Source organism: Alnus glutinosa, chromosome 9, assembly GCF_958979055.1.
Source record: "Alnus glutinosa chromosome 9, dhAlnGlut1.1, whole genome shotgun sequence".
Taxonomy (NCBI): domain Eukaryota; kingdom Viridiplantae; phylum Streptophyta; class Magnoliopsida; order Fagales; family Betulaceae; genus Alnus; species Alnus glutinosa.
The window spans coordinates 7,084,581-7,199,202 of record NC_084894.1 but is presented as its reverse complement, the minus strand read 5'-3'; the positions used below and the strand labels follow the sequence as shown (position 1 = coordinate 7,199,202).

Genomic DNA, 114,622 nt, shown 5'->3' with positions numbered 1-114,622 from the left:
AGTTTAAAATTGATTGTATTTTAGAAAAGTAAAGAGGAGGAGGGAGAAGTTTCTTTCTTTTACCAAACATGTCCATATAGAATTCATGCAAGTTAACATGTCTCTAGAAATATATAATAGAATATATTAAGAGAAAGAAAAAGAGTCGAAGGAGACAGAAAGAAACCGACGAAGACGGTTAGAGCTACATCTTTATTATTGAAGTACGATAAAATTGTATTCAATGAGTAATATTTATAGAGAGATTAGGAGTGGTAAATAAGAAAACCCTAAATTAAATAAGAAAGAGAATTGACCTACAAGGAAATAGAATAAATGCCTAATATAGAGAATATTCTATATAACTTAACGTGGAAGCTTGAGTTTTGAAACGTAAAGTATAGAAAATATTCCAAAGATGATTAGTAAATATTGATCCATGTACAAAATGGGAGGAAATTATGAAGTGTGGTTTAAAAGCTTAGAAAAGCAAGAACATGAAGGCAAGAATATACAGACTCGTCTGGAATGCAACAATGATAATATTTGGAAGAGAAAACTTCACTTATTTTTCATCACTTTCGAAAAAAAGTATCTAAACTTTAAAAAGTGTCAGTTTAGGGTATCTATTTTTTTAATTTTTTTCAATTTTAACCCTCCGTTAAAATTTTTTGTTAAATATTGTCAAAATTCCCAAAATACTCTTCCTTTTTTGAAAAAAGAGAGAAAAAAAAAAGAAAAAAAAAAAAGAAGAAAGAAAAACAATTACAAAGAAATAGGTGTTGGTCAAAATTTAAAGAAATTTGCAAAAGTATCGATGCCTAAATCTTTGAAAAATTTTAATAATTTTTTTTTTAAAAAAAAATAAAAAAAATCAAGGGTATTTTAAGAATTTTGATAGGATTTATCTGAAAAATCTAATAAAGGGTTGGAATTGAAAAAAAAATTAAAACATGTTTTAAAGGTAATTTTTGTACATTTTTTCAAAAGTAATAAAAGATAAGGTATTATAAGTGAAGTCTTCTCCATTTGGAGGAATATGAATGACATCAAACATGAGAATTAGCTTTAGAACACATGAGAGAATGCATTATTTGGGAATTGAATTTAGAACTCAAATTATGACAAAATGGAGATTCAAAAAGACAAATGAGAACTTAGAGACATGATGCGACTAGAGATTACCAAATAAAATACTCTCAAAAGATGAGAATTAAAGCTATTTTTATCACATTCTTGATAAAAATATTAGAATATTATCATAATTGATACACTTGACAAATTAAAGTTCTTAAACTTATCTGCAGCAATAATATATTGCATGGCCTTGAGCTAATGTTACAAGATACATTGCTCTTGGAACACAAACGTTTTAAAATCTGAATTACAAGTTCTGGAAACATCGTACTTATAGCAAGCTAGAATATTGCAGTACTTGTGGGTTATTACTTGAAAACGTACTTCACCACACCAGGAAGATGGGCATTCACCACGTAGTCTTCCCAATCCACGCACTTGGGATCGAAGTAAAACATGTCTGCATCTGCATAACTCTCTCTTATTGCCATTCGCAGCTTTTCCGAGTTCATGTCATCAAAGCTATATATATATATATATATGCAAAAACAAAAACAAAACAGAACAGGATTACGTTAATATATGTTTTGTTGAAATGGTTATGTTATGGTGCAAATAAAATAAACAAACCATGCATACATACACGCCCTGGAAGAACAAATAAGGCTCATAAAGTTCCACCAATCGCATAGCAAAGTTGATCTTTCGACTGAGATCAAGATATGTCCCTTGAAAATACCGACAAAATGCTGCATTCACCAATTCTAGTCCCTGTAAGGGAACAAAAGAAATGATGATTATAAGGTTGTAGGAAAACAGGCATGCATGCATTTTGATGAGCTCAACAGTGAGTGAGTGATCTTTCTTAATCGCAAATAATCTCACTGATAAATTAAAAAAAATGGTTTATATAGAACAAACCTTTAATAGGAACAAATAACGAAATGCCATGTATCTGCGGAAGCTATCCATGCTGCTTAACACTAACATCTTGCCAACCTTGACAGGTTTGCCATCCTTATTTATCCAGGGCTTCTGGGAGAAGTAACGGAAGCTGAAATCTTGAAGATCGCTGTTTCTCAGAGGATTTCTTACTGAAGACCCCACTTGATAAATTATATCACGAGGTTGATTTGCATGAGCCACCATCGCCACGATTATAGCATTTACCACCATGTCAGCCGGTATCTGCATTATTTCACATTTATTTATATTTCAGGCCTAGAAGTATAAATATCATGCGCGCGCACACACGGAAGCCAACCAGCATATTCGTCCATGATGCTTAATAATGATACGTAGATGTAAATTTTAGGAGAAACTTCATTTATAACTCTTAATTTTTTATTATTTTTAGAAGAAGGTATTTAAATCTTTCAATTTTTTTTAATTTCAACCATCCGTTAGAATTTTTCGTTAAATCTTATCAAAATATCCTTTCTTCATTTTGAAAAAAAAAAAAAAAAAAAAAAAAAAGATAAAAATTGTTAGAATTTAGGTATTTTTCAGAATTTAACAAAATTTGTAAAAATACCTATGTCTGAATCTTTGAAAAATTTAATAATTTTTTTTTTTTTAAAAAAAAAAAAAAAAAAAACATATGGGTATTTTGAGAATTTTGATAAGATTTACGGAAAATTCTAACGAATGGTTGAAATTGAAAAAAAACTGAATGATGAATACTCTAAATTTGTACTTTTTAAAGTTTTGATACATTTTTTTAAAAGTAATGAAAAATCAGGGGTTAAAAGTGAAATTCTCCCCAAATTTAATCTTTTAATCAAAATTTTAATACTCTTCTTCACGAACGGGCTCAAACTCCCTTTTAATAGGTGAGACACAACACGTTGAATATTTAATTGATATGAGAGCTAAATGAATGAGACAGGGTTGAAACTCAAAACCTCTGCTCTAATATCATGTTAAATCACCACTTGTTTAACATAGTATCAAAGCCAAAGGTTTTGAATTCGAACTTTGATTCTATCATTTACGCCACGTTTCAATTAAATATTTTACATGTTGAGTCTCACCTATTAAAAATATAATTTGAGCTTACACGTGAGGATGAGTGTTAAAGAATTGATTAAATTATTAAATTTATGTGTTTTTATCAGCTTAAGCTTTTACGATAAGTAGTAATTTAACAAATAATAACAAGTGATGAATAGCTTAAATCAAATCTCACCGTATCAAGGATTCCGTTAAGATCGCCCAGGAAGCATTTTAGTCTTCCTTTACCATAACCAACGGCTAGACTGTCAATAGTTCTGTAACACAATTAAAGATGCAATCATACAATTTTCATCCTTAGTTTCTCGATAACCAAACAAGAAAATACAGTCACAATATATGAAAAGAAAAACAAGACAATATATATATATATATTTCTTTTAAAGAAGCTAGGGTTTCTGATAATTGCACATGATGATAACTAAGGAAGAGTTTTGTGTTCTTACCTGACACCTTCAATCCAGCCAGGGAAGGGTTCTTTGTAAGTACTGGTTACGATGGTGGGCCGTACGATTACCACAGATAGATTTTCTTGGAGGTGCCCTATCAGCATCTCGCCCATTGCTTTTGTAAAGACGTACGTGTTTGGCCATCCGTAAACCTTTGCCCTGATGACCATTAATTAATATTTGAAGAAAATTCTCGTTTTAGAGTTCAATGCCCATGTTTACATGCATAAATTAATGAACTATTTTTTCTATTTAATTTTTTTTTCATTCAAGAATGGAGAAATTGAATGTCCGATTGATATTGTTACAACATTTCGTATATATCCTTCCATGTGTGCATGATTTAATTTCCTTCTAGGTTTATCATTAACTTCCGTATTTAGCTTAGGCTACCATATTTTCCCTATAAATAGGGACATCGTTTGTATAATGCATCACAGATCAATATATTCAAGATATAGCCTTGAAGGTTTTCATCCATCTTTTTCTCTCTGTTTTCGCTCTCTTTTCTTTCTCTTTCGTATATCTTATTATATATTTCTATAGATATTACATCACAAAATCACAAGAACAGCAATTTCTTGGACAACTCTAAAGAAATAGACCTATTTTGTTGAAGAGTATGTAAGCAAGCAAGATAAGCAATACCATGATTTTTGAAATAAACAATTAACTGACAGTAATCGTCACCCCAATCACTCTGAAGTGCTTTAATTTTAGTGTTAAGAGCTTGAAATTAATAGAAAATAGATCTAACATCAGATTTCAATTTAAGAGGATGGAACCACATATATTTGATATAATCATCAACAAAGATAAGATAATAGCGACCGTCATTACTAGAAAGAATTGGTGAAGTCCCCGTACATCACTGAAAATTAAATATTAAGGACCACATGACTTGGACGTAGACAAATGAAAATAAAGAGAACGACTCTCTCTTCCTTAACTCGGAAAACTATTTATCAAAACTCCAAATCATATTCACGAAATTTGCATTTATCCCTTTAATTAATAAACTACCAAACTCTACTCCTAAAATCCACACTCATTGACTAAAGAAAATGACCTGAAAATATCTCCCAAGTCACATGAAATATCAAAACAAACAAATGCTAGAGCTTTTTCTAATGTTTTTTTAGAATTTTTTTATGCTAATATGACACTCTATTTTTAAATTTTAATAATAAAAATAAGATAGATAAATCAAGTTGTAATTTTTTTTTTTATTAAAAATAAATTGTCATGACAGCATAAAAAAACTCAAAAAAAAAAAAAAATACTAGAAAGAGTTTTAACATTTTTTAAACATTTAAAAATACAAAAGTGCCCCCAATAATGCCTATCCATGTGGACGTCATATTCAATTCAATGTAAGTGAGTGTATGCCCCAAGGAATCATTAATGACCATTTAACAAATAAAAAGACACCTCATCGGTAACTTATGCTGAGTCATCATTCTAATGCCTTCAATCATAAATGATAGAGAAATGAATTGGAGAATATCCGATTAATTATAAGGCTGAGGTATATTTGTTTAAAAAAAATGTGTAATGACAAAAATACTCTTGATATATTAACTAACTGGATACTCTCCGGTTTAACTGAACCGGAGAGGATCCAGTTCCCTATTAATGAGTTTTTTGTTTGTCTAGTGCGGTGGAAAATTTATTCCATTAGATAAATTTTTAGGGGGGTTTTTTTTTTTTTTTTTCACTTTTTAGTTTTTTTTAATCATTCTGAAATTTTCATTATCAATCTCTAGAAAGAGCATTCCGCTCCTACACATCTGATAACGCTTTTTTAGATTTACTATTTAACAAGAAAAAAAAAATAAAAAAGTAAAATATATTAACAAATAATTTCAAACACCAAATATTTTAAAGGAAAAATTTTACTTATAACTCTTGAACTTTCACCATTTTGAAAGAATATACTTAAACTTTAAAACGTCTCAATTTAGAGTATTTATTTTTCAGAAAGTTTAAATCTTAGTCATCCGTTAAAATTTTTCATTAAATCTTATCAAAATTTATAAAATACCTCTCAATTTTTTTTAGGAAAAAAAAAAAATTGCTGTGATTTAAGTGTTGGTTAGAATTCAATAAAATTTGTAAAAATACTCAAACCTGAATATTTGAAAAAATTTATAATTTTTTTTTAAAAAAAAAAATCAACACATTTGTATTTTAAAAATTTTAATATGATTTTTAACAAAAAAAATCTAACATAATATTGAGATTAAAACTCCCTAAAAATTAAATACTTTAAATTAAAACGTTTTAAAATTTAAATATTTTTTTAAAAAAAAGAATAAAAATTTAAAAATTATAAGTGAAGTTATTTTATTTTAAAATAATCTTTTATATTTCACGTCAAGTCAAAAATTAAATAAGAAGTACGTACAAACCTATAGGCTTGACAGGTACGGTGATAAGGAGAGCCGCTCAACATTGGACAAGTATATAGGGTAGCCTTTAAAGAGGTCTAGGTGTAGGATGCCCTCCAAATGTGACAGCTTTAGCCTGCTCCTTTAGTCAAAGTTTACATATGACGTTGGCAGTTACGTATGCAGAAGATATATATATAATTATCCACTATCCTATCTTTTATAAAAATACATAATTGATGTGAAAAGACAAGAGACACAGCTGAAATTCATACGCCACCCACTCATGTCTTTTAAATTCTGCACAACAGTAATTGGTATGCAGAAAACATGTCTGTCTTTTATATCTACAACTACACTCAAAAACTAGGTGTAGGACTTGTTGAGTTCTTCACTTGTACTATGATGTTAAGGTTTGGGAAAATGATATTTTTTTTCATTTATCCTTTTTGATTTTTTGATTTTTTTATTTATATAATATATTAGTATATTATTAAAAGATGGACACGGTACGAACAACCGTCTCCTGTTTATCATTTCCCTAAGGTTTGACTAGCTTAAACCCCATCAATATTTTATTTAATTATTTGAAGGACCCCACATTCTTGACTGATTTAAAACCAAAAATTAGGAACATATATAAAGAATTCATGCATGTTTTGAGCAAAAATCGAGAATTAATATTGATCCCATGCATAATTAAGTACATATGGCATTTAAGTTAACATGTCTCTAGAAATATATAATAGAATACATTAAGAGAGAGAAAGAAAAAAGTATGAGAGAGAAAGACACCGACAAAGACGGTTAATTAAGGGCAGTAAATAAAAAAACCCTAGACTGATAAGAAAGAGAATTGACCTACAAGGAAATAGAATAAAAGCCTAATATAGAAAATATTCTAAATAACTCAAGGTGGAAGCTTGATTTTTGAAGAGAAAGGGAATTTATTTATTTTTGCTGAAAATGGATATGGTGTGGGCATCATTAAAATTTAGGCATAAGCTCGACCTTTAGAATGGTTGATGAAGCTGATGAGGCTCCTGTACGGCAAAAGAACAAATGTGTATGTGAGCTCAGATGAAAAAAAAATTTAGTATGGCACAGAGGAAACTCAAATTGTGAGCTTGGGTGGAAGGCTGCCAACCTGCAAGGCGATGGATGGTTGCCGACAAAGGTGGCCGAAGAATGGTGTCGATTGATTGTTGGCAACAGTGGCTATCGGTGGAAGCTCGATGGATGACCAGAGGAGGTGCACTAGTGCTAGGCCGTGGACTGGTCCGGCTTGGGCCAAAGTTTGGCTGGTTGTTTAGGTGGACCACGAAAGCCAGAGACTCGATGGATCAAGTCACACCGAATCCAGTGAATTCGGTCATAAATTGGGTCAGTTTGGCTTAAAACCTAGTGGACTCGGTTAGGAGTGGGCTGAAACGGCCTACACCCAATGGACCAAGTTGAGAGTGGGCCGAAACCTTGGAACGCGCGTGCGAGCGTGAAAGAGACGTGTTGGGAGGGTCTGTTGGCACATGGGTGCGAGAACTATAAGTGTAGAGAAACCGTTAATGTGTAGAGTAGTATTTATAAAATGATTAAGAGTGGTGTATAATAAAACTCTAAACTAAATAAGGAAGAGGAATAAACTTACACGAAAGCATAATAAAGCTAGGCCTAATATAGAAATTATTCAAAACATTCTAATAATGTTCATGGTCGAGAGACGTTTATTTAAGACATTAGGGATCACATATAGTTAGAGATGGCAAACCTTTCAATACCCATGTTCTTCATGGCCATTGTAATTTCCTTTTCAGTAGCTCCCTTCGCTCGAAAGTCGTTCAGTTTTTCCTCCACCAGCTTTTTCTCTGCTTCGACGTCTAATCCAGGGGTCCCATTAAGTGTTTCTCCCATGCGATAAGGGTCCTCTAGTATTAGCCCACCCCTTTCGCCACATACATAGGCTGAAAAAGACACTCCTAATTAATAATTAGACAGGCTTAAACCTATTATAACCACAAATTTGTTTGAAGAAAGCCAACTGATTATCTCAATGGTATACTTTCACATTAATTGTGGAAATAAATGTTGAGCAATAATGGACCGGCAGGGTTCGGCATACTAAAAACAAAAGAAGAAAAGAAATTGATGAAATTGGAAAGGATTTTACTAACCTGTTGATACATGGAGAATCACCTGTATTCTAACACATTTTTTTGCAAAGCTTAAAACATGCTTAGCTCCTAATGTATTGACTCCCAATGCAACATCATATCTGCATGAAATGAAAATAAAATAAAAAATATAAAGTATTTCCCTTTTACATTTTCAAGTATACTAGCTAATGAATAAACCTTTTTTTATTATTATTTTTTTTTTATATATAATAATCGGGATATTTAGGACTTTGTTCCGACTAGATCTCTGAGACATACACAAATAGGATAAAGCTCAAGCTTTTGCCGTCAATATAACACTAAAGCCACGTTTAGTTTGCGGAATATGTCCCTGAAATGAAAAGACTATTTCATAGGAATAACTATTCTTTAGTTTGATAAGGGTATATTCCATGAAATAATTATTCCCTTGCGAAGAGGAATTCCTATTCTACTAAAAAATGAGAGGAATAGTTTTTTTTTTTTTTGAACAAAAAATGAGAGGAATAGTTATTCATTGGAGTAAAGACGACATTTTCCAAAAAAAAAAAAAAAAATTCATTTTTTATTTTCTTTGAAATCTTTTTTTTATAAATAAAAAAAAAAAAGGTAAAACTAAACCCGAAAGAGGTTGGCCGACCACCCATTGCTGTGGAGGGCCAAGGGTGGTGCAACCACCCTTGGAATGCCTGGGGGACCATCCCTAGGCGTTCCGGGGGTGGTGTAACCACCCCTAGAGCAACCGAAGCAACAGGCCACCTTCGGCCACCTCCGATTCAACTGTGGGTGGCCGGCCAGTTTATTTCAAATTTTTATTTTTATTTTTATTTTTATTTTTTGGTTTTTCTTTTTTTTTTTAGTTTGATTTTCTTAAAAAAAAAAATAATAATAATATAATAATAATGTAGGGTTTCTTTAGTTTAATTTTTTTTTTTTAACTCCGATTAAAATGTGTGAATTATTACCAAACAAAAGAATAGGAATAACCATTTCATCATCTTTTATTTACAAGAATAGCTATTCATTTTCTCAATGAAATGGTCATTTTGTAAACTAAACAAGCCTAAAAAATCATTTGTAATTAAAGGAGTCAAATCAAATGACTTACCACTCCGGTAAACTCAAACGGAATAAACATTTTATAGAACATGATGATTACCTTTCATCAAAATTTGTAGTTGCAGCTAAATTGACAATGACATCAATTTGGTTCCACAGCTCTTCCCTCAAACTGGAGTCCTTCAAGCCCAATTCCTCTAGAGAGATGTCTCCAGGCACCACAGCTACTTTCTCAGAGATAAAAGAAGATAGATTCGTACCCCATTTTTCCTTCAGAATTCGAAACAAGTCCTTCTCTATGATCTACAAATAGAAGTAGTCATCAAATACATATGAGTAAGCCATGAATTTAAATTCCAAAAAGTGAGAGGAAATGAAGCCATATACAGTACTTTCATTTTCATAGGACTTAATTAAGGTCATTAATTTTTATTATTATTATTATTATTTAGATGATCGAATGAATTTCTACTAACAAAACAAAGAACCCAACACCCTCAAGCAAAAAACTGCTAGAACCCCAGATGCCAACAAACATCTTCCTACAACCAACATCCAAAATTCAATATTCTGAGATTTAACACTATACATCAACCTTACCACACAGTATTTGAACAACTACATTCCAAAAAGTAAACCGTGCTTGCTTTTTTGTGTTTTCTCTGTCCTTGCTTCACAAATAAGCAACATTAAGATATCTGACTCTTCCTATTTTCTTACCACTCTTGCAGGAGCAAATACAAGACACGGCAAAGAATGATATCTATACATATATGTGTGTGTGTATATATACACGGTAATATATATGTATATATACGAAGCTGTCTGTATATATACATATATATTACCTCATTATGCAAACGTTGTGTGGCTGACTTGGCATCCGCTGCTCTTAGAAGAAGGTAGAGCTTCTTCACGTTTGGTTGTACCCTTAGTACTTTCTCCACAAAAACTGCATCCATATATACAAGCAACGTTATCAGCACCAAAATCATTTTACACACACACAAAGAGAAAGAGCTAGAGAAAAGATATATATTGTCATGTACTCTTTGCCAGAAAGCCAGTGGCACCAGTGACTAAAATGGCCTTGTTTTCAAGGAGCTGAACTACACTTCCGAACTCCATGGTGGAGAAATGTCTGCAGAGAGTAGAGTGAGAGAGAAGAAGAAGAAGAAGACGAAGAATGTTCAGAAGGAACCAAGAGACAATATGTCATTTCATTTCATATAAAAAGGGATTAGGAAACAAGCAGGTGGTGGAGTACACGCAAAGCGGGTGGTGATTGTTTTCCGGCTGGTTAAACTATTTTTCTATAGAAGCAAATAAACCCACTTCACCGTCCTTTAATCTAAAAGTTTAATTTCAATCGGGTGGTCACCTACACAGGCCCAGCCGACACATGTCACCTGCGAGGCTTCTGACATAAATTTGAAATGTACGTGCCTTATTTTGTTTCGTATATCTAACCTACCCTCTGCCTCTAATTAATTATTCCGTGTAACTCTTTCCTAACTGCCAACGCTCTTACTAGCTAGTGCTACTGTACTAAAACCTGCTTACAGCTGCAGATTTTTCCATTGTCTTCCATGTTAATAGGCTTGTATATACATATTGTATCATAATTAGGGTGGTTTATCATTCGTTTGGGTATTGAATTTTGAGAATTAGTATTGAATTCTAATTCTATTTACAAATATCGAGGTAAAAAATTGTGTTAAGATGTTGAATTTTGAGATTGAAAAATATTATATTTTAATGGTAAGAAATGATTGAAAGTTTAAAAAGTTGTGTATAATGGTTGGTATTTTGAAAAGTTGTGTAAAATAATAATTTAAATAATAATAATTTATTATATATTGATTATTTAATTAAAATATAAATAAATAATTTTTTAAAAATAAAAAATAAAAAAAAAATGATGTAGGCGGCAGCCACCCCTTTGGGGGTAGCGCGCGGCCACCCCCAGTGGTCGAGGGAGGCCGCGCGGCCACCCCCAATGGTCGGGGGTGACCGCGCGGCCACCCCCGCTAGTTAGGGGAGGCCGCGCGACCACCCCCAATGGTCGGGGGTGACCGCGCGGCCACCCCCAAGGGTCGGGGGTGGCCGCGTGGCCACCCCCAAGGGGTGGCTGCCGGTTGTTTTTTTAATTAATTTCTTTTAATTTTTTTTTTATTTAAATTTGTATTATTTTATTATTTATATGTGAGACCCACGCGCTTTTTGGGAGACAGCTTGTCCTGCGCGTGGGTCCCAGCCATTACTCAAAATGTCAGCTTAGAATTCAAATGAAATTCGGGTCAAACTCGGGTATTCGGGCGGGTGGGCGGGTTTTAGAAAAAACTCGAGTGGAATAATTATTCCACTCTGCTGCCAAACGAACCATTGGGTTTCATAAGAAGAGAGGAAAAGAGCTCATTGTATTTTTCCTTGATACCAGGGAATATAAAATGTTGTTTGTTGTCATCTATATATGGACGTAGACAATCTTACCTACTTAACATTAAATTCTTGTGGCTTGATTTTAATTTGCTTCTTCTTTATTGATATTTTTCTTATGTGTGTTCTCCAAAGTCTAACAATATAGGTGTAAAATGTCAATGTTTTTGGGTGTATATGTCTTTCACGTGCGTATACAAATGCTTTGTTCAAGTATTGCTTTGTTGGGAAAATTATTATTCCCAAAGTCAAATGCAGGGCAGAGCTACCCCAAAAAAAAAAATTTCTTAAAAAAAAAAAGAAGAAAATTTAAATTTTGCCCCTAATTTTTTATATTTTTTTAGTTTTGGCCCCCCAAATCATTTTCTTTCAATTTGGCACCCCCATATCCTAAATCCTAGCTCCGCCCCTAGTCAAATAGGCCCATGACCGACCCAGCAAGACCCGTTCGGTCATGAGGGTCTCGAATATCCGTTGCATAAACACAAGGCGATATGGACGAAACATGCTAAAATGTTTATCCTAATATTATAGCCAAGATTCTCGGGATAAGGTTTGATCTCATAATCCCTAACAAGACGCAGAAGGACTCTATCCCGAGTTTTCCGGAATAGACCATTATCCCATAAAATATGGAATAAGATGCCTGATATCAACGTGAAATTAGCTGACAGGAAGTATCCTACCCGAATTGAACTCTTAGAAAGATAAGTCTAATCTCATACAATCTAGGGATCAGAATCCTAATTGAATTATATCAGAGCTCTCTAATTATCTTCGAACTGTGTGCCTATAAATAAGTTGGTACCCCAGGTACAAAATAACTCTAATCTCTCTGATTTTACTCTACTCTCATTATTCCTTGAAATTGTTTACAGAATCTGACTTAGGCATCGAAGTGGGACCAGTCGGCACCCCCGACAAGCTGTTTACTATTTTGCAGATCTTAGACAAGACGAATCATGAGGCGACACGTCACCAAACTGGAAACTGTATCAACATGCTTATACTTTGTTTCTTGTGATGGCCTATTTGGTGATGAAAATAAGTATTGCAAGTCTTTAAACACTTGGGTGGTGTTTTTGTGGTTGTAATTAATATGGAGTTTTTAGTATGTGTTTTACACTAGTGTCAGTAAATGCGTTAGATGGACGTCACGCTATTAGTCCAAAAGCACTCCAAAGAGACTCATTAGCAATGACATCAGCAAGTCGTACAATTGTAAGTGATCTAGATTGAGGAGTCATTGAGAGCACCATTAGCTAGGGCGTCAACAACACATCCTGATGTTGCTCAAGTTTGAAGACTTACAACGTGTCGTCAGCAACACGTCCTAACGCGATGAGTTCCAATAGACCCACCGAAAGGTTCATCAGCTGAGTCATCAGCTAGGCAGCCTGACGCCTTTGGAAATTGAATCACCACGAGGCGATATGGACGAAACATGCTGAAATGTTTATTCTGATATTACAGCCGGGATTCTCAGGATAAGGTTTGATCTCATAATCCCTAACAAGACGCATAATGACTCTATCCCGAATTTTTCAAGATAGACCATTATCCCATAAAATATGGAATAAGATACCTGATATCTACATGAAATTAGTTGACAGGAAGTATCCTACACGAATTGGACTCTTAGGAAGATAAGTCTAATCTCATACAATCTATGGATTAGACTCCTAATTGAATTGTATCAGAGCACTGCAATTATCTTCGAACTGTGTTGTATCTATAAATAGGCTGGTACCACAAGTACGAAATAACTCTAATCTCTCTGATTCTACTCTTCTCTCGTTACTCCCTGAAATTATCTACAGAATTTCACTTAGGCATCGAAGTAAGACCAATCGGCACCCCCGACAAACTATTTACAATTTTGTAGGTCTTGGACAAGGCGAATCACGAGGCAACACGTCACTAAATCGGGAATTGTACCAACATGCTTATACTTTGTTTCTAGTGATGGCCTATTTGGTGATGAAAATAAGTATTGTAAGTCTTTAAACACTTGGGTGGTGTTTTTGTGGTTGTAATTAATATGGAGTTTTTAGTATGTGTTTTACACTAGTGTTAGTAAATGCGTCAAATGGACGTCTTGACGCGATTAGTCCAAAGCACTCCAAAAGAGACTCATTAGCAATGACATCAGCAAGTCGTACAATTGTAAGTGATCTAGATTGAGGAGTCACTGAGAGCACCATTAGCTAGGGCGTCAGCAACACGTCTTGACGTTGCTCAAGTTTGAAGACTTACAACGTGTCATTAGCAATACGTCCTAACGCGATGAATTCCAATAGACCCACCGAAAGGTCCATCAGCTAAGTCGTCAGCTAGGTAGCCTGACGCCTTTGGAAATCGGATGTTCATACACTAAAAACCCTAGAGGTGTCCTAATAGGAGGACTACTAACATGTCCTGACACTGTTCGATGCCCTACATACTTTTAAAGGTTTTTCACATGTAGTGTTAGGTTTTCTAATAATTTCTTTATATGAGGATGTTTAAGCATGATTAGAAAATAACTAAAGTTGCACAAGTCGTAAGAGAGAGTGCTTAGCCTTTATTCTTTGTTGTGTGCTAAGAGAAATTTAGTTCGGAGCCTCCTTTGTCATAATTTTATTGGAGTGATCATTCAAACTCCACTTCATCTTCATCAACCGTATGAAGTCTATTAGTGGGTCGGTCTACATGCGCGATAGGAAACAAGTAGGAGTGCTTGTCTACATACAAAAGTAAAAGTCATTACAAAAGGTTGTAAATATACTTTGTATGTGTACTTTAAATGAATAATAATAAAAAATTATTAATGTGATATAAAGAGTGAAAAAAAGTTAAAATATTTTGATATTGATTAATACTAAAAAAAGTAAAAATAAAGTATTTAAATTACAACTCACGATTGTGTTTTGTTCCCAGCGTTACCAAACACTGTCCTGATTGCGTTGAAGTCAAACTTGTGTTTTTCAACATAAAAATAAAATAATGAAAATTGGTTCAGGAGAAGGACAAATGCACATATGTAAACTGACTGGAGTTATCCGTTACCTAAGGGCATCTCCAGCAAATGCTCTACTATAGTCAAAAAGTCAAATTTGGCTATTTTGTGACTCTTTCTTCCTCCAGCAGAGTAGTCATCTTGACTTTTTTCTTAACTTCATCAACAGTGTATAGCTACTACTGGCTATTCACTGTTCAACAGTTATCTAATTTTTTATTATATTTCTCTTTCTCTCACCCTCTCCCTCACTTCAGTCTCTCTCTCACTCGCTCACTTCTCATCTTCATCCCTCTCTTTCAATTCCGCATGTCCCCCACTTCCACGCTTAGGGTTCGACGAAGAAGGAAGGAGAAGAATCGGAGAAGGAGATCTGAGAAAGGTGGGTCGACCGAGGAGAGGTGCCGATTTTTTTCCGGTGAGCAGAGGCCCCGATTATCGGCAAGCAGAGGCGCTAATTTCGGTCGAGCAGAGGCACCAATTTTCCTGCGGGTTGTGGGTCGTCGTCCAACCGTTGAAGAGTGATTTCCGACGACTTCTAGAGGTTGAAAGGTGTTTTCTGTGGATTTTTCCTTAGTTGGCCGATTTGGTGTGTTCTCTGCGATGGCGTTAGTAATTTCGGTTGTGTGTGTTGGTTGTGTTGTGAACTTTCGGCCGTGTGTGTGTGTGTGTGTGAATCTCTTGTTGGATTTTAGACAAACCCATGAGATTTGTTGGAGAATATTTTGCAGTCCCTGTTTACTCGTGTCCCCTGATTTGTGAATTTGGATTTGATCAATTTTTGAGATAATTTGTGTTTGTTGTTGTTTTGGCCGGAAGTTAATTGGGTGTGGAATTCTACTGAAACCACCAGCAAGGAGGAGTGAACGGAGAGTGTTTTGGCCGGAAGTTGGTTGGGGGTGGAATTCTGGTGAACCCACTGGCAAGGAGTGATCGGAGAGAGAGAGAGAGAGAGGGGGGGGGAAGAGGGAGAAAAAAATTAAAAAAATAAAGAAAAAGATTAAAAAACAATATTTTAAGAAAATGCTGAGTGGAATAGAGATTATTATTAGAGTGTTTTTAAGATAGCCAGTGATTAAAGTAGAGATTGATACTTTTTGAGTAGCTATTTTAACTCTAATTGTTGGAGATGGCCTAACCTCATTAATTATAACCGAAGGACTTGAGAGGTTTGTTCCTCTGAACCATGTAATTTACCCTACTTGGTAGCTAATTCACATTTTTACTCTGCTTAGTAGCTAAGTTGTCAAATTTGCCCTTAAAAGCCGATTTTAGAAGTTAAATGCAAACCTACTATTGCTAAGGTAACACGACGCAGGCACCCACCTCTGCAAGTTTTTATTATTATTATTTTGTCCAGCTCTGCAAGTTAATTACAATAAATCATTCACAAAGAGTTGTATTTTCATATGAGATCGTTTACAATTATTTGTTTGAATTTAAAAGAATTTGAGTAAGAGATTATGAGATATTGCTTATAAAACTTACCTGACCGAATAACAATTAAGCTCTCAAATACGAACAAATAATTTGAAAATTTTCAAAACTAGTAGATTAGATAAAAAAATATATTATCAAATAACTCAAAATACAAAACACTTCTAAAAAAAAATATTTTACTTAATTTATTGTAGGTGGAGGGATCGGATATCGTTGGACCGAAAGAAAGGGGGTCGTCCTTAAGGAAAGCTCAGGCATCACAAAGGCCCGCCGGCCTCAGACAACCAAACGACCTAACAGCTTCAAATTCAAATAATCCACCCTCACTCAAGTTACAAGTACAACGGCACCCTACAATCAATTTCCCTATGGCCAGCTCACTCAGCCGCCTACTCAGGAGTACTATATAAAAGAAAAGGTTTCCTATTCTTACCTCTGACTAGAAAGCTCCCACTGACTTAGCCGTTAGAGTCCTTCCGATTTGGCCTTTCCAGACCGACGGCCGGACTTCTAACGACCTATCTCTTATTTTGCGGGCGGGTTTTTGTGTAGAAGACTGCCTCAATTCATTACGGTGATCCTTACACCAACCGAAGGAATATTTTTGACAAAACTTCATAAGAGATACACAAAGAGGCTAGGGAATATTGTTGTATAAAGTGGGTACGTAGTGGGTACATGCAGCTGATACATACACCAACTTTCGTGTGTATCTGCTTCGTCTATAAGAATAAAAGATAACAATAATCGATCTCTTTTTTCTTTTGGGATTTTAATTGTTTTCAACATATGCAATTATATATATATATATATATATATATATATCAACCACCAGCTGCTGGCTTACCTGTATGTTACTATGCTAATAAAAGAGGCAATGATGACAGCAGTGCTTACAGGAGCACGCATGTTGGGTTTTAAGCTCCACAGTTGATGGATACCTACACATAATTTTTTTTTTTTTTTTTTTTTTGAAGAAAAATATTATGAATTCGGACTGTATTGCTTGTTGGCAAGTTTATTTAATTCGTCTTTTGTTATTTTATTTTATTTTTAATTCTTCTTTTGTTAGTTGGAGTTGGAGAACAATTTAATGCCGTGTCTTGTAATTTTAATCATAGGTCAGACAAAGTGTACAAAATGAGATTGAACAGCTGCCCATCAAGAAAGGAATAAGAGCTCCAATATTCATCAAAAAAAAAAAAAAAAAGAGCTCCAATAAATGTCTCCAAAGGTAGCTCAATTCGTTGAGAATCACGCCTCATGAAACGAAAGTTATTAATTCGAATTCTTCCTCTCCCTTTTGTGTGGACATGTCAAAGAAAAAATGGGTTAAATTCATGATAAAATAATATTATATTTCTTTTAACATATTCTTCTATCTCATTCAATTTATATTTTTTTCTCTTTCTGGTAAGTTGATAGAAGTCTATGCATAATTTAAACGAAAAAATACAAACTTATTTGGATGTCAAAAATACGAACTTATAGACAAAAATTTTGTTTGCCAATGTAGTTTGTGTTGGAAAATAGAGGTGTTTTTATAGGAAAAAAAAATCAAAATAGGCTTTTTATAAAATGCATTGTTTTAATCTTTTACCAAAACGCATTTTGGGTTTTTTTAGAATAAAAATGTCAAAGAAGTGCTTTTTAAGTTATTTTTTATGTACCAAACAGACCTATTTTTACATGACAACTTTTTATGTACTAAAAATATTTTTTAAACTCTTTAATGCAATCTTTAAAAAAAAAAAAAAAAAAACACTTAATGGAATGGGTGTCCGTATTAGGTAGTTCTCCCTTTATCGATACGTAATGAAAAAGTTGATTTAAGGGAATGAAGAGATGGTTATCTCCCTCTGCATACATCAAAAAAGAATAGTAAGTAGTTGACAAATTATAGAACTAGTTCAGTTTAATTGAGTTTGGTTCTCCTGCACCGAGCAGTGGGCCACTATCTGATAGGGATAAAGGATTAGATAGGTTTAATAGTTGAGTTGGAATGGAATTTCAACTTATTAGGATTAGATTATTTAAATTAGGATCTTGAGGACAAGGTCCTTTTAAGGGTGTAGGATTGATAGGGATAAAGGATTAGATAGGTTTAATAGTTGAGTTGGAATGGAATTCCAACTTATTAGGATTAGATTATTTAAATTAGGATTAGATCTTATTTGAATTTGAATATTTGAACTTTAAGCATTATCACCTTAGGTATTATCTACTTGTATTTCTATTTAAAGACCATTTGGTCGTGAATGAGAAGGAAGAAAAGAATTGATATAGACTTTTGTCTTGTGGTTTGATTCCAACCTTAATTGGATTCACTTGGGGTCTGTCTCCAGCCATTAATTGGAGTTCACTATCATCTTTCCATTCCATTTCTACATTCATCATTATTTTTCATACATCCAATTAGAAATCTCGCATCACTATCATTTTTTCTCTCTCGGTGTTGTTTCTGTAAAATCAAGAGATGACGGTCTTACTCTCGATCTAATCCTTCTGAGGATTGGGAGTTTGTGGTGTTATAGAGTGTTGGGTTATATGGGTAAGGCGCAAGCGGCCGCCCAGTGAAAGAAAAGCCAAGAAGAGCTAGATACCGGAGAGATGCCCACAGTTGACGGGCATCTGGAATTCCAGCAGGATTGAAGTGGATCACAGTATGATGCGGCAGATCCTCCCCATGCCCATCTATCATGATCTGTGAAGGCGAGACTCCCGATAATATTCCTCACTCGTGGGCACATGATGGCCCCGCCTTCTCTTCTAGTTTGTGGTTGGCTGTTTATGGTGGCTCTCTAATGGATTGAGGTCTTTTGTTGAGGGCGTGTGGTCTACACGCGTCGTCATTGGCGACTCCTTGTGCTCATCTCCGACAGCCAAAGTTGTTTTTGTTTTTGTTCTTTCTTTTTTTTTTTTTTTTTTTTTTTTGTTATCACCCTTTGCAGCCTGCTAATTTTATATCAAAATATGTACTCTCTTATCTCCTCTAGTGGAACTCATGTGTAAAGTGCTTAGACAGCTACTCCCAAGTTAGGATCCAGTCTCTGACTTTATTTTTAGGGAATCTTTGTACCCCTAATCACTACCACCGACCATTTGGGTCTCATATTATAATTAACGGTTTCTTTGTTACAAAAAATAAAGAAATAAATAAAAATTGTGTTTGGTTCTCAACCAAACCTAAAATGAAATAAGCACTTGAAGTGGTTTTGTTTTATATCTAGTTTATCTAAAACCAGAGGGGAACGAATTTTATATTTGTTTAATATATATCATATATGAACTAATTAGAATCAATTCTCTAAACGAAATAATAATAAAAATAAAAAAACTATTAAAATGGCAATCTATATATATATATATAAAAAAAACACTAGAAATAATTTTAAAAAAAACATTAAAAAAAAAAAAAAAAAACAGCATTCCAACTCCGCCACTAGCGTCTTACTTAATTAATACACATTAGGAATTCAGAGAGTTTGTAAAAGCACAAAAAGTGATCAGCACCTACTGTTGAAAAAGAAACACACACACACACACACATATATATATATAGAGAGAGAGAGAGAGAGAGAGAGAGAGAGAGAGAGAGAGAGAGAGAGAGAGAGAGAGAGAGAGAGAGAGAAGTTATGAAGACAAAAAGTAAGTAATTTGAGTTGAAGGTTGGATCGCAACGGCTATATCTTTAAAATTTATTGTATCATTTCTAAAAAGCTATAGGGTTTTTGAAAAAATGTTCCAGGATATAATGAAGCCCTAGGATGATCACTTTAGAATTAGCATTTTCTAAAGTGTTGAATTAAAATGCCTTTAGATTGGGAAATGTAAAAAAAATAAATAAAAATAAAAATTGTTACCTAGTGTGTCATTGCATAGGACCAAATGGTCATTTTTATTGTAATTTTTGACACATCCAATGGTCCAAAATCATTTGATCAAATGATCTCAAATTGTAACCACTAGTAAATCCAACTTAATTAATGGACACCTTAAATAGCATATCATTAATCTCTTTTGGAACCACCAAATCCTTAAATAGCATATAATGTTTCAATGAAATGCACATTAAACTCTTTGATATAAAATATATTTCATAATCATTTGAAATACCCAAAATAAATAATTTTATTTATTTTGTTTTAAATAAATCTAACACCTACAACTCCCTCTCTCAAGATCACAACAACATTAAGAACAAGTCCATTTATCCCCTTGCTCTACAAATCTAATATTACTCTTCGGAGTATACTTCTTGCGAGAAGTATACGCTCTTTGAATAGCATCAACCAGTGACGGAGGGAGGGGGGGTTGGCAGCCCCCTCCCCCTCCCCCCCCACTCAATTTCATTAAAAAAAAAAATTGTAAAATATATATATATATATATATATATATATATATATATATAAGATAAAAATAAAATAAAAATTTAGCCTATTGGCTCCTACGAAAAAAAATATTTTGGCCGTTGGCCCCTTATCTATAAGAACTTCTGGTTTTGTCTCTGGCATCAACAGAATTGAAATAAATTATATTAAGAAAACACATGCGGTTAAAAAAAGAAAAAAAAAAAAAATAAGACGTACCAATTTTATAAATAGGGTTGGAGGAATCGAAAACTCCGCCACCATCATATAAAGCAATTATGACCCACTTATTGGACAAAATACTTTCTTTTTAAGTGTCACTATTTTGACCCACTTGTTGGACAAAACAATTTGGTTTTCTCTTCTCTTGAGGTACGGTTTTGATGTGCATGCACATGCTGTTCGAACATTGCATGTGGTTGCAAGTAAAACAAACATTCGAAAGCATGCTTCTCATGCAAGCTTCCACATGCATGGTGTGGCGTGAGTGTGAAGGGAAAAGAGACCAGAATCTAGTTTTGGCAATAATAATTAAGTAAAAGCACCTAAAAAGGTGTTTGCAAAGAGCACGTGATTCACTGGCAAAATCCACAAGATGATGCAATGAGATATATATAAATATATGTGGCTTAATTCGGTGCGTTTGGTATTTGGCATTGCGAATGATCGAGTACCATATGTTTGGTCTATGAGAGATTATTATAATGGTGAGATATATTGGTAGGCAATCGTGGATGGCTTTGCCATTAATTGGCTCAATTAATTAGCTTCTTGTTGGGCGTCGTCTGTCATTCATTAACATGCACGACAAGTAAGGGTTCATTATTGTCGTGGGCAGTGCCATAATCGGGCCGGTTCATTATTCATCACTAAATTATCTTACCTATTGCCCAACATTTTAGGCAAGCAGTCCCTTCTAGATTTTTGTTGGGGGAATAGTTTTCAATTTTCACGGATGAAGTAATTAAGGGTGGTAGTTTATGTTCACATATGCATATATGGTTCGGATTGTGTTGAAATTCGACCTATTTAATTTAATTAACAGGTCAAACCTCTTAACCTCATCCTTAACTCTTTAATTTTGTATTGAATTCATGTCGGGTTCGCGGATCGTGTAAAAAATTGTCAACTTTAGATGGAAGTGAGCAACTGGAGGTTCCCTTGTTAAAGTATTGATTAAGTAATTAAAATTACATCTTCGTATTAGCTTAATCTTTTGGAATAAGTGGTGATTTAAAATGGTATCAAAGCTAAAAATATTGAGTTTTTACATTGACTCCGTTATTTACTCTCATTTCAATTAAATATTTCAGATTTTGAGCATCACTTATTAAAATGTAGTTTGAGTCCACACGTGAGGGAGAGTGTTAAAGTATTAATTAAGTGATTAAAATTACATTTTCCTATCAGCTTAAGTTTTATGGTAAGTGGTGATTTAACACCACTTTTTTATATTTCTTGGTGTGTATGCTTTCCGAACAGAGAGGAAAAGTGAGTGTTTGTGAGACATACCTAAGCTCGGGAGATGATGAAACCTTTCATGGGCTTCTCACGGCCCCTCTTGGGCCTCTTGGGCTCTAGTGGCAATGGGCCTTTGAATCAATTACCCTTCAAGTAAAAACTTGGTCATAAAGACATTTAGTGCATCAAATTAGAACCACTCTAACTTGTGTTGTTTTATAAATTATGATAAATTTAATCATTTAATTAATATTATAATACGATGACACACGCTTCAAAAGAAACGTGGTATAACATCATCACATGTTCACATGGCTCTTAGGTAGTTTATCTTTGAGTACAAAGTATAAGCCATAACCACAAGACATCATTTGGCCTAACAAAAAATGGAAGCTCACATCAATCTAGAGACAAAGTTACGTCGTGGCCAGCTTAGACGGCCTATCTATATAACCTATGTATAGTATTCTGTTAGAGCATTTTCAGGAATATTATACATTTTAGTTAATAAAAAAAAACATCATTTTTTATTTTGTCTACTACTTTTTCAATACAAAATTCAACACATTTTTTATTTCCTTTTTTTTTTTTTAAATATTATTTCTCAATATTTTTTTATTGTTTGCTTAAAGTTTAAACCACCAAGTGAAATGACTACAGGAAAAAAAAAAAAAAAAAAAAAAAAAAAAAAAAAAAAGCTACAGTGACATGGCCACATCACTTTTCCAGCAGACGTCCTTCACGTGTTCTTGCCATAGCCAAGGTAAACTAACTCTTATCATTTTGAATGAAGGTGATAAAACAGTAGACAAGGACACAAGGTTAAATTAACATTTTATCTCAAATTTTGGACGGATAATATTCTAATACTCCATCTCATGTGTGTAATAAATGAAGTCGAACACGTAAAATATTTAATTAAAATGAAAGGTGAATGACAGAAATAAAGTTCAAACTCAAAAGCATTACTTGCTATTTGAATTTAGCTTCCTTGAACATCGGTCAGTTACTCCAACCTTGCCTCATCATGAAGTAGCCTCAGTATTGGGAGTAAAGATATGTTATTCAATAGACGAGTAATTTTACATAGCATCCCATGTTCTCATTGTGTCCCTTCAAAATTGATGTACATTTTGATTTAATGGTAATTTTAAAAGTCACGCCAGTTTTGGGAGACATAAGAGAGATATGTGGGTAACATTTAGAATTACTCTTAGCAGACTGCTATACATCTGGAATGATATAACAGTAAAAATCAACCCTTGATTTTTCTTTTCTACAAGCTTTTACTTATCCAAATGATGATTTTTAGTACAACGTCATTCTAATTGTATCACAGTCTACTAAATAACACTGCCCCCGAGATAATCTCATCCATATGAGCCAACTAACCAAGCTTTTGGGTCCATACCACAGCATATGCCTATTGCAATTTGCAAATGCTTTGTATTTAAATTTGAGGTTTAGACCGAGCTACACGTACGGTAATGTGCTTATATGAACTCCGACTCTTAGATTGAGAGATCATATTATTATTCAAGGGACCGGATCCTACAATTGGGGATCTTGAAAATTTCTCCTGCCCGCTTTAATTGGGTAAGGGATGTGAGGGTCGGTAGGGTCCTTTCCTGTTTAGGTAAGGGGTTTCATGTCTGAACACAGAGCTTTTTATTTGAACAAGTTGTTCAGGCAAAGAGCTCCCTACTCAGACAGAACATTCTCTCTTACAAAAAGCTGCGATTCTTCTGTCCCCTTCTCTTTGGGCAAATCCCTATCCTTACTCAAGATATGTAGTCAAAACTACCTTAGGACATTTCAAAGAAATTGTAGATTCTCAAATTATGTGAATTCAGGTCATTTCTTGCATCGAACAATGTGAAAAATGCTACATATTAAAAATTTGATATGTTACCAATAAGAATCGAGTATATTTTCATTAGGTTCTTGCACTTTATGTCGTAAAAAAGCTTTAAGCAAAAAATTATTTTTTTAGTTTACTAAAAAAGTCTCTTCAAAAGTAAAGAAAAATCATTTAATTTTTTTTTTTTTTTTTGAATGCCTTGCTAACATGCCGCTGTTTAATAGGCAGTATTTTTCAAGCCGTTAAATGCAAGGAACGGCATGAATTCACATAATTTGAAAACTACAATCTTTAAAATTGTAGTAGATCGCAATCCAATCAACTCAATGCTCGAGAGCAAGGAACCACGTGAAATTTGTTTCATTTAGTATCAGACCCAGGCACAACGCTTTTATGCTACACTTCGCATATAATTTGAATGTTTCCATTTGGTTTCCAATAATGCTTAAAGGCCTTTATTCTTGCAAAAGCTTAAACAGCCCAGTTGGTCACTCAGGCTGAGGCCCTAAACAAATTTGAATATGGTCGGCTTTACTGCATGAACCTCAGCTTTACTGCTTGTTCAGAGAAATAGATTTAAAAAGAAAAAATCGGCCTTACTGCATGAAACAATTTTGCCACCATACCATGGAAAAGACTAGTAACTTTTGATGGCTAGTCCTGTCTAGTTTTCAGAACACTGGTACATGCAAAAGGTCCAAAGACATTGATTTCACCATTCATTATCATTGAACTTTTAAGCTTCAACCAAGGGGCAAAAACAAAATACTAAATCATTGGTCATTGGCAATATTACACATTGTACAGTAATTGATCATCTGATCTGTGTAGCAGTCTCATATAGTAAATACAAGTTAGAACCTATCTGATCCAATTAGACAGGAGAGCCGGAAAGATGCGAAATTCACACAATTACGATTAACATCATTATACAAGAAATAAGATCAAGTCGATGACAAAAAACTGATGATGCAAGGGCTAGTTGAGATTTTTGGAGCATGACAAGTAAGATAGATGTGTTGTTTCAAATCCAGATGCAGCTTCATAGAGGAGCTTGAGGGGCATAGATCAGTCAATTTAGGAGCGCTTTTACACAACAAATAGCCTTCTTTAAGCAAGGAAGCTGATATGGGCAAGATTAACCCCGACGCAAGATCAACTTCAGAAACATGAAGTTGGTATGCCCCTATTGAAGAAATCAGCTCCTAGGGTTAAAAATTGCAGAATTCAAGAACATGCATCTTTTCCTTGCAGCATCAGATTAACTTGATCTGTCACCGGTGGATCTGAATTAACTTGATCTATTGTTGGTAGTGCAGAATTTGCCTGATCTTTTGTCACCTGGGTCGAGTCCTTTTCATCCATAGTTGCAGGGCTGGTGTTCATATGATCTATTGCTGCGGGGACAGAGTGCGTTTGATCTGTTGCTGGTGGGGCAGAGTGCCTTTGATCGGTTGCCATTGGAGATGACGTTGGTGGAGAGGAATTTTTTTCGTCTAAATTAGTTTCAGCACTCTCATATTCCAAAAGGAGATCCATGAACTCATTAAGCAATCGCTGGACTTTTCTGTTTGATGCCATTGCTGGAAGAATATCTTCTCTTAGAAGTTTGTGTTTTCTCATTCCCTGCAGTGACCCAAAACAGTATCTTATACAAGCCCTCAGAATTCTTTCACAAGGATATATATAGTTCATGAAAATACAAAAGGAGAAAAATCATTGTATCCATATAGAGAAACCTTCTATTTCAATGCAAATAAGGTAAGGCTATACTCCAAAAACATTTTAAAGAAAAAAAATATGCCAACAGAAAAACTGTCTCAGAAATTTGGAAAGAGGACGAGGTGTGGAGGAGAGAAGACAGACTGTTCGCTTCAAAATCTCTATGCGATAAGAGTGTAGTTCAACAATCCCATAAAATTTAGACAGCTATTGGGTTCACCCCATGCCATAATTTGCCCCATCCTACTGATGGATTCCACCATCAATGGTAATTAATTGATTTATTATCCTAGGGATGTCTAAACACAACCAAACTGTAATACTTTATCGATCCTTCTAATTGCAGACAAGCTCCAATCAAAATGTAATAATTGCTCTAAAGCCCCTATTCTGTATGTATCAACGCATATGTTTGGGGCCATCAATGAAAAACATAGACTGACAGAGGCATTTGGGAGCCCTTATGAGGCGTTCAATTCAAAGAGATAACAACAAACTCAGATGCAATGCCAGGTTGATGCCCAAAATGGTCCCACAGATACATATAGGTGCATCCATTGTGGCAAAAACAAAGTCAAATAACAACATCATCAGATAGTCAACCAGCAAATTTCACCTTGATAGTTCATCATGAATAAGAATGCAAAAAAAATGGATCAATTCCCCTGCCCTCCCCAGAGAGGGAGAGAGAGAAGCCATCCAGTTGATGAAAGCACTTATAATCTAGTATATTTTCCCTATATAATAGAAATAATCAAAATATAGATGCAAAACAGAACACATAGGAGAAAAAAACAGGATATAAAGAGCATCTTAGATGCATCATGTACAAATAATTTCCTAAAAAATAAGGCAAAAAACAGGTTCTACCATCCAAGGTATATGTAAAGTACTAAAGAAGGGTAACAGAAGTCTTACAAGCACACAAGGATCCCATGCCAGGTTCTTTGAATCTGAAGATGTGTTTTCTGCCATCCCAGTTGGAGGTCCAAGAAAACTCTCACAGACTTCTCGCAAACGAGACTCATCTGCTTCTCTGCAATCAATAAGAATGTTACTTATACTGTCCCACTCATAGATGCTAAATACAATTACTATTCAATATTTATTCAGCATTAAAGGATATAATTGTCCAGTTAATATAAAATCAAACACTATACAGCATACACTCCGATTACATCTGACAAGAAAACTTATGGTTCACCCTCTGAGATAGGCCCATATGTTGTTTCTTACTAATGAAAGCACAAGCTGCATTGCAATTGTTTTTTCACAAAAGACTATTTAAGACAAAAAAAAAAACTGTAGGAGTTGGCATATCTTATATCAGTACTACTGAAGGATTATGCTCATTTCCTGAACAATCATTTACAAACCTTGATTCAACTAAAAACAGTTTGAAGTAATATGAGGAGAAATACAAAAGGAAATATATACAATAATTGGTAAGACATTCATAACATATAACTTCAAATGCATAAAATATTGTTTATATATAGATCATCATCTTTGCCACTGTTGCAGAGAGATTCAAAGAAACAAGAACCGAAGACAAGATTTTTTTACAATCAAAAAATCTTTTGTCATTGGTTCTTGCCACACAAATAAGCAAAAGGAAGAGCATAGCAGCAAAGTCCAACAGGAGGGCCTATATAGTGCATGTCCATTCAAATACCGGTTGGAGGCAATACATAGTATCATGTACAATCAATTTTATGGTTACATTATGTAATGAGGAGCAATGGTTCTAAATAAGGAAGACAGTTTTTTACATTGAGTTATTCCATGTTCTAGAGTAATAAAATAAAATAATGACAAACAATAAAAGTAACAAATACAGCCAAAGGAAATGTTAAATATTGACCCAGGAAAGAGAGAGATCTTTGGGTGGTGGGGGGAGTTAAACAAATCTGAAAGACTACATCTCAAAGACAAAATATGTGAAAGAAAAAGATAGGGAAAAGCTCTTTGCCAGACAAAACTAGAATATTACTCACAAAGGGGCCAATTGAAAAGGTTAAAAAACCCTAAAATGACAGGGGGGCCGGGGGGGGGGGGGGGGGGGGGGGGGGTGGAGTTTACCTTGCAAGGAAGCGTATGTATGACAGGAGGCACTGGCGATATTCATGAGGAGACTTCAAAGCCAAAGAGGATGCCAACTGAGCTTCCAAATGAGCACGTGTCTGCACTCCATCGGTCACTCTATAACAAGAAACAACCGCAGGTCAATTGTACAAGAAGCATGTAAATTATACTGGCGACTTCACACTGAATTACTGAAAAAAGAGAACTGAAGAGATGCGGAAATATAAGTATATACATTGGGAGTACTTTGAAAGTTAGGAATCAATCTAGAAATAGTCATTAATAAATCCGGAGAATTTCGAAAAAGAATTCAAGATGTTTAATAGTCCTGCAAGTTCAACAAAAATGAGAAAGAGGGAAAAGAAAGAAACGCCAAAGTGGTGGTCACACTAGTATTCACGACATAATGCGTACTTCTATTACCCATGTTAATAATTTTTCCTAAAATCCAAGTACTATGCTTCTTCAAAACTAAAGAAAAATATTCAGCCTGACATTCTGACTTTAAATCTAACCACATCTTCAATTAAGGCCCGCCATTGACACATGGCAGATAAGTCCAACAGCCATCATGAATTTACACCAACTACATACCTGCTCCAACCAGGCTTTCTTGCCATATACTTCCTAACATCAACCTGCAATGCAGCCAGCTCGCCACTCTGAACTGAACCCAAATTCCAGGAGCTTGCAAAGTTTGAAGCAGGGAAGCAGTCATCTGCAACCCTTAACCAACACATGAGACTCATATCAAAGAGGAAGGCATGGCGAGTAGCCAGAACCACCAGAGGAGAACCAGATCTTGATAGCTTTGCAGATATAACTTTGATTGTGCCTAGAGAGCAATCAAAAGAAAGACACATAGAACCACCCGATTAAAGGGCACAGTTGTCAAGAAATTAAACAAAATTTCCAAACTTCATAGACAAAGTATATGGCTTTTTTTTTTTTTTTTTTTTTTTTTTTTTTTTTGATAAGAAGACAAAGTATATGGCTTCTCAGCAATTATTATAAATAACAAAACCCTTGTTAAACAAATTTGAGAGTTTGTGATACCTGCATCTTTTGCAGATGAGTTTGGGTTCAATGCAACCAGAGATCCCAATGAGTCGTGAAGGAGACAGTTCCGGTTATATAGATCCCAAACATACATTGTTCCTTTCCTTGTGACTAGCAACAACTTCCAGCACTCATCACAATCTATAAATGTTGCTGCTGATCCCATCATCATGGTTGGCATAGCTCGTCTCCCGCACTTTGTGTAAACCTTCCCAGCAGAAAACAGACATAAGATGGTATACTAGTTCTAATAAATTGTACAAGCTATTATCTACATCTGAATTTCCATGAAATTTATAAGAGCATCCTCAACGAGCTCTCTAAAACCCACTTTTAGACAAAATCTGGAGAAATTTTACTAAAACCTCATACATCAAACTCTCTATTCCCCTATCCATTTTAGAGCTTGTCAGACACCAAGCCAAATATGGAGAACAAAATCCATTCTCTACTCCAATTTTTTTTATGTTTTTATATTTACCTTCACACTCTCTCTCTCCCCCACATATGAAGTGGTTGTTCTAAAATCAATAAAAAAATAATATTTAGTTGAAGTAGAGAAATATTGAATTTTGAGAATTAGAATTAAATTCTAATTCTATTTACAAATATCGAGGTAAGAAATTGTGTTTGGGTGTTGAATTTTGAGATTGAAAAATATTATATTTTAATGGTAAGAAATGATTGATAGTTTAAAAAGTTGTGTATAATGATTGGTATTTTGAAAAGTTGTGTGAAATAATAATTTAAATAATAATAATTTATTATATATTGATTATTTAATTAAAAATAAATAATTAATTTTTTTTAAAAAAAATAATTGAAATCAAAATTAAAAATTAAAAAAAAAAAAAAATGAAGCAAGGGTGGCTGCCGGTTGGCAGCCACTCCTTTGGGGGTGGCCCGGCCACCCCCAGTGGTCCCCCGGGCGGCCTCCCCCCAGGCCTCCCCCAGTACTCGGGGGAGGCCGCGCGGCCTCCCCCAAGGGTCAGGGGTGGCCGCGCGGCCACCCCCAGTACTCGGGGGAGGCCGCGCGGCCTCCCCCAAGGGTCGGGGGTGGCCGCGCGGCCACCCCCAGTAGTCGGGGGAGGCCGCGCGGCCTCCCCCCAGGGTCGGGGGTGGCCGCGCGGCCACCCCCAGTAGTCGGGGGAGGCCGCGCGGCCTCCCCCAAGCCGGCAGCCACCCCTCTGTTTTTTTTTTTTTTAATTTCTTTTATTTTTTTTTATTTAAATTATTAATATTAATTTTTTTTATTTTATATTGATTTAAATTATTAATATTAATATTTTTTTAGTCAACTTTTTCTGCGCTGGGTCCCACCAGTAATTTCAAAATTCGGGTCAAAATCCGGGTTTTTGGGCGGGTGGGTGGGTTTTAGAAAAAACCCGGATGGAATAAAATTTCATTTCTAATGCCAAACAGTTTGAGTGTGTTGTGAGGTGTTTGAGAAGTGGCTAACTAAAATACTAAAAAGTAGATTTTTTTTTTAGCTAAAATTTGGAGAAATTTTAGAGAGCTCATTGAGGATGCTCTAATTAGCCGATTTTTTTTTTGAAAGAAATGCTTTCCACCCAGTTGTCCTCTGGGCCTTGATTAAAATTATCAGCCCAGGAACCCTATGCTATTCATTAGTGATGTCTAGAAAAATTTGTCAATGTTTGTAAAATGTCAAATTCTTCAAAAACATGGTAATAAATAAGTAAAAGGATCACAATAAAGAAATAGTTCGGCAATGGAATGTCTCTCAACAAGGCATTAGCAACACCTAATAGTTAATTTGTAGGTTCAACATAACATAACAATCAATCAACAGCCACACCAAATATTATGATGCAAGGTTTTGTGATAAAGGGCATTTCAACTATGAAGAGAAAGAATCGAAATATATCATTAGTGTCTTCAACTTCTACAATATCAAGAACATTTTGAAACTACAAAACAAATAAGAAAGAACCCCCCAAAAAAAGGGAAAAGAAAGAAACAAGAAATAACATTTAAATTTGAATACTTACCTGTATGCATCCATCTTCACCTCCAACTGCCCAGAAATTTGCATTTCCAGCTAAAACGGTGACTTTTCCCGAGATCCTGTCAGACCAAAGAGTTTGAGACCCCCTAGTGCAAATAATTTCTGTTTCTTTCATCATGAATGTATTTCCCACCCCAAAAATATCATTTGCAGCATGTTCTCTAGGTCGAGCTTCCAAGCAAAAGGGTAAGGCATCATCTCCTTCTTTCTTATCAAACACCCTGATAGAAAGAGAAGTACTAGAAGCAGGCAAAGAAGTAGAAGCCTTAGCACTCCCGGACTGTTCCACATTGATGCTTCCATCTCTGCCCGTGGAGACTGGAACTTTCTCAATAATGAGACTCTCAGAAATTGTAGCCCTAGCGGTGATTCCAGAACGCTCCTTTAGATCAGAGCTTCGGCCTACCGCTCCCCTAACAAAACTTTCTTTAAAGCCAACCTCAGTAGGAACCAACCCATTATCATCCTTTCCGCGATCAGATGCAATAAGAGGAAAGTCGAGTGCTTGGGACTGAGCTGCGCTAGAAATATTTTCCTGTTGAACAGGCACTCCAACTGCTTCTGGAATTATCCTCTTTCTGCCATCAGGGCATCTATACTCTCTTTGTTTTACAGGACTAGAAATCCGGGAAGAAGTTGACACTTTATTTAACCCATCAGCAGCAGTTCCACCACTCTTCTTCCCATCATCAGCTTGAGGCTCACTCTTTGTTGCAACCTCTGTATCAAGGGAAGATTTTATCAGCGTCTGCTTTTGCTGAATGTCTGCAACAACTTTTTTGCTCGGCGTTTGCTTAGCTGAAGCTGCTTCAAGCAGTAGCTGTGCTGGGCTTTCTACTAAGTTTGCCTCTCGACCTCTCACATCCCCATAACGATTTCTTTTTAACTCATCCAGTTCAGCATCACTTAGTCTGTGGCCAAGTTCTTTCACCTCAAAATGGAAAGTAGCCACTGACCCGTCCAAGGAGCAGGCAAAAAGTGAATATCCATCAGGACTCCTGTTCCAAAAAGAGAACAAAAAGATTCAAAAGAGGAACAACAAAGATGTAAAAAGAATAGTTAGAGAGTCAAAATTCAAAAAGAATATCTGAACCCATATCCCAATAGTTGAATATTTTCCAGAAATTACAGTCGTACCAAGATAGATCCACAACACTTTGTGTAAAGAAATGCTTCGCCACAAAGAGAGGACGAGGACTTGCAGTCGTCCATACAGTTATAGTACGGTCCTGACTCCCAATTGCAATAACATTATATGGCTGTGGTTCTTTGCCTCCGGTCTTAGAAGCTCCATTACTCCACCCAACAGATGCAGATTTCACTTCGTGAGTATTGGTGGAATTCCTTCTGAACATTGAATGATTAAACTTCACCACAATAACTGGGGCATTATGTCCTAAGAAGTCAAAAGTGGCAGACCATTCCCCTCTCTCCAGAACAGGTGCAGAATGCCTTGGCTTCTGGAAACCGTGAGTGGTAGTAATAAAATGGCCACAAGGGGACCATCCAAGCCGCCTGAAAAAGGTAGATCCGAGCTGAAAAGAACATAATCCAATTAGAACATAGAAATTAAAACTGAAACAATATAAGATTCGTTAAGGATGAACAAACATACAGATTTAGCCCAGTGACCATCTGTTCTGTGAGCAAGGCTCCAATCACTTGTTCGCCAAATAATGACAGTCTTATCGTCTGATTGACTTGCTACAAAGGAGCCAATGGGATCCCAAGCAACTCCTTTAACCAGGCTAGAGTGACCCCTAAGAACAGCAGTGCAAATGCCATTGCTCATATTCCAGATATGGACGGTGTTGTCCAAACTCCCACTAGCCAACGTTGAGTCATCCGGAGACCAATTAAGATCCACCTACTTTAAGCATGGAAAAACAACTCCCAGGTTAGATGATACCCAATGAGAACACTCATGTAATAAACATAGGTGGCATTTGATCGCACATAAAACTGAAAGTCTTCTTTTTTCTTTAATTTCTTTTTCACTACGGAGGAACAAACCCATATTTTAAAGTGAAATTATGAAGAAATAAATTAGTTGCTCAAAGCAATTGATTTTTGAAGTCTGGAAAAAAATACTCGGACCATCCCAATTATTTGTTCACCTTAGAAAATCCAACTTCTTATAGTTGATGCATTGTCTTTGAAATAAAAAGTTACCAGTGTCCAAAATCACCTTTCTTAATTCAAACTCAAATAAAGTAAATAAAAAAATAGTATTGTATTTTCAAATAAAATAAAAAGTAAAGCTATTAAAATTATGTCCGTTGACTTTTCAATATCAACATTATTTATAGACATCCCAGAATGGAATAGTGGACAAACAATATGGGACAAAGGGAGTAATAAAAATATAATCAAACAGCAAGATAAAATTATTCCAAAAATCATCAAATGAAAGGTTATATTTTTATTTTTGTTAACTGACAGTATCCCATTTGTAAAAGCGATTTCATTACCACATCTGCAGTGTGTCCTCTTAAAGTCATTGCAACTTTCCAGTTCTCAACATCTGGGGGCTCTCCACTGCCAAACTCAGTGGTTCCTGAACCAGGCTTCCTTTCATGAATTAAAATCACCTGATCATCAGAACCTGATGCAACATACCTACCGTGTTTAGCCCACCGAACACAGTTGACAGAACCAAAGTGGTCACGGAGGGTCGCAAGAAGCCTATGTGTGGATTCATCATTTCCTAAGTCCCTACTAACAGACTTCATGTTCCAAATACGGACCTGCATTCATTGACGGGAGGGAGGAAAGCAAGCTGTCAGATTTACTAGTATGTAACAAATAATGCTTGCATACATAATATTTCTGGTAACGCGAGTCGTTGTGTGCATGTGATGTATGTGCACGACAAATTAAAGTTATTCCTTCAGTCCCATATTGTCGGTCCTTTATTTGAGATGTCCCAAAATATTAGTCACTTTCAAAAGTTAATGGACACCTTTTAATTACTTTTCCAACTTACCTCCAACTTTATTTAAAAAATCAATACTCCAACTTTTTCATTTGCGTTATTGAGTTTATGTTGAGGAATCTAGTTTTGAAAAGTTATATCCTTTTATTCAAGAAAAAAATTGCATTAATGATGTTCCTCTTAAAAGTTGGATTTTCTATACAGAACCAACAATATGGAACAGAGGGAGTATTTTTTTAACATTAGAAATTTTATTATTGTGAATTAAGGAAAAGAATATCAGTGATTACTAAGAGAGAGATACAGAGAAGAGGATTGCAAAAAGTGGGAGAGGAAGTGGTTGAGGTGATTATTGTAAATTTAAATATGATTACTTAAATTATTAAACTACTTCAATAACTTTACAAGGTTAATTCTTTTATTTAAGGAATTAATTGTCAAAGAAAATGGTTTTTTAGGAAACCTTGTCAGCAAAATTACTAATTTAACTACTATAGGTTATCTTTAGTAGTAACAAAAATAAGAATAGTGGTGCCATGTGACATGACATCAAAGAAGGTGAAGCAATGTTAAAAGCATATAAAATTTACCAAATCCTTCAATAGTAACGCATAGAGGCTTACTCAATTTTCAAATATAACAAAGGACACTGGTTGCAAACAAAAAAAAAAATGCAATCAACATGCCTGTATAATTACACATACAAATAACATTTTCCGCTAATAATCACAATCCTTTAATACTCTTTAGTCCAATGCCAAGAACAAGACAGGTAATAAGTTTACTTAATGATTGTATTATTGCAAACACGTATATTTAACATTTCTCGATTTAATAGTATCTCCGGTCACCAAAGTGTGTGTGTGTGGGTGGGGGTGGGGGGGGGGGGAGAAAGAGAGTATTTATTGCATAAAGCTCAAGCCGCATTACAAAATCAACACCTGTATTTCCAGCATTAATTCATTGAATATCAATGGAAACATTGCTAAAGGAGGATTCTAGACCAAAACATGCCGTTTGGTAAGTTCCCAAAAGTTAGTTAGCATCCAACACCCCCCCCCCCACAAACCCCACCCACACACAATAAAATAAAAAATAATATATATATATATATATATATATATAAAATAGCAAAAAAAAAAAAAAAAGCGTGAAATGCATCTCTGACCAGCAATTTTTCTTTACATATTTCATTGCTAAAACCACAACATTGAGAATGATATGCAGATTAGGTATCTATGGACGTGGCCCTAGATAGGACAGAGTGGGATACATGCAGACAGCCCCTTAGTTGAGATAAAGGCTTAATTAGGTATGTCTTGTCTAACAAGCATATATGAAGAATTGATTGAAGTTATGAAAATTGTCAACCGTTCCCACTGAAAGCAAGCTCAGGGTTATCAATTGTATAAATTGTCATGAAAGTCCACTCTGGAAGCACTTATTACAACATGTTCTCTCAATTTCAAAGCAAAGAAAGTAAAGCAACGTTTGTTTTAACGTAAAATGATTTTTGAGGGAAAATACTTTTGGTTGAAAACATTTTCCAAGGAAATCACTGATTTTCCATTATCTAGTTGAGACTTGATAATAACATTGAAAAATATTTCAATTGTTTGGTTATTACGAATTTTTTTTCTTTTTGATTGATAAGTTCATCAAACCCATGACCTCACCCCACACCTTGCTACAAAGGAAGGAAGTACCATTTGAGCTAAAGCTCATTGGCAGTACAAAAAATATTTTCCCACTAGAACTAGAAAGGGTGGAGGTTTGTGCTGGGTGGGGGCCCTGCATAGTAGAGGGAAAGGGGGAAGCGGGAGACACAGGAGGAGGAAGTTGTTTGCAGGCTGGGCTGCAATGCAGGGGGGATTTGGGGGGGGGGGGAAGGGGGGGGTGAAAGGTTACAACGAGATAGGGGAGATGGCGGGCAACAAGAGGAGGAAGGTGGCGCTGAGGGAAATCACATGACGCAACAAAGGAGTAGGCTACAGCCAACACCACTTGCCTTGACCACGCCCAAAGGTTTACAATATCAATGACGTTTGATGACATGAAAAGAATCGAGGAAAAGAGAACATAACTTCGAAGAAGAATAACAGTTCTCGGTTTCTGAAGGCCCTAACATAAAAATTTAATATTCTTACCTGTACCGTTTTTCCTAACCCAAAATCCTCAGCAACCAAGCAAAGCATGAAATACGGAAAAGAATCAACCAGCTAGGCCAAATAGCTGTACTGGACAGTTCTAGTCTATTTAATGTCTCTTCTCTTCTTAAATTTTCCAAGCATCCAAAGTAGCAAGAACTTTGAGCAATTCTCTCGGCAACCAAAGAAACATGGAAAATGCGAAAGGTTCTATAAACGAGATGACTTTTGTGCTCACTCAAGTAGATCGTTTTGTTGTCCCAACAATGAAGAACCCAAAATTAAGAGTCATAGTATTCCCCATTTCCTGAATTTTATCAGCAACCAAACAGACGATAATAGGACAAGATAAAAGCCATACCTTGTGGTCACCTCCACCGGTAGCGAACCTGAGCCCCCCAGGTTGAACATCAATGGAGAAAATTTGCATCCCTTCATGCCTAATCCAACTGGGTTTCTCTGCAATCATCTCTGCTTCCTGATACTAAAATCCAATACCGTCTTTTACACTATAGTTCTGGCAAATTCGCAGCTTTGAAACAAAAACAAAAAAGCCCTCAATTCAGTGATTTGAAGAGAACCCAATGAGTTTCCAACAATCACAAACTAAGAGAGACCCCCAGAAGGTGCCTACATGTATAATTTAGACCCAAAAAAACAAATAGAAGCTATATCAGAAAAACCCCAGATGAGTAAAAGAACCAAAACCCCCGAAAGACAGTTTTTGACCTTGTTTCTTGAAAACCCTGCAAAAGGGTATGCTAATTCAGGGTTTTGGAAGCGAGAAAAACCCTAAATTTGAAGAACCATAAGAACTCTTTTTACGTTTGAGAGATAGCAAAACCCTAGGTTTGGACCTAAAGGACCAAAACGCTACAAACTCTAAAGTGACTGCGTTTGGAGAATATTAAGATAACTTCTTTTTTAACGGTCAAATCTCCTAGAAGATCGCGGGTCTCAGATACGAAAGCAGAGACTTCAAAGGAAAATTTTAAATTAAATAAAGGAATAAGAAAAGCCAAAAAGGGGACTCAGACTACTCGGTAGTGTAAGAGAAGTTATATAATGAAAGGGACGGGACGGATAAGTTTTGTAAGTTTGGACTTTTGGGATGAGGGCACAATTGTCTTTTAAGCAAAAAACCAAAAAAAAAAAAAAAAGAAAAAAAAAAAGGAAAATGCTGGACTTTCTAAAATTTTATTTCTAAATGATTTGTGACAATAGAATAATGCTATAAGACATTCTTTTATCACTCATGTGTCTCTCAAAAAAATATGTGACTTTTAAAATTACTATTGAGCTTGTGATTGATTATTATTAAATTTTAATTAAGCGATAATCGTAAAAGTTACATCATTCTTGGAGGAACATAAGAATGAAAAAAAAAAAAGAGTTACTTCTAGAATTACTCGTCGCAATCGCATGAAATGGTGACTCATCCCTAAAATAATAGATCACATGAGATTATAACATATCATTTAGAAACTAAATTTTAAAAGAAAATTTAAAAAAGTGTAGCATTGCTAAAAAAAAAAAAAAAAAAAATCTTACAAAGTGACGTGGCACCACATGATTGAATTTCTCAAAATTTGAATTCATCTCATTCTCAGTCATGTTGGGCCACATCAATTTGTAAGAGTTTTTTTTGATAAAATATTTTGTAAGCATAGTAGGGGGAGGGGGTGTTTAAGGATAGGACGGTTGCTAATAGGTCAAATTTCTAAGAATTTTTTTATTTTTATTTTTTAGTGAAAAAGGTAAGGGTACGAGGTCTGAGAATTATAGTAATATCTTTACCCGCAAAGGCACTCGACATAGGGAAATGATTGCTGGGGGACGATCATCCGTCCCCAGCAACCCATTAATAATGAAAAATTAATTTTTTATTATTAATAGGGTGACAGGGGACGGATGACCGTCCCTTGTGTAGAAGGGCTCCTTGACATAAACAGTCGATAAATAGGAATTAATGGGCATGAGTCACCTCCCTTAGTATCACACCCATTCACCAAATGTACACCTTATTTGCACTTATACTCATAAACTATAATTCACAGTAACTCTTTATTTCCAACTATTATTTTATTTCGAGTCGTACCCTAGGTTAGATTTGACCGTCAATTGTGCCAAAAACCAACATATGTGAGTTGTATGTGACTTATAGACATTTTTTCTTGACAATTTCACCTTTGCTTTGGAATTAAACACCATTTTAAATTGACCTTAATGAAAAATCACAAAATGGCAGGTTGATGAAGCCAAATTTAGTCAAACCTGCTAACTCGTTAAGTCGAACCACCAAAATCCATCAAGACCATAGTCAAAAACACCAAGAGAACATGAACACCGACACCGACGAAGACACCACCCACTCACCACACCCCACAGCCAAAGTGGCAACATCCATCCCCCCCCATTCACTCCACCAAGACCGATCATCTTCATATTCGTGATTGGACCACCATTGACTCAATCGAACCACATCCACTCACCATTAGCGAAGACATTAAAGTACACCTTCATCACTACATTTATTGTCATTCCATTTTGATAGATCTAGTCATATTTAACACCAATTTTTCAGCTCATGTTTTTTTTTTTTTTTTTAAAGGTCAAATCTCGACATCATTCAATGAGACAAGCTCTTAGAATGAAGCAATCTTGGATCCACCTAAGTGTTATTGTAGCATTCCATTACTCTTGATGCAATGCCCCTGAAATTAATTACCTGGTAATTAACTGAAGTGTCACCTTTAAACCATAATCGAGATTAAAGTAGTGAAATTTATTTTTCTTTATAACTATCAACACAAATCATCACAATCAAAGCATATATCAAGTAACCATCACATTAATTGTAATCATTACATAATATTTAACACCACCACAAAATAAATCTATGTTATATCTTAATACACAAATTATCAAGTCTGTGAGTGGCCTCTATGATTCCATAATGGGTCCTCAAACGACGTAGAGATGATAATCTCACACCAAGCAGCCGCATCTACATTGAGATCTCCCTTTCTCAAATTCTGCTATTGGCTTGTCTGTAAAACAATGTGTAAAAAATTGAAACGGTAAGTCAATGACTTAGTGAGTAGATTACTCATGAAAACCAGTTATGTAATGAATCCGATCATTTTGAAATGTAAGAGTAAAATCACACATGCAACAGTATCTTTCAATATGGCAAAGGAGAAAATCATGTTGATGCTCAAGTATACAATATATATATATATATACTATAAGTCACAACTCTCATCACTATGGTCTATCTATGTCCTTTGTCCTTCACAATAGGGTTTGTGCATCCTATGTGATATCTAATACAACCCTAGTGAGGTACATAGCCAACCACCACAAGTTGCCCAATCAGATCCAACCCCAAATTATCCATAATTAGTGATGTCGCAAGGTGTGACCACCATTCGTGGACGGTTGCAACGGTCGCATTAACCCTAGATCCAGAGTATATACACACAAAACAGCTAGGCCATAGGGTCAGATTGTATAATCTAATATGCACATGCAAGAGATTTACTTCACAATAAGTTTCGCATTATTAAACAAATGTGGACTTGGCATACAAGCATATTATCATTTTATTTCCATGTAAAATAGCATTGCGAGAATCACAATCATTTATCTTATAAATCATTTAACTTTACTAAAAATTTATGCTCACAACAGTGATTCATAAAATACTTCATGATAGTATAAAAATGCACATTTTATATCAAAAATATGTATGCCAAGAAATCATTGTCTAGAGTTTCAAGTGAGTTTACTCCCCTTGGTCGTAACCGTGTTATATAAGCTTTGATTGAAACAATCAATTGTTAAGAAGAAGCGTCATGTTATACAAGCATTGAAAAAATCAATCTTTGAGAAGCCTGATCTAATCGATTTTGGATTCGGCGGAAAGGAAAAGAAAGTGAAGAAAGAGGGAGCCAAACCTCAAATGGCGTTGACGGCATGGTGAGTTGAGGGCTAAGGCGGAGGCAGAATGGCAACTGGGCGAGACTTCAGTGAGGCGCAGAGCATTCGGCTGAAAGTGAAAGGAAAAGAATGAGAGAGAGAGAATCAATCTATCAGATGTAAAACCTAAGGTAAAGGGTAATTTAGTAATTTTAATATTTTAGTTTTTATATATATATACCCGGTTACCGGTTATAACCAGGTATATATAAATGCTAAAATCGGTTTCTCGATTTCTCGATTACCGGTTATTTGTTGGTACCCAATTACCGATTACCGGTCGGATTTACACCCCTAGAAATAATTAGTCAAAAAGGAAACAAATTTTTTGATCAATGGTACTATGAAATACCTTGAGCGTAAAAAAATAACTAGCTACATTTTTTTTTTTTTACAAATAATCATATATATATATAAAATAGGGGAGTCACTTAGAGCAATGCGTAACATTAAGACAAGTGGCGACTTAAAATGCTTCCAAGTGTCCATTTTAAGTTAAATGCTCATTTAAGTTTCTCTCAAGTTAAACAATGCGATCAAGTATTTTTTCCTACATAAATAACTAAAACGTTTCAAGGCAAAGGCTATAACATATCCTTTACAAAATCACTCTCTATACAACGACAGTTTCATCTCCAAAAACTGTTTTCTGCCCCTTGGCATCTTAGCATCTGATCTACCAAAATGTACTCTATCTCTCTCCGAATGACAACATTTTAATGTCGTTCTGTCTGATAGAATGTTCACCTTGAAATAGAATATTTGCCTTTTGTATTGTTTGAAGTCTAATGTAAGAAAACTTAAAATGTTACGTATGCTTTGCATTATTTGAATTCTATTATTAAAAGGTTTGAAGTCTGACCCAATGAAGAAAAAAAATTAACCAAAGTGTTATGAATTCGCTAAATTTTTGCTTCAGTAACAAAGATAAAAACAAAAAATCATTTACAAGAACACGGCAAAACACAAATTAAGAAAAATATACCTATGATCCCCACAATCTGGAGACAGAGAAGACAAAGATAAATGATTCTCGCTTGCTTATTGAAACTGAAGGACCATGAGAGGAGATAAGAGGTGATCTCTCCAATTCTCTCTCAAAATAGTTTGCAAGATACATTAAGCTCATCCTATTATCCTTCTTCAAATTCAAGTAAGTTCCCTCAATATGTTTTGTAGCATTACTTTGACTTACTTTGTAAATAAATTGCAATACACACGGAGGTATGTTCCCAATATATATTTCTTACTACATCAATATTGTAATTCATAAATTGAATTGTTAAATACTTATACTATTCACCATTGCATTTTTTAATTATTCTCTTAAGTACTAAGTAATATTATATGTTCTACTTGAGTTTTATGAATTAAATGATATTGTGTAAAAAAACATGGCTTAATTTTTTTCCCTACAAAATTTCACAATAGGGAAAAAATGGAAAACACAAGACTCGCACGACATAGAAGACAGATGCTTTTACATGAAAAAAGAAAACGGAGACGTATAAGTAATTACAATAGATTCAATTGGTGAAAGTACGAGAGATGATGGAACCATCAATAGCTCAGAAAATAAAGATATTCTAAGTAAATTACTTAACTATAATTATTTATTATAAGAATATTAAAAAATTATCCATAAAACTAAACTAAACTAATTAAAAAACTACTTTCTTCTTTTCCCTATTTCATACAAGAAAAATTATTGAACATTAGAATTTTGGCCTACCTTCATACATATGCAAGTAATGTGGTGCAATAGTATGGTATGAAGACAGAACAATAAAATCTAGAAGGCTTGCTAATCCTAAATTTAGCATGTGATGTATGGATGGTGAAGTACAGTTGTCTTTGCTTAAGAAACCATCTACTACTCTTCAAGAATTGCTAAATCCATCTGGTGACCAATGTTCAAAAAATTTTAAGGCACAAATTAGAAGTTGTAATGCCATATTTGCTATGACATCAATGGGTGAAAAAGTAGATCATAAAATTAATGATGGAAGAGGTCCTTATATTTTCAAACTTAATGGTCAAAACCACCATAGAATTGGAACACTACTCCCAGCCGATGGTCTAAGTCCCAATTTTGCACAATTATACTTCTATGATACTGAAAATGAAGTTTCAAATAGAATTAATGCCTTGAACCAATCGGACAATAGCCATGATTCATCTATTGTTGATGCCTTAGTCCGAATGCTAGATGAATTAAATCTATTGGTCAAGAACATTTGTATGGCTAGAGACCATTTTAGTGGAGGTAATACCCACCACTTAAGATTACATCTTATTGGCTCAAGATCAATTGATGGAAGAGTGCAAAATCTACCTACATGTTCCGAAATAGCTGCAATTGTCGTTGGTGATATTGGTCTTGATAATACACATAGTGATGTCATTGTGGATTATAAAGAAGGTGGATTACAAAGGATAAATTAACTGCATCCATCATACATGACATTGCAGTATCATCTTTTATTTCCAAATGGTGAGGATGGTTTTATGCTTGGTATTTTACGTAGAAGTGTTGATGGTACTAGATCTAATACAAACAACTGTGTTACAATGAGGGAATATTATGCATATCGATTACGGGACAAACATTAATATATGGCGGCCACTTATTTCAACAGTTTGTTGTTGACGCATACACATGTATTGAAGTGATTCGACTTATGTGGATAAGACGTAACCAAAGTGCATTGAGGATTGAATTGTATTCTGGATTGAGGGATGCAATTATGAGGGGAGACACAAACCCTGCATCAATTGGAAAAAGAATTGTTTTGCCTTCGAGTTTCACTGGAAGTCCAAGATATATGATTGAGAATTATCAGGATGCAATGACGATTTGTCGATGGACAAGTTATCCTGATTTATTTATTACTTTCGCATGTAATGCGAAATGGCTAGAAATTGAAATCTTCCTCTCAATGAATCCTAATTAGAGACCTGAGGATCAACCAAATATACTTGGAAGAGTTTTCAAGATCAAACATCATCACTATTGCATGACCTTAAACATGACCAACACTTTGGAAGAACAATTACTGGTATTCTAAACTACTTACTTTTTTTTATTTATCTTTTACATATTAATTTTTATACACAATATAATTAAGTTTCTATTCTATTTATAGTTGTCTACACAATTGAATACCAAAAGAGAGGATTGCCTCAAGCTCATATATTGCTCTTCTTACATCTTGAGAACAAACATCCAACACCAGCAGAAATCAATAGGATAATCTTAGCAGAAATTTCAGATTTGCACAAAGATCCTCAAGCTTATGATGTTGTCAAACAATTTATGGTTCATGGTCCTTGCGGCTCTATAAATCCAAAATCAAGTTGTATGATCGGCAACAAACGTATCAAGCATTTTCCAAAGAGATTTTGCTCTGAAACTACAATTGATGAAAATGGTTTTCTGGTATATAAAATGAGGAACAACAGAAGATTCATTGAAAAGAATGGTGTCAAAGTAGACAATCGATTTATAGTTCCTCATAATATTGACTTATTGGTGATGTATCAATCACACATAAATGTAGAGTGGTGCAATCAATCAAGGTCTATCAAGTATTTATTCAAATATATAAATAAAGGATCTGATCGTGCAACGTTGATGCTTGAAGAGAATTTATATGTTGAGGATTCTTCTGGAATACAACATGCGACAGATACTGATGGAAGAAAAATATATTTAGATTGCAGATATGTGTCGGCGATAGAGGCATGCTGGTGGATCTTCGAATTTGAAATTAATTATCAATAACCTACAATTGAGATACTTAATTTCCATCTTGAAAATGAGCAACCTATCATGTTTGATGATTCTGATCATTTAGACAATGTTTTGAATCAGCCGAATATTAGAAAGACTAAATTTACAGAATGGATGAAAGCGAATGCTTTGTATGAAGAAGCAAGAGAATTGACTTATTCTGATTTCCCTTCCAAATGGGTTTGGCATAATAAAGATAAGGAATGGAAATTGAAGAAGAAGATGTGTAGGGAGGATATTTTACGCTCATCATGGAAGTGGCGAACGATTTTATTTGCGAATGTTACTAAATATTGTCAAAGGTCCTCGATCTTTTAAGGAAATAAGAACTGCAAATGGTGTATTGTACCCGACTTTCAAGTCAGCATGCTACGCTCTTGGTTTGTTTGATGATGACAAAAAATGGCATGAGTGTTTAAACCAAGCATCGCATTTGGGCTTCAGGGAAGCAACTCCGTGAACTTTTCGTCACAATGTTGATTTTTTTTTAGGTTGCCGATCCTAATAAATTATGGATGTTGATTTGGAATTTGTTGTTTGAAGAAATATTGCATCAAGAACGAGGATTTCTACAATATGAGGACCTACATCTAATAGAATCGCAATTACAAAACTATGCACTATGTGACATTGAAAGATTACTGAACAAAAATGGAAAGTACTGAGAGAATTTGAGACAATGTCATATCCAAACACGTTACTACTCAAAGAAGGTAACAATAGACTACTGCAAGAAGAATCTGACTATAATAGGATTTCTTTGGCAGAGAAGCATATAAAACTTATTAGTGGTCTAAATTGTGAACAAATAAATATATATGATGCAATAATTAGATTTGTTACAGAAAATAAATGTGGTTTTTTCTTCGTTTATGGACACAGTGGAACCGGAAAGACTTCTCTATGGAGAACCTTTATATGTCGATTGCGGTCCGAATGAAAGATAGTCATTGCAGTTGCATCGTCTAGAATTGCAACACTTTTGTTACCTAGCGGAAGAACTGCTCATTCAAGATTTCAGATACCGATTAATGTAACAGACAACTCAACTTATGGGATCAAGCAAGGTTCACATCTTGCAGAACTGCTGACTGTAAGATATTATTTTCATATATGGCCTATATGCCACATAAGGAAGTATTTATTAATAATTTAATAAATAAATAGTATATACGGTATTACGGCTAGATAATTTAATTAATTAAATTACCATAATGGAATCGATTAATTGATTTAAAATCAATTAATAATATTGTTTCCTTGATGGGAGGAACAATACGGTATTTTACCATATTTGAGGGTCCCTGACCTAGCCTATAAATTAATAGCATGTGTACACCATCAGTACGGCAATACAGTCATAGGCATAGGTTAGAAGATCCCTTAGATAATCTTTTCTTGTTCTTCAGATGGATCGTGAAAACGTTTGAGCAAATATGGCTAGAGGTAAGCCTAAATCCTGTATTATTTGTTTTCCGCTGCGCATGTTAGTTTAAGCAATATGTTGAATATTTTAACATGTGGTATCAGAGCCAACCTCTATGCTATTTTGTTCAGCATTAAGTTTTTGTCTTTAATTCTCGATTTGTTTGGATGCTATTGAATCGAGTATTTTCTGTAATCATATTTTGCCTTGTGAAAGTGTTTCAAAATTTGCTGGAGTAAAGGAATATTTTGGTACTTCGCATATTCTAGTTTTGAAGGTGCATTATTGTTTATCATAAACAATATTTTGGCTTTTTGTACCAAAAGAAATGCATGAATCTGAGTTGTGGGATTTACTGTTTATTGTGAACATTACTGTTTTTCCCCTGTATGTTCAAACAGTGAAAGAAAACCCTGAAGGTGCACCTCACTGTCGCCGACGCTACAAGCAGCCGCTGCTTCTCCAGTAATCGGCGACCCTTGGGTCCCCGACAGCGCTGCAAGCAGCGGCCAAAAGGCCGCTGCTTCTCCAGTAGTCGGCGACCCTTGGGTCGCTGATGGCACTACAAGCAGCGGCCCTTTGGCCGCTGCTTCTCCAGTAAACGGCGACCCACAAGGGTCGCCGTGCTCGTCAGAGCGGCGGCCTCTCTTGGCCGCCGCATAAAGGGCAGCATATAGGCGGCGGCGGCGGCGCTAAAAGGGTGGCGGCTGTTAAGGATGTCGGGTCAACGGGTCGACATATGTAGTGTTTCATACCCATAAATGGTCACGGGTCATTAGGTTTTGGGCCATACCTTTTTTATAGCCCATCAGGTCTTAAACCATAACAATTAAATGGGTTGGCCCATTCGGGTCAGCCCAATATGGAGACCCAGCTTGATTCAAGCTTTAATAAAAATAAAAATAAAAAGAAAAAGAAAAAGAAAGGGTCATTTAAGTGGGCTGATCCGGTTTGGGCCAGCCCTATACATTCACCCATAAGCCTGACCCGATTAAGTGGGTTTGACCCAAACCTATAAAGCGACCCATCAGCCCAATACAGTAGTAACCCATTCAAGAAAATAAAAGGTTGGGCTTATATGGGATTAGAACTTGGGACCTTCATGTCCATAAAGTGCCAAGCTTCAAACCATTCAACTATGCTTGGTTTTATGTCTTCTTATTAAAATTTTATTTCCTTTATTATTTACAGTACTGTGTATTAAAATTATTGTTTCTTTAATACATGAATTGAGAAATATATTTTTAATTGTTGAATTTATATTGTTTAAATATAAATTGCTTGATGCCTAGACCTAAGAATAATTAACAATACCATATATGCTGGTGTGTTTACAGTAATGCCAAGAATGCAATGTCTAGAAAAGTTCTGGTTAGGAAAGCCTTGGGATTTAAGTGTGTTCAAGTGACCCCCCTCACTTTCCTGGGAACTCACCTGGTTGCACCTTGAAAAATGCTGTTTACCCCATTTAGGTATTGGTTTGTTATATTCCTGGGGCTATTTAGTGGGCATCTATAAAGTTGTTAGATGTTAATGAGGTCGCAATTATCATAATGATTTTGGGGAGCCACAGCATCCTAAATTTTTAATGATAATTACATCAGGATTGCATATATGAACTTCATAAAGAATTTTGTTAGATGTTCATAAATTGCAGATTGATTATTATGATTTTGGGAGAGCCACAGCTTCTCGATTTTATAATAATTGCATAAAGATTATATACATGAACTTCATATAGAAAAATTAACATCGTCTTGTAATTAATTCATAAATTTAATTACTTGTCCCCACAGGGAAGTTTTGATTTTTATGACTTAATTAGAATAAGATAACAAATTTAGTATTGAAAGTAAAATTTCTCTCGGTTGCCCACAGGTACGAAGAATTTTATTCATCAATATTTAAATTTATTAGTCTTATTGATAAAGAGTAAATTTCATGCATGATGCAATCTTTACCACAGGTAGGTTGAAATTTACTATTTAAATTGGCATTGGCTAATTTAAAATAAAGTTAACATTGTCTTGTAATTAATTTATAAATTTAATTACTTATCCCCACAGTGAAGTTTTTATTTTTATGACTTAATTAGAATAAGATAACAAATTTAGTATTGAAAATAAAATTTCTCTCGGTTGCCTACAGGTACGGAGAATTTTATTTATTAATATTTAAATTTGCTTTAGTCTTATTAATAAAGAGTAAATTTCATGCGTGATGCAACCTTTGCCCACAGGTAGGTTGAAATTTACTATTTAAATTGGCATTGGCTAATTTAAAATAAAGTTACTTCATAGCATTAAAGTATTATTATTTTAATATTCTTGGTGATTGCAGCTATTCATATTACTCTACCTTTTGGTAATTTTATGGTCCAATACATTATGGTAATATTTTTCTGACTGGAAAAAAATTAATAAGCCTTTTCATTTGAGTGTTTCTAATTCCATTATTGGAATGAAGGATATTGTAGTTTAGCTTAAGTCCCTAAAGATTGAGATTTTTAAGTCATTATTGGTCTATTTCAATTTTTGAATTCTCTCTTCTAAGTGTAGAATTTTATCTTGTAACACACATAAGGATAGATGGTTAGTAAATAAACTTCTAACCATATGTGTTCAAGGATATGAAAGAATTCATAAAGTGTTCACATGGTTACTCATGTCAAGGGAAGGACCAATAAATGCAATCATGTCCAACACTTAAAGCATGAGAATAAGGTGCCAATAAAGTATTATGGCAATCAAGATACATATTTCTCATGCAGTAAGGAAAATTAAGGGCATATAAAGAAAGATTGCATGAAGTATAAGAAATGACTTAAAAAATAAAGATAATCTCATATATCTGGTATGTCGCGAATCTCTTTTAGTGACTCATTCAAATATATTGTGAATTGTTTATGGTTTAACAATCCACGTTGTCAACACAAATGCAGAGTCTTTTTAAAATGAATAACACGTATTTATAATTTGAGGTTGTTGGGATCTATAGGTTAATTTTGAGATTTAGTTATAATTTTTACCTCAAAAATGATTTATATTCCATAATCTTTTAGAAATTTATTTTTCTAGTTTGGCTTGTTAAAAACTTCAATTTTATTTTAAACTTGAAATTTTTCTTATTTTTGGTGGAATATTGGTTGGGGTTTATTTAAAGTCTATTTAAAATTGACCTACATCCCAATTTTTGAAACAAAATTATTTGTTTATTTCTGCATACTGATGTTGACGTAAAGTAGAGTCTTTGAGAATTTAAAAATGCTCTTGTTATGATTTTGGAGATTGAAATATATCTCCATATAGAAAATAAAAGTCGGTAATTTACTGACTTTGGTACTTGTGTGGACTGCATAAGGGAAAGCATACCAACAAGACTACTAGAGGTGCCAAAGAGAGCCTTTTGAGATTCTTGAGATCATGTACATTGAAAGGTGTTAACCTTTTCAGACTCATTGCCTAAATGGTCAGAGATATTTTTTATCTCTTTTAATGATGACCATATAAAGTTTATATATCTCTATCTTCCAAATATTAAAGCTGGGGTATTGAATGCTTTCAATACCTATAAGAAAGAAGAAGAGAAACAATATGAAGATCATAAGATCTAATATAGGCATAGAGTATTAAGGTAGGTACACACAAAAGGGGAAATGATTAGTAATACTAATCTGTTATTACCCTCATAGAGTAAAGCTTTGAAGACTGTTGTGTATATGTTAAACATGATTCCATTTAAGGTTGTCCTTAAGACACCTTTTATGAAATAAATGGAAGCCAAGTTTAAATTATTTACACATATAGGGTTGCCTTGCTAAAGAGGGGATTTATAAATCCTCGCATAAGGAAATTAGATTCAAGGACAACCAGCGGATCTTTTATAAGCTATCTAGTAAACTTTAAGGGGTTTTAATGTTTTATTATCCTTCATATAAGCCTAGAGTTGTTGATTGTAAAATTTCTAGAGGATGCAGAACCTAGTGGGAGTGCTCATTCACACAAATTGGAATTTGAGGAAGCACTAGAGTTGGCCAAATCTCCTCCTCATAGAGGATGATTTATTGTATTCAGGGAAAATCAGATTGATTATCCTGAGCCACAATCATTTCTAGAACAACCAACTTATACAAAACAGGTTCAAAAGTCTATTCTCCCATTGCAAAATGCAGAGGAAGTAGAATTAAGAAAATCCTATAGAATAAGGAGATCAACAATTCTTAGTGATCATGTTGTATATCTCCCAGAGTCTGATGTTGACATTGGACATAAAGATGATCCAAATTTGTTTTCATATGCTATGAGTGGAGAAAACTCCACATTGAGATTCAGTGCCATGAAGTAAGAGATAAATCCATTGCTCAAAAGTCAAGCTAGACTCGTAGCCAATGGTTTTACTCATAAGGAAGGCATTGATTATCGTGAAACATTCTTTCCAGTGTCTAAGAATTGTTCATCAAGATAATCATAGCATTAGTAGCTCATTTTGATCTAGAGCTACATCAAATGGATGCGAAAACAACTTTTCTGAATGAGGATCTTAAATATGAGGTTTACATGACACAACCTAAACGTTTTATAAAATAACAGTTAGAATACTTGCAAATTAAAGAATTCTATTTATGGGCTGTGATAGATCTCTCATCGGTGATATACTTTTTACAAGGTAATTGTTTTATTGTTTATTGAAAATCTTGTTAATTAGTATATATACCTTAAGGTCAATGGGAGTACAATAATCTTTCTAGTCCTATATGTAGATATTATTTTTGCAAGTGGTGATTTAGGTTTGCTACATAAAGTTCATTTCACAAAAACTTTGAAATGAAGGATTTGGGTGAAACCTCTTATGTCTTTTGACATAGAGATTCACAGAGACATAAAGAACATTAACATTGTCTCGGAAGGCCTACATTGAAAAAGTTTTGGGAAGATTTAGAATGAAGGATTATGCACCTTCAGTAGCAATTAAGAGGGACCAATTAAATACAGATTAATGTCCCAAAAGGTATTGGAATAAAGGCAGATGAAAAGTTTTAAGCGTTTGCATTATACATAACCATATGACTGACAATAAGTATATTGAGTCAATAGAGTGCTGCAAATAAAGTCTTGCAGTAGATGTAAGGAACCAAGAAGTACAACTTAACCTAAGGATACATTTTCCATTTGAAGGTGGTTAGTTGTTTTGCTGATTGTGTAGATAGTAGAAAGTCTACTTTACTATGAGCTACTAATGCTGTATGTAGACTATAGTTGCTACGTCTACTAAGAAAGCTAAAAAGTCTAGCGTGCTATGAATTTAGTACACAGGCATGATGGATGAGACATTTTGTTGAAAGTCTCAATATTGTCGATTTTACAGTTAGACCATAAAGATACTCTGCGGTAATTCTACTATAATCTTCTTTTATAAGAATAAAGAGTAGAAGCAGAAGTAAATCGACATCAAGTATCTCAGTACGAGAGATAACATTAAGAGACATAAAGGGTCTATTGAGCATATAAGTACTGAATTAATGATTGCGGATCCCATGACTTAAAGTTTACCGGTAAAGAAAGAATAAAGTCATGCGGAGTATATGAAACTCATTAATTCATTTTTTTGCTTGGTTAAATTGGTATGTCTCTTTTTAGTCTATAGACATAAAGTTATTATAATAAAGATCTTGTGCACATTTGTTATTTTATCCATGAGGATAAATAAAGTTGGACCCGAATGACTTATAGGAAGTTCATTCATAAAGCTTAATTGTCCATAAGGTACTCATGTAAGGAGTGTTTTATATTGTGATACATGGAAGGGACGACCTAATTTTATAATGGTTTTACCGCCATGATTCGTGTGAAACATTTCTTATCTGAGTGGGAGGATTCCATAAGTGATTGGCCAAACTAAAGAACCTAATACCATAAGGTTATGTGTCATAAAGGCCAAGTGGGAGAACGTAAGATATTATCTTCATATATGGCCTATATGCCACATAAGGAAATATTTATTAATAATTTAATAAATAAATAGTATATACGGTATTACGGTTAGGTAATTTAATTAATTAAATTACCGTAATGGAATCGATTAATTGATTTAAAATCAATTAATAATATTGTTTCCTTGATGGGAGGAACAATACGGTATTTTACCATATTTGAGGGTCCCTGACCTAGCCTATAAATTAATAGCCTGTGTACACCATCAGTACGGCAATACAGTCATAGGCATAGGTTAGAAGATCCCTTAGATAATCTTTTCTTGTTCTTCAGATGGATCGTGAAAACGCTTGAGCAAATATGGCTAGAGGTAAGCCTGAATCCTGTATTATTTGTTTTCCGCTGCGCATGTTAGTTTAAGCAATATGTTGAATATTTCTAACACTAACAAGAACAAGTCTTATAATTTGGGATGAAGCTCCTATGGCTCATCGAAATTGCTTTGAAGCTTTAGATCATTCACTAAGAGATATTTTACGCTTCAGCGATCCACAAAGTGGAGACAAATCTTTTGGAGGAAAGACAATAGTCCTTGTTGCTGATTTTCGACAAATACTATCAGTTGTAGCTAAAGGAAGAAGAGAAGAAATAGTTGAGGCATCAATTAACAGATCTTTATTATGGAAGGGCTATACAATTTTTACTTTGACAAAGAATACGAGGCTTCAACAAAATCAAGGTGATAGTGCTGCAAAAGAATTTGCACAGTGAATTTTGAAAATAGATGATGGAGAATTAAACAATAGTGAAAGAGAATCGTTTATTGATATACCATTTGATTTGATAAATCAACATAAGACTCATCCTGTTAATGACATTGTGAATGATATCTATCCTGAGTTGCAATCTAAATACACTAATGCTAATTATTTAGAAGACAGAGTGATTTTAGCTCCAACAAATGATGATGTACAAGAGATAAATGACTACATAATTGATCTTATTAACGTTGATGAAGAAACATATCTTAGTGCATATTCAATATGTAAAGTTGCAACCAACAATCAGGACCAAGATATTATGTACCCAATAGAATTTTAGAATTCATCTAAGTTCCTAGGTATTCCTATCCACAAACTCATACTCAAAGTTGGAATCCCTATAATGCTACTTCAAAATTTAAATCAAAGTGTTGGACTTTGCAATGGTACAAAACTTTTAGTCACTCAATTGTCAAAATGGTTCCTAGAAGGAAAAATCATCTCAGGAACTCATGTTAGAGATAAAGTATTCATTCCACGAATAGTACTATCTCCTTTCGATTCCAAATTGCATTTTGTTCTAAAAATAAGACAATTTCCGATATCTATTTGCTTCGTTATGACAATAAATAAAAGTCAAGAACAATTATTGCAACGTGCAGTCCTTTTCCTATCTAAACATGTCTTTAGCCATGGCCAATTGTATGTAGCTACCTCCAGAATTACAAGTAGAAAAGGCCTTAGAATACTCATTGCAAATACACATGATGGTGATAAATTCAAAACTAAAAATATAGTATAAAAGGAAATTTTCAACAATTTACCTATAGGTAACATTTAGCATAGACATTAATGTTTTTAAAGAATATATTATGATACTTACAAATAAAATTAAATCCTACTAATTTCTATTGTTTTTTCAGATCTTATTGAATCATAACAAGATGAATTACACATCTCTTGGTCAAATTTCACCCAACAATGACACATGGAACATAAAAGTTAGAATTATAAGGATGTGGGATGCAGTAAACATAGCACAAGGCAATGAGTTGATCAGTCTAAATATGATCATGGCCGATGAAAATGTAAGTTCACATTAATTTTAGAGTTACTTTATTTAGCATATAACTTGATTAGATAGCCATGTAAATCATCAATTGGATATGTAGTTCCAAATTTTGGCATTTCCCTTTTTATAGGGAACGCTAATACATTAAAGTATTAGGAAAAAATTTGTACAACATTTTAGGCCTCTTTTCAGTGAATGATGCATTTATGATATTAAGAATTTTATAGTGAAAGAATATAGGGCACAATACCGTCTAGTGCATCACCAATTTAAAATTCTTTTTATGTTAACGACCTCAGTCTCTAAAATCCATGAAATAAATCATTCCATACCTCAATATGGGTTTGAACTTACTGACTATGAGACAATAATGAGCCGTTGCAATGACCATACTTATTTGACAGGTATCGATCCTTACTTTACATTTATTACCAAATTTAGTTTAAAAATTTCGCCATAACTAATGCAAAACGAAAAATCAATATTATCTTCATTGATATCTCTTTCATGGATATGCAGATGTGATTGATACATTGGAATCAATTGGAGTAATTCATGAAGTAAAGTCAAAAGGACGTCCAACCAAAATATGCACAATCCATCTTCTATTGGAAGAGTAAGAAAATACTTGAATTCCAAGTTAAAGACAATGAGCTATTGAACCTATAAAACAAAACTTTATATCACATAAAAATAAAATAATGTGAAAGTTGAGAAAATTATTTCTAATTTAGTTATCTACTATGTCAGAAACAAAGTTTTGCAGATAACTTTGTGGGGGTCTAAAGCACATCAAATAGATGAGGATTTTAATAAGAGTACTCCAAGACCATCCATTGCAATTGTAACTTCGACAATTGTGAGAACTTACAGAGGTAACTATTTATCTTAGTATGTTTAATAAAAATAAAATGTCTTTCTACTAATAATGTTAATGAATTTCTCTTTGAACTTTTTGTAAGTCAGTACAACTTATCATTAACAAGTGCAACAAGGATTTACATCAATCTTGGTATTTCAGAAGTTGATAGAGTTCTTGACAAGTAAGAACACTCCATTATATTATTCTTTTTTCTTTTTCTTTTTTTAATTTCCATTTTTAATAAAAACCAACATTTATTTATGAATAGGTTAAACAACATCGCGGTAATAGAAGTGAATCAAATGAAGATTGAACAACCACCAATAACACCAGATAGAGAACTTGCCTTGCATAACAGGAAGACAGTTGTAGAGATAAAACAAATGGAAGGGAACTCAGAAGCGAATGTATTAATAAATTATAACTATTTAATGCATTTATAAAATATCATGAATACAGTATCAAATGTTTAATTTTTTATTAAAAAAATTAGAGGAAATATTCTACACATGTTTATGCAAACTATGCAAGACGAAGGTTAAGTTTAAAGAAGGAAATTTTTGGTGTGTACGTTGTCAAGCGTAACCAAAATTCAGTGTACCAAGGTAAAGAACAAATGATATTTAATTCACACACATATATGTATAAATATATAGAAATTTCTCTTTCAAGTATAGGATACAAATTGAAGTATTAGATACAACATATTCAACAAGATTCATTATCTTCGACAAAGACGCTGAACAACTTATAGGCAAAATTGCAAAGGAACTTGCAAATTTGCAAGATGAGGTAACAAATATGGAATTTTTTAGAGTAATATAATAAAATAAAGTCAATAATTCAATAAAAAAAAAAAAAAAATCATATTCTAACCTCTTTTAATAATATGCTATATTTTTACAGAATTTGAAAGACAAAATCATACCAAGATAAATTAAAGCAATCGTTTCCAGAGAATATGTCTTCCAATTGAAACTTAATAAATATAATTTGAAAAAAGGCTGGGAAAATTATACTGTTTCTAGAAACTTTGAAGCGCAAGTTGTAGAAGAAGCTAACATCCAAAAGGTAACAATGCATTATATGTTGAATCCTAAAAATCTATACAATATTTACCTACATATATGCAACTTCTAATGAAACTCGATCTCTTATTATAAGGAACTCCAATTGTAAAGCTTAGAGGGTCTAGTTCTAAATAAGAAAAAGAATACGACATTGCTAGCCAAACAACGGAAAACAAACAAGTGTTCAATCAAGATTCTTCATTGCATTCTTCCCTACCTACAGAAGATACAGAGTCGGATGATGATGACATACCTCTCAAGGTTCTTTACAAATGATTGAAAGCTACTAAAAAGAAGACACTGAGGAATACAAAGCCTCACAAACAAATTATCATTGATTGATTTGGTCCAACAATGTTTTAAAATGAACTCCTGTTTATCTTTTTATTTGTAATTTGTAATCTACAATATTTATAATATTGACAATATAATATTTGCATTCATGTTTGGTAGTTTATAAATTGTTAATTATTCATTATTTGATAACGGTGAGCGTGTGATTTTCAGACTTTTATTCTTATTCCTAGATTTTTATTTTTATTCGTAATTTGTAATCTACAAATATGTCAATTTACCTTCTATAAATTATAAAAAAAAGGCCTACAAACTTAATATGTTATGTAATTTTTTAAAATACTTTGTATATTATCTATTACTTTTAAAACATAAGCACATGACGCAGTTTTAATTAATAAAAACTCGTGCATGACTTGGGTTATATGCTAGTTGATCTAATAGGATCTAGCTTTAGTGTTGTAGTTTAAAACTACAGCACATCTGTTGTAGAAAAATGGAGGGCCCAGATTTAACTTGGCCTATATAACTCAGACTGTGCCGTTTCCTTTTTAACAAAATGTGCCGTTTCCATTTTCCATGCCAGTTAGAATGGATCTGGCCTACTAAGACGGTAAAAGATGGCAATTAAACGTCTCTTTTCCAGTAAAAATTTAGGAACGAGACGGTCCAGTTGGGGGCTTAGTAATCTGGGAAGGATCAGCAGAACGGCCTTGAACTCGGTCTCGCAGCAGAGAAACACGTCGAGGAGCTTGCGAAGCCAGGAGATGGAGAGGAGGGAATCATCGTCGGAGGTGGAGGAGAGGAGCTCATAGAAGCCGTCGGTGACATGCTTCTGGAAGAGCTCGAGGTCCTCGAACTCCTACTCGTAGCTTCTGTCCATGGACACCACCTGGGGGAATCATCGTCGGAGGTGGACGAGAGGAGCTCGGAGAAGTGGTCAATCCGCGATAGTTCATAGTAGCAGCAAGTTACATAATGATAATTTTCATAGCAGCAGCAAGTTACAAATCAATTCCTTTATTCATGTACATTCCAGAAGGAACGATGAAGAAGATGAGTTAATGATTGAACCGGATCTAATGGGTGCAAACCGGTGGAAGAAAATCCACACTTCGAGCTTTATTCACGATGTCATCTTGCTAGAGAAGTTGATCAAACCGCAAAAATTAATTGTGTCTGACAAGACTGGTACAAGTTGAAAAGTTGTAACTAGTTCAACTCTTCGTCAGCATTCAGTTTAGATGGTTGCCTTACATACCAACCAGCTATAAAAAAGAGTCAGAAAGAGAAAATAAACGTCATTTTGCTGTTTTTGTCTGGATTTGTTGTTCCAAGTAGTTGATCAATATAAGATACCTTTCTGGCTGGCCTCTTGGCAAAAGATGACTTGTGATTTATCTTTCCATGAACGGAGTATACAGAGGGCTGTTGATCGAGTCATTGTCATTGAGGAACTCAAGCTTGGATTTGGCCGGTCATAGTGATGAGGGAGAGTGCGATGCTTCTAAGCCTCTTGTGAATGTCATCGACAACCACCAGCATGGAGGCCTTGCCAAGAATGCCATGGATGGGTTTTGGATAGGGCTATAAACAAGTCGAGCTTAAGCGAGTAGTTCTTGTACAAGCTCGACTCAATAAAATTTATCACGAGCCCGAGCCGAGCTCGAGCTCATCTATCACGAGCCCAAGTCGAACTCGAGCTTTTTTATCACAAGCTCGAGCAGAGTTCGAGCTCCTTACGAGTGTTAAAAATTAAGCTCAAGTCGACAAAATGAGCTCGAGCCGAGTTCAAGCTTATGACGAGTTTTAAAAATTAAGCTCAGCTCGGCCAATTTTGTTGTAAGTTATAAAGTTTATTTAACATACAAAAAAGAGGGGTGAACTCATTTAAAAATTAATATTACATTATATAACATATAAACAATATATATTTATATTGTATGTTAAATAAACTATATAACTTACGAAAAAAATAAATAAATAAATGATGTAATGATTATTAAATATCTAATGTTAATACTTATAACATATAATAAGTAATTACATGTCATATACCACAATGTTATATTATTACATGATCATATAGTCCTATAATCCTATTATATTACATGAATAATATAATTAAGTATATGGATTGTCATTATATCATATGACTAACAATTAAGTAATGATATTATTCTCTTTTACTATTTTATATACATATAACCAATTAATATATACTGATCAATGACCATTATTATTTGTTACTTAATTTATGCTATATATAGTATATTGTTTGTTAATATACTATATTATAAAAATAATTCATACGAGTCAAGTCTTAATAAACGAGTCGATCCTTGTACGAGCGAGTTCACGAGCTTTAATCGAGTCGGGCCGAGTTTATACGAGTTTGCATCGTTTAATAATCGAGCCAGCTAATTCCGTGTTCACGAGTAACTCATTTAATAATCGATTTGAGCACGATCGAGTTGAATTTATTCGAGCCGATCTCAAGTAAGTTCACGAGTAACTCAGCTCGTTCACAGACAACTGCACTCGAACAGCTTCCCTTCATTCTGAAGTATAAAGTAGTTCAGCTCCTGGTCACACGACACCACAGTCGGAGACAAGAACAAATGCGATTTGAACACTTTCTCATACCTGAAAAACATGAATCTCAAAAAACCTTAACACTGCGGGTTTTTTATTCTGTCGATCCTCCCTTTCGTGGGAAGGAAGCCTATAATATTTTAAACAAATGCTTGCTCACCTTGAACAATGCTCTTTAAGAAAGCCCCCCCACGAGAATTAGGAGGATGAGGCTTCAAGAAAGGAAGCGTTTCACCCAGTATATAGGCCAACCAAAACTCCCTCTTGGCCTTAATTGGGACAGGACCAAGCCTCAAGAACAATGGCGCGCAAGAAATGGTTCAACTATAAGAACAAGCCAAAAACCCCGTAAACACTCGGACAAAAGTGGTGCCGACGAATCTCAATACAGATCGCAAGTCTTAAAAACCCACCATCAACAGTACAATATTTTTCAGAACTCTCAGAGTGATCAGCTTAGTTTGATCGACTACAATCCACGTGTGGAAGTTTCTGCCCTCAATCCAAACTTGCTGCTGTCGCCCATGATCTCTGTCATCACAAAAATTAATATGAACTAAAAATTGAGCGGATGGCAAGAACACAGAGGAGTGGACCCGCCGATGAGAGCCGAGAAGTAATGTTTCCACTGGTACCACTCGCGCGCGTAACCGTTGTCGTCGTGACTCGTGAGCGTGGCTCTTGGTCTTCATTGCCATCTTTCACCGTCTCAGTAGGCCAGATCCATTTTAACCGGAAAAGAGACGTTCCCTTTCTCCTTAAACGGCTTTAAAAAGACAAAAACGTTTGTTAAAAAGGAAACGACACGGTTTGAGTTAAAAAGGCCAAGTTAAATCTGGGCCCTCCATTTTTCTACAGCAGATATGCTGTAGTTTTAAAGGAACTTTCTTTAGAACTCTTCTCTCTCGTTTGTCAATGGCACATCAACCCGTGAAGAACTACTTGTGTAATTCAAAGTGTTTTTTTGGACACCTACTGTGATCTGGTTCCTTTGCTATAATTCTAACGCTAACTGCCAAAGAGATGATTGGGTGTCCCTCTTTAAGGACGCTCACAAAGTCTCAGACAAAGCGAACACTGAACACTCTCAAACTCTACCATTACACATACCACACCAATCCTCCGTCGCAATCACATGCCATTGCCTTTGACCGCAACACTCCATCTGTTCAGTATGGCTCCGGCAACGTTCACCGTGCACACCACTTGTTCGACAAAAGTACCCAGGAAGCCCTTTCGCAATATAATCACTTGCTTTTCGAGTATTCTCGCGCTGACCGTAACCAAGAGGCGCTCCATCTCTTTGTGGGACTTAATCATTCAGGTTTACCTGTTGAAGGGTCGACCCTGTCGTGTGTGTTGAAGGTCTGTGGATGCTTGTTTGAACAAAACGTGGGCAGACAGGTGCATTGCCAATGTATAAAATATGGGTTTGTGGAGGATGTTAGTGTTGGGACTGCTCTTGTTGATATGTACATGAAAACCGAGAATTTAGGAGATGGAAGGAGAGTTTTTGATGAGATGGGTGAGAGAAATGTGGTGTCATGGACTTCGTTGCTCGCTGGTTATGCAAGGAACGGGTTGAGCGCTCGGGCCTTAGAATTGTTCTTTCGGATGCAGGTTGAGGGAATTAAGCCTAACCCATTTACTTTTAAGACTGTTTTTGGAGCTTTGGCAGATGATGGTATGGTTGAGACGGGAATTCAACTTCATGCAATGGTTATAAAGAATGGTTTTGAGTCTACCATGTTCGTGTGCAATTCTTTAATTAGTATGTATTCAAAGTCGGGGATGGTCGGACGTGCTAGAGTTGTGTTTGATAGTATGGAGAACAAGGATGAGGTTTCTTGGAATGGCATGGCTGCAGGTTATCTGACAAATGGGTGCAACTTGGAAGCTCTTGAAATGTTTTATCAAATGAGGCTAGTGGGTTTAAAGCTTACCCAGGTGATATTTGCTACTGTAATCAAGCTATGTGCTAACCTTAAAGAACTCGGTTTTACAAGACAGCTTCATTGTCGGGTTCTGAAAAATGCGTATGGATTTGAGCACAATATTAAAACGGCACTTATGGTAGCTTACAGTAAGTGCAATGTTATGGATGATGCGTTACAACTGTTCTCTAAGATGCATGGATTCCAGAATGTTGTGTCATGGACGGCCATGATCAGTGGGTACATACAGAATGGTGGAAGAACGCAAGCAGTGAATTTATTCTGCCAAATGAACCGGGAAGGTGTTAGACCAAACCATTTCACTTATTCTACCATCCTTACAGCTCAACCTGCTATTTCTATCTTCCAAGTACATGCACAAGTCATTAAAACTAATTACGAGAAATCATCTTCAGTAGGAACTGCACTTTTAGATGCTTACATTAAGATAGGCTATGTTGATGAAGCTTCAAAAGTATTTGAATTAATTGATGAGAAGGACATTGTGGCATGGTCTGCAATGGTTGCTGGATATGCTCAAAGAGGAGACACTGAGGGGGCTGTTAAAATTTTTCTCCAGTTGGCAAAAGAGGGGGTCAAACCAAATAAGTTTACCTTTTGTAGTGTCATTAATGCCTGTGCTGCACCTACAGCAGCTGTAGAGCAAGGGAAACAATTTCACGCGTGCTCAATCAAATCAGCATTAGCTAATGCTTTATGCATAAGTAGTGCTCTTGTTACCATGTATGCCAAGAGAGGAAATATTGATAGTGCAAATGAAGTTTTCAAGAGGCAAGGTGAAAGAGACTTAGTTTCATGGAACTCAATGATCTCTGGATATGCACAACATGGTCATGGGAAGAAGGCTCTTGAGGTATTTGAGGAAATGAGAAGAAGAAACTTGGAAATGGATGATATAACATTCATTGGAGTGATTTCTGCATGTACTCATGCTGGTTTGGTGGATGAAGGTCAAAGATACTTCAACATGATGGTCAAAGATCACCACATTGATCCAACAATGGAGCATTATTCTTGCATGGTTGATCTATATAGCCGTGCAGGACTGCTTGAAAAGGCCATGGATATCATAAATCAGATGCCATTCCCTGCAGGTTCAACTGTGTGGCGAACAGTCTTGGCTGCTTGCCGTGTTCACCACAATTTAGAGCTGGGAAAACATGCAGCAGAGAAGCTCATTTCACTTCAGCCTCATGACTCAGCTGCATATGTCTTACTATCCAATATTTATGCTGCGACAGGAAATTGGCAAGAAAGAGCTAAGGTGAGGAAGTTGATGGATAAGAGAAATGTAAAAAAGGAAGCTGGGTACAGCTGGATTGAGGTTAAGAATAAGACCTACTCATTTTTGGCTGGTGATCTTTCACATCCCCTGTCAGATCGTATTTACTCTAAACTTGAAGAGTTAAGTATCGTGTTGAAGGAGGCGGGTTATCAACCTGATACAAATTATGTGCTTCATGACGTTGAAGAGGAACACAAAGAAACCATCCTTTCTCAGCACAGTGAGAGGCTGGCCATTGCTTTTGGGTTGATAGCTACACCTCCAGGAACTCCTATCCAGATTGTGAAGAACCTTAGGGTCTGTGGAGACTGTCACACTGTTATTAAGTTAATATCAATGCTTGAAGCCAGAGATATTGTTGTGAGGGACTCGAACCGATTCCATCACTTTAAAGGAGGTCTATGCACGTGTGGGGACTACTGGTGACACTCTCTTTGGGAAATGAGTTTTAGATGAAGTTTTCTGAAATTATCTCATGCCAAAGATAACTCCCAGGAAAAGGAGGCACGTAATGTCTATGCGCTCCAAATTTATGTTGGCAATGTTATGGTTTAGCTTACCAGGTTAAGTAATTGACATTTTTTTTAGGGTAGATTTTGTGCAGTGATTGTGAACTTCATGGTCTTTCACATTAAAGAAAGAAGAAACAAATACCAAATTTTAAAAATTTATGAAGGATGACTATATCAGTGGATATCACAGAAAATTTTGTGTCATTTTGGCAATAGGTCGGTATCTTCGCTCATCTTAATTATTTGGTCCCATGACGTCTGAAAGCTTTTTTTTTTTTTATTATTTTTTTTTTCTGACTTGTTTGAATGTCAAATTAAGTCAATGTGTCACCTTTGTAAGTCCAATATATTTTTGTTTTAAAAAATATGGAATTAGTAATGAGGTAAAATTAGATAGTCTCTTCACGTGCAGACTTCTTAAATTTTAGGGTTTAGGAGTAATTGAATTTTTTTTGACTGTCAGTGCTGTGGATATGTATTCCACTACAAGAGATGTGTCCATATGTGCAAAGGCCATGATGCATCCTGTACATTTTGTTAGTTTTTTAAATGTGCATCTTGTAGGTGAATTCATGGTTTGAGCTTAATGCTTCATGCCATGATTCTGAGAGTATCATGAAAGTACTAAACCTCTGATGAATTTGGAAACTTTTTTTTTTGATAAGTAGATTTTGGAAACTGCAATGAGCTACAGAATAGTCTTTGACATTTGGATACAAAGAGTGAGAGTATAATTTCTAGCTTCCTCATAAAATCTTGTTTAAGAGAATTTTATATTTCCATGCCAATTGCTTTACAGGTTGCCTCTCTTTTTTTCCCCTCTAAATGAAATATGACTTCACAAGATGTTCTCATACGTAATCATACCTTAATGAATTGATATTTTCTTGTCACATTACACAACAAAACTACATCTCTTCACATCATTAATGTCTAGGAATTGCTGAAATAGTACTGGATGGGATAATGGTTAAAACAAATTCTTATTTTTTTAAACCCAAAATCTGACCAACATGTGTAACTAATAACTTGTTCCTAAACAGAAACCACGTTGAGACCAATAGGACTCCTGACCCTATGGATACCATTGCTCCATGTCAAGGCCCCAAACACAAAGCTCCCATTGCTGTTTTTGAAGGGGATGAAAGCAACGCTGAAAGACATCTTCTCCCCAGTTTTTGTAAACCTGAGATTAGCAGGTGTAACTTTAACTTTAACACCTGTTGGCTGATCAATGGATGCAACATATATTGTTGGATCTTTACCGTAATAAGTGACTGTTCGATAAACTGACAAACTTCCATTCATGTTGGCAACACCAATTGAAGGGTAATTAAAATCGTAGGAAGCAATAGGAGGGTTCTCGCAGTTTACTAGTTCCCCTGTAAGATTTTTCAATTGTGCGGGACTTGCACCAGTATTGCAGAGAAAATTGATGATGTCATGGGAATTAAAATCATATATAAGTCCAGGATTGAGTGCTGCAGTTGGGTTAATGTGTCCAGACCCATAGTCGAAAGGCGTAGTCGGAGTGCCATTTGGATCCCTTCCAATGGTGTGTTGAGCATTGTCTAGGATCATTGCTGTGAAGCCATAAATTTGAACAATCAGAAACATAAGTAAATTTTTAATTATCTGACATTATTGTTTAGAAACAACTTACCTGTTGTCATTATTGCAGACTTTATGGCCGCTGGACTCCATGAAGGTTGATAAGATTTCAAAATTGCTGCAACTGCAGAAACATGTGGGCAAGACATTGAGGTGCCAGATACTATGTTATAATTGACAGATCGTTCAGCTGTAGCTGTAGTCGCCACTGGAGACCATGCTGCCAAAATATTCACTCCAGGTCCTGTGATATCTGGCTGCAATAGGAATATGCACTTTGTGTAAGACTTTATTAGGTTAGCTTTTCCCTTTATGCTGCCTATCCTCAATATGTTGCATTAATCCTATCCCTTTGTCCCACCATGCTGACATAATCTATTGTTTTTTGAAGTACTTGAGTGATATATGTAAGTATAAATTAAGAAAGCTAAATAAACGTACCTTAATAATCTCCGGAGTTATAACATTTGGTCCCATGGAAGAAAACACTGCCACTTCTGGTGCGGGTTTAGTGTTCAGAACTGTTGTAGTTGGAAAGATTATACCAACTGGATTCCTACAATACCAGAAATCAACTCGAACTATCGATTTTTTTTTTTTTTTAACCCATGAATCTATGAATAATTAATTTTCAATTTCATTAATTTTGGAGCTCTCTTTTCTTCCATGGATAAGTTCTTATAAAGCTTGAAAAACTCACTTTTCTGTGATCATATATGCTTGAAGTTCTTCTGCTTCTTCTTGACTGATTAAAGTGCCTGGGATGACGAACTGAAAGCCAACATCTTTGACAGGTGGATCGACAAGTATCATTCCAACAGCACCAGCTTGTCTTAAAAATATGCTTTTTTCTCCTCGATTATCAAGAAAGGTTTCAGTTGTGCACACCACGATTTTCCCCTTAACCAAGGTTGGGTCTAGTGTATTGTTCTTGCAAAAGCTGATACAGAAAGGAAAAAGAATAAAGCATTTGAAAGAAACAGATCAATGACGGCAGTTTAGAGGTCTTACGTTGGGTTGAGCATCATGGAGTCAGACATCGTATCCCCAAGTCAATTAAATTACTTCTATTTATGACTGGGGTTTCTGAATGATCTAACATTTTCTGATAGGTACTCGAGGACCGTGAGTCTAATGTGCTTCAACTAAAATCCTCTTTCTTGAGTGCACTTTTAGATTGGGTTGTAACTTTTGTTCATAATTTCTCTTCTTCTAATCTTGTAGATCTTATTAGCTTTTTAGATTTTCGTTCTCAATAGGGTGGTTGCTTCTCTTGTATACTTTTTGTGTACTTTAGATTTCCTCCTCCTTCTAATAAATATTATTCATCAACTTTTATGAACATTAGTAGCATCTTTTGAAGGCGAGTAACAAATAGAAGCAAAGTTGTTTACATAAAATTTGTGTATCATTTATTAACTAGGGCTGTTATTTCTCCCTCAAAAACAGAAGATACCTAGCATTCTTTGCTGTAACCCCAGGGGCGGCTGCAGAACTCCCAGCTATCAAGCCATAAGAGGTTTCCATTTTGATTGGGTTTAGAGAGAAACCCTGAAAGGGCAAAATTTCCATCTTAAATAAAATTCTGACCCCATAAAACTTTTTCTTTATAAACGCATGTAATGGAATATGCCAAATTTACCTTTAAAACTTTCGAATTTCCTAGATAAATGTTTGAATTGAATTCCCTGTCCACTGTGCTTGCAGCAACAGTAAGAATCCAAGGAGCAACATTGATTGCAGTACCTGGGAAAGCTGAGTTTCCAGCTGAAGCAGAAACTAGAATCCCTCTTCGGAATGCATGGAAAGCTCCAATCGAGATTGCATTTTGAAAGTAAACAGGCTGGGGAGTAGTAGGGCCAAGGGAAAGAGAAAGGATATCAACACCATCACTAATTGAATCATCCATGGCGGAAAGAATGTCTGCATCGCTGCACATTTCAAACCAACAAGCCTTGTAGATGGCAAGTCTGGCACTTGGTGCACCACCTCTTGCAGTGCCTCTGGCCATACCAAATAAGCTGACATTAGCTACCACGGATCCAGCTATTGTTGAGGCAGTGTGGGTTCCGTGCCCGTCGCTATCTCGAGCTGACCGGAACAAAGGGGTGTTAAAAGATTCAAGAGGCCCATTCTCTGCTTCAAACCCTTTGAAATAGAACCGAGCTCCTATAATCTTCCTGAAGATTCCAACCCAAATGAAATTATTAGCCTCATGGTATTGCATTCACAATATGACTATGGATGCATGTACCACATATTCAATGGAGATATGGTTGTTTCTCATAGCTCAGGAAGAGTGGTGTGTTAATCATGGGAATGGGTTGTTTAATGTTCAAAAATTTTGGTACCTGTTGCAGTTGGCCAATGTAAAACGTTCACCAGTAATGCATTCTCCCTTGAATTTCTTCGGCACAGGGCCCAATCCTTGATCATTGAAGCTCTTTGATTCAGGCCAAATTCCTGCAAAAATACAATATCAATGATATGTTGGCAATGGAATAAAAAGAGAATTCGATGAGAAATTAAGATATGAGAGCATTTACCCGTGTCAATGACACCAACAATGATATTTGAATTTGAATCCGTTGGCATCTGATTATATTGGTGAATAGAATCTATTCCTAGAAATTCCCAGGAATGTGTTGTGTGGAGCTTATTCATCTTGCTCTCGAACACGGAAACAACCGAATCATTCTCTGAAGCAGAAGATTTGGATCATATAATATTTTGTTTACACAAACAAATCATGATATAATTGATTAAAAAATTGTTAGATTGTTTATTTGTTTTCCATTTTCTACCCTCTAACAGGCTCTTCTTCTCACTAACATGAATTTCAGAAGATCAATTTCTGGTACCTGTGAGTTGCTGTGCTTGCTCTGGTGTAAGCATTGCTGAGAAGCCTCTGAAGCTTTTACTGTAATGGTGAACTGCCGCTTGTTGTGCTCCATCAAAGCTGAGAAATGACTTTACTTTTAGCAATGTGAAGAGACTTTGTAATGAATCAAGATTAATCTATCCAGCAGGAAATACAAGGCCACTGAATTAGTATTTGCTCCACATATATAGTTGTTTTGAATTAGTGGCTTAATTACCCAGTAACTGAAGCAAGCATTTCGTGGTTGGCTCTAACCACAGATTCCGAACTGGGATGAGAGTGTTCCCCCATGTACACTATGTAATGCTGCAAATTACACACACATAAAGAAAAGGAAAGAAAGGATACCTGAGTTAGTTACATAAAGATATGCATGTAAAAGTGCCAGCATTAGAGCTGGCGATTTTGACACGACTCGTGACTCCGACATGAATTTCACAACATTAGTAGGCTAGGATCGATGGGTCTAACCCATTTAAGTAAATGTGTCGAGTTATGGTTGACCTATATAGTCTTATATTTATATCCTGACACAATATGATTCTAACAAGGGACACTATACTGGCAATTTTTGACACAATTTGCAAACCGGACACGAACCCAATACAAAATTAGCGAATTATGGTTGATGGGTCTGACTCGTTTAATTAAATAGGTCGAATTAGGGTTAACTTATATAGTCTTATACCCATACTTCAAAACAACCCAAACCCGACACACGAACATCTTTAGCTAGCTCTTAAATTTGAATAAAAGGACGCATCTCATTATTGGATTTCATGGTTTTCCCATGCAGCTATATATACCCCTCTCTCTCTCTCTCTCTCTCTCTTTCTCTCTCTTTTCCCCCAGTCCCTACCTTTGTGTTGGAAGCGGTAGCATGCACGAAAGCATATCTTATCAAGAACAGAAGAGTGAAAACTTTAAGAGGGCTCATTTATATGTATTTCTGAAAAAACCCAAAATAAATATATTTGCTGGAAAGAGAAAGATTGCAGTAGCTGAAAGAAGTGAAGGTGGTGTTTGTACAAAAGCATGCAAATTAATCCCTTTTTATAGCCCAAGCGTTTTCGAGCTTCAGGATTACACAAAGTCTAAATTCATGCCGGCTTGAAGTTTTCATATAAGCTGAGATTACTCAAGAGGAATACATGTATATATTTCATGAATTTAACACTTCTTTTTGACAGCTTTTATATGGAAGTCTTTCAATTAGCAGCCGGCTCATATTTGTTTTGAGAAATGAGAATGAAAGCGTAGTGTAATGAGGATGTACATAAATGATATGATGAGATCGAGGGGCATAATTATGTGTTTAAGGATGATGCTAGAAAGTATAATTAAAGAATATGCTTGCTGTAGCATTACCATTCCAAAATGTGGCTTCTGCATGCAGAATCCATAAATTAAAATACAAAACATCTCATTACATAAGCATATATAGGTCAATCAATAACGCACAACCTTGCTATTGTTTATTACAATCCGGCTAAGACTGTGTCTTGCGTTATCATATATATATATATATAAGGCTAGCGGAGAACCTAAGGTGTGAAGGAGGAATATATATATATATATATATAGGTAAGATAAAACTAGATTAATAGAAAGAAACTAAATACAAAGAGAAGGGGGTGGGAGCCAAAAGCCCAAAAACAGTGTTCATACAGTGCTAGAAAAAACTAAAAAATAAACTGAAAATGGGCAAAAAACTGACTCAGTCCAATGCTTCTTGGCCTGAGCGCCAAGAAAATGGCTGCCGGGAATGGCGGTTTTTGAAATAGTCTGCAAGTTAGCTTGCTTGGGGTGATGCCTTTGGCGGTAGCAAGAGATCTTGGATGCCACAACAAGAAAGATTGCATTGAGGTCAACTGAGTTATAACTACTGAAGATGAGCCTCCTTCTAATGTTCGACAGAGGAGGTATCTGACAAATGATGCAAAATGGACATTGGTTCTTGCTATCTCTATGGTAAAGGGCATTTGTTGGCTTGTTGCGAGAGGGTCTGGTCCTGACCGGATAAGTGGTTGAAAAGCCAAATTTTATTTGGTCAGGTAGGTCCTATAAGTGGTCTTTCACAATCACATGTCCAAATTATCTCAAATTCGGGTAAATAATTTGAGAGGATCTTGATCCGTGTGTGTATTTAAAAATAAAAATAAAAATATAAAATAAAATAAAATTATGAGCTTTTTTAGATGGGCTTAATCTAATTTGGAAAACAAATGCATCTATGTAGAAACTTTGGGCAATACAATTAAATTAGAAATGATTCATTCTTTACTCTTGTTCTCTCATCCTCCCATTTTTGAAAATCACAATTGGATCTTTGGGTCCATGGGAGTCCTACGTATATGCCCCACAGATTCAATGGTGATTTTCAAAAGTGGAATCCAAGTAAATTGAATATATATATATATATATATATATATATATATATATATATATATATATATATATATATATAAACCTTTATGTTGTACACATGCAGTCCCAATTTGCCAATAAAACTCATTGGTTGCCCTACTCCCTTCCCAAAAACAACATTGTTTTAGTTTAATAAAACAAAAGTATTTTTTTTCTTCATGTATTTGGGTATGTGGAGCCAGATAATATTCGCCTCCGCCTACTCATTTTTCAATATTTGCCAACATATATGTAGATAGCAAATATGGTATCCAGCCACCTAGAATTAGTGGTTGAAAATCTGCCCTTAACTGATATAAATGGGTGGATAGCATATGCAAAACGATTTTTAACCGCTTGCCTGAACACCCCTAACAACTGTGCATTATTGAGAGAATCCTAAATACTTTAGAGCCTAAACATGTCTAAATGTATCCTTGTTTTTTACCAATTAAACCACAAGAAAACCTTCGGCCACCGAAGTTTCAGGTTGTAGCGGATGAAGTTGTTTGTAAATGAAATTTCAAGAGATAAGTTTGTTTTATTCTGTACCTTTTTAGCTTATAAAACCGCTTTGTGCGGCCCCTTGAAATGAGCGGGTCATTTATTTGTCTCATTTCCTACTTTTTGTAAATATTTTAGCATTGTTTTGGTGTGTTTTTGGTCTATTGTTGGGGAGCCCACCCATTTTTCTTTTATAGGATCAACCACTTCTTTGTTTTGGATCAAGAGTGGTAAGGATCCCCAATTTTCTTTTATAGCATTGTAAATATTTTAGCATTGTTTTGGTGTGTTTTTGGTCTATTGTTGAGGAGCCCACCCATTTTTCTTTTATAGGATCAACCACTTCTTCGTTTTGGATCAAGAGTGGTAAGGATCCCCATGTAACCTTTTCCTTAAATCAATTAGAAAAAAGAAAAAAGAAAAAAAGTAATTCCAATAGAAGAAGGCCAAGAGGTTCTCGAGTAACTATTGTGGGAGGCAAACAAGTTGTTTGCTAGGGCTGCATGTCTTAGTCTAGGTTTCAAAGGGTGGTAACGTAAGTCTTCTATAGAAAATCCTTTTGGGGTTTGTTGGGTCCCGGATTGGTTTTTTTTTTTTTTTTTAAACATTATTCAAAAGTTTGAACTCCGTTACCAAAATTCTTACGTTGATCTTGTCTTGATTTTTTTTTTTTTTTTTTTGGCTTAATTATTGATCTAATTGATAATATGAATTGTGATGACATTGAGATTTTGTGTCATATAAATCATTGGGGTCAATTCGTATTTTTCATACATATCGAACGGTAGAGGCTGTAAAAAACAGATTGGATGGTCCATAAATTCACAGTAATGCACTAAAGCGGCCCTTGAAAAGTGCCGAGCCATCAGGGGCGGAGGTAGTAAGGAGCTTGGGGGGGCCGCCCCCCTTCCCCACTCCCCCAAGCCCCAAGGTCTACGGCCATAATTCTGAAACAGTTCTTTACACAATTGGAACAAGCAATTTCATAAACCTCAGTATTAACATCATCTGAATACAGAGATGGGGAAGTCAAGTCACCTTCCCCATGTCGTCTAAAGAAAAAGGATATAATTCACTGGAAGCCAGCACTGATAAATAAAATACAAATCATACCAATGTACTCACAACTAGTGTGGATCAATGGCGCGAAATTTTATCAAATTCCTCAACCCTCCTCTCCAAACTCTTTTGTGAATCTCTCCTGAATTTCAAGGTCAGATTTACTCACAGTAGGCCTCTGCCTTGCAACCACCTTGTCAAAATCTGTGTTTGTGATAGGGGGTGGAAGGATCTGCATGGGTGTTAATCAGCAACAACAATTTGATTAACTTTGTAGATAAATATGCATCAAAAGAAACTGGAGATATTAAAAAATTTTCTGCATGTAATCTAAGAACATTGGCATTTCTTTTAGTTTAACTAATTTAAGTCAAGTCATATCGATCAAATGCCCGTGAATTTGGCCAGACTGAATTGAAATGAAATTCACCCAATTCATGTGTTTGGAACAAAAATGAATTGAATTTGAATCAATGTGTTCAGAATCCCAACTAAAATACATCAATTGATTTAAATTATAATTCCTGAGGGCCAAGCACTAAATCGCATCAAACTTGCTTTGATTTCCAATTCTTGTCAATTCACTTAAGACCTTTTGTACCAAATCCCAAAATAAACCCAATTAATTCACACATCAAATGAATAACAATTCAATTTAAATCTAGTCCAAACAAATGAATTGAATCGCAAAAACCGTGTTTGAATTGTGCATTTGAATTGTAATCAGTTTCATCCCAACGAATTGAATAGAATTTGAAGTCAATTCAATCACAAATTGGTTCTGGATAGAGTGATTTTGTACTTGACAAGTGATCTAATTTATTAATTTGATTATCATCCTAAATAATGATTCAACATGACTCTTGTGTGCATCCAAATGATACAGAGACTGCCATAAACTTAACAGAGCAGGGAAAAAGGTAGCAACAACAGTTACTCATATCTAAACTATCTGCCAATACCTGTGAAGCAAGTCCTTGTGCTGCCAGCTCCTGCATGGAAATTTGGACAGCACCTTGCTGTTTTGGTCCACATGGCATCCACATATTATTAGAAGTCTTAACAAAGTACATAGCGTCTTGTGTTTTACGAACAGGTTCAAATAGGACATCCTTTACCTGCCAAAGCCGAGAAAAAACATTAGGGGCACCACAGTTAGCTATTTGCAATTGACCCTCCCTTAAATCATTCATACAATTAAGGACAACCTGGAATAAAATTATATATATATATATATATATATATATATATATATATATATATATATATATCAAGCATCTCATATCCTTATCGCACTTACACAAACAGCAACATCTGAACCTGAAAAGCCTTCTGTCCTGCGAGCCAAACTTTCAAAATCACTTTCAGTTAAATTGTGAGGAGTATCCCCTAGATGCACCTGTTAGGGTAAAACAAACCAAACAAACAATCATAAAGGTTCTTCTACATGAAAATAATGCCCATGTAACCAGATGCCCTTTCTTCTCTTATTTTACTAAAGTAAAAAAATACAAAATAAAAAAAATTCAAGTATGGTTTCTTTTACTTTGAACATATGCTGCCGTGCCTTCAAATCTGGTAGAGGAATGTATATGCGTTTGTCAAAACGCCGTCGAATGGCCTGCAATTAGTACTGATTAGCAAGAAGCTAAATAATAGGTTCAAGACGAAATTACAAAAACAAACTTATCATGTTTCCCTTTACCTGGTCTAGAGCATAGGGGGTATTTGTAGCTGCAAGAACGAGAACTTTCTCGTCATTGTGTCCTACACCCTAAAATGTAAGAAAAAAAAAAGATCCAGTCAAATTAAGATTGAACACATTGAAAGAATTTATCAAACTATCCCGGCAGATTTATTGCATGGCTTGACAATTTGATATGGCAGTTCATGAATTTTTCTACATTAAGTTCTCTCTTAATCAGGGGCAGCAAAATGCTATTATACATCTACCTATTGCAACCAAACTTAATTAGCACTATACCTTGCAGAACCTCAATAACAAGTACTATAACCCTTTAGCAATATCTCAGAGGAATGGTTTGGCTTGGATGCAAGAATTACCTAAGGCTGGCCAAGTTTAAATATCAAGGCTTAACATCCACAATTATTAGGAAAAAGGAAGAAGGGAGAGGGGGAAGAACAATGGATTAAAAAAAACAAGAGTTCAAAGGACAAAAAATTAAAGCAGACAAGATGGCCAGTGTGTAAACCAAAATTATGCTTTAAAATCGTTATTAGGCTAAATAAGTACCATAATTACTGTTACAACATAGCCAAAAAAAAGAGATTAGAATAATTTTTCTTGCGTGAACATAGTACTTCCTCCATTGATGATAGGGCTGTTCAAAATGCCAACCTAAATTACCAACCAGACCACTTTAGACTTGATCCAACCCAATCGATCGGCTCAATGATCGAAAGATGTTTTAGATTTCTAATTGAAGTCAGGTTGGAAGTCGGAATAGGGTCATTGGAATTCCGACAACCCCGACCCGAATTCGGTATTCTACTTCAAAATGGTGTTGTTTTGCACCTTTTATGCATATATATTCTTATCTAAGAAACCCTAACGCTCAACTCCGTCACTCTCCTCATCATCAAACATGAACCGATGGCTAGGATTCGCCGCCGCTGGTCCATCACCCTCTGCCTACATATCCTTCTTGTCCAAGTGCAAACTGTTATCCTCCAAGTTTTGCATGATTTTGACGCAATCGTTTCTACAACTCAGGTTTGAGACTTGATGAGCCGTAAGAGCAGTAAGCAAAGGATTTGATTGAGCTGTAGATTGTTTTGGGTTGTGTTAGGATATTTAAACCCTCTAAGCTTTGTAGATCAGTTATTTCTAGAATGTTTTGGGTGTGCTGGCCTGTTCAAATTCCAAAAACCTGTAGATCTGGGTTGTAATGGGTTGCTTTGCAATGGTCATCGGCAATCTGTGTTGGTTCAGCTTGGCTCACTTTCGACTTCTAAACCGACATTGTTGTTGAAGATGAAAACTACCGATATATCATGATTTTATTCTCTTATTTATGTCTATTATTCCGATTGTAATCTCCTATAATCTCTTTCCATAATTGTTTGTATTCCTTTCCTATTTAAACCCATGTAAACGTATGGAACTCCAACATGGAATAAAACAGTTTCTCTCCTCTTCTTCTCTCTTCTTCCCTTCTCTTCAACTTGGTATCAGACAGAGCCTTCTGCCTTCAGGGCTCTTGAATTTTCTTTGGATTGTGAGTTTCCGTCAGGGTTGGGTGCATTGTCTCGCACCCACGTCTCTATGGTTGTGTGACTAGTGCACCCGACATGAACGTTGTTGGCGTAATCTTGGGTGCACCACCGATGAATAGTGGAGATTTGGCGGGACGATCGAACATCGATCACTATGCATTGTGATTCTTTGATGAATCGATTGTTAAGGGCTGCCCCCTCAAGATTATCAGTGGTTTTTGGTTTTTTCTAGAGTTTTTGAGGACTACCAGTGCACTTCGGCGGCAGTGGTTTGATCTCTAGCAGCGGCGCATGGCGGCTTTGTTAAACAGCAAAAACGTGTCATTTTTTAGATGTTGGAAAAAGACACGTTGTACAGAGTCGTTCCAGAAGATCTGTCATTTAGAACTTGGCAAAATGATAAGTCATTGAGCAGTTTGCCAAACAAGAAATCCAGATCGTTTAGTAAAAAATAAACCAGAGATGGTGGTTGATTAGTAGTTTTTATGGTTGAATTTTAGTATATCTTTTACTATTTTGTAATTTCACTTGAGCCCACATGTTGTGTGTTGGGGCTATTTAGTTGGATGTCTATTAAGATGGTGGAATTGAGTCAGACTTCAAAAACTCACAAAAATGGGATAGAGAGTAATGTGACCTCCCATAGTGAGAATCCAACTCTCTAAATCACAACTGTGAAGCCAAATGGGGTGAATTATCTTTCTTGGTCCCAATTGGCTATGTTGTATATTAATAGTTGAGGAAAGATGAATAGGCTGAATTATCTTTTTTGTATATTAAGAGTTGGATACATGAATGGGAAAATAGACTTAAGGCAGATGATCCTCAAGATAAGTGGGAAGGCCAAGAATTTGATGATTATGTCCTGGTTATTATACTCCATGCTATCAAAGATTAGTCAGGGATATTTATTTCTCTGTACGGCAAAAGAAGTTTGGGATGCAGTAGCTCAAAAATATTCAAAAATGGGGAATGCAACACAAATTTATGAATTGAAGCGACGGATACATAGAACACAATGGTGATTGGTCAATAACTACTTATTTTCATAAACTTCATGGTTTGTGGCAGGAGTTGAATCATTATCAAAATTTGCAGGCCAAGTGTCCAGCAGATGCTGTCAAAATTAAGAAGATGATAGAAGAGAGACGTATGTAGGAGTTTTGAGCTAGTTTGAACTCAAAGTATGATCCTGTGCGTGTTCAAATTTTGGGAAAGGATCCTCTTCCATCACTGCGGGAGTTATTTTCCTGTATCCAAAATGGGAATCGTCACAGCACAATACTTCATTCCAGTTCAAAGACTCAATATGCTGTAGTAAGTGCATCTCCACACAATTCATAAGGTGATGTCACAGCACAATACTTCATTCCAGTTCAAAGACTCAATATGCTGTAGTAAGTGCATCTCCACACAATTCATAAGGTGATTTCAGAAGTCAAAATAGTGGCAGAATAGCATATGCGACCTTAGATAACAATGACAAATTATTTTGTGACCACTATAATTCGGCATACAAAGAAAACTCGTTGGAGACTTCATGGCTGTCCTACCCGAGGTCGTGGGGGTCGCACAGGTGAAGGAACCAAGCCTCGAGCCAATCATACTTCCATGATAGAGACAAATGTTTCCACACCAGATACTAATCCTCCTATTGATACCCGCCTTAGCAAAAACGAGGTAGAAGCACTTTGTCGACTTATATCTCGATTGGACACGTCTGCTACTACATCCTCTTCCTTCGCTCATACAAGTAATTTAGCCATTGCTTTGAATGCATCTGCTACTCACTCTGATGATCCTTAAGTCATTGACTCTGGTGCCTCAGATTATATGACTAGTATGTCTCCTTTATTTTTATTTTTATTTTCATATAATCCTTGTTCTGGCAAAGAAAAAGTTAGAATAACTTATGATTCTCTGTTGCCAATATCGAGTGAGGGATCAATTTCTGTCACACCCTCTATGACCTTGTCTTTTATCCTTCATGTACCTGATTTTGCCGCTAATTTATTATCCATTGCACGTATTACCTGTGAGTTGAATTGTTTAGTCGTTTTTTACTCTCATTATTGTTTCTTTCAAGACTTAGTCACGGCGAGGATGATTGGTAGTGGTAGCTAGAGGGATGGTTTATACTACCCAAATTCTCAGCCCATGACACATGGTTAGCTCACTTAGGCTTATCATACTGTTCGAGTTAATCACTCTGCAACAAGAATTTGGATTTGGCATCAACGATTAGGGCATCCTTATCTTTTATTGTTGCAAAGAATGTTTCCTTCTTTAGTTTTGCATACTAGCGTTTCTAAGTTTCAATGTGGAACTTGTGAACTTGCCAAACACCATTGTGTCTTTTTCTCCTAGTATCAATAAAAGTGTTAAGCCTTTTGTTCTTGTTCATACTAATGTGAGGGAACCTTCACGAGGGGTCTCTTTATTTGGTTATTGGTGGGTCATTTCTTTTATTGATGATTTTTTTTTTTTTTTACCACGTGGGTCTACTTGTTAAAAGATAAAAGTGATGTGTATTCTGTGTTTTAGATGATTCACAAGATGATTCAGACCCAACCCAATTTAATACCATTATTAAAATTGTTCGTTCTAACAACATAGGTGAGTATATGTCAGGTGATCTCGAGATGTATTTTTGTGAACATGGCATTATCCATCATACCACTTGGGTCGATACTCCCCATCAGAATGGTGTTGTTGGGCGGAAAAATCTACATCTTCTAGAGGCAACTTGATGCTTAATGCTTGATATACACGTTCCCAAATCTTACTCATCGTTGCATATCTTATCAATAGGATGCCTTCACAGGTCTTAGATTTCAAAACAGCCCTTGAGTTGTTATTGCCACATTTCCCTACTTCAGAAGCTCTCTCTAAACGTGTTTGGATGTGTTTGTTTTGTCCATATTCACGGTCCTACTTGTCTTTGTGGGTTATTCTCCTACGCAAAAAGGGTATAAATGTTATCACCCCCCATCAAGAAACATTTTGTCTTAATGAATGTTACTTTCTTTGAAACACAACCATATTTCTCCTTAACCCAACCTCTTCTTCAGGGGGAGAGTTCAAGTGAAGAGGGTTTGTTGAATCGGTTAACTGTTCCTACTCTTATGCTTGAGCATGAGAAACAAAAAATTACTAATGAGTCTCTTAATGAACCTACTGATGAGTCATATGCATCGCATGTGGAAGAGTTGAGAGTTTACTCCAAACGCTAGAAAAGTAAGACTATTCCCAATGCTACATGCCAAACATATGTTCCTGACTCGGGTAATACAACTTCTATCCCTAATATGAAATCGGTAATACCTATTGTCAACGATATGAATATCCCTATTGCACAACGCGGAGGAGCTAGGTCATGCGCTCACCATCTCATATCTGATTTTGTTTCCTATCAGCATCTTTCACCATCATATCGTTCCTTTGTATCCAATCATTCATATTCACGAGATGGTATCAACCTGGCATCTATGTATCGCAACCATCTTCTTCTCCTGAATTGGTAGTTGGGATTAACAGTGTAAAAGACAATGCACTTCATGCCAGAGAACTTCTAAACCCAAGAATCAATGTTATTCTACATCTCCTTCACTAACACCAACAAACTAACTACTATTTGCAAACTGTGTTCATAATCACATCTACCTATGTGGCAGTAATACAATCTCATCTACCTATGTTGCACTCAAGGGTGGAACTAGCATTTGGAATTTGGGAGTGTAAAACTAAAAAAAAAAAAAAAAAATTGCGAGGTAAAATTTTAATTTTAAAAGGATTATAGGAGTATTTTTTTTTTAAATATATATATATATATTGGGGAAAACATGGTGGCTTGGAAGGGGCCCATGTAACTCCGCCCCTGATTGCACTAATAAACTATATGCAGCTTGGTGGTGAAAACTGTGCATCACTCACTCGCCTCCAGTTAAATGTGCCTTTAATTGCTCAATCCTGGACTTCAATTGCTACAAAAGTTCAACAGTTCAGTTCTGTCTGCACCAAAATTGGCATAATTGTAATTTTGAAATTATCCCAACTCTCTTATAGTATAAGGCCAATAGTGAATAAAAGCTAAACTCAAAGATGTCGCAAATGAGCTAAGCATTAATTAGGGCTTTGAATAATCCCAACTCTCTTATAGTATAAGGCCAATAGTGAATAAAAGCTAAACTCAAAGATGTCGCAAATGAACTAAGCATTAATTAAGCCAAAGCCCAAACTAACTCAGCTCAAACTCAGAGAACTAAACACTACTCCTGGCTCAAACTTGGCTCAAGAGATCATGTTAGTGACCAAGCTTTCCACAACCAAGGCTTGGCAAGTGAGAACCATGTGCACAACTATGGAGAAGGCAAATACAAGTTAAGGGACTCACAGTCTGCAGTTTTCTAATTAAAAAAACTACCAAAAAAAAAAAAAAAATTAATGTAGGCAACTTAACAGACATTATGAGCCAGTGTGTGAAAATGCTCGAAAGTAGATGAGGTGAAATGGTAAAAACCTATAAGCACTGATCAAGAACATCATATAAAAGTTAATGCAAAAACTTCACCAAATTATGAGCTACAATACTGTAAATTGTAACTCGTCATCTTTACAACATTACACTAGGTTAAAAACAAAATTGATGAAAAAAAAAATTATAAATAATAATTGACATTGTGATATGTGGTTGACCATTTTATACTTATCTTGCCTCAAATGGGATCTCTAACTATATGTCCAAGATTTTAAGATATTACTTATTTTTTTATAAGTACTCCAAATATCATTAAAAGTGAAAGCACAAACCCAGATACACAGGAAGTATACAAAAAAACTGCAAAGTATTCACAGATAAAGTAGATAATATAAATTAAAAATGAAAATTTAGGCAACAAAAATTTGAAGTTCTTCCAACCATACAAATGACTACCTGCATCTGCACAAGAAGTTCTGTCTTGATACGCCTAGAAGCTTCACTCTCATTGCCTTCACCACGCTGACCACATAATGAATCTATTTCATCAATGAAGATGATGGAAGGAGCACTTTCACGAGCCATTTGGAAAAGGTTTGAAACTAACTTTTCACTTTCACCCATCCACTTAGAGACCAGGTCCGATGAAGAAATACTGTTGGGTAAAAAAAATTAAAAACAATTGGTAACACATGCAAACTTATTTATGCCATTCCATAAAATACAAAAATCACTACAAATATGAGCAAAAGGAAGAAAAATCTACATTGAAATGCAAGAAAGAAGGTGGCCACAGACAAATGCAGGAACAAAGATGAACATGTAGGCATACCTGTATACTTATAAAAAAAAAATGTACGCATACCTGTATGCTAGTATACATGCAAATGAACACATATATTAATAGTTGACATGATAAGCTCATCAATTGACAAAGGAGAAAGGCAACTCTAAGGGTTCCCAGATAGAATTAAAATCATTTAGCAGGGGATATTCTCAGAAAACATCATGAAACCCCAAGCTTCTATTCTTGGTTAAACTGTAAGAGCACGACCCACTTCTTTCTTTTTTGTTTTTTTTTTTTTTTTTGGTGGGGGGAGCTTCGCTGGCTTGGCCATCACAAAATTAAAAGCAATAATCTTCAGTGGAGAATATTTTCCCTTTTAAAGGCTATATATGGAAGGGTAACGATATCAAGGAAATCATAGAATGGGACAAGAAACTAGGGGAACTCAAACTTATGTCACAGATCACTTGAGATGCCTCGACTTTGACAGACTAAGGCAGCTCATAGACTCATGGCACTCAAAATAAAGATACAGATACCTAAAATGCCTTTTACATGGCACAGGGAAACATCAAGGATCAATAGATGCCTATAGATTCATGCACTCTGGCCTTCAATTTTCACCAAAAGTGAGGAGAGAAGCCTTTATCCTATTAAATTGATGGTCTCACCATGCAAGGGAGCTATTGACAGAGCCATTAACTCATTACATCAAATAGGGTGTGACGAAATTATGAGAGTCCACAAAGTCATCAAAATAAATGGTAACTGCAAGATCATCAGCATCAGTGGATGCACCATAGCACAGGAAAATATACATAATATTTATGCAAGTAAGAGACTATCTACATCATACATTCAAGACAAGTGGATATTTCATGTAAACAATTAAGCTGTTGACTTTGCAATGATGGATATTATACCTGAAAAAGGTAGAGTCTGCTTCAGTTGCAACAGCCTTGGCCAAGTATGACTTTCCAGTTCCAGGTGGCCCATACAATAGAAAAGCCCTCCATGGTCGTCTCTTGCCTAAAAGAGAGTAAGCGGGGAAAACATTAATCTTTTAGAAAATGAATCAAGAATATATGCTAGACCGATAATTATTGACATTATAAATCTTACTTTCACACAATTCACGGTTCAAAAGGCAATCAATATTTCATGATCAAGGGTGTAGTACTAAGGATGGAGCAGTTAAATGAGGAATAAAAATAGACTAGTGATCAAAGTACTGACTTGATTCTCCCCATCAATTCGGAGCATATAACAATTCGGGAAGTCCCTGATCATGACAAAGATTTTCCTTAAACTAAAATACTTTATCACATCTACTTACAAAAAAAAAAAACAACAAAAGCAAATTACAGCTTCCGGGTGTCGATAAAAGACCCCTTAATATTCTATCAGCAAATGAAAAACTTTGCTCAATTTTACTTCGAAAAAAAATTAAAACTAACTACTTTTTAATCCAGCACTGCCTTCCAAAACAAAATTTAAACTTTTATCACAAGCAGTAGCAAAGGAAAGACAACACAAACTACAAGAACTAGTACACGTACATAAGCAATAACTCCAACTATGCATGTGATTATAAATAACACAAATTTCAAACTCCTAACCATTACCCATTATCCCAACAAATAAAATCCCACAATATCAATTTCACCAAAAGTATTTGTATTTGCATTAGCATAGTGTTTGAATCGAAACAAACCGGTAAAGAACTGCGGGAACTTGACGGGCAGTATAACCGCCTCCTGGAGCGCCTGCTTGGCGCTCTCAAGGCCCGCGACTTCGCTCCACTTGACGTTGGGCTTCTCCCTCACAATCGCGGAGTTCAAGCCGGACCTGAGCTTGGTCTGCTCAGGGTCCTCTCCGTCTCCACCACCCTCGCCGTCCTTGGGCTTCGTCTTGGGCCTGGCCACCACCGCCCCTTCGCCGCCGTTGGAGGCCGGGCCGGGCCCGCCGTCGTCGAGCACAGCCCGGATCTCCTCGGCCCGGCGCAAGTACTCGGTGAACTTCTGCGTGATGGCCTCCTTGATCTTGGGGTTCTTCTCGTACTTGAGGTGCGTCTTGAAGTACTCCAAGGCGTTCATGTACAGCGGGAACGCCTTGGCGTAGTTCCCCGCATTGTCTTCCTGCACGGCCTGCTTCACAAACTCTATCGCCTGCTCCTTGAAGTTGCTGTACATCTTTCACCCACCACAAATCGCATAAGCAAAAAGTTATCTCGCCCAAATAGAACAGCAAAATCTTTGTTGAAAACAAAACGAACCCTAGAATTCTGATAGGTTCATCGGAAGAGGCTTCGGAGCCGGTGAGTTTTGATTTGGCGTTAGAAATTGAGGCGATCGGAACTACTTTTCTTAGGGATTTTGTTTGTGGGATCGGTTCTAGATTTGGATTGCAGGAAAGGGGGCAGGAATTTTCTGCTGAGTACGCGTTTGGAAATTGGGATACGTTGGTGTCTTTGTTTATGCGTTCGTTATGGTTTTCTTTTTCTTTTTTCCTTTTTGTTTAATTTTTTTTTATTTTTTATTTTTTATTTTTTTATTTATTTTCTGTGTCTTTTCAAAAGTCTATTGGATGGTCAAGCGGACGCACCGTGCGCCCCTTCCTCGTGTCTACTGTCTACGGTAGGGAAGGGAAGGGAAGGTTCTTGCTTGGAAGGGTGGAATTTTGTGGGGGTGGATTAACATTGGCTAATGGCTAATCAAGTTTTGCTTTAAAATCAAGTTTTCTCCTTGCGATGTGAAAAATTCTAAAATTTGAGAAAAATTAAAACCAATTGAACATACAAATTATATATATTATTGAGTTTAGTGTTGTATAAAAATTATCAAATTAGTCCATCCGCCCACATTCTTCTAAGCTTCTAGCTCTTTTTGACAAAAGAATAATTCTATAAAGAGGATTAGTGTTTTTTTTTTTTTTCCTTTTAAATATCACGTGACTTTTAAAATTACAATTAGATCAAAATTTAATAATGATCGTATCAAATTTAATAATAATTTTAAAAGCATTAGACATTTTAGATGATACAAAAAAAACTCTAATACTCTTCGTAGTAGTACTCCTTGATAAAAATTGCAACACATCAAAATATATGCCCAGTATATTTATGGGAATGGAGTATGTAATAAAATAATTAGTCTCATTACTTTTCTTTCTTTCTTTCTTTCTTTTTTTGAAAGAATTAGTCTCATTATTTAATTTTGTGACAAAAGATATGCCTTAATTGAAATTCAATCAAAATTACTAAAAATATAATATTATTTTTTTAATTAAAACAAAAAATTACTTAATTGTTGTGGTTCCACAAAAGAACCTAGGAGTGGTCGCTCCACCCCTGATCACCTTGTGGTCCATGGCCACCCATAGAAGAACATGGAGGTGGTCGCGCCCCCCCTCCCCCAAATCACCTAGTAGTGTATCAACAAGGTGATTCATTGGGGTGGGCCTTGGCCACCCCCGAGAGACCACCCTTGAGAGGCTCTAGGGGTGGTGTTCTTCTTCTTCTTCTTCTTATATTTAAACAAAAAATAAAATAAAATAAAATAAAATTGAAATGGCATCGTTTTTAGACTTAATTGTCGATGCTGACGTAGCCAAACAGTGACTCGACCAAAATGGAGTTAACAAAATTTGATAGAAAATTGACGGAAGGATTCAATTAAAAAACGTGAAAAAGTTAAGGTGTAAATGTTTAAAATTATAAAATGAGGGATCATTTTCGAATCGCGCGTCGACTTAAAGATTTATTATACATTTATTCCTTTTTATTTTTAAGGGTTGAAAGTTTAAAATAATTTTATTTTATTTTATTTATTTATTTTTTAACCATATCCGTAGCTTTGGGGGCTAAGGTAAATGATCAATCATGCCCTATAATGTAAGAAATGGAAAAGAGCTGCCCTTTAAAGCCCCCTCCCCCCCCCCCCTTTTTTTTCTTGTCATTTATAATGGAGGAAAAAAAAAATAAAAATTGCACCATTAGTTTCTGTATTTGACATAAATTACAAATCACTTTTGTAGTATCAAAATTAATTCAGAAATCACTGTGGTTGACTTAATTTACAAATCGCTTGTCTCCAAAAGGTAGCTCAATCGGCTGGAGACCATACCTCATGAAGCGGAGGTCACTAATTCGAATCCCTCCTCTCCCTCCTGTGTGGGCATGTTAAAAAAAAAAAAAAAATTTCAAATCGTTTCCTGGAGTCAAATTCCGTTAAAATTTTTGTCAAATTTCATTAAACACTACGTTAGCGTCAATAAGATATCGACATGTGTTGATCTTAATAAAATAATATAAATATATAAAATTTAAAAAATTATTATTATTATTTAAAAAAAAATTAAAAAGAGAAAAGGGGTGGGATATATCCTTTGTGCGGGCCACCTCCCGACGCTATTGAGGTGGTGTCTTTTATTCTTTTTAAAAAGAAAAATAGTAATTTTTTAAATTTTATATATCTATATTTTTTTTTTATTAAGATCAACACGTGTAATCATTTTATTGACGTTAATGTGGCGTTTAATGGAATCTGTCAATTTTTTTAATGCAATTTGACTTTAGGGAGTGATTTGTAAATTAAGCCAACTACAGAGATCTCTGAATTGATTTTAATACAATAGATAGCGATTTCTAATCTAAGCTAACTATATGGACCAATAGTGTAATTTTCAAAAAAAAAAAAAAAAAAAAAAAAAACCAGCACAAACGAGCTGCCGTTTAGGTGAACAAACCATGTGTAGACTGTAGTAAAGAAGCGAAAACGATTGCCATTCTATTTCTATTTTGGGCAACGCCGGCGGTAGCGGAAAGAAATCAAGAATGGGAAAGCGAGATAAGAAGCAGAGGCAGCAACAAAGAAATCCCCATCGAGGAGCCTCTTACTATGCTGATGGCCAAGACGACGACTATGATGACCAGCTGAGCCTGCCCTCGTCTTCTTCTTTTTCCTCTGCTTCCAAGCCAAATGTTCCCGAAGCAGAAGAAGAAGATGATGATGATGATGAGGAAGGAGAAGAAGAAGAAGAAGAGAAGAGTGAAGATTACCCATTGAAGGGCGTGCCTTCAAAATTTCTTCTTTACCAACAATCCGTACAGGTTTGACTCATTCGCTAGTTCTTTCACTGCCAAGTCTAGTTGCTAAGAAAATGTGGGAAAATATCGGAAAACTGAAATTTTTCTTAGTTTTCTTGTGTTATTTGAAACGTACCAAAACAAAAATCCGACTCAAAATCCGAACCTAATGCGACTAAATTTCTGATTTTTCTGGAGCAGAAATTCTGATGGGGTTGTGTGAATTTTGTTTTGAATGCAGTCTCCGAAGGGAGACATAAGCTATTTGCAGAAGTTCTTTCTGATGTATGCGGGTGGGAGGTTGCCTCTCCATCTCCAAGAAGATTTTTGTGGAACCGCTCTTCTTAGGTACATTCTTGGCATACTATTTCGTGGTTTATGACCAAGAATTTAACGTATTGGAATGCACATGTTGAAAGTATTGTCCAAGAAGTCGTGGTAATTTGGTAGTGCATCTCTCCGGTGATTTGCTGAATTCATGTATAGTATGACGTTGTTAGATTATTTTATAAAATAAGTTTTCCCTCCATTTGATTTTTTTTTTTTTTTTTTTTTAAAAAAACTTTCCCTCAATTTGTGTATTTGTCTTTGTCAACATACGGTGCTTTATAAGTGAATGTGTTTCACAAGGACTAAATTAGCTTTTGGGTAGATGCATGCTAGTGGTCTCACCAGTGTGATGCCCTGGTGCACATGCGTCACATTGGTGCTTTAGGCGCACACTTGCACGAGCCACAACCCTATCTTTTGGTGCGATTTCTGAATGTTAGTACCCTGCTCAAGCGTCTACCGAACGCAAGTCAGAGTGGTGCATTCTGGTTGGGTCTAGCTTGAGTGTCCATCAAGTGCAGGGTCTAGCGATCCTTTCGGGTTTGACTTCGCTCGAGCGAATATCAGATTTCACTCGAGTGAAGTTTGTTCTGCACCACTAACAGTCATGTCTTAGGGTCGATTTTTGACACAAAAAACTGCTTTTCTAACAATCATAATCTGCTATTTCAACAACATAAACTGTTAATTTTTAGAGTCAAGAGAACTGCTGTTTTCACTCTATAAAAACATATAATTCTCATTAATTTGAACACACTTCTCTCTTCTTTCACTTATATTTCTTCTGTTGTTACACAATTTCTAGTTTAGTATAGTGTTCAGAATATGCAACATGCACACAAACAATATTGTATCTTGAGGACAAATTGACTGTGTTCCCTTTGCAAAACTTATTATGTAAGTGGGAGGCAATAATTGTCTAAGAGAGAGATTCATTTCGCCTTATTGTCCAGATTTCAGCGATTCCCATACATTTTTCTGTTCCATTTTCTTCTAATGTCAAATTTCCCATATTCATTTTCCAACAATTCTTTGACAATTATTATGCATATTCAATGGCACTCTCAACTATGAGTTTTGCCATTACTTCTCTCAATGTTATGCCACAAGACCTTTCAAAATTGGATTGTTTTGATGGCAACAACAAAAAAGGCTGGAAGCAGAGAGTGGAGTTTCTGTTGACAACTTTGAAGGTTCGCTATGTGTTGGATACACCTTGTCCAATCGTGCCTACCAAAGGAGCCTCTAGAGAACAAATTGATGCCAAATTAAAGAGGGAGGAAGACAACTATACTTGATGTGGGAACATCTTCAACACCCTCACTGATCCTCTGTTTGACATGTATGCACCGAAGAAGTCTGCAAAGGAGATCTGAGAGGCGTTGGAGAACAAATACAAAATTGAGGATTCTGACAACAAAAGTGATAGTGTAAGTAATTATTTTGATTTTAAAATGGTGGACAATCAGCCTATTCTCAGTCAAGTGCATGACTTACAACATATTGTCAAACAATTGAATTTTGAGGGCATTCCCATTGACGAGAAACTTCAAGTTGGTGCTATCATTGCCAAACTCCCACTGACTTGGAAGGATTACCACAAGTCTTTGAAGAGGAAGAGTGATGATCTTACTCTAGAAGGTCTTCAAAGGCAACTTTGAATTGAAGAAGAGTCAAGGCTTCAGGACAAACTTGAAGAGAATGTTGAAATGAACAAGTCTGCCCATGTTGTTGAGAAATACAACAGGAAGAAATGATGTTGCTCCTAATAAAGATAAAAAGTGTAACTTCAAGAAGAAGGGGACTTGTCATTTCTTCAAGAAAGGGCACTACATTAGGGAGTGTAGGCTTCAGAAGAAGAAAGAACATGCCAATAATGTCAAAGAGAACCTTGTTGTCATTGTGTTCGAAGCAAATATGGTTGGAGGAGGTTCAGAAAAGGGAATGGGGACGATAGTAAAGAGGTTCACAAAGCCCAGGTGGTACGGGTTAAGGGTGGATTATGTTCAATTAATGTCAGTGGGGGTGATAAAGTTTATTCTCTATATGGTGCCTTACACGGGAGATGAGTTGACAGAGATCGAGCCTTGGGTTGTCAATCCTGTGGTTTACTAGATGCCGAAGAGCTGCCTGAATTAATGTCTTCAGATTGGGTAGTTCAAAGAGTGAAAATATTTTGTCATGTGGTGGGATTGTCCCGTGAGGGTTTCGAGGAGCAAATGTCGGATTTGTTTACAACAATTGAAGCAAGTTGGAACCAGAACAATATGGTTAGCATTCCTAATTTTTTCTCTAAGACAGATAACAGGGGGAAAATAAAACTAAAGAGGTTTGCTTGCTCAATTAATTATGATTTAAAGGGAGGGCAAAATAACAAAGATAAAGGAAAGGGGAAGGGCATATGCATGCATATTGAAGCCAAAGATACTATCCTGGAATGTGAGAGAGCAAAATGAGAAGGATAAGAGGATGAGGATTAAAGAACTTATTGGGGATTGGGAGGCAAATAATGTTTGTTTACAAGAAACTAAACTGAAGTTCGTTACTAGGGAAGTGGTAAGGAGCTTATGAAGGGGGTGTCTACATGTGGATTGGTGTTTCATAGGGTCGAGAGGGGCTTCCAGAGGAATTTTGCTAATGTGGTATAAAAGGGTGGTGGAAAAAAAGATTGCCAAGGCTGCAATTAACGGCTTCAGTTTGCCTGTCCATTTGGAGATAAAAGACTGACAAATTTGAGCTTGGTGCTTAGTTTGGCCCAAAGGGTCTTCCAAAAATAACTAACAAACTTGACGCCTCAGTCATAAACAATGGATTGGGGAAGCCCGTGCAAGCACACCACTTCTGTGAAAAAGAGAGAAGCCACCTGAGATGCATAAAATGTCTTGGAGAAAGGTAAAAAATGTGTCATCTGTGAAAATCTGTTAACAACCACACATATAGAATCATGTCCTCTCACCGTTTTAGGAAGCCCAAGAACAAAGTCAATAGTGAGATCAATCCATGGCTTGTTGGTATAGGTAGAGGGCTATAAAGACCAACATTTATTTTGTTTTCTTTAGATAATTGGCAGGTGCGGTAGTGCTTTAGGACTGTGTGCACGTCCCTTTTTAATGTAGGCCAATGAAATCAGCTTCAACCAAAGATATGGTTTTATCACACCCAATATGCCTAAAATATCCTCCAGAATGTAACTCAGATCACCAGCTCTGTGATGGATGTCTTGGGAACTCAGAGTTGTGTCCCTTTGAAGAGATACCCCTCATGAAGGCAAAAGGGTGCATCAGGCAGCCGTGGTTAGCACACAGCTGAGCATAGATTTGGCCGAAATTTGGGTCAATTTTGTATTGGGACTGCATATCTGCAAAATAGGGCACATCAACACATAGAGCATTGAGTAAAAGTGACTTTTGGTTGAGGGCATTTGCTACCCGATTGTCTACACCAGCCTTGTGTTTAAGCTCAAACCTATATTCTCTATTTATAGGCTTAGCAGAGAGAGGGGAAAACATATTTTAGCAATGTGGGACTGCAGTCCCCAACATAGTGGGCGGCTAGGGTTGAAAAACCCTAGCCTCCACTACTTAAAAGACGGAGGATTGCATGGGGGTATTTTCTATTGTGTTCTTTTAGAAGCATCAATGACAATTTTTAGTGGGCATTTGTGGGTGTGTATGGTCCAAATAATGATAATGACAGGAAATTGCTTTGGGATGAATTGGTTGGAATTATGAGTTGGTGGGAGAAGCCATGGTGCATTGGGGGAGATTTTAATGCCATTCGATATCCGAGTGAGAGATCAGTAGATATCCGTCTTTCTCTAGCTATGAGGGAGTTCTTAGATTTCATCTTTGCATAGGGTCTTATGGACATTCCTCTTGTGGGTGACAAATTCACTTGGTCTAACAATCGTAATGATCAATGTTGGTCAAGAAATGTTAGATTTTTACTTTCTCCTGATTAGGAAGAATAGTTGCTTGATGTCGTCCAGAGGAGACTTCCTCGACTCTTGTCGGATCATTTCCTGTTGATGCTAGATTGTGGGGTGTCGGGTAGGAGAAGTCGGTATTTCAAGTTTGAAAATGTGGTTGAAGTTTGAGGGCTTCGTGGATCAAGTGAAAATATGGTGGAAGTCTTATAAGTTTCAAGGTTCCCCTTGTTTAGTGTTCACACATAAATTGAAAGCTATGAAAGTTGATTTGAAAAAATGGAATGAAGAAATCTTTGGCAATGTAGGGAAGCGGAAATATTGTTTATCTATGATGCGATTTTCCGTTTTAAAATAAATGGGGGCCTCTCTGGTTTCTTTAGTAGTACTTGTGGTTTTCTCCTCCACTATTTGTATTTGTTATAGAGCTCTGAGTAGGATTATGTTGGCCACAGTGGATCGGGGCTTTTATCTATTTTTTCGGTAGGGTCAAGAAATAATGCAGAATTGGTTTTGTCTCATCTTTTGTTTGCGGATGACACATTGATCTTTTGCTAGGCTAATTGTGAACATCTCCATAATCCACGGTGTCTCTTTTTATGTTTTGAAGCGGTTTCAGGATTAATGATTAATTTATCGAAATCAGAGATAATTCTAGTAGATGAGGTGGATGATGTAGAAAATTTGGCCAATATTATTGGGTGTAGGGTGGCTTTGTTACCAGTGAAATATTTGGGTCTCTCATTGGGTGCACCATACAAGTCTACTTCCCTATGGAGCGACATTATAGAAAAAATGGAAAGGCGGTTGGCTGGTTGGAAGAGGCTCTATTTGTCAAAGGAAGGTGGGTTGACCTTGATCAAAAGTACTTTGTCCAATTATCCCACATACTATCTGTCATTGTTTCCTATTCCAATTATTGTGGCTAATAGGCTCAAGAAACTTCAGTGAGATTTTTTATGGGGAGGTATCAATGAAGAGTTTAATTTCTATTTAGATAATCGGTCAAAGATTTGTTCTATGAAGCAAACTAGTGGATTGGTGTAAGGAACTTGATTCAGTTTAATTAAGCACTTCTCGGTAAGTGGTTATGGTGTTACGCTACGAAGAGGAAGGCTGTGTGGAGAGTAGTGGTGGAAGCAAAATATGACAGTATGAGCGAAGGTTGGTGTTCTAAGGAGGTAGAGGGCATTGGTTTAGTTTGTTGTCGGAATTTGAATGATTAAAAGCTTTATGCAAAACTAGATAGTAGTTGTTTGATAAAATGCCTAGCTCAGTGACATTGTCTGGCAGTTGGTTGCACTATTTAAAGCCTGTATGCACTTGCGTATTTTTCGCCCTTTTTCAGCCTTCGGTGTTTAGAGTAACTAGTCAGCTGTTTCATGGCCTTATTGCCGTCATAGTCATAGCTTTAGATAATTTTGTGGAGTCTATTCTCCCAAGGCTTATATGGAGTAATTTAGGAGTAATTCTAGATGTCATACTCATGTCCCTCTTGTGTCCCTCTAAAAATGAGGTGGCTTTTAAAATCACCATTGGGCATGTGATTGATCAAAATTCAAATGGTAATTTTAAAAGTCACGTCATTTTTAGAGGGACATGGGTATGACATCTAGAATTATTCGTAATTTAGTGATAGTGTGTTATGTGTGCTGTTTAATTTTTATGACAAAGACTATAGCTCTGCAGCCTAGTTGGCATTCTTGAATCTGTATAAGGTTATTTTTTGTCTAGGTTCTTACTTTCATTCGGTTAACCTCCCAATTTTGATAATGTGTAAAAAGTTTTTCCAATTTTTTCTTTTTTCCCCAAGATACAATTGGTCTCTAAATACCTGTCCATTCTTAGGCCGAAATCCATCAAATTGCGACCCAGTTGCAATGCCAAATACATTTAAATACCTGATATATTCTCTGTTTTACAGTGCAGAATGGATCCGCAGTAATCCAAGGAGGACTGCTGTGGGATTGGATCTGGACGTTGAGGCACTAAATTGGTGCATGGAGAACAACATCAATAGAGTTGGGGCTGATGGGTATTCCAGAATCTCTCTCTTTCATGGCAATGTCTTGCAACCTCTTGAGGCCAAACTCGTAAAATTTGAGCCTCTTGAACTGATAAGTAACATCACACTGCAAGAGGGCAAAGATGGTTCAGGGAATTGTGCCCTGGAGTCTGCTGTGCAAGTGGACTCTACTACTGAGGATAAGTACATGAAGAACATTCTACTGCCTCCAAGAGACATTGTTTGTGCATTTAACTATAGCTGCTGTTGTCTCCATAAACGTGCAGACCTGGTTTTATATTTCAAGCATGTGCTTGATGCCTTGTCAAAGGAAGGTGGTATATTTGTGATGGATTTATACGGTGGGATATCTTCGGAGCGCAAGCTAAGACTTCAGAGAAGATTTGCCAATTTTACGGTATAATCTTGTGCTCCATATGCTCGTGAAATCTAGGCTTGGATCAGGTTCAAATTAGGAGGTCTAATATTTTGGAGCAGTGAGTCCAATCATGAGAAACCTTGGGAGTTATATGAAACAGAGACGGGCCAATTTTTTTTTTTTTTTTTTTAAAAAAAAAAGAAAAAGAAAAAGAAAGAAAGAAAGAAAGAGACATGAAATTATTATTATTATTTCCTTTCGTTTCTTTCCCACCTTTTTCGTATGTGATTTTAGCGAAATTGGTGAAATATCGGAAGTGCAGCTTATATAACAGCAAGACTTGCTGAGCCAGTTCTTGATGCCCAGTAATTTAGAGCAATTCCTTTTGTTCTTTCCTTTTTACAAACTTGTTTTTGTTGTAGTTAAGATTCTGCTGTCCACATGTGCAGTATGTTTGGGAGCAAGCTGAATTTGACATCATTGAGCGCAAAACAAGGATAAGCCTCCATTTTCATCTCCAAAAGCAGAAGAGAAAACTTCGACACGCATTTTCATACAGCTGGAGGCTGTAAGTTGTGTTGTTTTGTTGTTTTGTTCTTTTTATGTTGTGTTCAACATATGAAATAGATATAACAAGCTGAGCAGGCCCAGAACATTAGAACATTGTTGGTCATGTGCGCAGGTGGTCATTGCCGGAGATCAAAGACTGCTTAGAAGAGGCCGGCTTTCGATCTGTCCATTTCTGGCTCCGGGAAATGCCGGACACTGAAGAAAACAGAATGACAGAGGGGTTTGGTGCCGGCCGAGATGTGAAATATGAAGAGGTGAAAAGTTTTCAGCAACAAGATGCTTGGAATGCATACATAGTAGGGGTTGCGTAGGTCCATGTTTTCTAGTGATGGATCCATTATCACCACAACTTTTATGATAGTGCTCATGATTATCGTAATTGCATTTTTTTTCGGAGATTACCATAATGAATCTCAAAATGTTGGATAGAGATTTTCAGCAATTTTTGCTATTCATATTGTTATTAATTCAGGTAACAAATATGAGAATTTTTATGGGGTCAGTTGTCCGAACATGTTTTGAGCAGTTGTCCTCCTGTTTAGACATATGGGTCTTATAAGGACAATCCCACATTTGCTAACAATCCGTGCAATAAATTGTTGGAGATTCGGATACGAAAATGTACTTGAGAACTGAATAAGAAGTAAAGATCAATTATTATTATTACTTTTTTTTTAAAAAAAAAAAAAAAAGAAAAAAAAGAAAAAAGAAAAAAGAAAAAGAGAGAGCCACATTTGATGGTAGCGGTTTGGCATGGACCCCTACCCCCCTTGGCAAGTTGCTAAAGAAATATTTCTAAAAAATAGGAGACTTCAAGTGCAAGCCAGCAAGCGAGATATGAAATAGGATTAAGATTTCTTTTCAGATATTAAGTAGATTTCTTGATTTGAAATTCAGTATTAAAATCTCAGTTATTAAGGTTATTATTATTTTTTTTTTTAAAAAGAAATCTATTCGGTAGAAATCCATGATTTTCTTGAAGAATCTTAATGTTAAAATGGAAATTACACTATCTATCTTAGACTTGGAGCTTGTTTGTTAACTTTTTTTCGTTTTCTTTTTTTTTTTTTTTTACTCAAAATGTCAAAACATTAACAAAAATTTGGTTTTGATGCACATAAATTTGAGTTTTTTGTGTTGAAAATTGTTTTTTAAAGTTCTGACTTCTTTTATATAAAAAAAAGAAAAGAGAAGATTAGCAAACACACTTTAAATCATTTTGCAATTATGTCGCATCAAATCATTTTTCCAATAAAATAGAAAAAGAAAAGAAAACACCTAAAAAGGGTAGTATTCTTTTTATAGAATATTTCTCAGCCCAAAACGATAAAAAGAAAAAAAAGGAAATACTAAATTTATCCGGCCACAGACAAATTTACAGTCAAGAGGCTGACGCAATGCCACGATGGATGTTTGAACGGTAGCCCAATTCCGAATTGTCAATTCCAAGTAGCACGGGGAGTACTTTCTACATCCATCCATTTGAGCCGTCGCCACCGCCAGAGGGACCCCAAACACTATCAGCGGCCGACGTTTTCCTCGCCCCTCTCCGCCTCATCGATGCCCTACATATCACTTTCACACCCCCCACCCTTTTTATATATTTTTTAAAATTTTAAAATTCATTCATAAAAATAATTAAAATGGTCGAAGCGTAGCTTCAACGGCTTCTAGAAAGGAACTGCTTTTTGATGGCCCAAGGACCATACAACAAACAACTACGACAACAAGAAGCCGTTTATTTTAACGCGTATTAAATAGAGAGAGAAAGCAGCGTTTGGTAGGAAGGAAAAAGGAGAAAAAGAGACGGGGGGTTGGGGGAGAGAAGGTGTTTGGAATTTTCTTTCTGGACCAGGAAACCCCAATCTTTGTATGTGGAGGTGCTTTACTTTTCCTTCATATATTTTCGTCGGAGATTCCCTGGTTTTCCTTCTTCCCAGCCAAACACGATATTCTTCCCCTTTCCACCCTAAATACTATCAGATCTGAGTTTCTCTTCTAATTCTATCGGCGTTTCCAAATCCTCCGCACAGGTACTGTTTGGTTTCAGATTAATTTCTTCTTGTAACTTCATTTTTTTTTTCTTATGATTTTTTTTTTTTCCTTCAATTTTTTAGATTTGTAGAGGTTGTGAGATAGATTGAATTTTGGAGAGAAATGGCGGAAGAGCATCGATGCCAAGCGCCTCGGCTGTGCGCCAACAACTGCGGCTTTTTTGGGAGCCCGGCCACGCAGAACCTCTGCTCCAAATGCTACCGTGACTTGCAGCTCAAGGAGCACCAATCCTCCACGGCCATGCTCGCCTTCAACCAATCCCTCGTCGCCACCTTATCATCGCCATCACCATCAGCATCGCAGTCTTCTTCTTCTTCATCGACGACCGATCCTGTATCTCCGGCTGTTGTTGCTACTATGGATCAGCAGGACGAGAGCCAAGCGAAGGCTAAGACTAAGGCGAACAGGTGCGTTGCGTGCAGGCGGCGCGTGGGCCTCACGGGGTTCGGGTGCCGGTGCGGGATGACTTTCTGCGGGTCCCACCGGTACCCGGAGCAGCACGGCTGTACCTTCGACTTCAAAGGGATGGGCCGGGAGCAGATCGCCCGCGCCAATCCCGTCGTCAAGGCCCAGAAGCTTGACATGATCTGAGACCAGGGGTGATTTCGTCTCTTCCGTTTATTATTTCTCCACCGGGTTGTTGATTGGGTGCGTTACGGGTGTGGATATTGATGTGTTGTTATATGTGGTTCATGTAATTAATCTTTATTTTATTGCTCCAATCAACCAATGTGTATATTTTTTATTTTTTATTTTTTTATTTTATTTTCTCCCCCTATTTCTTTCTCGTTGCCTTGAGATGATTGAAGCACGTTAGCGGTGTAGGCCACGAAGCAGAAAAATTGGTAAAAAATGTAAAATCAATTAGGCAAAAATATGAGGAAAAAATTCACATACCAACCCTAAATTACCTTCAATTGACAATGTTTCTCTCAATCATGAAAATATCCTTAATAAAATAAACTTTAAAATTTAAAAATCTTAAAAGATATTGTTCTAATTAAAAGTTAAAAGTTTGGAGATGACATTGTTGATTGTGTGATATTTTGAAGGGTACGTAAACGTTTTTCAAATATTTTGACGTGAGTGTAATAAGCCTTTTAGAGTCGGGCTTCTTCTGGCTATTAAATTGGCCTATCTTCAGCACAACCCCAAGTCAGTCCGTCGACAATGAGACCTATAAGTTGGCTTGTTGGTTTATTTTAATTGGCTACATTCTGTTTGACAAAAACGCTTTCATATTCGGGACTTCCATAAGAAGGACACTGTATTTCCAGAGTCTTCCAAAAGAATATTGCAGAATATTAATTTCAATATGGAAATGATTAATCAAGGCATGAATCTAAACGAATTTCTCTAAGAAGGCAAGTTCCTGTTGAAGGAAAGATTCTAGAGACTTTACAGCTCAGAAAGTCGGTTTTCCCTACATTCCGTTCGGACACCAAGATGCCAGAGTCCGGACGACTAGGTCAAAAACACAGTGTTTTATGAAGGTCCAAACATCTCAGCAGACACGAGCCACAGAGAGCATCCTTCTGGAAGGAGTCTGGACGACCTAGCGGACGTTGAAGTCCGAAAGTTCACGTCTACAAGAAGGTTCGGACGTTGATGCGATGACTGCGGACAGTGGAAGTACTCTATGCAACCGTTCAGACGCTAGGGTTGCAAGTTCGGACGCGCTTCATTGTTTATTCGAAGTTGTAGCTATAAGTTCGGACGCCACCTATGCAAATCTGAGTTTGAGTAGAATTAGGATTTCTGAAGCCTATTTAAAGAGGCTCATAAGCTATATTATTGTAAAGAATTCGGTATTGAATTCTCAGTATTTTAAGAGAGAGTGTTTAGACAGATATTATTAGATGTACTAACTCTCTTAGAGTTTTTATTTGGTGTTGTATTATTCAATTGTTTGAAGCCTAACTTAAGTTAAAGAGATTTATTGAAGAACTCTTTAGACAAGAGGTATGGTTGAGAGGCATTCACATATAGGTACGTGTTAGAGTTCAAGGTACAACTACTGCAATGAGATTTGTGAGTACGACTGCCTTGTAACTAGCTATTTCTTCTGATAGTAGATTTTTTGGGTTTGACTACCCCGGAGTGGTTTTTCTCTTTGGTACAAAGAGTTTCCACTTCGTAACCAAAATACCTATATCTATTGCTTTTCTACTTTTATATTTTGGTTGCATGTTTTATGGTTGATTACAAACATTATGAGTCATTATTATTTTTCATTGCTGAACCTTATCCATTCCAGATCGACCATACCTAACTTGATTTAGGCTGGCTGGACCTACCTTAGTTAGGTCGGCCGAACCCTGACCAATTTAGACAAATGAGTGCATGGGGCATAAAGAGAAGTTGCATGAGTCATATCTTAGCCCTTGCCACCTAAACTATTGACATTTTGTTATTATCCGGAAATGATGAAAGTGTGTCCAAGGGAGTAGGAACCTCATAATCAAATTCTATTAGCCCTAGAGTTTCTCCCTCAACCAACTACACGCGGAAAACACTTCTCAGAAGACAAGGAAGCTGGGTCATTTGAAGGTACATTCAATTCTAGTCAAATACTCTTTCTTCAATTTTACTATCCTTCTTAAGAGTAAATCTTGACTTAAGCATAAGAGTGACCTTCTACTGGACCCCTGCAGGACACTTTGAGCTTAAATCCTGAAGATAAAAGGTTGTATGCCAAAAGCTAGATCAATGAGTACTTTCAGAGACGATGCAGCTCCACCTATCCTACCTAGCCAACAAAATCAGAGAATTCTGATGAATCTAGGCCCCTCAATATAGCCAAATCCTTAATATTAGAGAATCTCAGCCAACATATGGCACATGTCCCATAACATGCACCTGATAATCAAAGTAACATCTATTTAACTATGCAGCGGAAAACATAAACCTAAATAGCGGAAATTACAACTTATACATTTATCACAAATTAATTACAACAAAGAGTCATTTAATATCTATCTGTTTGAGTCTTATTAACACAATAATTACATAATAATAATGGTTTTACAAAGAATAAGTGACACAAAAGTAACAAGTCATACCAGACCTATAAAATAGTGGACAAGTTGTGGTTAGACAATTACAACCGTTGCGACGAGCTTCAGTCATAATATCCCAAGTACACTGCTAGCAAACCATCAACTATAACGAAGTACCTGCAGCCAAAGGAACATCATCTACAAGGTTGTGGTGGTATTCACATTCGCATAGGTGAAAGAATGAGTCCACCGTCTCAGTATAAAACATACTAAGACCTCAGTGATATTAAACTAACTGAGTTTTCACAAAGAACCAATCTTTCTTTTATTTTTAGTCACACGAGCATTATATCAACCACCGACTATTCAGAAAACATTTAAGACATACTATCTAGCTGTGAAAATATATAGAAGTTCTAGTATACCGCTTGGAAGATTCTACAAGACCCCTATATAATAATACTTTTCAATGGTGGCTCAGACATATGTGCACATGATCACTCCATTACAGATATCACGTCTACACATAAGCCTTAAGCAATAAAACATGGCACCTTACTCTTCCATACTAGGATATCATCCTTCAAGATAATACTCGCAACACCATCTCTAATCGTATTTCAGTTTCGTGCCTTGAACATTAGTAGATCATGTGAGCACTATAGTTAAACTTAATTATGCTAACACGTCTTTCCTGAAGAAAAATAACAGTCAACCTTTTTACTCATAGACATGCCATTACTCACACCTGGGCAGTCATGAATCCATGTACATTCAAGTTCGATGTTTCTTAAACACATGAAACTATCCGATAGAAATATACATAAACTCTTTTCATTTAAGACGCTTATGCATACCAACACGTCTAGTAAAAATACTCATAGCATAAAAAATCACTCATGAAACAATGCTATACATAATATGCATGAAATTGGGTCTACTGGGGCTTAGGTCCCCCGCGATGCTGATAACTGCTGTTTAACTGTGTTTATTGCTGTTTTACTGCGTTTTGTTACTCTTGTATTGCTGTTGTATGTATGCTCTATACTATATGCTCTATGCTCTGTGCCTGACCAGTATATATTTCACTACTTTATCATACTATAAAATCATGCAGTTACTAAATCAAGTTCCCTTAAAACTAAACAAATCCGACATTTCATCAAATACTTTGAAAACATTCAAATCATAGTTTCTTCATAAAACATAAACAGTTTCAACATGACATGTTCTCAAACAATTTTGCATAATTTAAATCCCAACCGCAACACACACTCAAACACTTTAAAATAATTCAACACGCTTCACTCATGCATCAATTCTTAAACATCATTGATATAGTTTAAATATAATCGAAACTAATCAAATTATCTCAAAGCATATAATTCATCATATGGTCGGTTCGGTTTCATAAACAATATATATATATATATATATATATTTTCTCAGTGAGTAGAATACTCACCTTGGCTGAATTGGACTAACGACTCGAACTCTACATTGGAGAACCCATTGAAGTCTCCAATCCGGACATTATCTAGCAAACATTGGTATCGTTAGATTACGCTATTGACCTCTACACTTCTATGACATATAGACTACCCGCGTGCTCACACATAGCATTACCTATGTCTAAGTCTAGTTAAGTATCCTAAACTATTATTAGGTTATCATTTAGGTTTAGGTTCATATTTTATTTCGCTTATTATCCATTAAATATAATTACTAATATATTCAACACTTTACACTCTTATTAGCTACTAACCATCTAGGTTATTTAGATTATGGAACTTATCCTATTTAACCTACTAACTTAGTAGCTTATTTATCATGAACTATGATGTCCATACTATAATCCTTACGCATTTCATTTTTATTCTATTAGACTCTTCCTTTAGTTTACCTCAAAGCATTAGCCATGAGCTACCATGATTAATCTTCAATTTACATAACCTAATCAACAATAACTTCTATCAACATCTCATAACAATTATCATCCTTAAACCATCATTCACTTTCAAGGTCCTACATGCCTCATAATCAAATTTCACCAAAGCCTAACACATACTCATCAATTTTCTATGAAAATCAATCCTCAACCAATCTACACAAATCACATAACCATAACTCGCAACCCAATACAAATTCACATATAATTTCCTATCAAATGAGAGCCTCAAATAACCATAAACCAACATTATCACTCAATTAAAAACTCCCAAATCCAGATTTGGATTCCCATAAAATACTCTTCAAAATCACTTTCCAATCAAGCACCGACAACCTTCAATAAAGCATTAATCATAAGCTAACATAATCATCAATTTACAATTCTAAAATCATACTTGAATTTCACCAAAACATACATCAAAGTCACCCTCTCTATTCGGCTATCATAAGAATATCATTATAGAAATCTATCCAAATATTTAACAACCCATATAGAACATTAAACATTGGCTAGTATAATCCAAAATCACATCAAAATCAACCCAAGAGCTACTGCCCATAAACACAAATTTTAGGAATTCCCCATCAAGCAAAGCCCCAAAAAATACACACATCAACACCTCAAATCCACCATTCGATTAAGCCCCATAAATCACTTTCCATATTCGGTTCCAGCAACCAAAACATGAAATCATCAACTATAAACATCTTCAATTTCAGAACCTACCAATCCAACAAGACTAACTCAATTTTAGGTGGAAACCGAACAAGAAATAGCCTAGAAATTCAACCCAAAAAGAGCCATAAATTCGAACCCTTACAAAAACCATAACAATCAGTCTACTATAATACCCAAAGCCAAGGCTAATATGAAAACTAATCAACTGAAAATGAAGATAAAACTTATGATGGGGAAGAGAAATCTGGGACAAAGCCTATCAAAGCTAACAATCGGCCAATCGGGGTGGAAGCACTGCCAACTGCGCCAAAGCCCATTTCACGAACACTTTTCCCTCAAACTCGGTTTCTTCCTCTCAGTATCGCCTTTCACTCACACGGGTTGCCTCTCTCTCTCGATCCATCACTCTCTCTCTCTCTCTCTCTCTCTCAGCTGGGTGTGTGTGTAATAGAAGAGAAGGAAGCTGCGTGTGAGCCGAAGAAAAAAAGAGGAAGTGGAAGGGTTGTGGGTTTTGGCTGACATGAAGAAACAGGGGGCAAGTGTGTGTTTTGTGCGTGCGTGAGTGACAGAGAGGAGAGGGAGAGGAAGAAAGGAAAAGAAAGAAAGAAAGAAAGAAAGAAGAATTGGGGGGGGGGGGGGGGGGTGGTAGCGCGCCAAGCGGCTACGTGGATTTTAAATTTATAAGTTTACCACTCACAATAGTATGTATCGATTGTACTATAGTAAGGGTGATCGAACCACAGAGATTATTGGTTGTTTTGCGTAACGGGATATCTAAAGAGAGTATTTAACTTAACTTAAAAATAAAAACAAAAGAAAAGGTTGTAGAATTGAAGCTACAACAATTAAAGTAATAAATGAAAGCAGAAAATGAAAACAAACTAAGAGAAAACTTAGGGTGTTGATTTTATCCAATCCTCCACCAATGAAATGCTTAAAGTCTATATGGACCTTCCTAACATGCTTGATATGAGCGCGTAATGGGGGTCAACCATTACGACGACCTCGACACGAAAATACTTTTGTTAAGACGTAGTTATAAAGCACCTAGTTTTACATTAATCTACTCTACGTAAAGATTAAACTATAATTGAAAAACATTTACTCTACCAAAGGTGTGGAGTGACTAATGCTCCCTAGCTTACTACTCTAAAACACATCCCAATAAGCATACAAGATATACGAAAACCCTAACTAGGCCACAATGATAAGGAATTTAGTTTCACACCGGTCTATTCCATGTAAAGATTAAACTACAATGGAAAGACATTCTACACTACCAAAGATATGAAATGATAGGTGTTCCCTAGCATACCCTATAAGGTGACTCTAATAGGTAGTCATACATCAAGTCATATAAAACCATTGCAAAAGACATCATTCTTATTTCTAAGAATGTTGGTTTTACTCAATAAATCTAAGAAAACTCATAGACAAGTTTAACTCTTTTTCATGAATAAATAGATTGGAATCTTGATACCAAAACCTTTTAGCATGGGTTTTGATATCCTCTACCCCTTAACAATCATCAAACATCTAAAGAAAATCCTAAGAACCTTAAGAACACTGCATAGGTTTTGGATAGGATTAGGATCAAACCCTAAGATAGAATTTAGCTAGACATGAATTGAATCTAATCTAAGCATGAATTTAAAGGAAAACAGTACAGAAACAAGAAAGAAATGAATTAAAAACAACTATATTAAACTAAGGAAATTCGGATTACAAGGAAAGGAAGAAAAAGAAAAACAAACTAAACTAAGAACATGAAATTTAACAAAGGAAATTGTTCTCTGGAACTAAGCCCAGAAAACGTGCATCAAAGAAAGCTAGAAATACAAGAAATGAAGTGATACACCTGAGCAAATCGGAAATCCCCAAAAGATGCATGATTTAACCTAAAACCCTAATCTCATATATATAGAGATTTAATTTACAAGGGACTCATCAAGGATCAATTCTAGCCGCACAAACAGAGCTGGTCGCCATCCATTTCTGTCCAATAAACCCAACTTTTGATTTGGATCACACAAAGATTTGGAAATATCTTGACCTTCTGGAAGATGCGAAGTCGATCGATCGAAAATTTTGTGCTCTGAGAATTGATCGATCGCATTTGGACCGATCAAAGTTGAGTCGACAGAAAGTCGATCGATCGAATTATTAGCTGTACAAATAATCGATCGATCGAAATGCCTTGGACGATTTTTCATCTTTTTAGGATCAGCCTCGAACTCTAGAAATTGACTAAAATACCCTTGACGTATTTTCAGGTCTAATTCAAGTGTTTTGAATTAGATTTCAACTAAGACCTGAAAATAAGATAAAACACAAAACTACACAAAAAATTATATTTACAACACAAACTAGGTATAACAAATGCAAGTTAAGGGGTCCTGAATCGAATAATTCAAGACTTATCAGGGGGGTGTGGGCTGATGCGTGGGGTTTGAGGGGGAGAAAGATATTTTTCCAATACAATCCACAGCCACACACATGGCTATGGATAGGACCAAACCTTGGTCTTTTTCCAATTTTAGCCCTTATCCTTCCTAAATTGCAATTTTCCCCCATCTTATTTTATTCATTTCTCAAATAATTATTACTCAATCCCATTTTATTCAATATCATTACAACTTAACTCTACAATTAATTACTCACTACATTAGGACTCATTATTGGTATTTCATTTATTGATGACCTATTAGTAGTAATTTATTACTCTAATTTCCATTATTTTATCTTAGACTCATTATATTTTCATAATGTAAAAATATTATCTACCTAGAATACAATTATTAGTCTCATCTATTTAATAAATATAATTTATTAATTGCTAAACTCTTTATTTAATTTTTTAGTCTTTACATTTAGGGAAAAATACATTTAACCCCCTCAAACTACCACTCAATTGTCAATGTACTCCCAAAATTACCAATTGTGTCAATGTCCCCCCCTAAACTACTAAAAAATGTCAATGTCCCCCCTAAGACCAACAAAAAGACAAAAATGACCTTAATTTTTTTTTGAACACGACAAAAATGTCCTCATAAATTCAAAAAATTAAAACTAAAACTAATTTTTTTTTTTTTTTAAAAAAAAACTAAATAAAAAACGAAAAAAAAAATTTTAAAAAAATCGAAAAAAGAACAATTTTTTTATTTTTTATTTTTAAAAAAAGCAAACAAAAAATAACTTAATTTTTTTTTAAAAAAATAAAATAAAACAAATGAAAAAAAGAAAAAGAAAAACCAGTTTTTATTAAATTAAAAAACGAAAAAGAACAATTTTTTTAAAAGAAAAAAAATGAAAAAAAAAATATAACTGAAATTTATTTATTTAAAAAAATAAAACAAATTAAAAAAAACCAGTTTTTATTAAAATAAAAAAAAAAACGAAAAAGAACAATTTTTTTAAACGAAAAAAAAAATTGAAAATTATCATTTTACTTTTTTTAAAAATATAAAAAACAGTTTTAAATTTTTTATTATTTTTTGGAATAAATTATTTTATATTTTTTTAATAATTTTTTTTGAGTTTTATTTTATTTTAATAATTTTATGAAGGGCATTTTTGTCATTAGGGGGACATTGACATTTTTTGGTAGTTTAAGGGGGGACATTAAAACAATTGGTAGTTTAAGGGGGTTATGTATACTTTTCCCTTACATTTAACATGTGGAATGTAGAGCCTTTTTACCACAGCGAGTAGTCGGCCAACTAATGAGATGATGCAGGAGAGAATGTCGCGGAAGATGGAAATGAAGTGTTGATGAACGAGAAAAGAATGCAAGAAAATTCATCTAAACAGGACTCGAAAAGAAGGTACGTAGATCCGCCTGAGTCAGGCAGTCGAGTAAATGCTCGATGGAATGATCGGGAGGCTAAGCTAGATTATGTCATGAAGAATGAAAGTGCAAATAGATCTTGTTGGAAATAATTTTGGATGTTGCACAAAATTCTTGTTGAAATAAAATAATATTAATTCGAAATAATAATAATAAAATAAATAGAATGCAATAGAATAAAATTATAGTAAGAAAAAATCTCACAATGCTATAGAATCACGTAAGAGCGTTGTTCTTAAAGATTGATTCGTGCCTCCCGGAGTATATAACTCGGTGTGATCGGATCCCTTGACACGCAACCTCTCAGGATTAGACTATAGCGTCTATCTTCGTTAATGACAAATTTCCAAGAACGAAGATCAAATAGAACAACCATTTGATTTTCCTTTGTAAAAATAATCTCACAATCTTTTCGATCAATATCATGAAAAAAAATAGAAGTATATAAAAATGTATATATATTACTCAAGTACTCGTAGTGTATCTTATATATATACATGATAGATGGCTTAGTAAATCTACTATAGTATCCAAATGCATTGAAAACACTTTATGACCAAATGGTTATATTTTGGGATTTTATGACTAATGGTCAAAAAATCAAATGCCAAAAAATACCATAAAGCTTAATAATGACCAATGGTCAAAACTGTTAAACTAGTTAACACTGATTTCTCTTTTTAAAGCCAATGGCCATTTCCATTTGTTAAAGACAATTAAAAACCGTATGAGAGCAAGATTTCATAGAAAATCCTTTGGTCATAAAAATATTAATGACCAAACGGTCATAACGCCAAAAGCATTTGTTATTGGTCAAATGCCTTAAAATCTTTGTTATACCCCAACAATAAAACCATCAAAACTGATTTAAAGTTGATTTCTTTTTTCTTCTTTTTCTCATAAAAATACGTTAATGTCTTGATGTCAAACATCAAAATATTTTAGAAAACGGTCAAAAATAAAACCATGCTTGTAATATTACAACAATCCCCCACATGTTACAAATACTAGAATATAAAGAGATTGAAAGCATGCATTAATGTGGTACTTGAAGATTTTAACCTCACCTAGGATAAATAAGTAGGAACTTATTGAATCGTGCAAGAATTAAACTCTTTTAACCAAATTCATAAGTTGACCAAAATTATCACTCACATAACTTTCTCCAAAAAAAAAAAAAAAATTAAAAAATAGGGTTGTTCTATTGTAGGTTGCCACCTTATACAGGCCATGCACCCATGGGTTTTAGAAACGCTCTAGAGACTTACCCAAATCTCATAGGAAGCGGCACCACCTCTATGCTTACATGGGTGGCATCCATCAAGAGTTTGTGCAGGGAACACCCCATCCCAAAATGTAGGGACTATGGATCCAATAAGAGTTTTAAACTCATCCATAGTCACTCTGCATCTTGTACTGTCTTACACCATATATATGGATGGACTCATCACTAATCTTCTCATTTAAGATAGTGGATAAACATAGAATGATAGTACCTCACCATGATCACTTGTGACTTCGTTTTCCATTAAATCTCATTCATGGGATCTCCAATCATAGAGGTTGGATATCAATCACAATATCATAATTTGGGTATCAGTCCTATCCCCCTCCATATTTCTCTCACCAGCCCTCTTGCTAGTGGCTTGATCAAAGGATCTGCAGAACTCCTTTCTGGCCTCACAAAGTCCATGGACATTACACTGGTCTCAATAAGCTGCCTCACAATATTGGGCAATTTTTTCCATTATAAATTTTGTTCTCTACTTGAGTTATGGCAGCCTATCAATCACAATGAAAACACAGGTGGAACTGGATTAGCATATAAAGACAAATCAATTAATCAATGGGCTTCTTAGCCATTCATCTTCAGTTCCTGCCTTCTTTAAGGCAACTAACTCAATGAGTTTCAAATATGGTTAGACATAATCGATTCCAATTCATTATTTATAGCCTTTAACAAAAAAAAAAAAATGCATCAAATAGATTTAATTGCTTCACCATAACATGTTGGATCATCATCAACAATATAAGCAATAAAATCATTACCGAAATTCATTTATTTTCTAGCTCGCTTGCTTCTTCTCAATTCTTGCACATCATCAACAAATTTATTAGAAGCAACAGAAGATTCGTGCAATAATTTTTCCTTTATTTTCAAAGGAAACACATGCTCAAAGAAAATAGCATTTTTAGATTCAATAATAGTATTGTAATATAAAACATCACTTTTGATAATAAGTAATCTATAGAACGAACTATTGCAAGCATAGCTAATAAAATCACAATTACAAATTCTAGAACCAAGTTTTCTCATTTTTAGGCTCGAGTAACATAATCTTTACAAACACTCCCACACTTTGAGGTATTCCAAGCTAGGCTTAATATATTTCCAAAGTTCATAAGAAGTTTTACTAGTTTTCTTATGAAGCACTTTATTATGAATGTGACAAGCTGAAAAATGGCTTGCCCCACACATTGGTGGATAGCCCAAAATTAACAATTATAGCGTTCATAATTATATCGTCAAATTCTGATGTAGGATGTAATTTACTAATATTTTCAGTGAAAACGAAAATAGAAAAAATGTCAAACATAATATTAGAGTAGCGTCGTTTGATTAGAAGTTTACCTATTCTCAGACAATGGAAGTACAAAAGGAAAGACTTACATCAAGCCAAGATTTTATTTTATTTTCTTATTTACAATTAAGACTTATTTCCTTTACTTATTAGGACTAGATTTGCTTTATTTATTTATTTTTTCCTTTTTAAGATTAAGTTTACTGTTGCTATTATGATTATGTTTACTTTCTCTACAAGTATTTATCTTCTATAAATAGGCCTGATTATTATGTAAAACACAAGAATAAATTGAATTATTATCAAATCAAAGAATTTTCTCTCAAATACTTTGTGGAGTTTTATATTTCTTTTAGCCTGTGGCTTATTTTTATTTTTTTGAATAGAAGACGAAGATGAAGACAAAGACCCTTCTCCTCACAGAATCAAAGATGCTGCCCTTTGATTAGTTACCATAGTCTTCCGCTAGGTCAGTTGACATCAAAGCGTACTTTATCTTGATCATGACCAATCAGCGCAATGGTGACGAACTTCTCTAACAACGCCGCTTGTAGGGGAGGGGCTCTTTTGAGAGCCAAATTCATGTGGTATCCGAGCCGGCGTTATTTAGATTCGATGGCCAACTTATACTACAATAACAACTTCTATAACGACGTTGTTCATGACAGGGACGCTCCTTGGAGAGTCGAATTCCAAGAGCTCAGGTAGATCATGCAAATGATGCAACAAGAGATGCGACAAGAGACGCGGGAGATGATGGAACGCATGCACATGGGTCCTATTCGTAATCACATGCATGGACAATATTGTCCATAATGACGATGGGACCTGAGTGATGCATATTCATCACCAATGACCTGCACTCATAAACCGACCACCGGTTTATGAAGATCTTAGTGACGATGATGTAAGTTGCGTTCGACCTGTTTGTAATCGTATTTATGAATCTCTGAATAGGAAACCTGTATATGAAGAGAATGTTAGTTATAGTGAAAAAGTGGAATTGTTGTCAGAGAAACAAAATGTGCAGCCACAACCATTGGTTCCAACTACTGTACCAGTGGAAGAATATCCACCACAAGCGCAGCTCATCACGATCACCACAAATAAATAACAATGGTGAATCATTTGAAGAAAACAATAAAGTTGAAGATGACATCAAAGAAAAAATATTTGGAGGAATTTTTATGGAAGGAGACGAAAAGGAAAAGTCGTGTCTTAGTGCTATCTACGTAGATTTATCCTAGTATATTTCTCTAGAGGAGCCGCACTTGACATTTCGCAAAGAAAACTCAAGGACGAGTTTTTTTTTCAAGTGGGGGTGTCTGATTCAGGATGGAATTTACTACTATTTTCGGTGAAAACAAAAAATAGAAAAAATGTTAAAAATAATATTGGAGCAGCGCCGTTTGATTAGAAGTTTACCTATTCTTAGACAATGTAAGTACAAAAGGAAAGACTTGATCGTCAAACCAAGATTTTATTTTATTTTCTTATTTACAATTAAGACTTATTTCCTTTACTTAGTAGGACTGGATTTGATTTATTTATTTTTTTCCTTTTTAAGAGAAGTTTACTATTGCTATTAGGATTATGTTTACTTTCTCTACAAGTATTTCTCTTCTATAAATATGCTTGCTTATTATGTAAAATACAAGAATAAATTGAATTATTATCAAATCAGAAAATTCTCTCTTAAATACTTTGCAGAGTTTTATATTTCTTTTAGTCTGCGAACTTGTTTTTATCTTTTTTGGATAGAAGACGAAGACGCTTCTCCTTACATAATCAAAGACGTTGCTCTTGATTAGTTACCTTAGTCTTCCGCTACGTCAAATTTAAAATCTTTGACAATTTTAATGGGGCGTATATTGATTAAAGGTAACAATGCTTCCACAAAATCATGATCTAGGTTGGCGTTAAGAGAGAAGAAAAGCTAATATTATAAGAAGAGTAATGTTATATATTTAGTAGACCGTATATGATTGATATACAATTCAAATGATGTAGTAACAAAAATCTGTCATTAGTTTTTATTTATTTATTTTAGTTTTTTACAAGTGTTGAGTCAAGTATTGGTTTTTATTGTCACATGTTTAAGTTGTATAACAATCGTATAATAATATACTAAATAGAATTACTCTTATAAGAATTGGGAATTCAATAATATATCAAACATTTGCGTCTGTTTGGTTTAGCAATTTTAAAATGCGCGCTTTGAAAGAATAACGATTTTATAAAATCCAGTTAATGAAAATATGATTTTTAACAATACATTTAAGCGTTTGTTGAAATTGCAATTCGGCTTTTAAAATTATATATATGTTTCAAAAAAAAAAAAATGCACTCCCTTGTTTACATGCAGTTTGAAATATTTTTTTCTATATTTTTAAACTGTCATTTTTTAACGCACCTTCAAACACAACACTTTTTCACAACTTGATTTAAAAATACGCATTTGACCTGCAAAATCACAAGGCAAACGAGCTAACAAACTCAAAGAATGACTTAGATACCTTTCACATGTAAACTACTACATCAAATTATAAACATAGGTATACAACAGAAACACCTTAAAATGAGGGCAAGCTACTGGTGTATGTCATCATAATTTTGTCCCAACAAAAAAGAACAGACAAGTAGATCGATTAAACATCCAATCAAACCCAAATAAACAACACAAAAAATAATAAAGCCCTTCAAATTAAATCATTTCAAATTTGCTGGTAATTAATTAACCCAATTTCTAAATCGTCTTCCCCTTCTTTGTCACTGGACATGCATTCTCTGTGCAAATATTAATTCTTTTTTTCTATTCCTCCCATCTCTACCGTTCATTAGCAAAGGATGATTGAACCATCTCTGTTGTCTTTGCGGCCTTTACGCCCCCTTCAAACTTCACATACGTTTCACCATTAAACGTCTTATACGTATCACCTCTACTATATCTTGCAGCTCGAAACCGCTTATATATGTCACCTTTGTAAAATTCTCGCGTTCTCCTTGCAAACTGCAGAGAGATAAGAGCTCCTATGAATGCAATGGTAGCCAAAATGGAGAACGATACCCTGAAACAGTGGTGTCCCGTGCATTTCAAATCCTGCACGGTTGATGGATCTATTCCCTGAGGAAGTTGCTTGGTTGCCTCTTGTGCGTAAAGGGTTTTCGTGAGCTTTGTATTCATAATATACACCGAAAGAATGGTTGTGACTTGTGAACAATTGAGCAATGTAGCGTAGTACTTGAGGCCAAATAACTCAGAAATCATTGCCAAGTTTATTGGAACTTGCGCGCCAAGTGTGAATCCAAGGATCACTGATGCCGCGTAGTATGCGCCGGGGATTTCTGGGAAGGCGACGAGGAGCAGGCCGACGCAGTGCAGGAGAAGAACAACAGACATCATGATCGACCGGGGAAGTTTCCATTTCATAAGAAGGAGTTCAGAGACGAAACCAGAGTAAACCCTCCCATAATAATTCCATATGCTTGCCAGTGTGGTGATGGACTGGACGAGTCTTTCGTGATATTTAAGTGCCCTGCCGATCGGTTTTAACTGGTCATAGGATGTTAAGGCTGAGCCGTATCCACATAAAGTAACGAGGAAGATGTAAAGCATGTCGATGCTTAGAATTGCTTGCAAAATGGTGTGGTCTTCTCCTCTTTCTGGTTTGTTGAAGATGTTTGCAAAACAAGATATTCCTTTCTGCACCTTCGAACTCTCTTCTACCTGAGCTTGTGGCGGCGGTGCCTCCTGTGGTTTCTCAATGGTTACCAGCTGATGATCAGTAGGAAGAGTATTCACATTCACTGGTGGCTGTTTGTTAAATTTCCAAATGGCAGCCTCTTCTTTAATGACAAGAACGAGCGGGAGGAAGACCAGGACAGTGACCGTCATTGCACTTTCCGTATGGATTGCGTCGGTCATGGTAATGTATTTCTCAAGCAAATTGATGACCATGATAAAAAGTGCAAGCAAGATAGTTAAATAAAAGAAATTCAAAAACACCTTCAGCTCGTTCGGTTGCCTTCCATGGTTCATATTCCGGATTGTGAACATAAACAGAAGTGATACTGCGGCTGGAAGCAATCCACACAGAAGAATAAGACCCTTGGCATCACTTCCATATATACCTGTTAGAATATAGAGTAAATGGTTAAATTTATCTCTTGTTTTGAGCTTAATATTTTGAGATAAGTGGTGATTTAACATGATATCATAACTAAAGATTTCAAGTTCAAACTTTATTTTCATCATTCGCCTCTCATTTAAGTTAAACATTCCCTCCAACACTCATGTTTCAATCCTTTTAATTTCACCATTTTTTATTTTTTATTCTTTTTGGGTTAAGAAGCCCCAGTTTAAAAAACAAAATGAAAATTCTGGTGACCCACGTGGGTCAGTCCAGATCCAAAGCTAACCGTGGGTGAGTTCAATGTATTTATTATTGTTATTATTATTTTAAATTTTTATTTTTTAAGAGGCATTTTAACAAAAAAGAAAAAAAAAAGTGAAATTAAAATAAATTATTACTATGGTATTCTTTTTATACTTATGCAGGAAAGGAGGGATGTAAGTGACGTTTTTAAAATAAATAATAATTTAAGAATACCATAGTAAATCTGGATTATGACAGCCCCGCCAAGCCCAACGAGACCCTTCATTAGACCCAAAACGACGCCGCGGCTCACCGGGAAGTTCTGGACGGATTTGACAAGAGCTACTGTGCCATAAAAGTTGGCAGAGTTGGTTGCGACAGCAATATAAAGGCACATCTGCCAAACTGGTGGCTTGGAAATCGAGTGCCTAACGGCGAGCCAAATCATGAAATAGCCGCCAAAGTTCATGGTGGCGCCGAGGAAGAGCCCAAGCCATGTTGGTATCACCTCAACAATGAGGCCATTGAAAATCGCCAGGCATGATCCAAAATCTCTGTAAAAAGATATTTTATTCATTGCAGCTTCGTCATATCCAAGAGCTTCAATCTCTTTGCTATATTGAATATAGACGTACATTGTTCCAGACCCGGCCATGATCAGCATGGTCGCAAAAACCATGAACCATCTGCCTCTTACAACATGCGCTGCAAATGAGAAACACTCCCCTCCCATTTTCCCTTCTTTCTCTCTCTCTCTCTCTCTCTCTCTCTCTCTCTCTATATATATATATATATATATATATATATCAATGATATAATGTAAAGGGAATTATATCGCAATATATACGTAGCCAGAAGAGGAAGCTTTTGGGATGGATGGATGCATGCATGAATGCAAGAGTCGGCAACGTGTGGAGTACTCAAGAATCATAATCAGCTACAGCCTACATATATATAAATAACCCGAGACAAGAGGAAGGATTCCTTAATCGGTGCTAGTAGTTTCAGTTCACATTCATGTGTATTTTGTTCGTTCCTACAAGCACGTTTACACAAGAGAACGTACAAGTTGTCAAAACTCAACGTACGGAGGTCAGTAACACGTACAACGTTAGGCTCATGAAAACACAAATGGCCACCCCAAAGTTTGGAGCATATCATTTTGCGCGTGCAGTTTGAGAAGTACAACAAACAATAACAATTTGCTATTAAAACGTAAGTAGATTGTTACATGAAATGCTAAGGAATTACTGGTTACAGCACAACAAAAACAACCCAAATCTCCAATTATGCTAATAAGGGGGGAAGCGTAACTACTCAAATATTGGGAATTTGGGAAAGAGATCGAAATCTATCATACTTTTCCTTACAAATTATCACATTTAAATTACTTTTACAACACAAATTTTAATTTAGTGCAACTCTGATGATCATATTAGTAATGATTCTTGCACAACTTTTATACAATTACTGTACAACTTTAACTAATTTTTTTATGATCAGCCATTGGATTTGTTTTTCTACATATGAGCCTTAAATATTCAATGGTTGATCTTTAAAAAAAGTTGTTAGAGTTGTGTAAGAACTGTGTAAGAAACGTGTAAGAAACATTACTCTCAAAAGTTTCAATGACAGTTTCTTTTCTCTGTCTGAAGCAACCATGCATTAATTAGTCGGATGGAAAGACAAGCTAGTGGAATAACTAAATTATCTTTCATGTGAGAAGAGAGAATAGACTCTTTTCACATAAAAAGGGGTAATTAATTTAAATCATTTTATATATGTTTCGGGCTAATTTTGGCCAAGGAATATGACAGGCTTTGCAGCATGTACAACTCAATATTGTAGCTTCCTTACCAATTATTGAACCTTGACCAAATTTTGTAAAATAAATTGTTAGAACAAGTGGCTAATATTCTCTTCGCATAGGGAGTAATACGAGAGTACCAATAAAGTGGCCAGTTGGGGTTTTCCATATTTGTCTGTACAATAAGGTTTTGTTATAAATATGTTATGATGTAACCCTAAATCATTATTGAATATAGTCGCACTCCTGTGGACGTAGGCACATTGCCGAACAACGTAAATCTGTGTCTTATTTTTTTCTTAGTCTTCAATTTCATATTATTCATCATTATTGTGCACGGTAACAACATAATTTTTTTTTTTTTTTTTTGAAAAATGTAGCATTATGATAATTTAATTGTTGGTTTTTTTTTTTCTTTAGGGTTGGGGGCGGGTAATATTACATTGATCTGGAAATTTTTAACCATTTGAATAATGGACTATGTATTCATACGTATAGTCAAATCTTGTTGGCTAAAGTTTGGGCTTTAGAAGGAGAATATAATTTTCTCAAGTTGTTGAAAATATAATTTGTAGAGAAGAAAAATTACAATGATGATGCACTTACCATGACAACTATGCACGTGCTGTACTTTCCGTCAGGGAAGACGGAATAAGCTGACGGTATGGCTACATTGCAAATTTTTGAAACTTTGTTGGGGTCGATTTTAAGTTTTTTCACTTTGGTAGCAAAATTTGCAATTTTGGTGAAACTTCGTGGGATAAAGTGTAATTTTCCCTTAACTAAATTATCTTTTGTGTGAGAAGAGAGAAGAGACTCTTTTCACATAAAAAGGGGTAATTTAAATCATTTCATATATGTTTTAGGCTAATTTTGGTCAAGGAATATTGTTGGTTTATTTTAATTGGTTACATTTTAGTTGACAAAAATGCTTCCATATCAGGGACTTCCATTTTAGTGACTGCTATAACAGGAACACAATAAATCCATAAGAATTGTTGCCGAATATTAATTCCAATATGGAAAGGTCTAAATCAGAAAGTATCTGCACAGATTATTCACTAAGAAGACAAATTTCCTGTTGAAGGAAATATTCTGGAGACGTTACAGCTCAGAAAGTTGGTTTTTCCTACAACTGGCCGGACACCCAGATGCCAGAGTCCAGACGCTCAACATCGAGAGCAAAAGTCCTATGAAGGTCTGAACGGTGTAGCTGAAGCTGAAGTCGGAGAGAAAAAGTTCGGAAGGAGTCTGGACGGCCAAGCAGATGCGAGCCACAGAGATCAAAAGACTGCATGAAGGTCCGGATGTAAATACGATGACTACAGACGTTGGAAGTACTTTATTCAACCGTCTGGATGCTAAGGTTGCAAGTTCGGACATACTTCAGTGTTTACTTGAAGTTTTAAGTTGCAGGTCCAGACGCTAGAAGCCAGGTTCGGACACCGCCTATGAAATTCGAGTTTGAGTAGAATAAGGATTTCTGAAGCCTATTTAAAGAGGCTCATAGGCTGCTTATTTGTAAGGAGTATCATATAAACTCCATTATGCTAAGAGATTGTGTTTAGGCAGAGATTGTTGTATTGGCTAGCTCTCTTAGAGTTTGTGTGTGTGATTTGATCAACTTGAAGTCTAGCTTAGGGAGGAGCTCAAACTTAAAGGAGTCCATTGAAGACCCATTCAGACAGGACGTCTGTTTAGGAAGCATTCATGTATAGGTACGTGTCAGAGTTAGAGGTACGACTACTGTATTGTGTTATGTGAGTCTTATTACCTTGTAACTAGCTTTGTCTTCTGAACAATGGATTTCTTGAGTTTAGCTGCTCGTGAGTGGTTTTTCTCGTGATAAGAGTTTCCACTTTATCAACAAAATATTTGTCTTTTTTAAATTTTGCATTTAATATTTTGTTGCACTGTTGATCACACATATATCACGATTAAATTAGGAGTCACATTACTATATTTTTCAAATATGACAGGCTTGGCAGCATGTACAACCCAATATTCTAGCTTCCTTACTAATCATTGAACCTTAACCAAATTTGGTAAAATATATATATATATATATTTGAAAAGTGTAGTATTATGATAATTTAATTGTTGGTTTTATTTTTCTTTTCCGTTAAATTCTATCAAAATTCTCAAAATATCTCTCATTCTTTTACGAAAAAAAAATGAAAAAATTGCAAAGATTTAGGTGTTGGTTTGAATTTAACAAAATTTACAAAAATACCCATGCCTGAATCTTGAAATTTTTTTTATAATTTTTATATTTAAAAAAAAGTAGAGGTATTTTGATAATTTGATAGGATTTAATAGAAAATTTTAACAGATGGTTGAAATTGAAAAAAATTGAAAGATGAATACCCTAAATTGACACTTTCTAAAGTTCGAGTACAACTGCAAAAGTAATAAAAGATCAATGGTTATGATTGAAGTTTTTCCAACAATATAAGAATATACACGAGATCCGATCAGATTCGAGTTGGAAACAATAATGGGCTTTCCATCAAACACGTTGGAGACACCTGCCTCTCTTTCCCCCCTTTCATAGTTGATCTCTTTAATGTCTTGCATGTCATTCACATTTCCAAAAACCTGATATCTGTTGACAAATTCACAAAGGATACAAACAGCTATTTTGAGTTTCACCCTTTCCATTTGCTCTTAAAGGACTGGCGCACGGGGAGGCTCCTATTCCACGGTCGGAATAAACACAACCTCTACCAATTTTTCTCTTTTGTAGATAAGTTTCCTGCTTTTGCCATGGTCAGTAAGCAAGTCTCTAAGTCTTAATGGCACTTAGGTTGGGCCAACTTGCTTTGAAAGTCGTCCATTGCATCCTCTTTGCTTTTCATCTTCTTCTTGCTTCCTCTGAGGAACCCACAGCCTGCCCTGCTTGCTTGGGCATCTAAAAAAGCAAGCAACTTGATTTTCCAGCCTCCCTATCAATTTGCTTGGCTGTAATTTATCATGTTCGCATGCCTTCGCATTTTTGGGATGATGCTTTTTCCATTGCTTGCTATTTAATAAATCGTATGCCTACACCCACTTTTGCGAATCACTCCCCATTTGATACACTCTTTAGCTGCAAACCCGATTACACTTTTCTTTGGGTTTTTGAATGCGTATGTAGGCCTAACTTACATCCATACAACTCTAACAAATTTCAACCCCGTTCAACTCAATACCTTTTTTTAGGCTACAACCCTTGTCATAATGGGTATAAATGTCTGCATCTTCAAATAGGTCGTCTCTATATCTCTCGGGATGTGGTATTCAATGAGTCCATTTTTGCATGTACATATGGGCCTTCCACACAGATTTTCTCTCCCTCTACTACCTCCACTACAAAAAATAAGCTCATTAGCGGCGACATTTTGTCGCCGCTAATGAGTACTTTGTCCCTGCTATTGATCAATAGCAGCGACATGTGGCCGCTAATGAGGTGGTCACTAAAAGTCGGACGCTAATGATCAATAGCGGCGACCTCAAAGAGTCGCCGGTAATAATAGATAAATAGCGGCGATAAATGTCGCAGCTAATAATATTTATGTGGATGCTAAAAATCTTTAAAACTTTACCCGTATGTCGCCGCTAGATAAATAGGGACAGATTTTCTCTCCCTCTACTACCTCCACTACAAAAAATAAGCTCATTAGCGGCGACATTTTGTCGCCGCTAATGAGTACTTTGTCGCTGCTATTGATCAATAGCAGCGACATGTGGCCGTTAATGAGGTGGTCACTAAAAGTCGGACGCTAATGATCAATAGCGGCGACCTCAAAGAGTCGCCGGTAATAATAGATAAATAGCGGCGATAAATGTCGCAGCTAATAATATTTATGTGGATGCTAAAAATCTTTAAAAC

At 35.6% G+C, this 114,622-nt stretch overlaps 8 protein-coding genes across 10 annotated transcripts; 3 read left to right on the top strand and 5 right to left on the bottom strand.

The window, feature by feature from the left end:
* Positions 1-1,160: 1,160 nt before the first annotated feature.
* On the bottom strand, positions 1,161-10,406 carry LOC133878456 (fatty acyl-CoA reductase 3-like). Its single transcript, XM_062317014.1, has 10 exons — positions 10,167-10,406; positions 9,966-10,069; positions 9,218-9,420; positions 8,077-8,177; positions 7,674-7,866; positions 3,516-3,677; positions 3,245-3,326; positions 1,978-2,244; positions 1,700-1,827; positions 1,161-1,578 (listed from the first exon to the last, which is right to left on the bottom strand). The coding sequence occupies exons 1-10, from the start codon at positions 10,243-10,245 to the stop codon at positions 1,425-1,427; spliced, it is 1,473 nt and encodes a 490-aa protein (XP_062172998.1). The 5' UTR covers positions 10,246-10,406; the 3' UTR covers positions 1,161-1,424.
* Positions 10,407-24,439: 14,033 nt separating this feature from the next.
* LOC133877360 (protein HIRA) lies at positions 24,440-36,605 on the bottom strand. 2 transcript variants are annotated; one of them, XM_062315630.1, is made up of 10 exons: positions 36,025-36,605; positions 33,053-33,328; positions 32,197-32,448; positions 31,719-32,116; positions 30,565-31,579; positions 28,550-28,760; positions 28,088-28,328; positions 27,491-27,610; positions 26,327-26,444; positions 24,440-25,312 (listed from the first exon to the last, which is right to left on the bottom strand). In XM_062315630.1, the coding sequence occupies exons 1-10, from the start codon at positions 36,130-36,132 to the stop codon at positions 24,914-24,916; spliced, it is 3,138 nt and encodes a 1,045-aa protein (XP_062171614.1). In that variant the 5' UTR covers positions 36,133-36,605; the 3' UTR covers positions 24,440-24,913. The 2 variants fall into 2 exon arrangements, with proteins under 2 accessions (XP_062171614.1, XP_062171615.1); XM_062315631.1 differs by lacking the exon at positions 36,025-36,605 and having other exon boundaries at positions 32,197-32,451; positions 33,053-33,191.
* A 21,723-nt stretch (positions 36,606-58,328) lies between these two features.
* On the top strand, positions 58,329-63,017 carry LOC133877059 (pentatricopeptide repeat-containing protein At2g27610). 2 transcript variants are annotated; one of them, XM_062315295.1, is made up of 2 exons: positions 58,329-61,250; positions 62,881-63,017. In XM_062315295.1, the coding sequence occupies exon 1, from the start codon at positions 58,471-58,473 to the stop codon at positions 61,111-61,113; it is 2,643 nt and encodes an 880-aa protein (XP_062171279.1). In that variant the 5' UTR covers positions 58,329-58,470; the 3' UTR covers positions 61,114-61,250; positions 62,881-63,017. The 2 variants fall into 2 exon arrangements, with proteins under 2 accessions (XP_062171279.1, XP_062171280.1); XM_062315296.1 differs by having other exon boundaries at positions 58,329-61,191; positions 62,881-62,996.
* Positions 62,235-65,037, bottom strand: LOC133876718 (subtilisin-like serine-protease S). Its single transcript, XM_062314971.1, has 6 exons — positions 64,453-65,037; positions 64,267-64,361; positions 63,511-63,750; positions 63,252-63,366; positions 62,863-63,067; positions 62,235-62,782 (listed from the first exon to the last, which is right to left on the bottom strand). The coding sequence occupies exons 1-6, from the start codon at positions 65,035-65,037 to the stop codon at positions 62,235-62,237; spliced, it is 1,788 nt and encodes a 595-aa protein (XP_062170955.1).
* A 4,520-nt stretch (positions 65,038-69,557) lies between these two features.
* LOC133877346 (protein SUPPRESSOR OF K(+) TRANSPORT GROWTH DEFECT 1) lies at positions 69,558-80,654 on the bottom strand. Its single transcript, XM_062315612.1, has 8 exons — positions 79,876-80,654; positions 79,085-79,190; positions 77,831-78,029; positions 71,366-71,434; positions 71,207-71,281; positions 70,961-71,059; positions 70,623-70,778; positions 69,558-69,892 (listed from the first exon to the last, which is right to left on the bottom strand). The coding sequence occupies exons 1-8, from the start codon at positions 80,351-80,353 to the stop codon at positions 69,767-69,769; spliced, it is 1,308 nt and encodes a 435-aa protein (XP_062171596.1). The 5' UTR covers positions 80,354-80,654; the 3' UTR covers positions 69,558-69,766.
* A 2,285-nt stretch (positions 80,655-82,939) lies between these two features.
* On the top strand, positions 82,940-90,958 carry LOC133876969 (uncharacterized). The gene is made up of 5 exons (XM_062315190.1): positions 82,940-83,271; positions 83,489-83,595; positions 89,427-89,925; positions 90,336-90,454; positions 90,569-90,958. The coding sequence occupies exons 1-5, from the start codon at positions 82,996-82,998 to the stop codon at positions 90,765-90,767; spliced, it is 1,200 nt and encodes a 399-aa protein (XP_062171174.1). The 5' UTR covers positions 82,940-82,995; the 3' UTR covers positions 90,768-90,958.
* Positions 90,959-92,189: 1,231 nt separating this feature from the next.
* On the top strand, positions 92,190-93,256 carry LOC133878172 (zinc finger A20 and AN1 domain-containing stress-associated protein 3). Its single transcript, XM_062316681.1, has 2 exons — positions 92,190-92,489; positions 92,574-93,256. The coding sequence occupies exon 2, from the start codon at positions 92,614-92,616 to the stop codon at positions 93,100-93,102; it is 489 nt and encodes a 162-aa protein (XP_062172665.1). The 5' UTR covers positions 92,190-92,489; positions 92,574-92,613; the 3' UTR covers positions 93,103-93,256.
* A 14,139-nt stretch (positions 93,257-107,395) lies between these two features.
* On the bottom strand, positions 107,396-109,677 carry LOC133876717 (uncharacterized). The gene is made up of 2 exons (XM_062314970.1): positions 109,179-109,677; positions 107,396-108,699 (listed from the first exon to the last, which is right to left on the bottom strand). Exons 1-2 carry the CDS (start codon positions 109,675-109,677, stop codon positions 107,396-107,398), a joined length of 1,803 nt encoding a protein of 600 aa, XP_062170954.1.
* Positions 109,678-114,622: the final 4,945 nt, after the last annotated feature.

Bases quoted from the DNA above. Each gene is read 5' to 3' on its own strand.
- LOC133878456 (XM_062317014.1), bottom strand. From the start codon at position 10,245: ATGGAGTTCGGAAGTGTAGTTCAGCTCCTTGAAAACAAGGCCATTTTA. The intron at 8,178-9,217 runs GTAATCATCATG...CATTTCATGCAG, and splicing joins ACTACAAATTTTGATGAAAG to ATATGATGTTGCATTGGGAG. The intron at 1,579-1,699 runs GTATGTATGCAT...ATATATATATAG, and splicing joins TATTTGTTCTTCCAGGGCGT to CTTTGATGACATGAACTCGG.
- LOC133877360 (XM_062315630.1), bottom strand. From the start codon at position 36,132: ATGATTGCAGAGAAACCCAGTTGGATTAGGCATGAAGGGATGCAAATT. The intron at 33,329-36,024 runs GTATGGCTTTTA...CAATGAATGCAG, and splicing joins CCGGTGGAGGTGACCACAAG to GTCCGTATTTGGAACATGAA. The intron at 32,449-33,052 runs GTAATGAAATCG...TGCTTAAAGTAG, and splicing joins GAGGACACACTGCAGATGTG to GTGGATCTTAATTGGTCTCC.
- LOC133877059 (XM_062315295.1), top strand. From the start codon at position 58,471: ATGATTGGGTGTCCCTCTTTAAGGACGCTCACAAAGTCTCAGACAAAG.
- LOC133876718 (XM_062314971.1), bottom strand. From the start codon at position 65,037: ATGCAATACCATGAGGCTAATAATTTCATTTGGGTTGGAATCTTCAGG. The intron at 64,362-64,452 runs GTAAATTTGGCA...TTGCCCTTTCAG, and splicing joins GAAATTCGAAAGTTTTAAAG to GGTTTCTCTCTAAACCCAAT. The intron at 63,068-63,251 runs GTACGTTTATTT...TTCCTATTGCAG, and splicing joins TAACTCCGGAGATTATTAAG to CCAGATATCACAGGACCTGG.
- LOC133877346 (XM_062315612.1), bottom strand. From the start codon at position 80,353: ATGTACAGCAACTTCAAGGAGCAGGCGATAGAGTTTGTGAAGCAGGCC. The intron at 78,030-79,084 runs GTATAATATCCA...TTTACCCAACAG, and splicing joins GCAGACTCTACCTTTTTCAG to TATTTCTTCATCGGACCTGG. The intron at 69,893-70,622 runs GTATTGGCAGAT...ACACCCATGCAG, and splicing joins CACAAGGACTTGCTTCACAG to ATCCTTCCACCCCCTATCAC.
- LOC133876969 (XM_062315190.1), top strand. From the start codon at position 82,996: ATGGGAAAGCGAGATAAGAAGCAGAGGCAGCAACAAAGAAATCCCCAT. The intron at 83,272-83,488 runs GTTTGACTCATT...TTTTGAATGCAG, and splicing joins TTTACCAACAATCCGTACAG to TCTCCGAAGGGAGACATAAG. The intron at 89,926-90,335 runs GTATAATCTTGT...CCACATGTGCAG, and splicing joins GAAGATTTGCCAATTTTACG to TATGTTTGGGAGCAAGCTGA.
- LOC133878172 (XM_062316681.1), top strand. From the start codon at position 92,614: ATGGCGGAAGAGCATCGATGCCAAGCGCCTCGGCTGTGCGCCAACAAC.
- LOC133876717 (XM_062314970.1), bottom strand. From the start codon at position 109,677: ATGGGAGGGGAGTGTTTCTCATTTGCAGCGCATGTTGTAAGAGGCAGA. The intron at 108,700-109,178 runs GTATTCTTAAAT...ATATTCTAACAG, and splicing joins CATAATCCAGATTTACTATG to GTATATATGGAAGTGATGCC.